General features: G+C 42.1%; 2 long non-coding RNA genes across 8 annotated transcripts; both read left to right on the forward strand.

Annotated features, from left to right (window-relative positions):
* Positions 1-22,015: 22,015 nt before the first annotated feature.
* LOC309854853 lies at positions 22,016-49,190 on the forward strand. Of its 7 annotated transcripts, XR_014306441.1 has the most exons (9): positions 22,016-22,145; positions 35,807-35,940; positions 36,223-36,291; positions 36,372-36,417; positions 41,852-41,973; positions 43,350-43,566; positions 46,887-46,957; positions 47,642-47,734; positions 48,195-49,190. It is a non-coding gene; the product is annotated as an uncharacterized lncRNA (long non-coding RNA). The 7 variants fall into 7 exon arrangements; XR_014306442.1 differs by lacking the exons at positions 22,016-22,145; positions 35,807-35,940; positions 36,223-36,291; positions 36,372-36,417 and adding an exon at positions 37,113-37,238; XR_014306443.1 differs by lacking the exons at positions 22,016-22,145; positions 35,807-35,940; positions 36,223-36,291; positions 36,372-36,417 and adding an exon at positions 37,390-37,836.
* A 14,555-nt stretch (positions 49,191-63,745) lies between these two features.
* LOC309859996 lies at positions 63,746-121,336 on the forward strand. The gene is made up of 6 exons (XR_014309076.1): positions 63,746-64,846; positions 81,438-81,519; positions 81,698-81,783; positions 117,209-117,313; positions 118,466-118,575; positions 120,822-121,336. It is a non-coding gene; the product is annotated as an uncharacterized lncRNA (long non-coding RNA).
* The last annotated feature ends 560 nt before the right edge of the window (positions 121,337-121,896 follow it).

Below are 121,896 nucleotides of genomic sequence, written 5' to 3' on the forward strand. Positions count from 1 at the left end.
ATTAGAATATCACGTAATTACTCATTTGTTTTATCTCACAATATGCGTAAATATCTCAAAATGGCAATTTCAATTACATCATTAACAATACGATTACTGTAAACAGTTTAAAACTTAGATATTTTTTTCTTAGCATTTCTTTGTGTGTTTAGCATTTATCCTGCAAGGGATGAGCCTTTAAGAAGATACTGGTTTTTTTATGTACAAGGGAGCATGTGGTATAGAAGAGTCTCACCAGAAACCAGGTCTGTGAAACACACATGGCTGCATCCGTTTCGTGTTCAGGAACTCCTCCCGATGTGCCAGCAGACCAGAGAAGCTCAGTTTGACCTTGATCCAGTGTGAAGTCCCAGCCTTTAGCAATAGCTACTCCATGTGTGAGCCAAAGAGATTGCCTATCAGTGAGGTGGTCCCTCTGTCCCAAGCTTGACACTTCACAGCAGAATCCCAGCTCAAGGAATTAAGGAATTCAGAAATTCCTTGTGTCAAAAGGTGAGGGAAGAGACATTCTCTCCTTATCTATTACTTCAGAGCCAGTCTGCTCTTGGAAATAGTCTCTCTAATGGGAAAACAAGTCTTCTCCACAGCTGATGGCTACCCTTATGCCCACTGCCTAGGCCCAACTTCTAGGACCAGGGAATCTAGAAACAACCTCTTCCCTCAAGTTGTCAGACAGCTCCAGGCTAAGGTCTGTATCACCACCATCTTCTGTCTCTCTCTGTCTTACTCATGAAATCTGAGAAGCAGAGAGCTGTTCTGAAATGAGTGAGATCCCAGAGCCCAACAACTGGGCATAACCGCTGATCATCTGAGCCTCCAGAGATGAGGAAGTCAGAATCACAAGTGAACGGAAGGACTTCGAGCATCTGAAGAAGAACTGTGGGCCTTAGTGACTTCACATGGCAGTTCCACGGACCCTGCTCATGGACCATCTCAACAGCATGTTCATCCCTGCCTCACCCAGGGTTCATTCACTCTTTCTTCACTGCATAACTCTGACAGGCCCTGAAAGGCCATGTGGAGTTTTATGCTGCATGTCTCAAGGCTCAGGCATCCAACATCTCTGCAAGGACCGAGGAAAACATTGGGAGCTGTTTTGAGTCATGACATCTGTCAGCTAGAGCACATATGGAAAGCAGGGTCTGAGAAGAAGCATATACAGATTTTGGTGCAAAAAGAAAGGAAATAGAGGATTGGAATTTGGCTCATTCTGGTCGCTGTAGCTGGGCCAGGCTCTCCGGTGAGTGTGTGCCAGGTATCGGCAGATGCCTTCTGACAACTCCTGTTTTCTGGTCTGGTCCCCTGTGACTATGCCATCCAGGCTCTTCATCAGGGATGTTCTCTGTAAGACCACTTAAATGATGAAACCACATCCCTAACTCTGAAATAGAGCTAAAGGAAAGATTTGGACTTGCTGTCTTTCTCCCTTTTCCTTTTCAGTATCTCATCTTGTCCTGTCTCAGCTCAAGAACCCATATGGCTTTCCTGCTGCCTAGGGGGTAGAGCCCAGACTCCACAGTTAGGCACTGAGACTTTCCAACCCTGACTGCCTACAGCTTCCCTGTGTGATCCTTCCAGACCAGTCAGATGGCCGATTTGCCACCCAGACGTGCTCTGTTCACATTCTCCTGCCACCACACCCTAACCTTGGCAGTGATCCTTCACAGTACAGTTTCAGGCCTATCTTTTCCTGATCACCCAGTCTACAGTGTTTATTCTTCCTCTGAACCACAACATGGAGAGTGTATTCCATGCTTCTAGAATTCCCTAAGAACTCATAGCCTATTGACTTGTCTCACTAACATTTGTGTACACGCCTGTGTGTGTGTGTACATGTCTGTGTGTGTCTTGACTTGTAACTGACTTATAAGTTCTCTAAAGTCAGGGAGATTGTCTATCTTCTGAAAATTCTGCAGTCACCAAGACTATATGCATTGAGTATCAGGTTGCTAAATGGAGCTTTTCTTATTATCTGGAAATTGAAAATTAGTACTTAAAAAGGGACAAAGTTCTGTACCCCAAGTTCTATAGTGAGCCTGAAACATTTGGAAGGCAAATGCCTCCTGGGTTTTTTTTTTTTTTAAAGATTTTATTTATTTATTTGACAGACAGAGATCACAAGCAGACAGAGAGGCAGTCAGAGAGAGGAGGAAGCATGCTCCCTGCTGAGCAGAGAGCCCGATGCGGGACTCGATCCCAGGACCCTGGGATCATGACCTGAGTGGAAGGCAGAGGCTTTAACCCACTGAGCCACCCAGGCGCCCCCCTCCTGGGGTTTTTAATAGCTCTGCTACCACATCTACCACCTAGTCACCTCCTTCCATTTTGTATAAACGTATGTAAATCTGACAACTGGGGGTGGGGGTGTGATGAGGGGAAGGACTCAAGAAAAATTGTTAAGAGTAGTCACTTGTCAATCTTTCTTCCCTTAGTGGGAATGGAGAAGGACATAATCATGACCAAAGTCGTACCAAGTAAGGGGGAGGTTTTGTTCCAGAGGAATCCCTCCTTTGTTGAGGATATTTCTAAGAGGGAGATAGGTGTCACACTTTCTGTCTGGAAATCTACTTAGTGCAGTTGATGAACTACCCTTTGTGTCTTATTTGAGCATTAGGACAAAAAGATGAGTAAAAGCAAAAGTGGAAAGGTTAACATCAATACCGAAGCAATGAGCACAATCAAGTGTATGTGCACTTAGCTCAGATCAATGAAACAGGGATGAAAGTGGGGGGTGTGACTCAGGGCCTCACCCCTCACCTATTCAGAAATTCCTAGTTTTATCTTCTTTTTTAAAGAAAGGATTTTGTGGCTAAAAATGATTAAAAACCATTGACCTAATTTCTGTCTCAACTCTATATCCATACCTGCCTGTCCATGAAGCTGTCATCACTCAAGAAGACTCTCAATGAAAAACAATCAGCTGCTATAAGTCAGGCTCTGTGCCAGACTCTGGGATACAGAGAATGAGGCATGATTAGCAAGTTGGTTCATGTAGAGTTTCTCTTCTCTCTGCTTGATTTCCTCAAGTTGCAGAGGCTGTCCCAAGACAGAAGATTATAAAAATGTTTGGTGCTGTTCAGTGATTCCATCTCTTTCCTTGATTTGTAAAATGAAGGCTGCCAGTGTGGTATGGGGAGGAAAAAGTATTTCAGATTATTTGGATTCCCCTGGCTTGTTTTCTTAGCTATGCATTGGTAAGTGTTTTTAGAGGAGGAGATAGATTGACAATTTAACACATTATGTAATGATATCTGAAGGGGGCAGATAATTAATACTCATATTTACCACCAGGTACAAATTCTTTTTTTATAATTTTTTTTATTATGTTAGTCACCCTACAGTACACCATTAGTTTTTGATGTAGTGTTCCATGAATCATTGTTTGCATATAACACCCAATGCTCCAGGCAATACGTGCCTTCCCTTAATACCCATCAACGGGCTAACCCATCCCCCCCTTCCTCCCCTGTGAAACCCTCAGTTTGATTCCCAGAGTTCATAAAATCTCTCATGGCTCGCCTCAGGTGCAAATTCTTGGAGGCTCTGATTTGCCTTTGATGTTACCCTAAATTTTTGTGTACTCTCCAAACCTTGACAAAGCCTACAATGAAACTCCTCTGATTGATAATGATGGACTTTCTCTTAGGTGCTTGGAATTTATGGCAGGTGAAATTGTAGGACATGAGAGAGTCTATCAATTTGATTTCTTCTGGAAAAGTAGTCCTGCTTGGTTGAGCAACAGCCAGCCTTGAAGGGACTGGACATAGATCGAGTGAAGGATAGGATCCCCCAGCCACATATTTTGAACTGTAAAGCAAATGTACTGAAAAGAAAATAGAGAGCCTGCACTGGGAACCAGACATATTGACTTAGCAGTGTGGTATTAAAAAAAGAAAAAAGAAAAAAGAAAGAATTTTTTTTTTTTAAAGTTCCCATTTTCTCCTTTGTCTCAGGAGGTTACTCTGCCCAGGGATAGGCAGAAGGAAATTCAGACCATAGGAAAATGAATGATGAACTGGCCATCATCAGCTTGAATTCTTTCTTTTCTGTTCTCTGTTCTTTTACAGAAATTCAGAAAATGTCCATAATCTACTTTGCTGGGCTTTTCTTCTAGCCCTCTTTGTACTGAAGCCCACACCATGGTTACACTGACTTCCTGAAGTGTTCCCCAAACTGTATCAGTCTCTGCCTGGAACATCCTTCCCTCCTTCTCACCTGGCTAATAAGTCCTCATCCTTTAGGTCCCTGCTCAGACGTCACCCCGTCTGCAGAGGTTTCCTCTCTGGATTGGTTGTTCTTCCAGTCTGTTTAGTAGTCCAACACCACCTCAAGACCATAGGCTCCTCAAGGACAGGCATGGTCAAGTTTGATGCTCTACACCCCAATGCCAAGTCCTACACCTGGATCATAGGAAGTGTTTATTTAGTTCAATTTGTTGAATGAAGGATGAATTATGAGAGAATGAGCATATGTCAGTTGTGAAGGCTTGTCTGAAAACAAACCATGATGACTATGACTTAACCCTCTGCCTGTTGTCTTTTATACAATTCATTAAGCAAATCAATCAGGTAGGATCTTCCAGGCTGTGGTTTGATGTTGTCCGGGAAAGAGATGTTCTAGTTAGACCTTCTCTCCCTTGGATTGGTTGGATTCTACCTGCCTCGAACCAGCACCCATAATAATCTTCCTAGTGAAATCATCTGGCCATGTCTTGCCCCGGATTACCATTCCCCAACCACTGCCAACTGATTTGTGTCTCAGTGTCTTAGTGAAGCATCCAAATCTCTTTGTAGTTGTAACTCAAGTGGTCTTCCCACCCCCACTTTGTGCCTCAGCTCTCCTTTCTCCCAGAAATGCTTCTTTGACTCTAGTCACAGGTATTAAGTTCTTTTCTGTGCTAGAAATCTCTGCTCTTCTCGGCCCAGACAATTCCAACTCTTCCTTTATGAACCAGTGGAAACATCACTCTCTCTGAGAAGTCCTTGTCTATTTCTTCAGACAGCTCTTCAGTTACTTTTCTGTGCAGCCATAACAGTTTGTCATGTTGACCCTAGTCTAGCTGGGAAGGTAGCAGTTTTAGAAGAGAAACCCTGCACAGTGTAATTAGTGATGCTTTCACATACTTGTGCTTTAGCCATTGTAGTACTGTTCCTTCCTTACAGCTCATTCATCATAGGTCTGCTGTCAATGCTTGTTGAAGCAGAATGGCAGACCAGCACCACAGTCTAGAGAGTGTTATTCCTTAGGGTCTATTGTTTCTCTAGGAGAAATGAGGAACATGGCTGAAGTCAATAAAGAGGCAAGTCTCCTTGTCATAGCTCTGGTTTCTACTTAGAAGGCATCTCCTTCAAGAGGTCTTGGTGAATATCCTTCTAGAGTCATCCCATTGCTCTGACATGTTTCTTCGTGACACACTGTACCATCTGAACTCATCTTCTGTGTGTGATTGTTTATATGGGCATGCATCCTATTTCTCCCCAGAATATGGCTCTATGAAGGCAAGGATTTACTCTTCCTCATTAACCACAGTGTCCCCAGGCATGGAGGCACTGCATGCTGTGTGATCCCATCTTTCCCAATTGGTAAATATCTCTTGGACAACAAAACAGATAGTCAAGGAGGAACATACTTCAGTTATTATTAGAGCCAATTAGAAAAGCAGCCTCCTCTCTTAGGGAAACTTGTGGAATTATGGAGCTCTACACAGGACCTGAAAGTGACTGTAGGTACCTACCTGGGCTAACTTTCTACCTAAACAGATGCATCTCAGGGTAAAATCTGTGATGCTTAGTCTAGCATCCAACCATTTGACTGATAAGTACATCTGCCATCTGAAAGAGAAGACCACCCCCATAACTTGTAGGCTTCCATAACCTGCAAATATTCCCAATTTTGTGATATTTTTCTTTTCCAAACAAACCCCCAAACACATTAACCTTAAACTCCTTAAAATGAAAAATAGGAGTAGGATTGAGAGCAAGGGAAGGAGGAAGGGAAAGAAGGATAGCTATTTAAAACAAATGTGACTGCATCTTTTTATGACTATGTAAGTGATGTTGCAGGACGGTCCTGTTGGGGGCATTTACCAAGAATAAGTGTATTAGCTTAGAGAGAGAGAGAAAACTATATTTTTCTTACCCACCAAAGCCCAGCTCAAACGGGACCTCCTTCACAGCCATTTCTGATTGTCTTCTTTGTTTTGCCTTTTTTCTAATCTGAATTCCCTAGGAAATTGGTACCACTATCTTGGTCCTTTAATTAAAGACTTTCATTAACGCTATTTTTTTTTTTTTTCTTTTTCTGTCTCTGCAGTGGGTTCTGGGTCACTATGGATAGCTGTGCCTTAGGGTTAACATATTTCCACAGCAATAGAACGAGGCCAAGCTTTTCCTTTCACAGGGATGGTTGACTGATCTCAGAGCACACAGATGGCCCTGGCCAGAATACGGTATATATGTGGTCTCACTTAATTCTTGAAACAATTGTCTAGGTTATAGATATTATTTTAGAGAGGAAACATTGAGGGTCAATAAGGTTGAACCATTTGCCCAAAGCCACATGTTTTATAACAGCTGGAACTAGGATTCTAGCAGGGTTCATTCTTTGTGTTTTCTCCTACACCTGACTTGGAGAACATGCTTCTGGCAGAAGAATCCTCAAAGCCAGGCTTAGTGGCTGTTGATGGTGGAAATGGAGTCTTGTCTCTGCAATAATTTCCTTTCTCAGTCCCATACCTGTGTTGGTGCTTCAGGCTGGCTTCCAAGTACTAGCAACAGATGGCATTCTAGCTCAGGGTCCATTCAGGGGCACAAGTAGGGGGACTGTGGGTCCCTGTGATTGTGCCAGAATTCACCGGCTAGGAACAGGACAAAGGCTGTTGTGCTCTGCTGTGTTCTATCTTGGGACTCAGAGGAGCAGGGGGAAGGGACAGGAAGGGAAGGCTAATGAGGAGTTTGAAGCTCCTGCCAGCGGTAGACCAGATATATTCAGTCCCTTTTGTTCATCGGATATAGCAGATTACCACCCCAGGGGGGAGAAAAAAACATATGTTCTCCTAATTTTAGGAAAAGCCCTTTATTTTTAGATATCCCCATTCAAAAGTTCTTTCTTGGTCAGAAAGATCAGGTTTTAAGGTGTTTATCTTTTTCAATGAAGAACTATAAGGAAGAAAAGAAAAGTCACTTGTATAGGAAGTCACTTGTACAACAAATGTTACTAATAGTTATCTCTGTTAGATTATTTTTTAAACAGAGCAGGGATCATGCTTTATTTGTATACACCTTTTAATCCTGATTTATTCATTTAACATATCATAACTTTCTTCTCCTGTCCTTAAATATTCTTCATGTGCATAAATTTCAGTGACAGCATCATAATTACTTTATGGATATATTGTAATTTGCTGCCTTTTTTTTTTTAACGTTGGACATTTAAATTCTTTCCAGTGTTGTTTCACTGAGTGCCTAGTAGTTGTGGTGGTGTTATTGTTTCTATGGTGGTCACTGGGAGGTCACCAACTTACTTATGATCCTAAGGCCATCTTGAATAGCCTTCCTAAATTTCTGTGTATTTGTCATAAATTGATACCTGAGTATCAGTTGTGAGTGCTGTGTGCTGTGAGTGCTTGGAAAACTCCCCCAGGAGGTGATTATGGCTGAACAATGGTCCACAAGGACTTTAAACATAGTCTTTGCACATTTATGCTTTCCAGGAAAGAGTTACCCTCCCCCAACGAAGTTTTCTGAATTAATGCAGTTCTCCAGGGAAGCCTATGGGGAAATCAGGTTTCTTATTTAATGATGTGCCATCAGCTCACTTAATGCTGATTTCCACATCACCCCACAGAGGTTTGGACACAATATTCTTTTGCTATTGTGTGTTTTCCTGTGGATGATTCCTATGGAATAACGATGGTAACACCTCCAGGAGAGTTGACATCCAAGCCCAAAGTGGGGACTGTCATTATTTAAAACATCATGATTATGCAAATCTAATCAAACTTTTCTTTCTGGCAAAATTGTTACCATCCTTTTTAGTTCATTCAGTGCCTCATTCTTACCACCACTCGAATAGAATAGGCTGGTGTATTCACTGCAGTCACACTGAGACAGGGTGTAGAGGCAAGTAGATTTTTAAGGAGACAGCTATGAGATGGGACAGGTTTGGTTGAGGTACCCATGAGCCTGACTCCTCGGTCTTGCAGGTGGCATGCCTCAGTCCCCTCATATTTCTGGTCATGGAGAAGCACCACGTTCTTTGGATCTTCTCTATACCTTACAATTCCAAGTGGAAATTATGGAGCATTCTGAGTTCTTGGAGCCAAGAATTGACCTGGGGATGCTTTGGCCTCTCCTTCATCCCCAAATTCATCATAAGCAGCAGTGACACACTTTGTAAGAAAGTAACATTACCACCAACATGGACTAATAACTACTATTTTCTTTGCTTGAGGTAATGCATCTTTAGAAAATTCTGCCCTTCCTATTGATCTGTGTCATATGGTATAAATAAAATGATTGTGCTAGGGGGGCAAATACAGCTTGCAGATAATCATTCGCCAGCCAGCATGCTGCCACCAAGCCCCTCCTGTGTGCAAATTCTGGATTTGCTTAAAGAAGTGGCTTTTAATTGACTTTTGGATTATGGATCCCTTTGAGACTCTGATAAAAGCTGTAGGTCCCCTGCACAGACACCCACATCTGTCACATGATTTTTTGGAGTCTGCTTTAACCCTAAACAGGTTAAAGTAAAATAAAATAGAATAAAATAGCAAAATCCTTCTGAACAGGCCCAAACATTCTCTAGAAAAGAAAACCAAGGTCCAGAGAATAAGTAGTCCTTTTGGGTCCATTTTGCAAGTATGTAATAGAGCTGGACTAGAATGGAAGTTAGTCAATATCACTTCCTCTGCATTTTAGTGACTTTTTCTTCTTTTTTTTAGTGACACATTACCAGGGGTTATATTCAACATATTGATCAACCACTATAGCTTGTGAACACAGCTGATTTGATGAATCAGTTGGTTCTCGCTGTCACCTGGGGTCTTTGTTCAAAGGAACATGTTCTCTGTGATGGATAGAGTCTTGGGAACTATCGAAAGACTTAACAAGGGGAATTTCTAATGATGGCAGCAGACTGATGGGGCAGGTGGGGTCATGACCCTACCCAAGGCAGCGGCTTTGTTTCCTGCCCATGGAAGGAGCAGGCATCCAAGATTGAATGTAAGTGAGGCCACCTGGTGTTGACAGCTTGACCATTAAGAACTTGAGCACAGAGACAATTCCCTGAGTAATGTATAGTTTGAGGTCTGCTGGGATACAGAGCAATTGATTCTGGTTTCCGGGGCAAGGGCTTCAAAGTAGACAACTGAGTGTTGGGTGTGGTTAAACCCTAACATCCAGAAGGCACTGTGCAGTCTTACCAACTGTACATCAGCGATGTGGACAGTGCTGTCTGGGACCAGTTGTGCGGTTTGCATAATCTCTTTCTTGGAAGGGGCTTCCCTCCACCCTAAGCGAGACTTCTCAGTCTCCTCTTCTTTGGGTCAGTGAACGTTAACCCCGTAATGGGACCCAGAACTCACCGAATGCAACCCCCGCCCCAACTCCAACCCCACTATCCACCCTCCTGCCTCCACTTTATAGTTACAGAAGCAGACTCTCAGGGAGGAAAGACATGAAAGATTCACATTTAGTGCGGAAACTCATTGTCAACCGCCCCACACTCACTGTCGTTCACAATATTACTCATGTATTGGGCCTTTAAAACAAGATTGCATCTTTGTTAATTTTTTTTCTTTAGTAACTTCCTAAAATGGATTCTCTTCTATCACTCCATGTATTTTCTGGCAAAGCAGATTATCAAAAGTCTCAAGTCAGAGCAGGTTCCATGGGGCAGCAGTCTGACAGGGAAGTCAAAGTTGATGTAGGAAAGATGTTAGGGTTCAGAGCTGATGGCCAAGAAGGAATTCTTGAGATATCTCTGGTGCAGAAAGGTGGGAATTAAAGCACAGGGATGGGTCCCTTGGGCAAAAAGAGCTGCAGTGGGTCAAGGAATGGCCCGTTATGTACTTTTAGGTTGGGAGGGGGTTAGGGATAGTGTAAGCCTCCCAGGTATTTTGGAAACAAGGTTTCCAGGATCTTGAGAGGGCTAGCTCTTGTTTAGGAAAAGGTCATTTATTACTATTTAGTAAAACCTCAGTCACGAGACCCTTCAGATGTATTTCTGTGGGTCATACATTTGGGGAATGTTTGGCAACTAGTATCTTGGGTGGGACGTGTAGAGATAAAGGAAGTTTCCAAAAGAATTTTTAAAAAATATTTTTATTTAATTATATGACAGACAGAGATCACAAGTAGACAGAGAGACAGCCAGAGAGAGAGGAGGATCTGCTGAGCAGAGATCCTGATGCGGGTCTCCATCCCAGGACCCTGGGATCATGACCTGAGCAAAAGGCAGCAGCTTAACCCACTCAGCCACTGAGGTGTCCCAGCCAAAGGAATTTTTTTTTTTTTAAAAGATTTTATTTATTTGCCAGAGCAAGAGGGAGAGCAAGAGCAAGAGAGAGTGAGAAAGAGAGACAGAGAGGGTACAAGCAGGGGAGAGAAAAACAGGCTCCTTCTTGAGCAAGGAGCCCAATGTGGGACTTGATCCCAGAACCAAAGGCATTATTGTATGTTAAAGTAGACTCCTTCACAGGATCCTTGGAGTCAGACTGAGATTGCCTTTTGCCCTTCACAAAGTATTACCATCAAGGCAGCTGAGTTCCTAGAGGCATATCACTCTGCCTATTTCAAGGACTCGTCAATAGGCTGGAGATAGTAAGGAAATTGAGTAACTTTTCTTCCGCCTTTGCTTCCCACATCAAATACTGCTTCCTGCAAACCAGTCTAAAGGGATTTTTCCAGAATCTGTTACATACAAAATTGTTTGGGGTTGGAAGTGAGCAAAGCCCCTGTGCCAGGGGTGTCTCAGCTCAGCGATGGTGCAGAGGATCATTCCACAGCCAGAGCCATAATTTTTCCTGTGATACATGCTGCTCTGTGGGATTCCAAAGCATTTTATTGTAGCTTTTCATTGCCCTAACCTTTCCAAAGTGGGAAAGGAAACATTTCCTGCCCCTACTGTTTCTCAATGGAAGTATTAGCTTTCAAGGTTTTTATTCTATCTTACCCTCCAAAGAAATCTATTATTGAAACTTTGGAAATGGTGATAAATGAGCTCATCCTCCAATCTGTTTACTGTGATTCCCTTAATTGCTAAATTACCCCGTGCTGTTTGTCTTTCTATGATATTTTTGAGCTCCAGTTGGGCTCTGGAATAGGTAAGGTTCTTTGGGTTGTGTCAACAGGATTATCACAAATCCTCTTTCTAATAGCTCTGCATGCATTGGCATACATCAAAGTACTAGTTTCAGCTGCCAGATTCTCCATATTAATGAATATCTGCATATAAAGATGAGGGTTTTATTTGCATATGGATTAAAACAGGATGTGGGCTTTCCTACAGTTCCTGTTCCCTAGAGTAGAGGTCTAAATGGGCTACTTTTTCCTTGCACTTTCATTCTTTCATTTTTACTTATGTTTCAAAACATAGTTTCTTTTTAAAATTACATTTCTTCTGATTATGAAAATAGTATGTGCTTGATGTGAAAATTGGAAAATGCAAAATAAGAATGAAAATTTCTTCCACAATCTGACCTTCCAATTGTATTTTTTAAAATTTTTTAATTTTTTAAATTTTTATTTTTTTTAAGATTGATTGATTAATTGATTTGACAGACAGAGATCACAAGAAGGCAGAGAGGCAGGCAGAGAGAGAGGAAGGGAAGCAGGCTCCCTACTGAGCAGAGACCCTGATGCGGGACTCAATCCCAGGACCCTGATATCATGACCTGAGCTGAAGGCAGAGGCTTTAACCCACTGAGCCACCCAGGCACCCCCTTCCAATTGTATTTTGATGTCCTTACATTATTCTAATCTTTCTCCCCCCGAAGCTGTCAGCCTATGGTATATACAACTTATCCTTTCCTATATTTTTTTTAATTTTTGTTTTTTAGAGAAAGATCTAATTCTTGTTTCCTTTTCTTATAGCTAGGGATTGTTTCTGTCATCACAATTATTTTATTTATTTATTTATTTATCATGTTATTTTAGTTACCATACAGTACATCATTAGTTTTTGATGTAGAGATCCATGATTCACTGTTGGGGTGTAACACCCAGTGCTCCAGACAATAGGTGCCCTTCTTAATACCCATCACTGGGCTCACCCATCCCCCCACCCGCCTCCTCTAAAACCCTCAGTTTGTTTCCCAGAATCCACAGTCTCTCATAGTTCTTCTTCCCCTCAGATTTCCCCCCTTCAATTTTCCCTTTCTTCTCCTAATACCCTCCATGCTATTCCCTATATTCTTCAAATAAGTGAAACCATATAATAATTGACTTTCTCTGTTTAACTTATTTCACTCAGCGTAATCTCCTCTGGTTCCATCCATGTTAATGCAAAAGTTGAGTATTCATCCTTTCTGATGACTGAGTAATTAATATTCCATTGTATATATGAACCGCATCTTCTTCATCCATTCATCTGTTGAAGGGCATCTCAGTTCTTTCCACTGTTTGGCTATTGTGGCCATTGTTGTTATGAACATTGGGGTGCATATTGCCCTTCTTTTCACTACATCTGTATCTTTGGGTCAATATCCAGTAGTGCAATTGCTGGGTCATAGGGTAGCTCTATTTTAAACTTTTTGAGGATCCTCCACACTGTTTTCCAAAGTGGCTGTACCAGCTTGCATTCCCATGAACAATATAAGAGGGTTCCCCTTTCTCCACAACCTCTCCAATGTTTGTTGTTTCCTGCCTTGTTAATTTTTGCTATTCTAACTGGTGTAAGGTGGTATCTCAATGTGGTTTTGATTTGAATTTTCCTAATGGCTAATGAGACATATTGTTAGTGATACATTAATAGTAGGAGACCTCAACACTCCACTCTCAGCAATAGACAGATCATCTAAGCATAAAATCAATAAAGAAACAAAAGCTTTGAATGACACACTGGACCAGATGGACCTCATAGACATATACAGTATATTCCATCCTAAAACAACAAAATAATCATTCTCCAATGCACATGGAACTTTCTCCAGAATGACCACATACTGGGTCACAAATCAGGTTTTAACCAGTACCAAAAGACTGAGATTATTTCTGGAATAGTCTCAGACCACAGTGTTATCCTTTCCTTTAAATGTAATATGATATTTACATTTTAAACATCTTTCAGGTATTTTAAGATGGTGGCGATATACTTTTTTAAAGGCTGCATAATATTCCATCATGTGGGTGTGCCCTAGTTATCTAGGGGCTAGTTAAAATGCTTCCTTTTATTATTTTTATTGTTTTTGCTGCTATGGATAATACTGCTTTGAAGATTTCGTGCAGTAAGTGTTGGGAAATTGCCTTCAACTACTTTTCAGAAGCGGTAGGATTAGTTCATAGGGTTCTTTTTTAAATTCTTGTATAAATGACTGGTTTTCTTTCTAAAACAGTATCACTAGCATATTATGAGAAAGTTTATTATATCCCAACTTCACCGGTTCTGATATTTATCTATATCTATTCATATACATATGTATATTTGTATATATCTATATATGTTACATATATGTATGTATCTCCCCATATCTTATAGACAAGAGTAGTTTCTCACTGTTATGTAAACTTAAACATCTTTGATTACAATGGAGATCAAATTTTTTCCCTACGGTTGTTAACTTGTATTTCTTCTTCTATGAACTTTATCCTCCCATCGTTTCATGCGTTGTAGTTAGGACCAAAGCTGAGCACCAGGAGAATGCCCTTGTGTGACACTTGTCTATACAGAACAGAATTAGAAAGACACAAGTACCTTTCTTCATATCAAGTGGACTCTGCCAGTCTTCCTTGGAGTTGCATGAGCTTGGGGCATTTCCTTGTATTTAAGTTGATATGAATTTTTCTGCCTAGAACTGTGGGGAGTGAGTTTTAAATGAACCCCTACAGAAAAGCCAACTGTTGGTTACGGGGTCTCATTTGGAATGACTGAAATCATGTTCTGTCATTAGCCTGGGGGTCATTCTAAGAGGTAGGTGGGCAGTCACTGGAGATGAGGACTGTGCAGTGGAGGTGGTCCTGAGCAGTTTCCACTCAACAGATGCCTGTAATGAGATGTCTGTGCCTGAGGGTTCAGTTTAATTGGTATCTTCCTCCTCCTTCTCTGCTCCCGACATCATAAGGCAAATCAAATTGGGACATTTAAATGGTGCCTTCTCTGAAGTCTCCTGCTTAGTGTTATCTCCAAGAAATGGAAGCTCCATCTTGAAGGGCTTAGGTAACTAGAAATATTTGACACTTGGCATTTCCCAGGTTCATAGAATGGAATCAAAGAGGGACGAGGGTGAAAAGTGATGATTGTCCCACGGTCATTGCCACCTTAGTGGAACAACACTCTGCCCAACTGGGTGTGTATATTTTTGGTTGAATGAATTCAGTCATTTTGTAGAGAACCAAAAAAGGGAAATGATTCAATATTAAAATCTAGAAAGTTAATGTGATCATTTCATCATTTCATTGCTTTCTGACTTACCCTGAGTTAAAAACAAATGTGTCTTGCTTTTTTTTTTTTTTCTGAAGATTTATTTATTTGAGAGAGAGAGAGTGAGTGAGTGTGTACACATGTGGGCCCATGAGTGGAGGGAGGGGCAGAGGGAAATGGAAAGAGAGAGAATCCAGAGCAGACTCTGTGCTGACCATGGAGATGGACCTGGGGATTGATCCCTAGGACCTGAGATCATGACTTGAAATAAAATCAAGAGTTGGACGCTCAACTGACTGTGCCACCCAGGTGCCCTGTGAATGTGCCTTTCTTATTATATTTATGCTGCAAAAAGCGACCCAGACATTTGCTGTCTGTGTGGTCAAACCAAGGTCTGAGAGGAGAATTAACTGGTCTGGTTCAGAAGAGAAGTTGAACTACTGGTTTTTATTTTTCTTTGCAATGCATTTTCCTGTACTCCCAGACTCTATGACCACCCCCCCCTCCCCCCCGGCAGAAGGAGACATCCTTTGAATGGGTTTTTCATCTTGGGATCTCATTTCCTTATCATTTGTCATCTAGTCCCCTTATGAGCTAGGACATTGTGTATCTGAGGTGGATGGCCAGGTTGGGGGTAAAATCTGTGACTTGGGAGCATTTCCCTCTTTGTGAGCCCAATAAGCCCGTGCAGCTCCCAGATGGTTTTTTTGTTTTTTTTTTAGTTTCACATGCTCGTCATTCTGCTAGCTCAGGTACAGTCACTGTCTCTTTTGGACCCCAGCCCATGGCTGTGTATTTTGGGGCTCTATAGAGTTTCCATCGGATTCTAGTTTAGATTGGTACCCCACACTAAAAGAAGTTGAGATGGAATTTACCAGTAAGAAGTTCTAGGAAGAGGAGCCCCATAAAGAGCTCAGATGATGGGGGCAGGTCAAAACAAAAAACAAACAAACAAAACAACATCTGTGTTCTTCCAGCTAGAACCGCCATGTGTGTGGGTTGGTTTCTTATGGGATAGAGTGTAGATTAGTAGACTAAAGCAAACAGCACAGCTGAAAACAAAATACTAAAAACTATAAAAGCCCTACATTATCCTTGTAAGCAGGGAATGACTTTGCAAACAAACATACACTCATTGAACAAGTGCTCTTTTGAGTGTCTTTATCTGCCCACTGGCAGTTATGCCAGACTAAGAACAGAGAGGCAAGATGGTGGCATGTGTTCTGTTTGGGCTTGGCCTGGGAACCACGGAATTAAGGTAAGAGCTTCAAGAATAGGATAGGCAGAGGAGACACCTGGGTAGTTTGATGGTACAGATGGAGCAGAATTCTAGGTAGAAGGTACATATATTAGTTTCCTATGGTGTGACAAATTGCTGGCACAAATTGCCACAAACTTAGTGTTTTTTAATTCTCTTTCAGCTTGGGAAGTCAGAAGTTCTAAAATGGGTCAAGAGGGCTGAATTCCTTCTGGATGCTTTAGGGAAGAATCAGTTTCCTTGCCTTTCTCAGCTTTCAGAAGCTGTTTGCATTCCTTGGCACATGGCCCATCTTCCATCTTCAAAGCCAGCAGCATCATACCTTCTAATCTCTCTCCGTGTCCCTCTGCTTCCCTTACATAGCTATCTGTTTTATAAGGACCCTTGTGACTACATTGAGTTCAACCGGACAATCCAGGATCAAGTTCCATCTCAGGATCCTTGATCACATTGACAATGTCCCTTTTGCCATATCAGGGACATATTCCCATGTTCTGTGGCTTAGTGTATAGTCATCTTTAGGGGGCCATCATTCAAGCTACTGGAACGTAATAAGGAAATGGGATATTTGGGACATGAAAGATGATCTTTTAGTTATTTGTCTTTGGGGTAGGAGCAGGGAGAAGCAGATAGTGACTCCTCTCATGGTCCCTCTTGGTGTCTTCCCCCAGCCCCAAAACAGAACACACATGCTTGTTTCCAATAAGATTGCAGAGAAGAGATTTGTATGGGAAGGGGTGAAAGACAGGAATGACCACTGATTTACAGTTCTTCTTTTTGGAAATGTCTCCAGTCAGTGAAAGTGCCGTTTTTGGCAGGTCCACCATAAGCTCCAAATTATTGTAGAGGAAGGTATCAGGCTGACTGAAGAAATACGGGCATTTCCTTCACAGGATTACCTTTGGTCTTGCTCTGCAAGGCTTGGAATACAGTCATTCAGGTTTCCTGCCATCAGGTCTGTGAGGTTCCTCCTGTCACACACATACACAAACACACACCCATGTGTACACACTCACACTTATACACATACACGTGTTGTTGCTTTTTTTTTGATATATATTTTTAATTAATAGGCTATCTTTTTTAAGATTTTATTTGTTTATTTGGATAGAGTGACATAGCAAGAGACAGCACACAAGCAGGGGCAGTGGGAGAGGGAGAAGCAGGTTTCCTGCTGAGTAGGGAACATGATGCGGGGCTTGATCCCAGGACCCTGGGATCATGACCTGAGCTGAAGGCAGACGCCTAATGACTGAGCCACCCAGGCGCCCCTTAATAGACTATTTTTAAAGTGCTTCTGAGTTTACAAAAAAATGAATGGAAAGTACAGAGAGTTCCAGCATACTCCCTGCTGCCCCTTCCCTCAACTTCCCCTCTGTTGACATATGCATTGGTATAGTACATTTGTTAAAATTAATAAGTCAATATTGATATTATTAACTAATCCTAATTTACATTAGGACTCACTCTTCCTGTTAGACAGTCTGTGGAGTTTTCCCAAGTGTATAATGGCATGTATCCACCATTAGAATATCATTCAGAATAGTTTTATTGCTGTAAGCATCCCCCATACTTATGCCTATCATTTAAAAAATTTCCTTTTCTGTGAATTTAAGTAGAATCTTGGATGCTTTTGCACTAATCAATGTGTGGCTTTCCACAAACCCTACGGCCCAGTGTTCTTAGATGCGCTATAACTTGTCATGATCTCAGATGGGATTAGCTTATAGTAGAAGCTTTGCTCTGGAGCCAGTGGTATGCCAGAGTCAACCTATCAGGACCCATGAGACTCCATTGTATGCATCTCTAACTGAACTCAGTGAGATCCACTAGATAACTTGAAGTCAACTGTGGTGGAAGTATTTACACCATGGAAATCAGCAAATGTTGCATATCCGGTCCCTCCCTTCCACACCCTCTATTCTTCACCCTCAAGTGAACCAGTTACTAAACACTGATCAGTACACCACTTCCTGTATTTCTCCCTTTGCCCCCTTTTCATGTCTGTGGGATGGCAAAGCGAAAGCATTTATCTAGGATCTAGAGATAGAAGCCATAGGTTGGGCATGGCTTTAGTGGCTTATGTCCTTGATAACTTCACAGGGCGAGTTAAATAAGCCCAGACTGCTCAACTGTGGACTTACACAAGAGAGAGATAAACTTGTATCTCTTATGAGCTACTGTATTGTGGGATCTTTTTGATATAGCAGCTTATCTTATATTCAATCAATACAACCAGTTTACTTCTTGCCTCTCTATTCTTGCTCAACAGTTTCTCACCTACTCCCACCCCAGATTTAAAATGAGAATATGCATCTTAGAAGCATCCATTCTGACCCTCTATAATCCATTTTGCAAATAAAAGCCAGAGTGAATTTTTATCAGATCATGCCATTTCTCTCACTTAAAATCCTTCCAGTGACTTCTCATTGGACTTAGACTAGAACCCAGAGAATGTTGGACTTAGACTAGAACTCTATACCATGACCTAGTCCCTTTCTATTCCACCAGTCTCCTCTTATGTCTTTCTCCCTCTCATTTACCGGGTTCCAATCATGCTGGTCTGCCTTCTGTCCTTGGAACATGCCAAGATTGCCCACCTATGGCCCCTGTGCACACCATTGCCCCTGCTAGGAGTGATGGCTGACTCTCAGTCATTTACTTCTCAGTTCTTGGATGTCTTCCCCTCAAACTGCTTTTTATTTTCATACCTCATTTTATTTCTTTATAGTACCATATAAAATTTGTCACACCTGAAAGGGTCTCATTTGTTGATTGGCTTGCTTGTTTAGAATCTGCCTCTCTCCATTTAGAATGTAAGATCCATGAAGGTAGGCAGCCATCTGTTTTGTTCACTTTTAGGTCCCATGAATGTGCTGATGTGCAACCACAGTGGATGCTCTATAAATATTTATCAAGTGAACACATCATGCATTTATCCAACAGAGCAACAGCAGCCTTGTGCCTGTCCTCAGAGAGCTTACCGTCCATCTGCTGATGCCCTTGTAGCCAGGCTGCCAGCCAAGTTAGAGCCATTGCACATGGCGCACTCTGGGACACAGTCTGCAGGGACAAGCTCCTCTTTAGAAATCGAGAATTAATTACAATAACAAAGCAACTCAATGCATTTATGCAAATTAATTGAGTTTAACTTAATTTCCAACTAGACTGTAGTCCTTCTTTTCCCCCTTTGGGGATTTTCCACTTCATAAGGTAAAACAGAAAACATTGTTCAGATTTTCATCAAGAAGTGTGTTAGCAACCGGAGCTCATTCTGTGGTTACTGATGGCAGGGTAGGGAGGGAAAGGAGGACAGTGACGTTTCTGAGCCGATATCTAGTCTAACTCTGTTGTGTTTTTGATCTTTCCTGGTGTTGCTGAAGAGGTCTTCTTGTTTTCATCAGCTAGAGGGGAGCTAGCTGATCAGTCAGAATATGGGACTGTGGGCAGCTGTTTCACAGAAAACTTCTGTTCCATCTCTTCCATTTCAAACTGCCATTGAGACTTAGAGGCCTGAACCTTGGAAAGAGTGAAACGTCTTTAGAAATATTTGCACTGTCTCTATTACTGCTGGTCTCTGGCACTCTGGTCTCAGATGCACAGGGAAACCTCCCCTTGTCCTGAACCCATGATGCCTTTTCCATTAGACTGCAGATCCCCACACAGTGTGCAGAGAAGTGGTTTCTTGAGGCATTGACTCCTCTCAAGAAAGGAAAAATTGCCCGAGCTCTCTCTCAAGCTGTCAGTGCTGGAGAACAGTGCTGGAGGGATGGATTTGCCAAAAGGCTGTCAGAGCCTAGGCTGGGGGCAGTGTCAGCAGGGAGCCCAAGTTGCCTTTGGGGACATGATCTTTTCTCCTGCATATCGCTTCCTGTTTCCTTTGTTCTGAACCAATGACGCAGATCTCAAGTCAGGTGTCAGGGAACAGGTAAGTTACTCACCAGCTGGTTCTTCCAGTAATTGGTAGGAATGAGCAAGACCTCTCTTTTAAGGACCTTCCTAACCTATTGTGGAAATGGGGGTGGGTGTATGAAGTTTGCTTCAAGGCTAGTCTTACTTACTTACTTAGGGAGTTGCCATGAGCCAAACTAGCATTTACGTTTTTCTCCTTTATTACCATAAAATAGTTCCTCAATATAGACCTGTTTCTCTCACTGACAAACCTGTCACAATGGCTCTCATGAAAAGGAAACAGGGACTTGGAGAGCCCACTGATTTGACACTTTGAAGGAAGTGCTCTAACTTTAGATATTCATGTTTCTGATTTATGCTATTGTTGGCAATGAGAAATGGTAATTGAAAATAATAATGCAACAGAGCTTCATAGGTATGTCTCTACTTGCATCAGAAATCTCACTTGCTCCCAACTATTCCAAGCCGAGGATGGCAAGTCCTTATAGTACAAGGATTTCAGGTCCTCTGCCACAGTAGACATTGCCGAATGGTTCCAGCATTCTGTCTTATTGAGCTGAAATGCAACAGGAGAATCCTTTTGGATACTGTGTTCTCAGCAGCCACTATAACTGATCAGCAATGTTATGCAAAATAACACTCATTGGCCAGCCCTGTTCTATGGTAATGAGATCCACGGTATGCCCGTGAGTGCAGGTGCCACTTGGAATGGCCTCAAGAGAAATACTTTCATGTTTTTAATTCCATTCCAGACTCATCTTTTGGCAAAAACAGTTTCCTGCCCAAAATAAATCAGCTTTCCTGTTTTCCACTGTTATCAATATTTCTGTTTGCTTTTACTTGCGTGTGGATCAAAGAGAAATCTTTTTGGGACCACCTCTTCCTATTGCCTTTAAAAGTCAAGCCTTGATTAAAAAATGAGTCCTCCTAGGGGTGCCTAGGTAGCTCAGTTGGTTGAGTGTCCGACTCTTGGTTTTGGCTCAGGTCATGATCCCAGGCTTCTTGGATGGGTCCCCGAACTGGGCTCTGTGTTCACTGGGGAGTCTGCTTGGGAGTCTCTCCCTCCCTTTCTTTCCCTCTGCCCCTCCCCCCACTTGTGTGTTCTCTCTCTTTAAAAATAAATAAATAAATCTTAAAAAAAGTAAAAAGAAAGAAAGGAGTTCTCCAAAAGACAAGTACATTGGAGGTTGGGTCTGGTCCTAACTTCGTAACGAATCTGTGGTACACAGATCTGTCCTTGAGCTATTTTCTATAATGTTCTCACTGCAGTGTCCCATGACTGACCTTCTTATTTCAGAGGATTGTGTGAGTTTTGCAGCAAATTACAAGGAAGGTCTGGTTCCTAAAATCAGCTGAAGGCCAATTAAGGTTTCTTGGGGCCCTTTCCTTCAGCTACAATGTTATCATAAATGACTCTCCAGTGCAGGAGAGGGTTGACATTTTGTAAGCTAATACTATATTTTGGGAGTGATTAAAATCTTCATCTCGATCACCTGCCTGACCAACTGCCAGTAGCCACAAAACAAAAGGATTACGGTCAATTCATATCCATTAGGAAAATGACTTGAAACACTATTGGTTTAGCCTCAGTGGGGCTTAATCTGATTTCAGGAAGAAAGAAGAGATGTACAATTAAAGGAGAGAGGAAAGCCAGAAAAGAAAATCAAATGAGAATTTTCTCCAAAGCCGAAGGCCTTTTTGGTTTGTTCATTTCCATAAGGATTTATTAAGGACCTGCCTAGTTCTTCCTACTATGGTAGACCCTGAAAGGGAAGAAAGAGAAAACACTAGCAATGCCTGTCCTTGGAATCTGCAGTGTGGCAGGCAAGAAATACTGCATACTGAGAAGGTAGCTAGAGGATTAGTGGATTCAAGTTAGTAGGAATTAAAAAAAATTTTTTTTAAGATTTTATTTATTTATTTGCCAGAGATATCGAGAGCAAGTAGGTAGAGCAACAGGCAGAGGTAGAGGGAGAAGCAGGCTCCCTGCTGAGCAGAGAGTCCAACGTGGGACTCGATCCCAGGACTCTGGGATCATGACCTGAGCTGAAGGCAGACTTTTAACTGACTGAGCCACCCAGGTGCCCCCAGAATTTTAAAATTATTTTTTAGGTGCTTGACACTGTTGGAGAAAGAAAAGAAGAAAAGTGAAAAGTGATAGTTGAATGACACTTAATATGAGCTTTACATTAAGTTTTACACGTATTAACTCAGCCTTCATAAAAACCCTACATACCATTGCTATTCCCATTCTACAGATAAGGAAGCTGAGGCCCAGAGAAGTAAAGAAGCTCACCTGAGGTCCCATCGTCCACAAGAGGAGGAGTTGGGATTTGCACAGAGGTCTTCTGGTGCTGGAATCTGAGGTTTTGACCATTATTCTATGTTGCTTCCCGAGGTAATGGGGTATTCCTGACCTTGAGGCTTTTCATTCTCCCTGGGAAGATGAGGTCTGAGTGTGGGAATAATTAAGCTAGAGGCAGAGGGTGAAACAATAGAGGTAGGGAATAGAGTGGTGACTTCAGAAGAACGGGTGTCCTAAGTGAACTCTGGACATGGATGTGTGTATGTGGGGTGAGGCTCTGCACAGAGAGGTAGAGAGGGTTCTGACCCAGGAAAAGAGTAGGAGCAGAGGGGACTGAATGAATGGCTCCAATTGGCAGTTAAGTGTGTGCAGCCACCCAAGAAGAGAAATCATTAAATCAAAAGCTATCTTCTCATTGGGACAGGGGTTTATGGCACTGCAGATGGAACAAGGATGTGGGCTCTGACAAAGTAGGTTTAAAGTTTGATTGTGTCATATGCTCCTCATGTGACCTTGAGAAGGTCATCTAACCTCTATCAGCCAGTTTCCCCAAATGCAAAATAGGAAGAGTGGCTATAGAAGCATTGGGAGAATCTTGTACCTTGTGAAAGAGTTCATTTATTTATTTCTTCAAAAATAATCGTTGAGTATCAATTACATGCCCTGTGCTATGCTAGATGTTGGGACACCAAACAAGACAAACATGAGAGCTGCCTTCTTAGAGCTTGTATTCTAACCAGGGTGGCAACCTAATAAATAAGAAGACAAGTAATATTAGAGTATGAGAGAGATTTGGAAGAGAACACAGGGTTGGGGCCAAGTGGAATTAATGGCCTTTACTCTGCCAAGAACAGTGTTTGTCAGGTAGGAAGCCATCAAAGCATGGGAGCTTTCAGTCAACGTATCAGGTAGAGCCATCTTGAAATTCAACATATGAGAGGAAGCTAAGGCGTCAGATACTCTTCACAACCCAGCAGGCATTTCTCCTTTCCCCTCATTTATAGACCTCCATTTAATCCAAGATTCATCTTCCAGCATGGAGAAGTGTCCCAGCCAGGCATGGCAATCCTGCTCACTTTGCCAGGGATTATTGTGGCTGAGATGTGATGGGACTTTTGGGTAGGTTCCTTGCTCTAAAAACAATCAACCAAACAAAAGCACATAGAGGACACAAGCTGTAGTCTCTCCTCTGGACACTTGCATGTAAAGGTTGAAAATGCAGTAGTCTTCCTGGGGCCATGAAGGACATGGACCTGGAGGGCAAGCCAGCATGTTGGGTGGGGCAGAGAAGAAAGGGCAAGAAATACATGTTCATGATCCTTGTTGGGACACAGAATTGGTCATGTTGGAGCCACCCCACCACACATTTCCTAGTGAGATAATGAATGTGGTACTTATTTTTCAAGCTGTTTGGGGTTGAATTTTCTGTTATGGGGAACCATCACTGACCCAAGAAAATGATGGCTTATCACTTTTCACAGCATAGCAACCACGAGAGATCATAGGGCCAGGGTTCTTGTTGATAATAGGTGAGGAAGAGAGATTCTGTGACTGATGTGTGACTTTGGAAGATCCAACCCCAGATTTTCCAGCACAATCCTCAGAGTCAAGAAGGGAGGTCCTGTTTGTTTCCATGGATTGCCAGTCTTTCCTGAGAACTCTGCTTCTCGAATGTGGGGATGCGTGCCCCCAGGAACCCCCACGGGTGAGGTGCAGGGGGTATAAGAAACTCAAGGTGGATGTGCTGCATCTCCAAGGAACTACCATTTTTTACCAAAATGTGAGAAGAAACTCTGGGATGCAACTTCATGAGGATGAGGGCTGCCATGTGTGTATGTTCACTGCTTTCCCCAGGTGCCCAGAACGGTTCCCAGCATAGAACAAAGCCTCAACAGATATTTGTGGAATTATTAAATAAGTGAATTGAGACAAACATGGATATATTTTAGAATTACACAAACACAGCATGAATTTTAAAATCCAAACCGGTAAACAATCCTGGGAGCACACCTTTATGTTTTCTACCACTAGTGACGTTTGCTGGAAATGTTTAAGCCCCTGCCTCTTAGGAATATCCGACTTGACTTTAATTTGAGCCTTAGCGTATTTCACGAAGACCTCTCCTTAGTGCTCTTTCTGGTGCGTGCTTCTGTGCAGACACCCCTAGTCCTCCAGGCCAGCCGAAGCTCCAAATGAGAGAGAACACCCTAGCATTTGCTTCCAGACTCCTTGACCCTGAGCCGTATCAACCTCCTCAGTCTGAGACAACCAGAAGAAAATGGGATCTTGAATGGCACAGTTCGGCAGCCTTTGTTTGTGTGATTTTTCTCACCTGATCTGGCCTCTTTTTGCTTAGAGCAACCTCTCTATCCCGCAAAGCTTGCCTGAAAACCCATTCAGCTTTTCCCACTTCTGTAGGCCCCAGTGAGTGGACTTTCATGTCTCATAATCTGCACAGGATAGTCTCTTATTTATCAAATGGCAGCACAGGACAAAGCCAGGCAGAGCCCACATCCTGTTTCTTCAACAGGGCATATGCTCTATGAGACAGACGCGAAGTCTTCTGCTGTATTTCCTGTGGTAATGTCTCTGGGTCAAGTCCTGGTGATGTTCCTAAAGCTTTTTGAGCCTCAGTGTCTCCGGTTGTAAAATGCACATCATACTAGTAGCGCTTTCATAAGGGTAGCATAAATCTTAAAGAGATAAAAAGTTTAAAGAGTCTCTACAATCCCAAGTACCAGTTCAAATTCAGAGATTCCTCTACTGTCATTAGCACATGGTCGGTGCCCCCTTCTTGTTAGAGGGTTTATTGAATACCACACTCTTTGATAGAGGAGAACAGACGAACTCTTCTTGCCTTACCTAGATGGCAGCCCTCTTGCTGTATTCGAAACCTGGAATTTTCTCAGATCCTGTTCTGAAACTGCCATGGAGGAGAGATGTGGTTTCAAGGGACAGAAATGCAGGGGAAGCTGGGCCAGCCTCCACTCTCCAAAGGTCGTCATCAGCCCCAAGACTGACAAGGCCACAGGACAAGAAGGAGACAAAGTGTCGAGTTGCCAGAGGCTATTGAGGGTGGCAAGGTCTGCACCATCAGCAGTGTCCTCTGGAAGGTGGGGTTACCAGAGCCCAGAGTCCTCAGAGAGTCACACAGTGAAGAAGTCTGAGAATCAGCAGCCCATGGGGCGCCTGGGTGGCTCAGTCGTTAAGTATCTGCCTTTGGCTCAGGTCCTAATCTTAGGGTCCTGGGATCGAGCACCGCATTGGGCTCCCCGTTCAGTGGGGAGTCTGCTTCTCCCTCTCCCACTCCCCCTACTTGTGTTCTCTCTTGCGTGGTCTCTCTCTCAATCTGTTGAATAAAAAAATTTTTTTAAAAATCGTAAAAAAAAAGAAAAAAAAGAATCAGCAGCCCTTTGGGGGAAAGTGACTGATCCACAGAAGCCAATCCCTCCGCTTTGGTCATTGTTATCAGCCTCACTGTAAGACGGTCACAGGAAGGATCAGCCAGGAGGCTCGTGCTCACTCTGATTCCCCTGTCTCTGCTGAGATGGAAACCAAACTCCTGAAATACCAACAGCCAAAAACTCCTGACCCTGTTCACCTCTCTAGCCGGAGTCCTGGGCCAGTGGTGACACCCAGGCTTTGCCTGCTGCAGAAGCTGAGCCTCCCTAGAGGACCAGGGTGGTTAATGGACTGTAGGTCATGTTGGGTGATTCTTTAAAGGCCATTGGTGCCACATCCTCCTTGTCCAGATGGAGTAACTGAAACCACAGGGGGAAAGGGTCTTGAACAGATCACATGGCCCGCTGGCATTAACTGTGGTCTTGAGTCTCCATCGTATGCGCTTTCCAACCCTAAATGTTATTAGGAGTCCACTTCTGCTCTGAAGACAGAGAACGGCCTCTGACAATAAATGCTAATATTAAAAAACCAACCCAAGAAAAACAGAATGCCTCAGCAAGTCTTTGGCCTGGGTCCAGAGACCTCCTGGACTGGGACGGGTTGGCTGGCTTAACTCTTCTTACCCTCCCATCCTGAGCTCTTTGAGCACTTTTTTCTTTTTAATCAACTATGAGGTATGTAAGTCTACACATTTGATCCTCTCCTGTGATGTGGTTTCCATAAGAACATGGGCCAGCAGGAGGTTCACATGGCGTGTTTCATCAATATTACGAATAATGGTGAGAGTATGAAAGGTTGCAGGCGTGCTGACTGCATCAGCTGCCGTTCTAGGTCCCTTGCACGTATGAACTCATTTAATCTTCACGACTCCTATCAAATCAGTTTATAAATGAGAAATCTGGGGCAGAGGAAGGCTAACTAGCCAAGATCACCTAGTTTGAAAATGATCGATGTGGGATTTGAGGATAGCAAGTCTGGATCCCAAGTCATGATGTGTTGCTGTCCTGATTACAATGAGTGGCACTTTAGAACAAGGCTGTACTGTAATTTAAAAAAAAAGAAAAAGAAAAGAAAAGAAAAAAAGAAAATTATTGATTACAGATTCTGTCTCCCTGTCCTCAGGGGCTAGAGTTGAAATGGGCTCAGAAAGGCAGTATCTTCCCCCCTCCATCTCCCCTGCTTCTCCCACAGAGCTGTGGTCATTAAAACCCTGTCTTCCCTGCCCCCACCCCTTTCCCCCCCAGGTAATTGTCTGCTTCAGCACTCTCAGAGGCTCTCCTGCAAAGGCAGACGAGGTCACGACTAGCCTGAGTTTTTTATATTCCCTGGGGGCAAAATTTATAGATTCTTCATCTTGCAGTGAAAAACAGCCATGTGATCTCTCTCAGCTCCATATGAATCTTGTGAACTGGTCTTTGGAAGCCACTTGCATGATAGGAAAGGGGGCTCACTCCTCTTCCCCAGGGGAGGGGTCAGAAGCCAGGACTAATTCATCATGGCCCCCACCCCTGCTCACACACACACACACACACACACACCCCAACCCTCTACTCTGCCAGTGGAACATTTGTGTTGCCTCTGAATTATGTGCCTTTGATTAATTTCTAAGGAAAATGATCAGCTTTGCGAGAGCCTATGTTGTGTTTTCTCTAAATCAGGGCAAATAACATTACTTCTGCAAATGTTGCCATTAGAATAGATTTATATTTACCTAGAGAGGCTGCTCCTGAGAGAGATGCAGGGAGAAGTTTATGCTACAGACAGAATAATCTGCCTTGCCGAAATGTGATTTGCTGCAGAGGGCTGTTGGGGGTTTGGATAAATGAGAAAGATAAACACTATGGCTGCTGGTGGTTTTCAGTAACACGATTACCCCTGGGGAATAGATCTCTCTCCCTCTTTCTGTGTCTCTCATCTTCTCTGCTTGTGAATGGACCCCAAACAAAAATTTTCCAAAACGGAAGCTTGAGCTGGTAAGGCCGTGACAAATGCCCAGGCCCACAGCCACACGGCTGCGCATGCCCACGGTCACGCCCACATGGCTGCGCATACCCACGGCCACACGTGCACACACACACACACACACACACACACACACACACACACACACACACGCGCGCGCACCCAGTGGCTGTTGGACTTCAGCTTGGGCAGCCTGCTGGGCAGAGAGACCCTTTTTCTCACCAAGGTCCTCTTTCCTCCACCACCAGGTGGAGCATATTGGGCCCTGGGGAAACTACCAATATACTGGCAGGAAGCAATTTGTCCCACAAGATGAAGCTGTGAAATTCAGACAAAGCAAAAGCCAATTTAGCTATAAAGCCCTGGAGTGCACAGAGTTTCACTTCCATGGTTTCAGGCGATGGAATGAAAGCGTTCCGTGGGTGTAGTTGGCTTTGCATTGGCCCTGCGTGTTTTGCAACTCAGAGTCAGAACTGGGCTGTGGCACCGTGAGTTCTAGATTCAAGCTCGGTCCCCTGTCTCACCTCTGTGGCGCTCTCAGGCATGGGCGAGGTGGTTCTGGGTCTCTGAGGTGGAATCAGATAGTCTCTGTCTCAAGGAGCATCAGAGCATGACCCTGGAGAAACTGAATAGAAGCTCAGAAAGTAAGAGGTACCAAGTGAGAGGCCCAGGGAAGCTGATGAGATGGAAAGACCCACCTCTGCCTGGGGCAGGAGGGGAGAGTGCTCATCTAACCTTTGAGTTGCTCATAGACAGGTTGGGAGACTTGGACAGAAGGTGAGGGAGACAGAGAGGGCACTTGGAGCAGAGAGTGCAGCATAAAGGAGTGTGAGGAAGGCTAACAAGCAGGTTGCTCCCGGATATGGGATACGTAAGGATGTAGACGGGAGGTAAGTGAGCGGGCCATGAAATATCTGTTCTGTGCTGCCTTTCCTCCCTGTCTTCAGCCACTTCTCTTCAGTCAGTGGAGTTACCCCCAGACTGATCGGAAGCCCCTTTCCAGGTAACAATCACTCTTGCCAAGTACGGAACATAAGGGCTCTGTGCTCAGAACAGGGCACCAAAGTGGAGGGTTCTGGAAGGATGCCTGGGGAAGGAATCATGTCTTCCTTCTCCCTCCCTGCTGCCTTTGCCGAAACTCTTCTTTCTTTCCATCTCCATCTGTTCAGATTGTACTCATCCTCCAAGATGCAACTCAAATGCAAATTTCATGGCAAATTCCTCCTTAATGTTCCCAGCCAGAAGCAACAATTCCTTCTCTGGAACCTTGAAATCTTCTGGGATGTTGATGGGATTCTCCTGTAAACAGTGGAAACCCCCAAATGATTAGCTGTGCCCCAGCTCCCAGTTTGTTATGATCTCTGTGTGTCGATTCCTGTAAAAAGTTCTTATTATGGATCTTAAGTCAAGTGCCAAACTGGGACTCAGTAAAGCATAAAATGTGTAAAACAGAAGACTCAGGGGTCAAACACTGGAGCTCTGACCTTTGAGTCAGCTCATTGAAAATGTGGTCAGCCGAGTGAGAGCATGAAAGCACTGTCCCAGCTCTTCTGATCAGGGTTCTGGGAAGGGACCCATCCACCCTCGGTCTCCAGGCCCTCCAGGAAGGCACCAAGAACAGGAGGTACTACCACTTGGGAAATGGGAAGTGAGAAGTCCTCAAGTCTCCTTGTTGATGAACCAGAAGGCCCAGCATCTGTAGCCCCATCTGGATTTTTCCAACTTGCTCAAAACCTAAATAATTATCTTCCCTTTCCCCAAACCTGGCTTCCTCTCTCTCCTCAACTCTGAAAGCTGACACCAACACCGTCCACACAATTGTGCAGTTCAAAACTAGCAGACACCCTTGGCCCCTTCTTCCCCTCACCCACCAGTCCCAGTTGGCTTTATGATTTCAAGTACATCATTCAAAACCATCTCCTTCTTTCCACCTTTCCCATCAGCACCCCAACCAAACCATAGTCATCACCCCCTCCCTCGATAAGTGCAGTGGATCCTAACTACCCTGTGCTCTCTGGCCCCACCCATGTCCACACATCAGCCAGTTGGATGTCACATCTATGGCTTGTCCTTACACTCACTGCTGCAAGCTGTCCAAGGGTTCCCTGCTGCTCAGAGAGGCCAATTCTGCAACCCAGTAGGTCGTGGCAAGGGACTGGAAACCAGTCACCTCTTTAGGCTCATCTTCCATGACTCTTTTTGTCTCTCTGAACTGCAATGTCCTGGTCTCTCTTCCTGGCATCTGTAGACTGCATTTTTCTCTGCCTGGAATGTGCTCCTAATTTTCCTTTTAGCTTAGTCCTTGATTTTCAGCCTGCCTTCCTTCATCCAACAAACTAGACCACAGTCTTGCCTTATGGGATCCAAAGGGCCCTGTGCCTCTTGCTCAGGCCTGTTGTCATGGTTTATAATCAGATGATAAACAATGGCAAAAATAAATCTTTTCAATCATAAGGTGATCTTTAAGGCACTTGCCAGCCTCATCATGCTGTCATTCTAACCTCAGGGTGTGGCAATGAGAACTCTTTCTGGCCTCTTCCTACTTCCCCAGTTCAACTGTAGCCAATCTGGCTCCCCCCACACACCCACTGCTGGGGGTGGGGGGCTCTTCTCTTTTCTGGCCCTCCAGCTTCCCATATTCACCTCCCCCATACAGAACTTCTGAGGCATAATTAAAATCCCAACCTTTCTTTGGTATGTTCTGCTTTTAAATGCAATCAGGTTTCTACATTAGTTAGGATGGGCTAAGTTGTGCTGCAACAACAACTGTTGTAACTTTGTTACAACAGTAACAAAGCCACCTCAAAGTGCAGTGGTTCACACATAATAGAGTGATTTCACCTCCATAATACATATCCAGTGCAGCTCAGCAGGAGGTTTTACTCCTCAAAGAAACTTAGGAACACAGGCTGACAAAGGCTTTATAACCTGAACTGTTTCTGGGGGAAAAAAGAGGATGTGGGAAGTTCATGTGTTCTTCTTGTTTCAGTCCAGAAGTGATACATGTCCCCTCTGATCACAACCTCTTATTCAAAATGAATCTCATGGCTCTGCCTAAACGCAAAGGGCCAAGGAGTTGTGGGCAGCATCTGCGTATTCCACGAGCAGCAAATGCTTTCACCAAGGCAAGCACAACATTAGTATGTACTCAAGTCCCAATAAAGGGCTGCTCCTAGTACACTGCAGAACTAATTGATTTTCTTTCTATTCTGAACACAAACAATATTTTATGCTTGGAGATCTTATTAATTGATTAAAGGCCAGACTTTGGCCTTGCCTCGATATTAGCTCTGAATTATGTTTGTCGTGTTTTCCTTGCCAGAAGACAAATGCCTTTGAAGCAGGGACCCTTTCCAATATTAACAAATAACTTCCTCAAGCAGCAGGGATAAAGGAAAGAGCTCTGGTGTGAGTGGAGCTGTACCTCTGGCAATTTACATGATGTTAGGCTAATTATTTAACCTCTGAAGACAGAATAGCCTTGACTTTCAGAGCAAGAGTACAGGACTTCCTTTTTTTTTCTTTCTTTCTTTCTTTCTTTCTTTCTTTCTTTCTTTCTTTCTTTCTTTTTTTTTAAGATTTTATTTATTTATTTGACAGATAGAGATCACAAGTAGGCAGAGAAAAGAGAGAGAGAGAGGAAGAAGCAGGCTCCCTACTGAGCAGAGAGCCCGATGCAGGGCTTGATCCCAGGACCCTGGGATCATGACCTGAGCTGAAGGCAGAGGCTTTAACCCACTGAGCCACCCAGGTGCCTCAAGGGTATAGGACTTCCTATGTTTAAATACCAACTGCATCACCTACTCTGTCTGCAACTTTGGGAAACAATATAGTCTCTCAAAACCTCAGCTTTCTCATTTGTAGAAAAAAGATAATAAAGTATCTAACTTGTAGGGTTGTTGTAAAGATAATGGGTGTGGACCTCTTTGCCTGGTGCCTAGCACAGGTTGAACACCCAATAAATGTTAGCATAGGGGCTGTTCTCTGAACCTTGGTATCCTCAACTATGAAACAGGCATAATGAATCCTACCATGCTTATCCCACAGCATTGTTTGGGTTCCATATCAAAATAAGCAGAAGAGAGCAGGACATTGTGAATTGCAAAATGCCACATACTGTTAGTTGTTTCTACTATTATTAGGGAACTCAGGCATAAATGAAATAAATCTCTAATGCAGGCATGGATACAGAATAGGTGACTAGCAGGTATTTGTTGAAATAAATTAAATATAATCATTAAGAACAGGAGGCTTTCGTAATTGCTTAGCACCCCGATACCGCCCACTCCCGGCCCCGCCCATACATTCCTGTTTGTATTTCAAGTGGAAAGTGCTCAGCACACTTTTTGGCACACACAGGGATGTCCCTCCTGGTGGCGTAGGACATTCTCCAGGCCTAGGAAACTACCACTCTTTTGTCCCCCAGTGGTCATGCTTCTTGTCCCCCGTCCCATGATAGTCAAACCAGTGGTCTTGCTACTTGCTTGGTCCCATCGGGGTCACTGGAGAGAAACTACAGAGAGTGTCTTTGAAGGAGGAAATGACCCGTAATGTCATTTTTCACTTAAAGACAGGGCAGAGCAAATCATATTTTTCTCTGAAGTCTTTATTTTCCTGTCAATAAAAATCTTGTTAGCTGCCTGGCTGGGCAGGGTTTAACATTGGCCTGCTTATCTGGTCAATCCTGTCTCCGTTCCTTTATTAATCCTGCTTTGGTGTCGGACCGTTGACATGCAGATACAAGCACAGTCGGACAATCCAGTGCCATTACTTTGGTTTGGAGTCTTGTCCTCTCATTTACTTGACATCTAGCACTGATCCTACAAGGAACTGCGAGGGACTTAGAAACGATTTCGAGGTGTCTGGGGATATTCATAATGGGGAAGGATGTGGGTAGGAGTGCGTTCTCTGGAGTCAGATCTCCTAAATAAGAAGTATGTCAACATCAACTTAAGACATTTGTCTGCCTACTGCTGCTCCAGGTTCCCCGTTCCTCTTTTTGTTAAAATAATGAATGTAGAGTATTTGGCACAGTTCCTGGAAAGAAGTAGGCATAAGGTTCTAGCCTTGATATCAGTTATTCAATTCACCAAGGATTAAAAACATCTGTTCTTTGCCAGGGCTGTTTTGAATGCTTGGAGTGCATTGGAGAACAAAGCAAAAACCCTGGTCCTCAGGGAGCTTACACAGTGAGGATGAAGAAGATGATGTTATTGAAGATGAAGATGAAGATGGCTTAGAGCTGGGAGCTTAGAATCTATTGGGGGAAATAAAATGACTTCCCATGTGGCTATGGCCTTACCGTGGAAGGCTTGCAACCCAATAAATTTCCCCAGCTACACAGTGAGACCATTGAGAGTCCAACGAAGGCTCTACTCATTTCTGTACCTCTACTTTCTGGTTTTCTGAGAGTATTAGTGAGTCCCTTGTTTTAACTGTTCAACCTCATGATAAGGTGTGGCCTATCATAGGTGAGAAGGATGGCTCATGGAGGCTCCATTAAAGCAGAGAAAATATGCGGGGCATTGTAGGACAGAGTTCATTTACTCATTCATCCATTCATTCAGAAATATCTTCTGAGCACCTGCGAGGTAGCAGGAGCAGTGCCACTGAGGGGCACACCAGAGCCAGTGACACACATGAATGACTGTTTCCCTAAGGTCAGCGTGCAGCACATGATGTCTCCATTTCTAGCCTGCATCCCCTTCCTCTACACTGGGACCCCTCCCTTAGGGAGGTGGGAGAGCCTGCTCCTGCTGGAAGCATGTTGGTGAGAGAACAACCCACTGGAACACAGACCAAGGAAAACTGTTCTGTCCTCTGCCATCTGACCGGAACAGCATTAACAATGTCAGTGTCTCTAGAGAAGAAAATCAATTATGTGAATAACTGACCTGTAATTCAGTGATAAAGATCCCACCCCAGGTCAATTCCATCTATAATCAATGTTTTTAGAGTTTGTCGCCAGTGACAAGGCAGTGTTGATATTACAGCAATTCCAGGATCAATTGGTCACCCTGACATACCGTGTCTGTATCACGACCAACTCCTTATGTCATCTTGTCAGGCTCCTGCTGTGAAATACAGGATGAGGTCTCTGGGATGGAGATGACCTCCTGAGTGATGAGCATATGAGAAAGAAGAAGGAAGAGGAGGAAGAGAGGAAGAAGAGATGGTGGAACTGTATTTTTATAGTGCTGTTTGTTCTGTAGGCAGCTCTGCATGGTCCTCCAGACAACCCAGTAGAATGGACAGGAAAGGCATGTATCTCTTAGGTGAGGCAAGAGAGATTCCCAAGGTCTCAAAACTGGCAAGTTGTCAGAGGCATCTCCAGACTCCAAGCTTAGTGCTTTCCTACCAAACTAACTAGCTCTTGCTTGTAACATGAATTTGACCAGGGAAACTTCCGAATGATTAGATGCTTTCTCTAGAACACTAGTAAGATATTATTAAAGATATCATACACATGCACACAACAAGCATTTCTGTCAAATATGTCAGTGAGCTACTAGCATGAGGAAAGTTAAGTGGGTTTATTTACTGTAGGACTTCTCAGTGCCTTTATAGGCTCACAGAACAAGTGACTCCCTGAGATGATTCAAGATAGGGAGAAAGGATACAGTGCCTTCCCCAACAGTGGAATTCCTTTTTCATGGATTATTTTGTAAGGACTAGTTTCCTAAGAAATGTTTGCAGAAGCTCTGCTTCAATTTGTAATTTTCTTTTTCGTTCTCTCTAAAAACCTCAGAGAGGCACTTCTATAGTGGGACCCTATGGTAGCCCAATGATCCTATTTGTATATAGCCTAGGTAACCATCACATCCAGAACTCTGTTTTTACATGGGTCTGTCCTAAGACCTAATTTCCCCTTAGAGGAGGACTGACCTGGAGGTGAGGAGTCCAGGTACTACTACCCAGTGGTGTGACCTTAAGGAAGTCAAGTTCCCCTTTTAATCCTCAGATTCCTCTTCTCTAAAGGGTGCAAGAGAATCACCAGGACACTCTGTTAAGATGCAGAATCTTGAAGCCATTTCTAGAGATTGTAGTTCAGTGGCTTTGGGGCAAGGCCCTCAAAACTGTGTTTATAATTGCTGTGCCTGGTAATTTTGGTGAAAAAGTCTGTCTACACTAGGACCTTGGGGAGATTTATTGAGATCAGATAGGATCTCAGAGAAGCCTCTGAACATATGAGAGATGAGATGAGCCTTACATTTCAGGTGTTTGTGTCCATCTGTTGTCTCACTCACCGAGAAGATGGACACCCCCCAACCCACCTCTTCTTAACTGGACTTTTTTCTTTTTTGATTCTCTCTAGTTGGTAATTTTTCACTAACAACATTCTTAGGGGAGAGAAGAAGAATCCTTTTGTTTATCTAGAATTCACTACTATATAAAGCATTAAAAACCACCCATAAATTATGTCACACTTCCAAGTGTATGTGCTGAAAATAACACCCATGGAGGTAAAAACCACTCACAGTCTTCTTAAAAGCTGTTTTAAAATGATGGTTTCTACCCAAGGACCCAGCTGTAGTGAAAAGAAGGGGCCCTGCCCCTCAATGTTTATAGCAGCAATGTCTACAATAGCTAAACTGTGGAAGGAGCCAAGAGGTCCTTCAACAGATGAATGGATAGAGAAGATGTGGTTCATATATACAATGGACTATTACTTAACCATCAGAAAGGATGAATACCCACCATTTGCATCAACATGGCTGGAACTGGAGGGAATTATGTTAAGTGAAATAAGTCAACCAGAGAAAGACAACTATCATATGATTTCACTCATATGTGGGATATAAGAAATAGTGTAGAGGATCTTCGGGGAAGGGAGGGAAAACTGAATGGGAAGAAATCAGACTTTGTTGCTGGAGGGGAGATGGGTGGGGAGATGGGTAACTGGGTGATGGGCATTAAGGAGGGCACATGATGTGTTGAGCACTGGCTGTTATATGCAACTGATGAATCATTGAACATCACATCAGAAACTAATGATGTACTATATGTTGGCTAATTGAATTTAAATTCAAAAAAAAAAAAAAAGAAAAGAAAAGAAAAAGAAAAAAGAAAATAAATGATGGGTTCCAGAAGAGAAGTTGGCCGTTTAAGAAAGTATTTTTTTTCTACCAAACTGAGAGTTACATAATTCCAAGGTCTCTTTGGAGGCAAGTTGCCAAAAGTTTTGGTTGCTGAAAGAACAATAATTTTCCAATTTCACTTCAAACCAGACATGGTTAAGGACTTTAAAATTAGGGAGATTTTTAAGTGAACATAAATTACTTTGGTAATCAAACATAAGTTATTGAAAAAAAAAAAAACAAAATAAAACTCCAGAAAAATGAAGCAAGGTTGGGAATATAAATAAGACTATTGAAATCCTTTCCCCACAGGGCAAACTGGCAGAGGAAGTCTGCTGAGGAAAAGTTCTTGGTGGAAGTTCCCACTCCTGAAAACAAAATGTTTCTCCTTCACCGTCTTCACAGCTGGCCGAGGGAGAGGCATAGAAAGAGCCCAGGGGATACAGGTATACTTCTAGTTTCTTGTGTTTATTGTCCAGATACTTGTGTTCAAATTGCTCACATGCTCTTTACCTTGCCTTTTCCAGTAAAATTGAAACATAATTGTTACCCACATTGCTACAAATCCTTATAACAGAATATACAATGGCTGCTTTGTTTCTATGGTACAAAAATACATTGTAACTCATTTAACCATTTGCCCTCTTATAATTTGTTGTTTTCTTCTCTCTCTCTCTCTCTTCTTCTTCTTCATTTTTTTTTTTTTTTTTTTTTTTTTTTGCTTGTAGGAAAAAAATACTGTGATGAACTCTCCTCCGTATTTGGAATTATTCTCTTTGGAGAGACTCTAACATAGAGTGAGCTCTAGTACCACAGCAGTGTTGTGAACCTCTATTTTTCTTTCTTTGATTATTTTCTTCATTTCTCAAAATGTTAGGAAGAGATTTGAAGACAAGGTGGTCCGAATTCACAGCCTGGGAGAGGTATGAATTCAAAATAAATATTTATGTCCAGGAAAAAAAAATATCTAAGCAAGCCTATATGTAAAATCGGGATGCTACTGACTACTAATTCATAATATTTGTGGTTTAATAAGAAAACTGTAGGTTGAGTTCTGTTTAATTCTTTCAGTCATTTTCTGCATAATAGCATCTTTTTTACTCACTTATTATAAAGTATCTGAAGTAAGTCACCTGTTTAACAATAGTCAATTTTATATAATACTGTTAAGTTTCATCATATTGAACTTGCACATTAGAAGTGAAAATATACAGAAACCTGTAATTTCTCTGTTACCATTACTGCCCATTAGGAAGTTGTTCAGTTATTATTTGGCCATTGTTCAGGCTGAAGAACCAAAACACAGCCCAGAGGAGGGACTTGTCTAAGTTCATGAGGCCAAGCAGAGACACCACCAGTCCCGGGGGCTGTGTTTTGTGATTCCCAGACCTGCAGTTAATGGGAACACTTTATCACACTAAAGTAAATCAGTCTTCATTCTTCCATGTATCCCTGCACGTGGTAAGGGACTCAGTGATTGTACCTAAGAGGGGGTTGAGATCTAGATGCTAGAAATAAAGCAGTGAAAAAAAATTGATTCCATTCTCAAAAGCCACAAAATTAGTAACGGGAGACTCATAAATGCCAAAGGATTACTCAGTTTGATTATGCATAGCTGTTACAGCAGCTAAGTGCTGAGGGTATACAGAAGGCTTGTGACTAACAAGCGGGGAAGTGCTTTCCCAGGGTAGGGACACCTGAGATCATCCTTGACAGAAATATAGATGTAGAAGGCAAAGAAGAGGTGAGTGCGTTGGGCAAGGACATTCAAGGGGGAAGGCAAGAGAAGGTCATAAACAGAGAAGTGTTAAAGGGTGTGGGCTGTTCTGGGAATGGTGATGTAAACTCAGTGCCATCGGGTCCTGGGACTTGGAGGGTGGTGACTGGATGCTAGAGGGCTTGTGGGTCATTCTGAGAAGCCTGACTTGGAGCATGGGCTGAAGAGACTACATAAATTCGTACAATTTATGTAGTGTGTGTGTGTGTGCGTGCGTGTGCATGTGTGAGAGAGAGAGATGGTGAGGGGCGGTTTGCAGACAACCTCAACTGTAGACAAGGGCAGGTCATATACTGGAGAGGTCGATACTTAAGGCCGGGAGATCATTTTACGAAGCGGTTGCAAGGCAGCAGGTGCAAGACAAGATCTAGTCGGAGCCGGTGATGGCCCCGTGGCAGGAGGCAGCCGGATGTGAGGGCCACCGGCACAACTGAGTGTGTGTTAAATGCGGGGAGTAAGAGGGAATTGGCAACCGAGGATACTTTTAAGATTTTTATTTAGGGAAAGTGAGTGGAAAGCGAGAGCTGGAGAATACAAGGAGGAGAAGCAGTTTGAGGGACGGAAGGTAAGAGCGTGAGTCACCTTCGTGGTGTTGGAAGGGAATCCAAGCAGGGGGCAGGAACAGGAGGTGTGAGCCGGGGAGTTAGGGCAGGAGGCGGATTTGGAATTCGGCTCAAATGCAGTTTGTGTGGTTGAGGATGTGGAGTGGGGTGGGGGTGGGGGGTCACCCAGAGAGGACAAGAGGAAGAAAAGAAGAAAAGAGAAAGAAGCACATCTGGGAAATGCTGATCTTTATTAAAAAGAACTGAGCAAAGGAGACCAGAAAGAGAAAAGGGGCAAGAGAAAGCAGCAACTTGGCAACAAAGAGAGGAGGATTTGTTGTTTCTCTGCCTAAAAAAACTTCGTGTTGGAAAGAGGGGGGCTAGTTAAGTGTCACCCAGTTAAGACTCCGTCGTTCAGCCAGTGCTCAGCCGGGCAGGACGGGGACCAGGTGGTAAGCCCTGCACGCTTGGGGAAGCCAGGTGTGTGCCGGGCCCAGCCCGACATCCAAACCTGAGGTAGACCGTGTGGCCCTCAGGGAAGTGTCTCAGGAAGCTGCTTCGGAGCTTGGCCTTCCTCGTTTTCCAAAGCCGGTTGGTAGAGAGAGAAGAAAGAAGAAGAATCACCAGGGCGTTCTCACTGTCTCTCTGGGGCTCCATTTTCTTGATCTTATTTATTTCACCAACCCCACAAGGCAGGTAGGGGAGAGAATGGTATCTGATGGGGGACATCTTCCTCTGGCCTCATGTTTCCAGGCTTCCGTCACAGACCTTCCATCCTCTCTTTTACAACATTACCCCTGGAGGAAGCTGCTTCCTTTTTCCAACTGGTGGGCTCCCAAGGGCCTGCACAGCTCCCAGCCCACTGCTCCTTCCCAGGTGACTTAAGGCCATAGGGTCCCTGATCCTCAGGTGACCTGATCTCCCATCTGATGCCCATCATCCTCTCCTTTGTCTCCAAGAGTCACTTTGGAGAGGGTAAATGGTTATGACTGTGGTGCTTTTGGCCGAATTTGGTTCAGTTTTGTTAAGGGTGAAATACTAGAAATGTTAGGAATTACTGGCTGTGAGTCCAGGCTGCGTTCCCAAATCCTGATGTGCCGGTTATTAAACTCATGTTGACCCCTCAATTCGACTCATGTCTATTTTTATTTTATTCAGTTTCTTACTTGGAGGAGAAGAAAACCTTATTTATTGACCTGTTCAAACCCCAACATAGGCCCACTTTTTACATAGGAGGAAATTGAACTCATTCTGTTTGTAAATGACAGAGCAGGGGTTCAACCAGAGTGGACACCCAGCATTCAAGCCAGGCTCCTTGTTCTATTTCTGTCCTTCCACGCTGCCTCTTCAGGTTGAAATTATACTGACAGAAAGAAAAAAAGTATGCTGGTCATATTACGTGACTCCAGTTACAATGAGTTACGAATTACTTAAGCCAGCTTTTGATGTCCTGCTTGCTCCCAGGCCATGAGTTCAGGAAACACTTCCTGGTATATTCCCACGAGGAATGTTCTAAGATGGTCTCCTCATCATCCCTGCTGGGAAAGAACTGAATGCTAACACAGCAAACCCTCTTCCTTTTCCCAAAGATTCCACTTCTTTTGATCATGCCAATTTTCCTAATGGGGAAAAGGAAAAGGGTCCAGTTTCTGTACAGGACTGTTCAGGCTCTTTCCCAGGGCAGGCTGATCCTTGGGAGAGTTAGGGGAGTTTCCCTGCAGGTTCTACCATGCTCCGCGCTGTAGAGAATTCTTGACGGTTTCCTCTCAGGTCAACCACTACCCCAGCACCCGCTTTGTACCCCTTATCTCAGCAAGGGCATGCCTGTGAGAAGGCTTTGCATTTATTCCCCAAGTAAGACTGTATTATTTCATTTGCTCTCACCAGATCTCTGCCACTCTGTTTTCCCAGATAAGGAAACTGAGGCACGGAGAGGCAATGCAGCAGTGTCCCAGGCTAACTGGACATAGACAGGAACTAAGCTGGTGCTAAACACAGGTTTATGTCTCCTGACTTATGGCCCACTTTATAAGTTGTAAGAGTGGGTGTATTTAAAAACTGCACCCCAACATATAAAACAGAAAGGAGGTGGAAGTGACTTGGAAAGAGTAGAAACTGGGAACACCTCAGATTCGGCTTCCCTTTTACTTCCTGGGGGTCTCTGGAAGCCCACCCCTGCAGCAAGCACTGACTCAGATTAGATTCTGGTGATATATTTTCTCATTTTAGAGTGTGGATGTTTGGGCCAAGATAAAGGCCTCAAGACTAAGAATTGTGGTGTACTGAAAATGTCTTTGGACTATCTCAGTAGTTCCAGGTTCAAAATTCTGTCTCCTAGCCTTACTTGAGTTGAAGCAACATAGTGTGAGAAGTAGGAGATTTGGAATTGAAAGAACTGAGTGCAAATCACGGCTCTGCTGTTTATTTGATGGGTGCCTTTGACATACCCCTTAATCTCGGAGTCTGTTTTCTCACTGATGAAAGGCACTTATTCCTCTCCACTTCATGGAGCCACAGGAAAGGCTGGAGATGACATATGTGGAAGTTTTGTAAAATGGTAATTATTCACATGGAGGTGTTATTTGTTACTGTCATGGCCACATCTGTCCTTTGAAGTGGCTGAGTTGAAGATATTTACAGATACCACCTCTCCTTCATCTATGTCCTTAAACGACTGTGTACCTCTGCATGCTAGGTACTGATCTAGTTGGTCTTTAGTTTGCATGATTCAAAGACAATTTAGAAAATAATGAAAAGCAATCAAAAGCAAATGGAGAAGGATGACAGGTATAAAGATTGTCACTGATCAAAGGCAAGAATCTGTTGGGTTTCCATTACTATTGTCTTTTCAGATATTCAGAAGTCAGAACAACTTCCACCCTCTTTGAAGGGCAATGAAGCTCACAGTGGAAGTGAGATGATGAATCTGTGATTACCCCAAACTCCCCAAGTATAATGAATATCTAACTTCACCCATGACTTGTTGTCTATGACAGATAGGTGCTTTCAGATCTGTGAGATGGGTTGAGTTGGGGACCATAATGACCCACAGCTGGTGGCTTGTTGATGAGAGAATGCTGAAGCCCTTGAAGCTGTTGCAGGGGACTGGTCAATGTTCACCAAACCTCCTGGGCACAGGTGCTGCTATCCTACTTAGACTGGGGTGAGAGCTCTAGGGGTGGGAATAGGGTGAGGCATAAGGTGAAGTACTTAGTGATACCAGAGGAAGTCCTATTCATTCTGATACATTTTTGCACGTTGATAGATCTTTAAGAAATAAACACAGGCTAACAACCTCCAGCCAATATGATGTTATATTTGCATATCTTCATAAGATAATTTGAATATACCTAGGCCAAAGTCTAGTGATAACCCTGCACACTCTGTATACTACCTTGAGAAATAGATCAATGTCACATAAAATGTATTTTTAGTTTTTAAAAATAGTATTTAAAAGAACCCAAATTTAAAATATAAAAATAATAACTTTTTAAAAAATAAAAGTAAAATAAATCATGAGTGAAATCCCCCTATTTCTCCCATGCAACTGGAGTTCAGGAGAAAGAGGCAGACCTGGAATTCTCTACAGGATGATCAATGCACCTTTTTCATCTTATTTTTAATGACTATATTTTTCTTTGCTTACTTCCAATGTGGAAATGCTGGAAACACAGAATGTTTGATGTGAAGATAAGGGGTAAAGATTTAGTTTGGTTTGAAATCTAAATTGTGGATTCCTTGGCATTTATTTGTTCAAGTGAAGATGTATGGCCAAACACATTGTTTTTCAAACTAAGCCTTTATAGGAACAGAAACTTAAAATATAAATTATCTGGTGGAGAATATGTGGTTTAACAACTTTTCAAATTAATGGAATATATCTGTTTCTTGATTATTAGGAATTTCCTCTTTAGGATGAATTTTTTAAAAAAGAAAAAGTAGAAGAAAGGAAAGAGAAATCGCAAATCATCTATAGAGGTGGGCAGACAGGTAAACGCTGGACCCTCCAAACCTATTTTACTTTCTTATTATTCAAAGGATGACATGAGGACCAGCCCCATATCCCACCCCCAGTCACTCAGAAGTCCACTGGAAACGCTGAGACTTAGACTCCGCCCCGGAACTTCGGAACCGGACGCTGCTGTTAACAAGATGCCCAGGTCATTTCGGTGCACGTTACAGTTTCTGTGGCTTTGGTACCGTGAGTTCTCAGGGCTGAATCTGGGGACAATCCTAAATTAGACCCCTAGGGCCACAGGGAGAGAGACTGCTGATGTTCTGAGTGACAGTTGAGTTCCCAGACACAAGGGAGACATATTTCTGGGAGTGAGCAAGTGTCCTTTGTATAAGTGGCTGCCTCCCGCCCAGGGCTGTGGGTGAATCAGAGCATGTGATTTAGTGGATGAAGGACATATATTTAGAAAGAAAATGATTGCCAAAAGAAAGGCGGGTAGGAAGAAATAATATTACTCATATCTGTTTTTCATTATAAAATAATATTGCTGTTTTGCATGCTTTCTAGATTCCTTAGGGTATTTTCTTGCCACTTGAAGCTTTTTTTTTTTCTTCTTTTTTCTTTTTACATATTTAGAAGCTATTTAATAGAAACGTTACTGCATGGGAACAAAAATATTTTTCTCACAGAATGTTCCCATTCAATAAGTTGCCACATACTTGTGTTCCATATGGTGCTTCATAAACTAACAGTGTCTGTAGGTAATGCAGTTGGCATAGCAGCAGAGGGGAGAGTTATGTTTCAAGCAGCTATATCAATCCATGTCCAAGGATTATTTTTTGTTTTGTTTTAGACAAAAGATAACTGATGCTTAATTAAAACAAAACATAACAAAATATGTACTGTTAAAGAGTAGTTCAAGCTAAATTTCTATTAAAAAAAAGCAGAAAAAGTAAATTCATTTATTTATTTCATTCATTCATCAAGCATTTACTGATATTTTACTGGAGATACAGAGATGAATGAAAACATTGTCCATGGCATGAAGAAATGTCCCCTCTAGTGGAAGAGGTAGGAAGAAGACCCCACAGGGTGACAAGAGATTTCAGAGACTAGGTGTGGGTTCCCTGGGACCATATGTAGGGGTTCTTAGTGAACCTGATAGGTGGGGTAGGATCTGAGGGAGGTCTTCCCAGAAAATGTGACCCCTAAGTAGAAACCTTTAAAAAGAAAGCCAGAAAGCTACTCCTTCATCGCCAGGTCTCTGCTCTGTATCAGAGAAGTCCTCATTGACCATCTGTATTAAGAGCGGTTAACAGTCATCCCAAACCCCAGCCTTTCCTATCCTTTTACTTGGCTTCATTTGCTCCACTGCATTTATTACCATCTGTGGTAGCCAGCCTCCAAGACAATCCCCGAAATCTCTGCATCTGTGATATTCTTGTCGTTGTGTACTTTATCAGGGTCGGGGCAATAGAATATCACAGAATCAGTGGGAGATCACTTCCAAGATTAGAGTATTAAAGATACCATGGCTTCCATCTTACTCACTCTCTCTTTCTCTTAGATCACTCACTCCAGGAAAGCTACCTCCCAAGTTGTAAGCAGCTCTGTGGAGAGTTCCACATGGTGACAAACATGGTGAGAAGGTATGGAAGCAGATCTCCCCAAGTCAGGCAAATCTTCAGATGAGACCATGACCCTCCTGACAACTTGACTGCAGCCTCAAGACAGACCATAAGCCAGAACTGTGCAACTACTCTGCTCCCAGATTTCTGACTCTTAGAAACTTGCAGAGGTAATAAATCTTTGTTGTTTAAAGGTCCTAAATTTGAAGTAATTTGCTACACAGTAATACATAACGAATAGGCCATCTGGTACATTAGAGGTTTACTTATTTATTTCCTTGTTGTCTCTCTTCCTAAGCAGGATGTGACCTCCATGAGGATAATACCTTTGCTTTGTTCACTGCGATACCTCTAGTGCTTAGAACACTATCTAGATCATAGTAGGTGCTGAATATATATTTGTTGAATAAATGACTGAAGACTGCTGACATTCAATCTAATGATTTGATTGAGTACTTATAGGATTTTCATGTATGTGGGGGGTCCTTAGAATGAGAAGGACTAGCTTTATTTCTTTTATGATCTAACCCTTTTATGATCTAATCTGTAAGTGATAAACCCCAACATTAATAGAAAGAACCCCATCAGTCTTGCCAGAGAGCAAAAGCAGAAGCATGAAGGCTGTCATTTTCATTTGACCACACCTCACAGGGTAAGAGAATTTTCCTGTTTAGGTTCTCATCAAAGCCCGCGGCAGCACAGTACCATTGGGACTGGCCATCAGCACCAAGATCTGCTGCTTCCAGGGATGTCTGGTCCCTGAAATCATAAGCCTGAAAAAACTCCATAGATGTCAAAGTCCAACCCTCTCCTCTTATTGCCTTATCTTGGGTCCTGCAGGGCCAATGGGCCCGGAGTTTTTCAAAGCTGGGAGAACCCATGGACTAAGGCTAAGCCATAACTGTGAGAACCCAAAGGTCAAGAGTCCAAAGGTGCACATGGAGACCAAAGGAGCAGGCTGATCGGAAGACTGGGATAAAAACAAAAGCAAACCGGGATTGCCTGGGCAGAGTCCTAAGTCATAACTTCCCATAGTCGGTCGTTCTCAACACTACTTGCCCCATAGAATCACCCAAGGGACCAAACGGTGTTGGTTTTTCCTTCTCATTTCTTACCTCAAACCCACCCTTCTGTGCAAGGGCTGGGATTCTGCCAATGACATTTCTCCTTTGCCAGATCCGCCAGGATGGAGGCACTACAGGAGACAGAGGATGGACTACAGAGAAGGGAGTTTGCTCCCTCCTGTTCGCTCTGGTAGGAACAGAGTCACCTGGCCATAGCAGTTGGTTCCAGTAACAACAGTTAGTTTAGTTTCCAGTTTTTGGCAATCCTAGAACCATTTGTACCTGAGATGCAAGCTCCAGCCGGCGCCTCCTCCTCCAAATTCTGCCCCCATCCACCTCCACGGGATCCCCCCCCCCCCCCCGAGCTCAGACACCAGAAACAACTGGCAGCATACCCTCCCCCACCAGAAGTTGGGGTCTCTGCTCTGCCAGCCCCACCCCCCACTCTGTTTTAATACCAGTGACTTCATTCCTTTGTTTGTCCCACCCTTACAGACCGAAGCTGCTTCCTGCATTCCTCAATGACTAGTTAACTTGTTAAAAATTACTTTAATTAAATTCTTTGTTTCTGGTTTTTCATCCTGACAAGACCCTGTCTGTAGGCACATAAAAAATATGCAGATGTCTGGATTCTCCCATAACCAAATGTTAATTACTTGGTCTGCTGTGATCAGAAACAGGGCTTTCTAAATGGCCATTGGTGATTTTAATGTACAGTCAGGGTAGAGAATCGGTATATAAGAGTGTCCTTGTTGATCTCTGTGGCAGGGTCCAACTGACTTAAAGAGAGAGGATGAGATATAACTCGAGGACCCTCAGCTGTCCCCGTTCTATTTTTTAAATTTTTTTAAAAAAGATTTTATTTATTTATTTGACAGAGAGAGATCACAAGTAGGCAGAGAGGCAGGCAGAGAGAGGGGGAAGCCGGCTCCCTGCTGAGCAGAGAGCCCGATGCTGGGCCCTATTCCAGGACCCTGAGATCATGACTTGGGCCGAAGGCGGAGGCTTAACCCACTGAGCCACCCAGGTGCCCGCTATCCCCAATTTAGATAATTCCTTCAGCTGCATGTACTTGGCATTTAGCTGAAACCACTTTCTTTTGAATGTGAACAAGCTCACTCATCCACTGAAATGTAAGGGTTCTTTTGGCCATTCACACTTCTAACACTTCTGCAGATGGTACCAACCATTTGGGCTGGTTTTACCCTTCCACTTCCATATTTAGAACGTCCCAGGACTTTTAAAATCCCTCTGGATATCCCATTTTGCATGGGAACAACTGAGGCAGGAAATTACCAAATGGATGTCTCCCTATCACCAAAAGCAAAATAAGGGACAGCTCTTGGATATTTGCAAAGATCTTTGGGGGAAAAAAAGCTTGCTACTGCATTCAAAGAACATCCGTCTTAACACAGGTTCCTTGTGTGCAAATTCAACTTCACAGCTCCTGGTTTTCATTAAATATTTCATGTGTGTGCAGGGAATATTGTCAACATTACTAATGGGGTTTCTGTTTAATTTCTTGATATAATTTATCATCAAACCCCAGGAAAGGAGTTCTGACCAACTGGACGAGACCTCACAGAGAAAGATAGGTTGTTTCTGTAAAGGGAATGATTTCAATTTCCAACAAGAAAGAGCCCGAGAATGTAGGAACCTGGTGACTTGGCAGGAAACATTATGGAATGTAGTTAAATGGATGTTCCAGCACAAAGGCTCACTGTTTCAGGTTTCTGCATAATGTAACTCCTTAAATCAGTCAGGGAGAGGTACATCCTGAAAATTGCCTCTTTCCCTTTGAATGGACTCTTCTCTGCTTGGCTCTCTTGCACCAGACTATGGAATTATGCTGACCTAAGGTGGCATACATCTCAACAGAGAGGATACGTAGATCCCACTTACCCCCCCCCCCCCAAAATAAACCACACAACTGTTCAGAATAAAAGGCAATGAAAGGGAGTAAGCAGACTCACAGGAAATTGGTAAAATGACAAAAGATGCGTGCGTACATACAGACTCTAAATCATGCCACCTGACAATTTATTTGCCTGCTCCTGTTCTCCTCTCTCAGAGCAAAGCCTAGATCCAGCATTTCTTCTCCCTGTTATTTCTCTAAGGAAATGAGATGTGAGGCCTGATAAACTATAAAAGAAGTGTGTTTAAGGAAACTGCGTATGGCCTTCTACGTGTTTCTAGTTTCTGCTATAGAGAGAAACATGGGGAAAATTCTAAGAAGTAAAGAGAAAGAATCCTGAAGTGGATTTGGGACAGAAGAATGTTTTTTTCCATCTTTAAAATGCCTTCTTTGCCTTGTTTATAATTCATGAGAAGTAGCCATAAAGGGGAGGGGTTTGCAGATTTCTAGAGATAGGAAGAGTGAATGGACAAATTGTTGGCTTGAACTACTTCTTTGGTGTCTTCAATAGGAAGTTAATCAGGAAAGTTTTCACTATGTTCTACTATTTGGAAACAATCAGTGACTCTCCAGCACCCACAGGTAAACTTGGATTTGGATCCCACCACAGTTTTGTACCAATTTCCTTTGTTTGTTTGATTGTTTTTATCATCTGGAACTGTGCAGTGAAAATGCTTCATTTTGGCTAAGGATTTGGGTCTTGCCCTAGTTCAGAGCACTCTGTTTCGTATCTCAGCCCTCCATGTATTAGCACCTGTGCAATCTTGGATACATTCCCCTGCCTTCGGACTTTTCATTCCAGCAAACTGAGGGTGATTATAGGCTGGATCTCATAAGGTCATTGTAAGGAATGTATATAGGGTGACCAGAAGTCCCTGTTTGTTCAGGACTGAGAGACACGCTAGTGCGCAGGATTTTTAGTGCCAAAGCAGGAAAATCCCACACAAACTGAGATGAGTTGATCACGCTATATGAGATACAGGAAATAAAACTTTTAGCAATGTGCTTGGTGCATAATAAATATGATAATAATCATTTTATAATTCACTCTTCTTTCCTAAACATGCCTTGCATTTCCTGCCCACCACCCCCGCCCCCACCCATTGCCCGTATGCCCCTGACCAGACTGGATACCCGTGATGGTGGGCTCCATCTTGCTCAGACTTGGGAGACTTCCGCAGCTCTTGGAAGAGTGCCTGTCACATGGTCAGGGGGGACCTCTACATGTTTGTTGGAATATTAACTAATGTCCATTTTGCACTTTAGGGAAAAATTCATGTCTGTAACTATCAGATATGCAGAGAAAAACCCTTTCCCTGAAGATATTTGCAGTCAAGGAAACAAATTCATGACATAGTGGTAAGATCTGATGCTAAAGTGTCAAATATTATACTTATAGTTGCTGTATATTCACTTTCACAATTCCTACTGAATTGTTTCAATATTTCCTCGACGTCACGTCTAAAGGGCCTTATCATTTAGAGAAATCAGACTTCCCTTTTAGTTCCTTGTAAAATTGCTCAAGGATTTTTGTTGGCATCACCAGAAGAAATTCTGACACTGAAGGGTCATGCTTTTGCATTCAGTGGAATGTTTTAGAATGTTCTTTTTGGAAGAGATTGTATTTCACTATTTCCTTTGTGTAAATATAACACTTAATTACCAACACAAAGAAACCATTCTCTGAGAACTAAATTGCTTATTAACAAAAGATTTGAAATGGACTTGAGTTTCAAAAGGGAACAGAAAAAATTGAAGACATGTATCTTTAAACAATAATTACACAGTTGAAAATAATATACTGAACATAATTTTGCAGATTCAATTTACTTGTTATTGGAGGAAAGACAGAAGATTAATTCTATAAATCTGAAAGTGTCTGGATTTTTTTTTTTTCTTTTCAAAATTTGACTTAAAATGTGAGACTTCAGCTGTGGAAGTTGTGTTGCCTTTCCCACAGTACAATGGGCCATTGTTCGAAGAGATAAGTCCACTTTCAGAGTGACAGTCTCAGAAAAGCTTATGAGCAAACAATCCTTCTGTTTTGCTTATGTTTTTCCATCTATTACAATTGGAACCACATGGAATGCTGATTATTCAATTTTCAGAATCATGCTTATTATATTTTCCATCTCATTCCAGAATTCATTGAATCTGAGACCCAACCGTAATACACAGAAGCAATTGCTCTTGTTTTCTCCCATTAATGCAAGCATTTGTTATTCCCCCGTTCCAGTTCCTAAAATAACATTTTCATTAATAGGATCTTTAAATCTGAATCCAGAATGACTGACGGACTCTGAAAGCAATATAGAGAGATGGCCGTTCACTCTGACAGGACTAAGAGAAGAAAAGTTCACAATAAAGAGAAGCTTCTGACCTACCAGCGCAAAACAACTGGGTCAAATGGGCTACAAGGATTGTCTAATACCAAGCCCTTTCGCAAAGAAGATATGGAGCCACAGCCTCCCTAGGTCTTAAAATCTTGATTAAAGGGCCTGCGGGATTCATCATGCACAGAAGGTCTTAGTAATGAGGGTCTGCTGTAATCTGGAAAGATCCCCACACCATCCTCATCTTCGCACCCAGGCTCTCTTTCAGAATAAAGAGGTCAAAGAGCGACAACTCAAGTGAGACAAAACAAACAACAAAAATTTCACATATTAAAGAAGAAGAACAAATTTGTCTTATATACTCTGGATTTGATGGACATTTAGCATAACTGACATGTTTTTCATGTAATATAAGGCAAAATTAATTTTTTGACTGATGGCATAAAAGTGTTATGAAATAAAGGTTAAGAATATGGACTTGACCGTTGAGCAAATCTGGTTTTGAAACAGGTCCTGTCCCTAATTAGCTTGGTGATCTTGGCCATGTCCCATCAATACACTGGCCCACTAGCCTTGAAGTCCTCATGTCTGTTGTGGGGATAGAGGTCCTAGCAAGGGAGCTTCTTGGTGCTAAGAGCCCCCATGACCCAAGACTCTGTGATGCTTGTGTCACTGGGATTGCACAGTGTCCACACTAGCTCAGGTCTAGAAGTTACTTGTCAGCCACAGCCATTGAAGGTGGTGGTGAAGACAGGTGTTAAAATTCCCGTTTCGTGGATAAGGAGATTAGGAGATAATCTCCTAATCTATATCTATCTATATCTCTATAGCTAGATATCGATATTAATATCTATCTATAAAGATATAGATAGATATAGATTAGGAGATTATCTCCTAATCTCCTTATCCACGAAACGGGAATTTTAACACCTGTCATATACATATATATATGTATATTCATATATATATATATATATATATATATATATATATATATATAATAACTTAACTTGTAGTGAATATTTACCATCTGCTATGTACTATCCCGCAATTTTATATGTATTCTTTCTTCAAATTCTCCCATTTTTTACATATAAGAAAACTAAGATTTAGAGGTGAGGTAAGTTGTCCAAAGTTCCAGAATAGGTAGGAAACAGTGTTGCCTCTTCCTGTGTTAGTGGTAATAAGAAGCTTTCAGTAAACCTGAACTTCCACTTTCTACATATCTAGTTGAGCAGTTCTGTTCTACTCCAGAATAAGGAGCACTGAGGAGGACAAAGCCCAAGGCATGCCAGGAAGGACATTTTTAATCCAGAGCTGGGCTGAAAGGCAAATTGCAACAGGTCTTCGGAGCTCTGATGTTCTAATCCTTGACTTAGATCCAGGTGCCAGCAATGACACGCAGGACAGCAGGGCCACTCTGTTTTCAAGGCTCTGCCCCTGGGAGACACTGTGAGGCCCCAGGGCTTGAGTTAAAATTTCTTGATAGTAAAGAATGGCCGCCCCCAAGAGAAATCCCTGCCCATTCTGCCAGGGGCCAGGAGCTGTGAGGATAGCACCTTGTCAAACAAAAGGAAAAGTTTCCTAGGGACTGAACGGCCTGCTGGTTCTTAGGACTCAGCCGTGGGTCAAGGGCAGAGCCAAGAAAATGTAACAGACAGGTAACCTTGCCTTGAACAAGGAAGAGAAATGAGCACTCGATACACACATAGGGAAAGCAAGGGAACACTGTCCATCTTCCTCCTGCCCAGCCAGGGTAGTTGAGCTCAGCAGGGCAGTTAGTGTGTGTGCTGCCTTGGAGGGCTTTAGGGGCTGAACTTGAGTCTTGTCTGGCCCTGCCAGTGGGCTGAAGGAACTTTATTGTTCCTTGTCTGACCTTCCCACCAGAGGGAGGCCTCTATGACTCTCGTACTAGGTCTGTACTGTACCAGAGGCTGCCCTGTCTAGTCCTAGCCCTGCTACCCTCTGTGGGGTCCTGACCAAGTCTCCAATCCTTCTTAGCTGGAGCTCTCCCACTAGTAATACAAGGAGTATATCATTGGTGATATCTGAGAGCTTCTCATCCTAAAGAGGATGACTTTTTTTTTTTTGGCAAGTCTCACTCTGAGTAGTTTCAACTTCATCCTTATAAGTATTTAGAGAATTTAAATGATTCTACAAGCTGGATATTACCTTAGTAATGAACTCCAGGATGAACAAAGGAGTAGACTTTAGATTCAAAGATTTAAACTGATAACACGTTTCTGCCATTGCTTTTGGGGGGGAAAAAAAAAACAACACAAAACAAACCCATTATTTTAAAAAGGACTTTTGGCTTTAAGAAACAATTTCAGATGAAAGTAATTAATTATCTTTAATCCAACCAATGCTATATAACTATTATTTTCATTTTTGCCTCCTCTTCCAGTTGTGCTCATCTATCCAGTTATGCTGATATAGTTGCAATCACAATGCTCATATCATTCAGTAATTTTTCTCTCATTTGATACTTTAGCTTAAACATTTTCCATGTATCCAAGTCTTTCTAATTATCATTTCAATGAACGCATTATCTTTCATCAGAGTCCACACACCATAATTTACTTAGCAATTTCCAGAATGTTACACATTACACTTTATACATACAGCTTGTTTCCAATTTCTTCTTGCTAGTATTGATAATGTTGTTAATTAACACTGTATGTGTATAGCTTTTTTTTTTTTTTTCCCCTGATGAGTTATTGACTAGTAAAGGCGGACAAAAGTCTTCGTGTATTTTGAAACTAGCTGCTGGAATCTGTAAAGTCGTATTACATCATCCAAGAATAGTTGAATTATAAGCTGCAGATCCTTTCCTGTTGCCAGCGAAAGAGGAAGGCCTAAGACATGGCTTTTACAGCTGTCCCTTTTGAAGGGACCAGGAAAACTGTTCAGTGGCTCATGGGTAAGCCCATCTATGTTATCATCCCTCTCTTTCCTTTTCTTCTTTTAAAAATTATGTTACAGGGGCACCTGGGTGGCTCTGTGGATTAAAGCCTCTGCCCTTGGCTCAGGTCATGATCTCAGGGTTCTGGGATCGAGCCCCGCATCGAGCTCTCTGCTCAGCAGGGAGCCTGCTTCCTCCTCTCTCTCTACCTGCCTCTCTGCATACTTGTGATCTGTCTGTCAAATAAATAAATAAAATCTTTTAAAAAAGTTATGTTACAGGAGCATGAGACCAAAATAGCTCAGTTTTATGTAGATCATTAGGTTCTCCTAATGCCCAGTGCAGGAAGCAAGGCAGTGGGACCTTCCTCCACTCCCCATCAGTCCTTACAAACAAGGGTTTCCTACAACTTATCACAGTGCTGCTTGGCTAACTACCCGTTCAATTAAGAACTCAATTCCAAAGCAAAGAGAGAGCCATTTCTGTTTAAATGCAGTACATCAGACATAGCAAATATGACACTTTGAATCAGAAAGGGCTGTGAACAATTTCAGCCATGCTTAGCAGCACCATCTTTAACACTGTGGCAAACATTGTCAGTTTCAGGCACAGGGTAGACATTCTGGTGCTGAAGTCCCCGAAGTCTCTATGGTCTCAACCTAGAAGTCACAAAGAGTCAAGTGATGTCATTTTATGAAAGACCAGAGTTATTACTAAATGCAAAAAATTAAAATTAAATGACATCAAAGCCACACATGCACTAATGTTCTAGAAGGAAAGACCGGAACTCTGAAGCTATTTACCAAAGGCAGCATCAAGCTTGGGCAACTGAGCAAGTATGGCCTGAATTCATCTCACGAAGCGAAATTTAGGTCATTTTTATTCATTGTGTTCTGTAGTCACAGACCTCAGAAAAACACGCTAATAAAACATCACGCTCAGCTTAATGGTCTCCCCTCATTCGGCACCATCATGATAAATGAAATGCCATTAGCATAAGGCAAGTCCATTTCTTGTAGTCTGTGGAGCCCAGGACGGTGACAGAATTGGAATGCAGAGAATGGATTGTTCACAGTTCAAAGGAAAAATATAACGTGTCTCCTAACCCCATGCTGAAGCCGGGATCGAAGTCTAAGCTCTGAGAAGGGTCAAGATCCCCATACCGCAAACACAAAGTGCTCAGACCTAGGGGTGAGGGTGGGAATGACGCTTGGAGAGATTTGTTGAGGTTGCATTTGAGAAAGACCAGAAGAGCGGGAAGTTGAATGCTTCCAAGGCCTCTCCCTGGTCCTGAAAGTTCCCTCTTGCTCAGTCATAAAAACACCTCTGTGTTAATTTCTTGCCATGGGCCAGGTATGTTGCCAATGCCTGGGAATACAGATAGAAATAACACCGACAAGATCCTGTTCTTGTGGAATGTACATTCTAGGCGGAAAGACATTATGATAAGTAATATTAAAAAATGACACTTCCATAGTATTTTTCGCTGCCTGGAATTATTTAACAGAGTAACAGTTGGGAGGGTGATTAGATTGAGTGAATTAAAAAACAGGACATTCAGTTTAATCTGCATTTCAGAAAGACAATAAATATATTTTTTAGGAAATGTCAAATATCCCAAATATTGCATGGGATATATTTGTACTAGAAATGATTCATTACTTGTCTGTAACTCAGATTTAACTGAGCTTCCAAATTTTATCTGACAACCCAAGGAACAGGTAGTGAGTGAGTACAACATCAAATAGAGTCAGTAAGGAAGGCTTCTCCTCCAAGACCTTTTCAAGTTGGGAGCAGCCTGCCTTTTAAATGTCCCAAGTGATAGTAGCAACACACATGCAGACCTTGCCCGTGGCAGGCACTGTTCTAGGTAGTTTACATATATATACTTATTGAATCTTCCCAACACTGTTGGACAGTTAAGAAAACTCAGGCTCAGGCAGAGTAAGTGACTCACGCAGTAAGTCATGGTGAAGTAATCAGCCAGTGCGGCCGCAGGTTTTGTGACTGTATCCACTACTGCCTGTCACATAGCACCCCAAGCATTTCATTTTACCCAAATCAAGGAGGTTCTGCAGGACAAACTGGTTCCTCATTCCAGCTGGGGAAGGAGGACACCATCTTTCTTCCCTCTCTCAGTACGCGCACAGCCTGCTCCCACTGCTGACATCTAAGGGCTTATCTCACAGCTCACTAGTACCTTTACTTGCAATCACTTTTATAGACATTTTTATTGACATACGATCTAAGTCCCACAAAGTAAATTTTACTCTGTTTCCCAATTTTACAGATGAAGAAACTGAGGCTTGCAGAAGTGAAGTCATCCATGCAATGGTGATCTCGTGTGATCCGTAACAAACCACAGAACCAAGACCTGGCCCTAAAGCTGTAAGAACATCGTCCTGGCATCTAGCCACATCTAGCAGGTGCTCAATAAATATGTGTTGAATTGAACTGAGTACAGTGTGCTGGTAGTGTTAGCGCCCGACAATTAGCATTTTTGATTGTAATGTAAGTGCCTGACATCAAGCTTTTGATTGCCGAAGCAGGCATTTCAAAAGCATCCATCTTGAATAAACACTTTCCCAGCTACTCAGGGAGATAAAGAGCCAGGCTGCCCCACCCATGAAGTTCCCCTTTTAGAAGGCCCTGGGTGGGGGCGCCTGGGTGGCTCAGTGGGTTAAGCCGCTGCCTTCAGCTCAGGTCATGATCTCAGGATCCTGGGATCGAGTCCTGCATCGGGCTCTCTGCTCAGCAGGGAGCCTGCTTCCCTCTCTCTCTCTGCCTGCCTCTCCGACTACTTGTGATCCTGGGATCGAGTCCTGCATCGGGCTCTCTGCTCAGCAGGGAGCCTGCTTCCCTCTCTCTCTCTGCCTGCCTCTCCGACTACTTGTGATTTCTCTCTGTTAAATCAATACATAAAATCTTTAAAAAAAAAAAAAAAAAGGATATTTAGAAGAAAAAAAAAAAAGGCCCTGGGTGCCCCACAGAATGAATTGAGAGAGAGCTTGCTTTTCCCTTCCAGTGCTTTAATTCCTGCCCTTCTGTTTTAAAGTCACTACTAAGGAGTGATCCCATGCAACAGTAGGCACATTCCCTGGACCCCAATTAAGGCAGAACTCTTGGTCAGAGCTCTCTGTCTCTCTTTAGTCCTGTTGTATGGCCCCAGGTGTGATGTGTACTCTCTAGCACTTGTGAGTAATAAACCTATCTTTTCAAAGTTCCCTGATGGTTATTGCTGAGGTATATGTCTTGCAATCAGAGTAAGAACCATAGTAAGAACCATCCAGCCACAACACTGGTTCTGGTTGGGAAAATGTAGGGTTCGTCTTGGGCTCAAGTGTGTGCCCACAGGCATGACATCACTGTCAGTAGTAGGCTGAGACCCGCACAAAACAGTGCTTCCACAGTCCTTTACGGGGTATCCCCTTTGCAGAGAAGCTTAATATCTCCCCTGAATATGTATTCGGTCCCCTCGAAGACCAGTTGTTCAGATGGCTTCACAAACTCATGGCATATGGGCCAGAGCTATGAACGCTCAGAGCACGCATGCAAGTTCAGTTATGTCAGGGCAGGAGTGGTACTGTTATGTTTCATATCAGTATGAATACTGTAGTCCTCTGCCCTTTCTTAACCAAATGACTTTAGAGCCATGAAATATGGTGCTGAGCAAATAAACCAAATGTGAGGCTGGATGTCTGTCCATCATAATCCTAATCCTGTGGGAATGAGATTTGTCATGCCGGTGGCCCTTTCCTATTTGCCTCCAGAGAAGTCAGCCTTGGTCTTGTGGAATGGATTGGCTTGGTGGTCACTGAGGAAGATGTATTTGATTTGGTGCACCTTGAGGGAAGTGCTCTTCAGAAGCAGAGCCTCTTTCAAGGCTTCCATATCGGAGTGAGGCAGGGGCAGATTTCGTTCCCTCAGGGACCATAGAGTGTGATTTCAAGAGCTGGATTTTGGATGAGTGAAGATTTTGAGGGGAGTTGGTAGAAAGGGAAGGGTAGAACATGGGACATGGGGACTTTTAGTACTAAGGAGTGGAGGGAGTGAGCTCAGGGATGAAAGGGTACAGATGGAAAGATGGAGATGGATTCTCTACCTGCCTTGCCTCCATCATTATATCCTGTGAGTTGAACTGCAGAATGGGATCCATTAGTATAAGAACCGCAATAATAATTACTTTCCCTTGCATAGGTCCGGTTCCACGGATCATCTGAATGGTCTCCATGAAAGGTCTGAGGTAAACAGGGCTGGGGAGCTGACCCCCCAACCATATGAGAGGAGGATTCTGAGACAAGAAGTTGTGAGACTTGCCCAAGGCCCTACAGCAAGGAAACCAAACAATGCTCAAAGGGTAAGTGTTCTGACTCACAGTCTAGGGCTATTCATTTCTACTTTAAAAGCTGAGTATGCTTATGTAGACACCTGTCAAATATCTCCCCTCACACACTCAGTTTTGTTCCACAGAGCTACCAGACACTCCCCCAGGCATGCCCTGTCCCCCTTTATGAGATCTCTGTGCAAATGGCACCCCGCTCCCACCCCAACTTTTTGCCCCTTGATTGCTCATGTGCTACCTTGAATTTTGGAGATGTCATGGTGCCTCTATTCCAGAAACCTTGGCCAACCATTCCCCGGGTGGCAATCTTGGTTGATTCTTTCTCAAGGAGAGAAACTTCCTACCCATGTTCTGATCTGGGGTGTGGTAGACACCTTTTTCTACAGGCATAAAGGACAGAAATGTCAGATGCTTGATGAGTGGTAGGTAGGCATCCCTTGATAAAAGGTAGAGGCTGTGGGCGGGATCTTCTTTGAATGAATGTTTTCTGTTGATTCAGAAGAGTCATGGGGGCTGAAAATACAGACATCTAGGTGTTAGCCATACGCCATCAAAAAAAAAAAAAAAGGCAGAGTCTTATGTTTAGGCATTTATCATAAATCTGAAATGTTGTTAGCTGCTGGGGGCGGAGGCAGGGAAAGAGAAATGAAACAGAAGACAGTGAGTGTGGAAAAGCACCAAGTTTAGAGCAGCGAAGATTCAGGCTTGAATGGAGCCAAGCTCTGTGGCATACTGGCTGTGTCACACCAATTACTTGACCTCTCTCAGGTGGATTTATCCTCATTTTATAGATAACTGAGAGGAATATTCATTCACTCAGCAAATATATTGAGTATCTACTATGTGCCATGGATCCCATGAGATGGGATACAAAAAGAAATAACCTTCTATAGGGAGCTTACATTCTAGGGAGGAGAGAGACAGTCTAAAGAAATACACAGATTATCAGACATTGACGGGATACAAAATTTAAAAGGCTGGTGTGGTAGAGAATGGCTGGGAAGGCTTCTCTGAGGAGCCAACACTCAGGGTGCTTCCATCCATGTGGAGAACTGCGCAGGAGTTCTCAAGCAAGTCAGCAGCGAAGACAAACATCCTGGGGCCGCAGCAGTCCTGAGGGGTAGCCGTGGAAGAGCAGAGTGCTGGGGCACGAGGGTAGAGCAAGGGGTTTGGACTTGGTTCTACGTGAGATGGGAGCCGTTGGAGGGTCTTGACCGGGGCTGTAACCTGACTTGAACTGTGTTTTTTAAAAAAATCTCCCTGGCCACTCTACAGAGACAGATCATAAGGAACAGAAACAGGGCACCTGAGTTAGAGGTAATTTGGACAGATACGGTTGTGAAGGAGAAAAGAAGTGGATGGATCGGGCATCCCATTTTGGAGGTCATGCGGGTGGATTAGATGTGATGGCTGTGGGCAGAGAAACCAAGGCTGGGATCTGAGTTGGGAATTCCTGGTGCCATGTATTGAGGAGGACAGAAAATGCAGTGGGTGAAGCGGTCCAGAGAGTGTCTCGGGTAATAGGTGCCTCAGTAAATATTCAGGGGAACGCACTGGCTAAGCAGATAAGTACTGGGCCCAGGGAAAGACCCCACACACTCGAGGAAAGTCTGCCCAGGGGTCACAAGAACAAATGCTGAAGTGCCTCCTTGGGCTGACTGAATGAATTACTGTAGCCAGACTTGATTCCCTTATGTACTGGATGTTGGGCGAAATTCTTTCTTTCAATCAATTAATTAGCCAATTAATTAATTAAGATAATTTCAATGCCCAACGTGGGGCTCGAATTCACGACCCAGAGATCAAGAGTCACCTGCTCTTCTCACCGAGTCAGCCAGGCATCCTGACTGGGAGAAATTCTGTGGAGAATTAGGAAATGCCCTGATCAGTGAGAAGCAGAGGAGGCGAGGAGGCTTCTGGAGCTAAGGGTCGAGCAGGAAATCGCCATGCACATGAATTATGTCGGGGGGAGGTATTCCCTCTACAAAGCAGACAGTCCCTGCACAATCATGGCCAACTCTAGTCCAGTGGCTCTAGGAAAACTCATGAGTTTTAAATGAGAAGGGGGTAGTCATATGACCCTGTCCCGCAGTTCCAGGTCCTCCTCTAATCCAAGCCTGCTTTGAAGTGCAGCAGAATTGCCAGTGGGAACAGATTGGAAACTAGAGGCTAGACTCATCTGGAGAGAATGACTCTCCAGTCCCAGCTCTGCTTTGTGTTGCACAAACTACTAGATGTTGACATCTTCACCACAGCCCTGTGAGATGAACATGATTACCCCCATTTTATGGATAAACAAACAGCTTCAGAGAGGTCACCTCATTTACCCAAGGTCACACAGCTTGAGTGCCCAGTTTCTCCGCTCCTGGAGCTTCTAGCAGATTATCCTGTCTTATTCTTCACTGAATCCCCACTGTCCTGCACACAGCAGGAGCTTCGTAAACATTTGTCGAATGGATTAAAAGTGGCTCCAAAGCTTGTGTTTAATCACGAAGCCACACTATTCCCCTTCAAGTGTTGACTAAGAAGCTGCTTTCACCTTAAGTTTCTTTATGCGGTGAGGGGACAAAATCTGCTCCCTGGAAGGCCACCTCCCAGGGCTTGGAAATGTCTGGGAAGACAAACTGCCCTGGGGGGTCACTCTCAGTGGCCAGGGGATCTCATCAGTGAGTGACCAGGGTGGTGGGTGGGTGGGGGTAGGGGGGGGTCAGTGAGGAGGTCTTATGAGAAAGTTAGGTAGGGCTCACTAGCTCCCAGAGCTCACCAGGGGATTGGCACCTGCAGCCTTGGTGTTTATATTTGGATTACATTTGATGGCACGCTGAATTGGTGACTAATTACGGCATGCCCAAATAAGGTACTTTAATTATAGCTTTTTTAATTCCAAGGAGAGCTCTGCTTGCAAGACAGAGGGATGAGTGGGATACAGATCTGCTTGCTCTGATCCTTCAGCATGGCTTGGAAAACGGATTACCAGGAAAGCCAGTGGCTTATTCCATGAGCTCCAGACCAGGCACCGCTCTGTGAGTGCTGGCGGAGCTTCCCAAGGAAAGGGCCACTCGCAATCTTTGCAGCCTGGTGACTATAGCTGGTGGCCTGGCCAGCTTTGGGGATGCCAGTTGATGTCCCGAGAGGCTGTCCCTAGCTTGAGTTCACCTCCCTACTCCTTTTTGGAAGCAGCTTTCCAGCTGCGGTGAGCATTGCTGGCGGATTGGCTCAGGCAGCTTGAAAAGGCAGACTCGCCGATTTTGCTGTTTTCTGTCGGAAATCATTTACTGATCTCTGCCACCTCTTGAGCTGCACAAATCCAATTCAGAGCTTTTTGAATGGGTTTCTGATGGGGCCTTCTGAGTTTTACAGATCCTTTTAGACAGGTTGTCTATGTAATGGGACTCCTGTCCCCTGCTGCTAGGCCACAGATGTTCTCAGGAAAACTGGGTCAGTTTGAGGAGTAAAGTTTAAATGTTGGTAAATATCTTATTTAAATCACTTTTAACTCTTTCTACAAGATAGATTTGGGAAGGCCATGAATTTTAGCCACCTTCTTTCCCATCACCCCCCCCCCCCCAATCCTGCAATCATGGCCTTAAGACCAGCAATGTTACTTTTAGATTTCCATTGAGGACAATGGCTCTTTCCATAGTCCTGGTTCCTTCTTGTCCTCTGTCTCTTTAAATGCAACTTTCCTCCAAAGCAGAATTGTTTTGGAGTTTCCTTGGGACTTTTCTACCTGTCACTATAACTGTAATACGATGATGAGAAAACCGTACTGACAATGTCCGACAGTTTCATTCAGGTGATCTCACTCACTCCTTACAGCCAACTCTGAAAGGTAGACAAGGCAGCTATTGACGCTTTTACAGTCTAGCTGAGCTCAGAGAGGTGAACTCATGGCCAAGTTATCCAGTCCAAACAAGGGTCTGCATTATCTGATGCCATCCTCAGATTCTTTCCTCTGATGCTTATCAACAGGTCTTGTTTCAACAATAGCACATTGGTTCTTATTGGCGCTGGTGTACACCTCAAGCCAGTGTGCTCCTCCAGCTGATGCGTGCTCCTTCGTTTTCGAGTGTGCATACTGGGTTAGAACTTAGAATGATTTAAGTGAACACATATCTATCCAACACCTGTGTGTGCTTGGCTCTATGGTGGGATTGAGCACATAAGAGATCATTGAGAGAGCTCCCCCCTAACTCCCCCCCCCCCAGGGGTTTGGACTCTAGATAGACCCAATTCAGACCATAAGGGATGTTGAGCACGGTATATAAACACTCAAAATCTCAAGCTGAAAGGAGATAATAGAACCAGGCCAGCCCCTGGAGAGTGCTGAATGAATGGGAGCCATGCTCCTTTGTACATCATCATCTCTTTAAGCCTTACAAGAACCTTTAGGAGGAGGGTCCTATTCTTATCCCCATTTTATAGATTGGTCAGCTGAGGTGATTGGCCAATGGTTACACACCTGTATTTTGCTTGTTGGTCTGTCCGGCTCCCAACATAGCCGGTTCCCTTCACTGCCGTCATGAGCTCCCTTCCCAGATTAAGACACAGAACTCCGGCAGCTGCTTGTGGTCAGCCTATGGTAACAGGGCATGAGCTTTGATTAGGGACAGGGATCTCTGTGAATTAGACTCAGCCCAGCCACACACCAGTTGAGAATAAAGAGAGAAGAAAGGCAACCATATCTGCTGTAGCCCCGTACTCCTATTTACCAAGTGCCTGCAGAAGCTTGGTCATCATTCAAGCACAGATTCACTGGAGAGAAGGCCTGAACTGAGTTCCTTTTGTCCGTATGTGCTCTTCTCCACAGAGAGACTCCAAAATCCCAACTATCTTTTGAGGGAATGGTTAGAAAATTTAACATTAAACGGCCAGACCTCTCATGAAGAAAGACTGAGAGCCACTGCTCAGGATGACATTTGTTTTAGTTGGTTTTTTTTTCAGTCGTGCCATCTAACCAGAGAGCATGGACCTTTTGAGGGGATCACAGGTGCCTTTGAGAATCTGATGAACTCCTTGGTGGTTCTCTTCACACACAAAGCCTGTTCGCACGCGTGCGCACACCTACAACTTGGCATACAATTGCAGTCCAGAAATCTGGGGTTGAATTTGACTCATCAGCTCCTTGCCTGGGTTTCAGCATCCTTCTCTGACAGTCAGGGAAGGAGCGAGGATAAAATGAGATGATCCCACAGAGAGCTTGACGCCCTTACCTGCTCAATGTGTACTAGCCCAGCACAGCACAAAGGCCACCACCATGCAGAAGGAGACTCCCATCCCCAAAGAAGCTACCACTCCCCAAGGAAGTGCAATTTAACTGCACATTTTATAGGCTTTTTCATTAGGCTCAATAACATGTATTTTGTGGTGCCTCGAGTGAGTGTGGGGAGGACTGTTGGGGCGACATGTAAATGTTAATGGCCCCTGAGACCAGCTTCCTTCTGGCTCTTTACTGGTGGGAAGTTATGAGCCACCAGGCTCCCCACCTACCCCTCCCCCTCATACCTGAAGCTGTTGCTCGAAGATACCAGTCCTTCTGGGTTCTGCTCCTTTTCCACTGAGGCAGGGAGATCACCTATCCGCCTTACACGCTACACCTTGATTTAGAGCTGAGTAGGGCTCTCTGCATGGGAAAGGTTGGGAAAAAACCTCTACTCCATGGACAGAGGGCTTTAATGCCTTGCTATTCAAACTGTGGCCTTTAGCCAGTAGAATTGACCATGGGGCTTATGAGAAATGCAAACTCTCAGGTCTCACTCCAGACTTAGAATCTGTGCTCTAACGGGCTCTCCGGGGGGTGATTCCTGCGTGCATGAGAACTTGGGAAGCAGCAAGGAGCATTGCTCTTATAGTGGAACTGCTCCCTCCCCCACCACCATGCTCACATGGGTGCTTGGAGAACTTCACATGCCTCATGGAGAAGATGTGACTCTAAGAATAATGCAATAGGAATACTGAGGACCAACAGGTTTTCCCCATTAATGTGTCAAAATCTACAAAGCGCTAGGGTAGAGGCAGGGCTGACTCTCTAAGTGCTTTCAATGCACTCCATACTCTTTCTAAAATCCATCCAGCCTCTGCTTTCCTGGATAACATCTGTTTTAGGAAGAAACCTGTTGTGAGGGTGAGTCCTGGCTCTGCTCCACCCCCATTCCATAACCTTATGGAAGCTTCTTATCCCTCAAGCCTGCGATTCTCATCTATAAAATGGGAATGATAATTATGTCCTAGGAGCTCTAGCTACGGTGAAATGAGATCATGCTTGTATGACCCTTCGCTCCACACCCGACCTCTGGTGAATCCTCCATACATGGCTGTTCCATGGTTTTGTTTCTCTTAGTGCTGCTGTTAGTGTAAATTCCCACTCGACCCAGCTCTGCAGGGGCAAAAGCTGATGCTGTCTTCTGACTGCCCAGTATGTGGTAGGCATCTTAAAAAGTGTGGATGAATGCTTGATCTGCACAATACCCAGCTAGGAGAAGCAGGTAGTATTTTCCCCATGATTTCACTTAATAATCTCAAGAACCCCGGGACATAGATTTTATTTCTCCACATTTGTAGTTGATGGCTTGGAGGCTCTGGATCAGTAGGAAATTCATTTGCAGTCATACGGTGACTAGTTACTGATCTAAGTCTACTTCTCCCCCTGCCTGATGCAACGCTCTCTGTGTTTCATTGCACTGTTTCCTTTCAGGCTCATTTTATTGTACATCTGTAAGGCTTGGAGACACTTGAACATGTGTCAAAGTTGGGAAAGAGGAGATTCTTATTGTTTTGTTTATTGACCACCAAGTAGCAGCTAACATGAGGGAAAGTAATTTTTTACCATCTACCCTAAGTCCAGCTTGCTGCTCTGCAAACCCATCTGTCGAGAATATTGTTTCCCAAATTCAAGTTTTGGACTCAATACTTGTACCATTATGGGCATGTCTGAATACCATCCATGCTATTTGATTTTCATTTTCCATACTGGCTCACTTTTTTTTTTTTTTAACTTCAACAAGTGTTTTCAAATGAAACTATATCACTGTCATAAGTGGAAATCTAGCATCCCCTTCCAATAATAGAAAATAGCAATAAAAATAAATACAGTGCAAGCAAAATGATATCCTTTCATTCTCAATGGATGTTGTTGACTGCAGAAGCCTTTTTCTTCCTTCAAAGTGAGATTAACAAGCTCTGGTTAGTTCTAGGATGGCCTTGACATCCAAGCTTTCTTTCTGACATAATCAGAAAGTTTGGGAAACAAAGAGAAGAAAACAATGAAAAGGAAATGCGTACCACAGTGGGATTCAGTGCTATTTAATGCTCTTAAGGAATCACTAGGATCACTTCCAAAGCCTCCAGGAGTTTCATTCCCTGGGGAACAACATTCTAGCACATGCTACGCCACCAGATCCTGTTGTTGCACAACAGCATCTCTTGTCAGCCGATGGCCTCGAAAGGCACCAAGACATGTATGTCTTGATTCTCTGACCAGTCTGTCTGGTGCACAGGCAATGGAACGTGGACTGGAACGGAAGGGCTGGGGTTCGTATTCCAGCCTGGACACTTAATAACCATGGACCTCAGAGAAGTTACTGTATCTCTTTTTGCCCGAGCTTTCTCATCTGTAAAAAGAGGATACTGACTATCTCAAAAAGCTGTTGTGAGGATTAAATGCATGGTGGTGCACTTAAAACAGGGCTTGGCACATGAGAAGGGCCGTGGAAAGTGTGGCAGAGAGGAAAATAAACTTGTTGTTTCAGCCACTGAAATTTTGCTTCATACTCCAGCAAAGCCTGCCCCTATCCGGCTAAAACAAACTCCTAGATGTTGACACATACTTGAATTTTTGCATCTAGCAAGAATTTGCAGATCTTGGATTCCAAGCTAGAGCCTGGGTTGGGTATAGTAAGGGTGGGCACATCCTATTTGTAACTGCTCTCCCTTTTTACCTCCTTCTCACTTCCTCTCTCCTGATCAGTATCTAGTAAAGAAGGGGAGGAAACTTGCACTCAGGACTCTTCTCCAGCTGGCATAGTCTTGCAGAAACTTGAGCAACTATTTCCACTCTGGATCTGTTTCTTGCTAAATCTCTGATTCTTGCAGAATGTTGGGGGAAGAAGGAACCCCATAAAACCACTGTCTGGTCTCTGTTGCTGGCTGAATCCCCTTTACCTCGTCTCCTTATCTACTTTGCTTGAATCATTCTAGGGCCAGGAATCTTACCAGCCTCACCATGAATGGACACAGAGCTGGGCTATGAGAAGTGACAGTCCCTATGCTACTAGACTTAGGGTTTGACTTACTTGAAAGGTGAATGATTTTGAAGATCCTTACTTTGTAGGATGGCCTTAGAGTTGACCATCCTAACCAGGACACGTGTAAGAATGAAAGTTGATGCTAGTAACAATCATATTGGAACAATAGGTTTAAAACCAAACTATCTTGGGCAAACTGGGAGGTACTGCTGCTTGGCTTCTATGATCCTGTGACCACCAACAAATGGTAAAATTAAATTCCATGGGCAGGACTGCATCCCAGTTTTGGTCACTAACTTTGACTTTTGGTCTATTCCTTCCCCTAAATCTGGATGATTTCCCATTCTTTAAACCAACTCTCTTGTAGGCATGTTGGTCCCAAAGCCATTTCAGAGGGGAAGGAGTTACATAGGACTATAATTTCAAGGAAATTTCCCCCATAGGTGCTTCATTCCTAACTACTATCTTGATCAAATGCATATTTAATGCCTTTTGATGGAGACACAGATGCAAACTGCTCAGCCCTTCCTGGAACTTCAGAGAGCTGCCAGGTCCCAGTACAGTTCTGTGACAGCCAGTGGAATGCCTGAAGCTACGCTCACTCGGTGCCCTCACAAGACCCGGACTCTCAGGAAACTTACTCACAAGGTAATAGAAGGAGAGGCAGGGCTTATTAAGTTTCCTTCTGCAGGCTGTTTGATTGCAATTCTGCCCTGGGTACAGGCTCATTTACATAGCTGATTTGTAGCTTTCATTTGAATATTACAGTGACTTCACATAAACCAATACCCTAGTCCCTCTTTGGATTTTTATTTTGACAATCCACTCAATACCACATGAAACCCAAAGAGACCAGGAGCCGCTAATATGAGAAGATTTACATTCCCCCTTTCCACTGGGAGAGAGGAATATAAAAAGTGAAGAACGGAAAATGAACAAACTGCTAAGTTTCAGAAATGCTTGATTTCTACTCAGGAGTAGACTGACAATTGATTACACACAGCACATGCACATTCAGATTCAGGAATCTTTGATCATTGTGGTTTATTTTTATATTATTGCATCTTTAAAGGGAACTTTCCCTTAAAGTTGCCCCTTCTCTTTCTTTTCTTTGTTCTTCCCAAAATACAGTTAAGATTTACTGAATGAGTACTATATGCCAAGCACTGAGCTACTTAATCAGATTACAGTATTACAAAAGCAATTTTGTCTTATAATCAGGAAGATTATACTCTTGACAGACATTACAGATTTCAAGAAAGATATTATACATTGTGTTAATTAACTATGTATTCTAAGCATCTGCTTTCTAACTCCTTCAGGGTTAGCAGCCCCTGTATATAGTGAGTGAGTGGTGTGTGTGTGTGTATCATATAGGAACCACAGGGAGCTTTCGATCTTACATAGTCTGTTCTATGTTGGGCACTTAAGTTCTTTTTTAATATCAGATATACTGCTGTGGCTCAGTGTAGAGTTCTTTTTTGGAGTCCTAGAGCAAAGACTTATGGATGGCCATAAGAGGCTGTGCCCTCCCAGTATAGAGCAGGGACCAACGGAGCAGGGAGCCTAATGTGAGACTCTATCCCAGGACCCTGGGATCATGACCTGAGCCGAAGACAGACGCTTGACCGACTGCGCCACTCAGGCATCCCTGGTGTGGATTTTTTACTAAAGGTTTTAGATCATAAAAAATAAATATGATATGGGTATTTAGATGATTAATAGCAGATCAATATTCTCACCAAGAATGGTGGAGAAGGTTGGGTAAAATTTGGAAATATACTTGAAAGTACTGGGGAGGGTCACCTGGGTGGATCAGTGTGTTAAGCCTCTGACTTTGGTTCAGGTCATGATCTCAGGGTCCTGGGATCGAGCCGTGCATCGGGCTCCCTGCTGAGCAGGGAGCCTGCTTCCCTCCCCCACCTCTGTCTATTTGTGATCTCTCTCTCTGTCAAAGAAAGAAAGAAAGAAAGAAAGAAAGAAAGAAAGAAAGAAAGAAAGCAAGCAAGCAAGCACGCACTGGGGAGATCCCAAGTTTACCAGAACTTGAGGGGCCCAGATGCAGTAAGGCGAGTCTGACATAGAGAAACAGAGCAGAGTGGTTGAAAGGCTAAGTGGCACTTCTAGCAACCCCACACTACAAATGAGATAAAATAATAATAATAATAATAATAAACTTCAGTACTCCAAAGGATAAAGGATCCTGGAAATTACTCAAGGCCCTCACGTAGGACCCTTCAAGAACTACAGAATAAAAGTAAGTAGCATTGAATTAAAGCTAGGCAAACCTTATGATGTCTAAAACTGAGCCTCAAAAAAGAGAATCTCTTCATTTGAGTGAGGTATTACACCCCTACACTAGCTACCTACTGACAGTTAAAACCCAAAGCACTACAGCACTAAATGCTGGGGACTATGTGCTTCCTCCATAACTCAAAGAGGTCTACCAGATGCTGTGCTTCTTTGGCGGTAGGGGATGCAAGATGCAGCCATTTGTCTTTTGCTTTGGGGGATATCCTCTTATACCCCTGATCAACAGGTCCCTAGAAACCTTTCTGAAATGCGAGATCCCTGAAATTCAAAAGTTTTCTCTCCTATCCTCCTTAGCGATGTATCTTACCAAGGTGCCACTTCTTGTTTGTACTGCTCAGGCAGTGGCTTCAAGGGTAATGGATCGATGGGACATCCTATAGGATATCCACAAGGTCTAGACCTCTAGATCTTAGAGGACTATAACTGGGCTATATTATTATAGAGGGGAAAAGAATTAATGCAGGCCTAGGGCAAAACTGTAAGGGAGTGTCATTGTCTACACTTCCTTGCAGTAGATAAGAACCTCCATTAAGCTGCCAAATAGATCTCTTGCTCTTTCACTCTTAAACTGGGTCTTACACTCAGCCTTTAGCTGTGGTTGACCAACTTTAGTTTCTCTTTATCTCTCTGTGGAGCATCAGTACAACTGACCAGCATCTGGCCAACTCTGCTATCATTTTATGCTTGGTTTCTCCATGTCTTCAAAGTACCTGAGTGATCATATTGGTAAGGAATGTTTCCCTCCATTCACATGACTTCTCAGGTTGTTTCAGTGAATTTTTTCAGCTGTATGGCAACCACCTTGTGGCTAAAACTCTTCTTGTCTCATGTCCCACTCATTACCAGTGAATGTACCCATCCTCAAGTTTTCTCAGACCACTTCTAGTACCCTGGGCCCATGCAGGTCTTCTGAGAAGCAGATACTAAGATGGGATCAGATGTGCAGGAGATTTGAGGGAGGAAAGAACTATGAAGAATCAAGAGGGAAGGGGCAGCAGAGGACCGGAAAGACCTCTGTGGCTGACATCTAAGAAAGGAGAGGGAAGAAGGGGAGGACTTAGACAAAAGAGTACAGACCATGCAGTTCTGAGAAATTTTTAGCCAGACCAATGAGGATTCCCTAAGGAAGGTTGCCTCTTAGAAGAGTCCCTGCCTAAGGTTACTCAGCCAGTCACTTTGGAGTTGAAATTCAAGCCCATGGTCTCCGAAGTCCATGCTGTTTCCATCCTCCCATAGCTGCTATAACTTCTCAGCTGCTGGTTAGAATTGGGAGTCCCTTGACATTTGGGGCTTCTCTCTTTGGTTTCCACGAGGACTGAATTCAGGTGTATCTTTATCTCCTCTCAAGTTTGCTACTGTTTATGAAATCTTGGATCTGGAGGGTTGCCAGGCTCTTGGCCATGTTTTTTGTTTGTTTGTTTTGGCTTTTTTTTTTCTTCCAGTTCTCTTGGCCTCCTGTGGATAGGATCCTCTAGAAAACTTGGACAAAGACAGTTGCCAACAGGAAAGGATGGCTTAACTCAATTTGAGTGGGGAAGGACCTCACTGACCCTGAAGCAAGGAAATAATATGGAACTTGAGTTTTATTTTCTCTATCCAGGGACACATGAACTTTCCTATATGCATCTCCACTCATTCTTTACTCAGTGAAGTTAGGCTCTGGCCACATTCTGAGTGAGGGTAGATGACATATAGATTCTAAACCTCTAAGTATCCCTGTAAGGTGGGGGCAGTGTCTTGAAAATCACAGAATGCTTAGAGATGCAGAAATTGAGGAGGAAATCAGATAGGTTAGTAACTTGCCAAATTCACTCGGCTCCTAAATGGTGGTTCTCAAACCTAGGGCAAATGGACAAATCAATCAAGTGAGACCCTGGCCTCGAGTGTCCTAAGCCAACCTCCTTCCACTTTGTGGAAGGTGGTCTCATAGAGAAGGAAGGGCATAAGCTTTGGAGTTAGGCAGGTTTGGGTTATAAATGACTGTCAGTTTCCAAATGTGTATCCTCAGGCAAGTTAAGTTCTCAGCCCTGAATGCCCTCATCTGTAAAGCAGAGTTAATTATACCTAATTTATAAGATCAATAAGATATTTAAATTTGTACATACAAAAGCAGCTGGTATCGGCAAGCACATGGTTGGGGCTTCACAAATATTCATTCCCACCTTTGGAAGATATTATTATGATGGACAGAATCACTTCCTCAGTCTCCCAGGGCAGCAAGCAACTGATCGACAGAGGCCTTCCCTGACCTCACTGAGAAACTGAGGCCTCACTGTGCATCAGTTTCGAGGTTGCCATTTGGAAGGCAGTTGTACCAATAGTAATTAATTTCCTCAGTCCTGGCTTTCCTGTTAATTATTCTGAAAACATACTCACATTCTGTCAACAAGGCTGCATTCAAAATTGTAGCCATTTTTCATCCTTAATAAAGTCTCTCTCCTGTCTCTTCCCTTCTGTTTCACAATGGAAAACATCTTAATCCTAGGAATTTAAAGAATATGGGAAAATAGAAAGTATAGAACTCCTTTCTTCACTCCCCTAAAAGACAAGCTGACCTCTCCCTTGCCCACAGGATGCAGGGACTTCCCATTCTCTGCTTTGCTCAATCTTCACACCCAGGCTCCATGTCAGGGACTGTGAGGTTGTGATTCCCACTTCAGACAAGAGGAACCCAATGCTAAGGAAGGCGGCTGAGGTCACATGGCAGATGTTGTCGAGCTGATATTTGAGCCCAGTCTAGTATGAATATCCATGCATGTGTTAGATATGTGCTGTTTCAGCCTAAAATTAGACACACACACACACACACACACACACACACACACACGCATGCATACATCATACCACACCACTCTTGTGCACGGACACACGCACGGTTTACTGCCTATTTCTGGTTCGTTACAGAGAGAAGAAAGTACTTCTCTGGCAGCTTCTGTTCTCCATACTTAAAACCATTATTTCCCACTGATCCCAGTAAATGTTAAGGAAAGAGTAGAAGCGAATTAAGCTTCTTCCTTTGTTGAAAAGGAAGATGTTGCGTTAAATACCATCTAAAGGGTTCTCCTCAGTGGGCTAGCTCAGAAAGAGTGATGATGTTATCTCACGATAATTAGAAGAATCAAAAGCTCTTTGTGTGTGGGGCTCTATCCTTTACTTTCTCGGGGTCCACGTAGCACTGAGCCCTTATGAGCTAATGGAATAAAAGACGGTAAATCCTGGTGCTGAAGTAAGACCTTTGGAGGAGATTAGGTCATTCTGGGGCATCTCTCAGCAGTGCTGTTGACTTGCCATGTGACTTGGAAAAGTCCCTTGTCTCCCCCGAGTCGCCATTTTCTCATCTCTAAAATCAGACTTTGAGCAAGAAAGAGAACCCTCTGGGTCTCTTAGTCTCTGTGTTTACGGTATTCCGCCATGTTTGGGGCCTAGGATGTCTCCCTTGTTGGGGACAGGCTGCTGCCCCAGTAAGCTCTCTCACCAGGCTTCTCTGCTAGAGGGCAAAAATACCTTTCCACCTATTTGGAGGATAGTGCAGATTTTAAAATTTACAAATATCTTTCCTCATTTATTCTAATTGCAAACAAGTCAGACCTTCTGTACAAAGAAGAGGAAGTTTAAAACATTTCAAAACATCTTCCTCAAAGATAACAGTGTATAGTAATTTTCTTAAATATTTCAGAATCCCACCTCTGCTGTCACATAGCCCTTCCTTTAAAGAGCCCTGGTGGGCAAGGTTGAGTCGATACTATTCCAGTCAGAGCAAGGTCTGTCTTCGGGTTCAGCTGTAGAAGAAAAAGGTGTTGAGAGGCAACCTTTTGTTTTCCCTGTGGTTTTAGTTCTGAAGTTGAAGGAGGGTACTACTGGTGCCTTGAGGCCATTGTTGTAGCTGAGAATCATTTCTCTGGCCAGTGAAATTATTAGGAAAGTATGCAAATGTCTCTTAAACACTTCTGTTTAAATTGCCTTTGGATCAGACATGGAGCCAAACTCTAAAAAAGAATGCAGTGTATCACAACGCCTCCTCTTTCTGAGGGGGAGAATAAGTAATGATTCCCAGTATACATTGTGAAGGTTGTTCTCTAAATGGTAATGAGGCATCACTGGGTAAATGTTGGCTGGAAATATTAGAAAACAAAATATTTCCATGCAGTCCTACCCAAGGGCATGGATGACTTCAGGGAAGCGAGGCTTATCTGAAGGCAGGGGTGCCGAATGCACCCAGTCAGGATAAAGTCTTGGGGAGGCGATTCAAGATTTGGTTAGATCTGGTGAGCCTCCAACAAGGCAGAGGCTGACAATATCATCATGCAACCTCCCTGAACAAGCCAACAGAGAAAGATGCTTCTAGGGAAGCTCTTGCTTTATTGTTCTTGTCCCAGTCGTTTGCTGATCCACCGTGAAGAAGAGTAACGATAGTCCTGTCCATATGGAGCCAAATACAGGAGACTCCGTGTGTGAAGGGCAGACTCATGCCCCGGCAGCCCTCAGCCCTTGCTCCTTGGCCCAGTGCCCTTGTGCAGGACGCAACCTATACAACTAGGCATGGAAGGCCTGGACCCTCACAGTCCCTCGGAGGTGCCATGTTTTCTCGTGAATGAGGAATTTGTACCAGGCTGGAGCACTCCCTACACCTTCCCAGGCCCTTTGCTGCGTTACTGCACCTTCCCCTCTTAAGTGTCTGCTTACACGTCACTTCCTTGAACTGCAGCTTGGATTAGATGCCTGTTTCAGTGTTCTGCCCTTTACTGCCTGAAACTGAATTGTCGTTGCCTTGTTCTTTGGATCTTCTCCATGAGTTGGGAGCTCCAAGAGGCCGCTGATAGTGTGTTCCTCTTTCTTCGGTGTTCTCCATGGGGCTGGGCACAGAGCAGATGCCTGTCCATAGAGTGGACACCTGCCCAATGGTTGTGGCAAAGTGGAAGAGAAAGGTGCGGGGAAGGGAAGGAGGAAAAGAAGAAAAAAGGAGACAGAGAGAAAGAGAAAGGAATAGAAAGTGGGAGGGGAAGAGAGACTCAAGGAAAAGGAACTCCAAAGGAAGAACGCCAAGGGAAAGGAGAGAAGGGAGAGAGAAACTAGGCACGTGGGGGAGAAAAGGAAAAAAAAAAAAAAGAACTCAGATGCCCTGGGGATGGAGTGGGACTTCCTCGGGGGCCCTGCCTGTCTCTCTGACCCTCTGTCTCTTCCTCATTTCTCACCACCATCAGCACACCCTACCTCATTAAAGTCTGCCTCTCTAACAGATTTGTCTGGACCCCAAACTCTTCACCTATGAAATGTCTTGCTTTCTTGCCAGGGTCTTGCTTCTCTCCTCTCCCAGAACTGTGTTCTGAGATTTCCAACAACAATGTCAAGGCCCATATCTGGGGAAAGGGCTCAAGCCAACTAAGACCCTGGTTATGGAGGGTCTCCTCAATCAAGTTTCGTAAGATCCTTTGCATCCATGGGAAGCTGGGAGGCTGCGGCAGTCTGTACGGACCACAGAGTAAATGGTGTCCCAAGCTTATTAAAAGTACTTCTTCGGGAAAATACCTTGTTTCTGCCAGAGTTGGGGCTCACAGTCTCGTTTTGGGGCTTCCTGTTTAGTGATATGTTCCAGAGAAGCATTTGGGGTCTGAGATTTCCTACCAGCCTGCTGAAAGAGAAATGCTTTTGGTTGCCGGGGGGTGGAGAATTGCATGTAGGTTTGCACTGAAGTTTGTGATTTTTTTTTTTTTTTTTAAGTTTGTGATTTTTAACGTGGCACAGCATGAGCAGCCCAAGTTCCCCATCCTGAAGACTCTGAGTCAGTGGCTTGGAGAAGGCCCTGGGGCTCTGCCCATTTAGCAGACATTCTGGTGCGGGCCTCAGGGCCCTTAGGCAGGGGCCTGGCCAGGGAGGCTGTGGGCTGGCAGCTGGCAGTGGCGTGGAAAACTCTGGAAGACTTGGGTCCCACGCAAGCAGAGAAGAGGTTGGTGGAATCCGCATGCATGTAGTTTCAGGGAGGGGACGCTGACCATTTCTCAGTTGGTAGCCAGCTCTTGGTGGGTTTGGAATTCCTTGTTTGGGCCTTAGTTTCCTCTTCTCCAGCAGGATTCCTTCTTGCTGTGGGGGCACCGTCCCTGGGAGTTGGGCCAGAGTGCTTTCTCGTTACTTTCTCGGATCGCTCCCCCGGGGCTGCTGGCGGCTGCCTCCAGGGTGGACGCAGATGCTGGGGAGGGAAGTAACAACTCCGCACCCAGCTGGCTTCTTCCAGGGAAGCTACAATCTCGGCAGTTAGTCAGCCACTTTGTTGGAGGAGGGGGTTGGATGGTTAAGATGCCCAAGATCTCCCTGGCAGGTCATCATGGCGCCCTGACAAGGACAGACTAAGCAGGGCGGGGGGGCTGGCAAGGAACGCTGGGAGGAAGGAAGACGGGGAAGTGAAGCGGGAGCAGGAGTCCCCACGTCCCCATCTTCTCTCAGCTTCTAACCAGCTTTTGCTGTCAGGGCTTGCATTCGCTCTAGTGAAACAGAGTACCCATCCCTGGCAAACTCTCAAGAATTAATTTTTTTTTCCTACACTTGTCTCCTCTAAAGCCATGCTTTTTCTTATTGTTTCTTTTCCCCTATTGCCCATTCTCCTCCCCTCCAGCTTTGTTTCCCATTTCCTAGAGACTGAGATTGAACCAAAAAAGAGCTCTCTTTTTTTAAAAAATCTTTTTTAGAAGTTGTATTTTTCCACAGCGTATTCTTCACTTAATTATTTATTGCGTCGCCTCTTTACAAAAACCGAGTGACGTGATCATCCTGTAAGGACTTGACTTCAGGAAAGCGAGTAGAACATTCCTCTGAAATACCGCCTCTGTGGTGTGGGACACTCTTCCAACACTTCTTCTACCAAGTCTGCCCCTGCTGCCCCAGCCCGTTCTTTCCCTCTGTCCTTGTTCTTCCCTCTCTGCTTCTGGTGGCGGCAAAGCTCTCGGGCTTCATTTAGATCTTAGCTCAAGCATTTCCTCAGAAAGTCTTTCTTTCCTTGCCTGCAGGTCTTACAGCTCTCTCATTGTTCTAGAATCGCCCATCCTTCCTTAACCACGGATTTTTCCACAGCGTATTCTTCACGCACCTTAACCACGCACCTTAACCACGGATTCTCAAACTCAGCTGCAATTTAGAATCACCTGGGGAACTGCTCAATCCTGTGAATTCCCTAGTCCCAATCCTGGGTTTAACTAGTCTGTGGTGGAGGATCTGACATTTTTTTTAAGGAACCCCTCTAGGGAATTCTTTTTTTTTTTTTTTTTTAAAGATTTTATTTATTTATTTGTCAGACAGAGGGAGAGCGAGCGAGCACAGGCAGACAGAGTGGCAGGCAGAGGCAGAGGGAGAAGCAGGCTCCCCCCCGAGCAGAGAGCCCTATGTGGGACTCGATCCCAGGACGCTGGGATCATGTCCCGAGCCGAAGGCAGCCGCTTAACCAACTGAGCCACCCAGACGTCCCTCCTCTAGGGAATTCTTTTTTTTTTTTTTTTAAAGATTTTATTTATTTATTTGACAGAGAGAAATCACAAGTAGGCAGAGAGGCAGGCAGAGAGAGAGAGAGAGAGGAGGAAGCAGGCTCCCTGCTGAGCAGAGAGCCCGATGCGGGACTCGATCCCAGGACCCTGAGATCATGACCTGAGCCGAAGGCAGCGGCTTAACCACTGAGCCACCCAGGCGCCCTCCTCTAGGGAATTCTTAATGTAGAACTGGATTTGAAAACTTCTGCCTAAACATTGTTATATATTTGCTGTTTGTCTCAGCTACTGACAGATACAGTAAATTGGGAGAAAAAAAAAAGAGGGGAGACAACAAATTTTTTCCCAAGCTATATACATTCAAGTTGCATGTATCTTTGAAGCATTTCCCATCAAGAGATGGGGTACCCCTTACATTAGAATGGCCTTGTGACTGGCTTCGACCTATTGAGTATTATAGACATAACTTTGTACAGCTTCTGAGGCGAGCCTGACTGGAGGCAGAGAGGCTCTGTGGAGCAGACCGAAGCTGTCCCTGAAACCAGACAGCTGATAGCTATATCACCCCCTGCCGCGGCGGGTCAGGCCATCTCCAAACACACTGCCCCAGTCGAGGCACCAGATGACTGCAGTGACGTGAGTGACCCCAGATGAGACAGACAGAACAGCCCAGCCGAGCCCAGCCCAAACTGCTAACCTACAGAATTTAAAGCAAATGGTTATTTCTCTAAGCCAATAAATTTTGGTACGACTTCCTATGGAGCAATAGATAATACAGAATGTAAGCTTCAGGAGGAAGGAGGGCATGATGTGTTTTTGTTGTTTGGTTGTTTTTGTTACTCTGTCCTCATTACCGGTATACATCATTACCCAGATGCCTATCAAGGCACATAGTAGGTGCTCAGTAGATATTTTCTAAATGGATCAATGATATCTGATAGGCCTTTACAAAGAGCTGTTTTGCAACTCTGCTAAAAGTCTGGTTGGCAGCACGGAGACTTCCCGAAGTACTGAGAGTCGGATAATGAGACAGAATATAACTTGTCTCTTCCCCCACGATATTGCTTAAACCGCCACGGTGAAGCTCTCCTTTCTCAGTGGGTTGTTTTGTAAAAGGATTATTTAGCATAAATCTTTGCTGATTCAGGAAATCTGTTTTTGTTTTTGTTTTTTCCTAAATCCTCAGCTTAAACACTCCTTAGTTCAGAAATAATATAGACACTGATTGCTTTCTCCGGTCCTCCCCTGAGAAGAGCATCAGGGTAACCCGGGGGTGGGGACGCCATGCCGAGCAGGTGATCAGGGTGGTGGGGGAGTTGGGGACAGTGGAGAATGAGACATTTGTGAAAAACTGGTAATCTGGCTGGTGATGCTGATTCAGTTCCAGTCCCTGCTGTAAGCAAACTGGGTGTTTGGGTAATAAGTTATATTCAGAAGCCAAAAAAATCTGTCATTAGAAGTCCCAGTGGGAAGAGGAACTAAGAAAGGGTGTCATCTTATTTGAAGTCACAGACAACACTTACTGAGTACCACGTAGGCACTGAGCAAGGATTATGTCATTGAATTCCAGCAATGTTGTACGAGAGATACAGTCATGAAAAAATAGTTTGTGTCTGAGAGAACAGGCACAAGAAGATGATATAATTTGCCTAAATCACATAGTTAGATGAGTTCAAATCCCAGCTCTGTCCCCGGATCCCACCAGACTCTTGACCTTGACCGCATGTTGCCTCCTTGTGACTGGGAAAGTAACAAAGGGTTCCAGGCCAGACATGAATTGTATTGTGGGCGGTCTCTGGATAACTGGATGACTTCGAACAAATCATTCAACTGCTTTGAAGCTGAGTGTTCTCATCTATAAAATGGGTGTAAGAATCTCTCCCAGCTGGGCTTGGGAGGAATAAGTGAGAATGTGTGATTTGGTGGCTGGGACACAAGAGGTCCTCCACGGAAGCACGCTCCCGTCAGCCTCCTATGACGCAGCCTCCTCTCAAGGGAACGTCTTTCTTATTCTCATCTGTGGTGTTTAGGGGGAACCCCTTGCCCTTACGCTGCTTTGGGATTTTTTTAAAAAGAGATTTTATGTACTAGAGAGACAGAGAGTGAGCGAGCGCACAAGCAGGAGGAGCTGCAGGCAGAGGGAGAAGGAGAAGCAGACCCCTGCGGAGCAGGAAGCCTCACACGGGCCTGGATCCCAGGAACCTGAGATCAGGACCTGAGCTGAAGGCAGATGCTTAACCCACCCAGGTGGCCACCCAGGTGGCCCTGCTTTGAGATTTTTGATCCAAGATGTCATGTACATCTTACAGTAGGCAGTGTGCTTCTTGAGGCAGGAAACTAAGTTTGACCTTTTGTTCCCTTTTGCCCTTATATTCTCTTGAACATGGGTTTAGCGCTGACACCTAGTGAGTGCTTGGTAATGACTACTGGTGCCTCTTTTGGTTAAAAAGAAACTTAAATAAGACTTTTGAATGTAGAGAAGTGTATAGACAGACTGAGTCTGGTACCTCTGGATGGCACTTTATGGCTATGCTGAGCTCTGCACCAGCCCTCAACTTAAGTGTTTGGGGATTGTGATCAACATTAAGGACTGCTGTCGCCAAGCTGAGTTCTTGTCATACATGTTAGTCAGTCTTTACAGTTAACTTGACGAATTTCACCATTTCTCTGCAACCAACAGCTTCATCAGTAGGGATGCGGCATACTTTGAACAGTGAGCAACAGTTACTACAGCAGACGCTTTATAGGAACTTTTTAAATGAATACGGCAAACCTAACATGCAGGCAGTATTATTACAGTCGAGGGAGCTAAACTACAGAGAAAGTAAGTAACTGGCCCAAAGTCACACAGCTGGGAAGGAGTAGAGCTTGATTTGAAATATGTTTCTCTTACAGTATTTTTTTTTTTATGGGCTCTGCTGGTATTGGGCTCTTGTAGCTCTCCCTTTTCCATTCTTTTATAACTTCCCAACCCCCTTGAGCCTGAGTGGATATCACCTTCAGTCCTGGAGGTGAAAGTGGGAGCTTGTAGAGCTCGGAGATGTCCATTCTTCTTAGGATGACTTTGCCTGTCTTTGCTGACAGCCACTGGATCAGCTCCTAACTGACATCTACATATTTACACATTTCTTTGCTTATTTTCTTTCTTCTGAGAATGTAAGCTCCAGAAAAAGTTTGTTTTGTTCACTGCTGTATCCCATTGTGTAGAACAGTTCCTGCCATATAGTAGGTGCCCTGTAATTATTTCTTAAAGGAATCCGTTGTTTGTTGATTTCATGGTTTAATTGCCAGAGGAGCCATCTTGTTTCTGAGCTGTCTGGAGCCACTTCGTTCCTCCCCGCTGTCTCCCTGCAAATGCACATCACCACTATGCTTTATCCTCGTGAGATTGTGCTTAACTGGTGAGATCACATACGTGAAATCATGAAGCACGATGGACCGTTGTGATCCATCCATCACAAAGGCTGGGTCCTTAAATGCCTCAGTCTCTGCAGAGCTGTAATCTGAGAACCCAGAACATAGAATATTATAATAGGAAGCTCAGCTTTTACCTGTGTCCCTTGAAGAGCATTGAATTTGGCCCAATTCATAATCTACAGCAGTGTTTCTGAAAAGCAGTTCTTCTCTTCCTAATTCTTTCCTACCTGCTGTTACTCTGGCGTCCCTGGAATATTCCTTGATTCCCAGCCCATTTGGCTTTTCTCCATCTTCCGTCCTCACCACCCCCAGGCCTCTGGTTTGTGGCCTGAGCCTCCTTGCCTACGTCTTCTGATCTTCCCTCCAGCTTCTCGAGCACAGTCATCACTTAGGAGCTGTGTGATCTTGGGCAGGTAGTATAGACCATGCCACAGTTTTTCTGTATCCGAAGTGGAAATTTAACCCTGTAAGAATTAATGAGTTCATACTCACCAAGTACTTAGAACAGTGCCTAGTACACAGTAAGCACTCAACTTTAGCTGCTGTTGTTATTAATAGTAGTAATGGTATTATCCAACTCCTGGTTGTGCAGAGCTAAGTATCTGAGAATCAACAGAATAAGATGGAAACTCGAGACACAGCAAAAGGAAGGTATAAATCTTAGTCAGCAAGGTCAAATTTCTCTTTTTGTTTCATATATGTATGGGAAAGTGGTATACAGGGAGAGGTGGGGACATGTGGAAACTTCATTACAAAACCCTGTACCTGTCAAAGTATTGTAAGCATTTAGATACTAGAAAAATGTCCTCCGTCCTCCCCCCCCCCTTGCAGGAGTATCTCTATTTGTAATTTTATCTGTTCTTTAAAATTGTTCCTCTTTTTTTTGGACCATCCATCTTCAAGTATTTTAAGTCTTCATCTCACTCTCTTGAGACTCTCTGTTTTTACTGTCTGACCTTCTCTTTTGATTTTCTGCTTTCATTTTTATAGCTTTCCTGCTGATCACAGTGTTGAGTCTCCCAGCAATTGCTGAAGGTCTCTTCTTGGCAATTTTCTTGCCATGTGATACCAAGAACATCCTGTAAGCCTTCTGTGGCACTGGAGAGAGGTAGGATGAGGCCAAGTCAGTCCGTTTTCTTGTCACCTGTGTTCCATGTCCTAGCAATGACAGGGCACAGGTCAAGCCACATGGAGATAATTACCAGAATCGAGGCAGCTGCCAATGCCTTGAGCTAGCTGACCACATCTGTGAAGCCACCAGAGAAATGGTGTGGTTGCTGTGTGCATAGGGAGGCAGGGCTAGGAGACCCAATTTAGTCTGAGCCCAGGATGGAGACTAGATAAATCCTAGTACAAGAAGGACTATAATTGAGTCTGTCTGGGCTCTGTTTCCAATATATAAATTGGAAGCAATTTAATGGAATTTAGCATTTCAGGTTTTGAAGATGTGGGCTAGGATTTTTGTATGATGAACTTGAATATCCTAATTATGGGATTTCTTTTTCCAAATCACATTTGTCCCATAACTCGAAATCAGTCCACATTAGAAAGAGTCATGATGTTAGAAAACCCAAAGTTATAAACAAGATAAAATCAGAAAGGGTTTGATTTGCTTTTTCATTTTATTCTAAATTTTATTCTAACTTTTCAAAGCCACGAACTCTCCTGGGTGCCTTGCAGATCTGTTTCAGAGCATTAAGTCCCTGTTCCAGTCTTACAGGAATTAGGATGGTGTGAGGGAAGGAATAAGGAAACTGAAATCTGAGGCAGTAGGAGCCAGTGCCAATAGAAGCTTAAGGTAAAATGAAGGGAAAATGTGCCTCAATTTTAAGCTAATGTGAGAGGGAAACCCAGTGAGCTCTGGGGGGATTTTAACACACATCCTTGTTAATCTGGCAAAGAGAGGCACAGCCTTAAGGCTTGTGCTGCTAATCTGATGAATTTGTAGAGAAGCTCACATCTTCTTGAGGTCTGGGACCTGGTGGAGACGATGATGGTAGAGAACTTGGTGAAGTGACCCAAGGATACCCAACTAGGTCTGTTTCCAGAGTCCTAAGCATGATGGGTGATGCCACCCTGCCCTTTCTTGACACATTCCCAGGTATTTCCTGACCCTTTAAATGCATTGCTATGCCCAAGAGGCAGTAGAGTAAGGTTCTTAAGATCTTAGGTTCTGTTGCCAATGTGGATTTGAGTCTTACATACCTGGATTATAGTTTGTATTGCCTTGATCAAGTCATTAAAAACCTCTGTTCAGGGGGGCTCAGTGGGTTAAGCCTCTTCCTTTGGCTCAGGTCATGATCTCAGGGTCCTGGGATCAAGCCCCTGCATGGGGCTCTCTGCTCAGCGGGGAGCCTGCTTTTCCCTCTCTCCTGCCTGCCTCTCTGCCTACTTGTGATGTCTCTGTCAAAAAAATAAATAAAATCTTTAAAAAAAAAAAGATATCTGTTCAGTAAAATGGAGATATTAAATGCCTCAAACTGCCCTTGTGGAAATTCCATGGTTCATATAAAGCACTTATATGAACCATGCAACCTGGGACTGGGAAAGTGGTGTCATCATTTAATGATAATAATGTTGATTATCAATATGATTTTTCCCTGGAAAACACAAGAGGATTTCTTTTTGATGAGCAGAAGTTTCAGTGGCGAGGTCTAAATTGGCACTCGGTTTGCAATCCTGTTGACCTCAAGTGGTGTGCTTGCATCAAATGGAAATCTGAGCTGCAAAACCCCAGCTCCTCAGCCTGCACCTGCCTTTGGCAGGAGGGGGAAATCTCTGTTGAGATAACGGGCACCTTCGCCGCCGCCGCTGAACGAGAAGCAAGTGACTCACTACTGGTCATCTGCCGCTCACTCACTTCTGCTGCAGAGGAACTGCAGACAAATAGTCTGCTCCAAGCTCAGGGCAGTGGGGCCTGGTTGGAAAGTGAGCTCAGTGGGGTCAGAGCGAAACCTGGTGAGCCCAGCTCAGCAGGAGCCCGGTCTCCAGGCCCGCCCTGCCCCTCCCACCGAAGAGTGCCTGCATATTCCCTCCTCTGCTTGTCTATGTGCTAGAGTCAGACCGACAGGGCCTCAGTGAAAGCCATGAGTTCATCTGTGAAATGGAGGTAATAATGGTATTTATCTTAATGGCTTATAGTGAAAATCAAATAAGATCTTGGCACAGTAAAAAAAATTTCAGTTAATAGTAGTAATGATTGTGTTGGTCCTTTTGCCTAGTGTCCCCTTCCCCCCTCTTCTCAGTGTCCGTCTGCGTCCTCCCCAGATGGCACTGGTCACAGCGAACACCCCTCCCTGCATTTCACTCCGTCTGCTCGGGTCTGTCATCAGCATTTGTGGACCTTATTGCAGAAGCTGTCTTGTCTATGGGTTTTATTAAATCAAACATTAATTACCAAAATGTATATTATGAAAATATTCATTAAGAATGAATTTATTAATTTACTCAAAAGTATGTGTTGAATATTGGCTGTTTATGCAGCCTTCTAGATGTTGACGATCTGGCAATAAACAGGTGAATCCTTGCCTTTGTGGAGCTTACATTCTAGGGAATGAGACACCTATGAAAATAGGTATACAGTTTAAAGAATAGGACAGGCATTTGATACCTACTTCTCAAGTGAAGACACAGAACATTTTCCCCTAGAAGGACCCTGTATGTCCCTTCTCAGACACATCCTTATCCCTCCTGCCTGAGCCCAAAGGACCCCATCATCCTGGCTAGCAGATTGTATTGTCTTGCCTTATAGTTTTGCCCCCTACATAATGGACACTCAATACTATTTTATTTGCTTTTTTTACATTTCAACGTCATATAAATGTATTACCTACATTTTTCTGTGCCTTACTTCTTCCACTCTATATTATGTTTTGGGGTTTATCTTCATTGGTACCTAGAGTTATAGCTCACTCAGATGTCACTGCTGTATAGTATTACTTTCCCACACTTTATGTGTACATTCTCTGATTGATATATATATATATTTGGGTTATTTCACTTGAAATAATTATTATCTTGCTTCATCGACCATTCTTTAGCCCACTGAGCCACCCAGGCACCCCTTCGTTGACTGTTCTTGAAACTGGCTCCTGGTTCCCATTGCAAGAGTTCCTGCAAAAGGTAAATTTCTGGATCATTTGATAAATGGATAAATTTCTAGAGGATGGGGCCTCTTCTCTTGGGTGCTTACCATTCCCTCTCACAGAGGGGATGGTCAAAGCTGGTTTAAGGGACAAATTGGAAGGAAACTGCTTAATGTTGAACTTCATGAGTTTCTGGTTGAATTTGGCCTTTATAGGAAAAAGTGAAACACAAGGTAAAGCATCCAGAGATTTCATCTTCTGAATCAGAAGGAAACTTTCAGAGGAAGGGGATGTGAAAGAGGTAGGTCTTCAAAACAGGTGGGAGAAACACAATTCAGTGTGGTATTAAAAAAGAGCTTCAGACTGCAAACTTCTTAAAGGCCAGAACCATATGTTGACATTCGTGAGAGCAATAATTATGAGGGGGGTGACGTTCGTCTCAAGGGTGAGTTAGGAACTGAAGGGAACGTGCACACCATGCCTAGTCCCATGTCGCTCATCATAAGTGCCGGGTCCAGTCTTGTTTCGTCCTTGGCTTGCCGGCTCTGCCACCGACTGGCTCTGTGACCTTGAATGAATCCCTTCATCTCTCTGTGTCTCAGTTTCTTTATCTGTGAAATCCCACCCATGCAAGCAATTCAGGTAGCCAGGTACCAAAGTTGAGAGAGGAAATGAAGTTCCTAGGTATCTCAACATCACTATCATTGGTAGGAAGGTGTGGGATTCAGCAAAGCAACCAGAATTTCCTGTTGACATGTCAGCATGGGTTCTCAGGCCAAATCAGGAGCAGGGTTTATACTCCAGCAACGGATTCCTTACTGTTGGGCTATTCAAAAAGCTCTTCAGAGTTCTCCGGTCCAGAACAGCAAGGCTAAGCATCCCTTTCCGTCCCTCTCTGCCCAGATGGAGAGCTTCAGAGTCCCTCCTGCCCTGGGACTAGCCTGGGGATTCTGGCACAAGCAGTGGTAACAGACTGCAGGCTTCAGGCAGCTCGGAGGCAAGCTAAGCCATCCGTGCACCCAGGCAATAAGGAGGGGATTACAAGGATTGATGGAGTGTGCAGAGAAGGCCTCTGGCAGAACAAAGTGGAATCTAGAGGACTCGCCAGGCCATGCAGAGCATTTCACATTCGTGATCCAGGTCAAACAGAAGGGCTGCCAAGGTCTGCTGTTGTCATGGTCGTGCTAACACAAAGGAGAGAGACCTGGCTGAATGGCTGCCTGTGCCCACTAGAGTCTCCCATCTTGAGGTCCGGGGTTGATCAACTCTGGAGTCACCACTGCCCTTGCAGAGGGGCCAGCAAATAATTTCCTCCCAGGAATGGGATTTCCTCAGGGGAATCGTGTCCCTGGTGTGTTACAGTAGGTGACACCACTGACCAGGCTGTAAAAAAAATGCGGCATGTTGGGTCAAAGGGACTTCTCCCTCCCTCAGAGGGACTATACTCAGAGGATGGGTCAGAAAAGTCCTTCTTGGAGGTTCACAGATGGGATATCTTGGCTTCACAGATGCTCTTCAGCCACTTGCCCTGTTTGGAGTAAGCAACAGAACAGGTTGGCTTGCAAAGGGCAGCTGAGACCTGGTGGAGAGGCTCTCCAGATGGTGGCAGGGCAGCCAGCAGCAATACCAGCAGGAAGCTCTGGTGGCTCAAGCAGCTTGAATGTGCCAGATCACATAGCCCCGAGAACACCAACCTTCTGTTGCCTCTGCTCTCTGGAAAGTTTAGATGGCTTTGCCCTTTAGGGTGGGGGAACTTCTTCTCCAGAGCCCATACTATAGAATGGGGCAATACTTCTTTCATCAGATGGGCCAATAAAATTTATAGAAGGCTAACAGGAAAAATCATTTTCAGTGAGAGAGGAAGCACTCCTGTTCAGCTTTAAGATCTCTCTGGCCTTTGGGTTTGCTCTGTAAGGTGTCTCCTTTACTTCCAGGGCTCAGCTCAATGGGACTTGATTTCCTCAGTCCAGAATCATCCTTCCTTGACCTCTCCCACACTATAGCCATCAGAGAGGACCTGAAGACTCAAACTCTCACACCTTGTCCCTCCAAGAATTGGCTCCCATGTTGCCCTGAGGCTACTTCTAGAGGGGCAGTTAATGTGCATTTGGCATCCTGAGTCATGTGTGTCTGACTCTGGGATCAAGGGAAGATGGGGTAGGTAGACCGTGATCTTGAGGGCTACAGAAGGTGGAGAGAATTCAGGTTCTGCTGCTTCTTAACCATGTGTCTTGGGCAAGTCACTCAATGATAAAATTAGAAAAAAGACTCATGAGCTGCAAAGTTGTCATGGGGAATTCAGTAAGATTTTCTAGAAAGAAGGGATGAGAGAGAAGAGACAGAGAACAAGCTAAGCAGAGTACCTAAGTGCCTAGTTGGTAGTTAAATGTTTGATAAGAGGGAACCATTACTATTTTGATAGGAAATGCTGATAATGCACACATGCAAAACTTTCAGAGGTTTTAAGTCATTTCTAGAGGATTCTGAGGATCCTGATCACAGGTTGTCAGATCCCATGGGTATTTCCCTTTGATTAGGAAAATGAGGAAAAGCCCCAAGAGAAGTGACTTTCCCACAGTCACTTAGTTACTTAGGAGCAAAGCCAGATCTCGGAGCTGGAATTCCTGACTCCAGTGCTCTTTCCCTGGACATTTGACTTACAAGGAGCCAAACAGGCCTCACAGTATCACCTACCATCTGCTAAATGACAGTGGTTGGCAAGAGATTCTCCTTACACTGCAGGGAACAGAAAATTGCTCAATTCATTTCCTTGTAGACGGTGAAAATCTCATTCAGGAGAAAAATGGGAGTATGTGGGTAATCAATCTGATGCCACCCTGGTGTACCTAACAACCCTCACAGAGGACAGGCTCAGTGTACTAGGCTTGTGGTAACTTTGGGCTCCATATGTGCTGGACATCTTCTGTTTGTCCCTCCAGATCTTCTCTCCACTACCTTCACCCTGTTCACTGCCTCTGGAGGCTGACATGTGTGGACCACACCAACAAGCATCCTTGCTCTTTGGTCTATGGGTCAATGCAGCCAATCAGAAGCGCCAGTAGGAAATCAGAGAGAAAGGGAATTGAGGATAGTAAATTACTTCCACTCTCATCTTGACCCATGACTCATTTTGGGTTTACTCCATTTAGCTATGTCATGCAACACAAGATCACTGTTCTTCACATGGTGACCAATTCTAGATTACTCTTCCCTTCTGGATTCACATAAGTCTTCCTTCCCCTGGTCTCTTTGGGCTTAGGGGCGGTTACTCTCTTCCCTTATTAACCTTAGGATGTTGTACCATCCTTTGTGGTTTTCCCATGCCCTGTCCACATCTTTGTGAATAATCTCTTTGTACATGAACTATACTTGAACTATCCTGCATATGCCAGCCATTTTATTTTGGGACTCTAACTGATATACTAGTCTCAAATTGTTCCAAATCAAGATCCAGCCACAGTTCCCCTAGTCTTGGCTTGGGAGAAAATTCCATATCAAATAACACTTAACTTTCAGACTGTGCCTCTATTCTTGCTATATCCCCTTTAGGTAACCCCTTTTAGGAGCCCAGCTAGAATTTTGCCAATTGTAGCAATGGGGGTCTGATTCATCTTCCATGCCATGGGAGATATGCACTGTGTCAGAAGTGACAGGTAAAGGTGAATAGAGGGGGTACTTGGTCATCCAGCCAACTGCCATTTTTTATCTTGTGAACTTCATGGGACTTCTTTTGGTTTTCTGACATGAGTTCAGTTTCACAAAACAACCTGGAAAGCCATTAAATATGGTGACTTTATAATATAAGCCTAAGCCTAAACCCTATCTCAATAATTAAGATAATTATTAATTAACTGAGTTCTTGAGATATGGAAATATAAACTCTCATTAAAGTTGGTAGAAAGAGTTGATGTTGAGTGAAGAACTAACCTGGAATCCACAATCCAGGATCTTTTTGTTCTTACTCTACATTTTCCTGTTTTGGTCTTCCACAAAAAACGAGACGGTAAGCTGAGGACAAGAAGTATGTTTTTAACCTAATGATTTTTTTTTTTTTTTGCCAGTGTTTATTTGGCACTTACTATGTGTTAGACGCAGTCTTGGTCCTAGAGACACAATGGTTCCTAAGAAAGATATGATCACTGTAGTCAACGAACATATAGTCCAACCCAGAGCAAACCATGGCTGTAGGCTGTTTTGTTAATAAAGTTTTATTGGAACACAGACATACTGATTTGTTTATGTAGGGTCTATGGCTGCTTTCCAGCTACAAGGTAGAGTTGAGTAGTTGCAATTTGCCAAGCCTATACTATTTACTGCCTAGCCTTTTACAGTAAGTTTTCTGAATCCTGACAGAGCCATATACCTTCCTAGTATGAGGCACCACCATAGACACAATGTTTTTTTCTCAACAAATACCTTGAGGTCAGATCAAGAGACTCTTTACAGCTAAAAAGCATTGCCATTGTCTTGATAGTAGAAAATAATCTTCAGTGGATTATTTTTAATCTTTGCATCTTAAAGAATTTGCTGAAATTTCTAGAGCTGTTGACATATGAACAATTTTTTTTTTTGCCTTTTGTGTGTGTGTGTGTGGATCAGTGTGAATTCAATACACCTGTGCAACTGTGCAAGAAGTTTCAAAGGGGAAACTATTCTGATGCACGGGGGGTAGGGGGAACGGATTGAATAGAACCTTGATTGCTCCCATTCCAGAATGTGTCATCTGGTTTTCTGCTGCTCTTAGCCTTCTTCTAAATGTACTTATGCTGTGAATTTCTTTCCAACTTTTTGTTCATAAATACTTGAAGAAAAGAAATGAACTCAGAAGTTCCTTTTAACCACTTCCCTTTCACTGGTATTTCACAGCACCAATCTGTGGTTGTGGGATTCTCTGGAATTGGTGAAGAGAATAAAAAGCCATGTAATGGTCCTGGAGTGCCCATCCTCTATGAGGCATCTCTGAATAACATTCAGAATAACATTCAAATGGGTGCGAACTGCTCTCTCTGAGCCCTTGTAGGTGCAGGATGTTTATCTTGTTCTGGGAACTCATCGGGAGTATTATTGAAATTTGAAAAGAAAAGAAATGCAACTGATTCTCCAAATGAATAGACGGGTTTTGTTTTAATTAAAATTAGAATGCCATGGAAGAAGCTGGGACACTCTCCGAAGATAAGGAAAGGGAAGGACACTGTTGTAGTTTATTCTAGGAAAGAGAGAGAGAGAGAGAGAGAGAGAGAGAGAGAGAGAGAGAGAAAAGATAGATCCAGGCACACTGTTGGAAAAGCTGACAATTCCTACTGTGATTTTCTCAGTGCCTAAAACTAGCTAATTAATACATAGTCCTCCAGACCATGAATGCAAAATATTATACGTGGAAGTTATCCCAATCCAAGGTAGACTTATGACCTCTGATCATCTCAGTTTATTATCTAGCTTGATCAGTTCAATCCAAAAGGGATTTACAAAGGCCCTCCTGTGTTGTAGGAATTGTGAGCACCCCAAGAAAATACAGCAATGATGCAGGTAACAATGCCTTCCTCAGAGTTTACAATCTAGGTAAGAAGGATAAGAAATATGGCTACACATAAACAGAACACAGCACTATAATTTATATGCCACACATAATTTAACGGGTGTAAAAACCAGTGAAAGGCAGAGTTAATGAGAAATGGAAATAATGAGTTTTTGGTTTTTGTTTGTTTGTACTGAAGCTAGGCTTTGGATAATAAAAAGAGTGGAAGATATTCTAGCAGATACAACAGTGTGAGCAGAAGTAAAAACTTCATTGAACACTTATATTGAACACTTAACATGTGGTTGCATTATAGAAAACCAGCTCTTGTTAAGAGGTAAAAGAGGTCACCAAGGATTTTAAATGCAGTGTGAAAATAGAAAGTCATTAATCCTGAGAAGAAGACTGGCATCCTTGAAGCTTCTCTCTAAGCTTGAGATGGTAGCTGTGTCTCAGGAAGATTGGAGAGATGAGAAATTGAAGATGGGGAGGCCACTTAGATGAGGACTGAAATACTCCAGGTGAGGACAAATGTGATTATAGTAATGAATACCCTATAGAGATGCCTTAGGCAGATGTGGCACCTGCCAGGATATGATTGAGAAGGAGATACGGGTACGTGTCTGATTATGTGAAACTGATTTAAAAACGGCTTCAATATGGGGAGACGAGTGACAAGGTGTGCTCCAGTCCAGACTGCAACTAATGAAAATAAATTAGTTCAAAACCAAACACACTTTAAACCTTCTGTGCTGACCTATGTCTATTAGGCCTTTTAGGACCTAATTCAAGAATGCTTCTCCTCCAAGAATTTCCTAGCTACAGAAATTGGTCTTGCTTACAGTTCTTCTTTTTTTCCCCACTTTGGGATTTATTTACTTGTTTTTAAAGAAAGAAAGAGAGCAAGTGAGGCGAGGGGCAGAGGGAGAGAATCCCACAAGCAAAGGGTCTGCTGAGCATGGAGCCAGACATGGGGCTCAATCCTACAACCCACCAAATCACCATGTGAGCCGAAACCAAGAGCTGGACACTCAGCTGACTAAGCCACCCAGATGCCTCTTGACCCTTGCTTAGAGTTCTTATGCAATTACAATACAAGCAATTGTGGGGAAATTTTAGAAAAAAGTGTCTTTTATGCCTTTGTTACCCAGTAAATATTCTAGTATAGTGCCAGGCATACAGTAAGCGATACTATATGGGTATAGAATGATTTGCTTGATAGACAGCTTCTGCAAATACAGGTCACATACACATCAAAGTAGCTGCTTAAAATGGGGAGATGTGGAAAGGAGAGGTTCTCCAGGGTCAGGGAGATAACCACCAGGCCCATGTGGATAGAGCACAGGAGAAGTTGAAAAATTTAAGTCATTATTGTGGTGGTAGAGGGATTCTTAGGGGATTGGGAATGGTGCTTGGAGGGGCTCATTCATAGAGCTGAAGTGGTTACAGAATTGCAACCTAGAAGGGAATGACACAAAGTCCATCCTGGTGATTTTAATCAAAGGGGAATAATTTTTACTTACCTCTTGGCTAATGTGAAAACAATTTGAAACCTAATTAGGGCACTCTTCACAAAATGCTTTTGGAAACTCCTTAAATGGATGTGACTGAAGGTTAGGAAAATTAATTATTTTCTAATACTTTCTGTAAGACTAAAGCCTGCACACACGTGTGTGCGCAAATGCACACACGTTAGCTTTTTCTTGTGCAATACAAACTATATGAAAACTTATGTACCTCAAACACACATATCACTTAATGTTGAAATAAGAAGCATTCTTACTAAAATCAGGAACAAGAGAAGTATGATCAATACTATTCAACATTTTAATGAAGATACTAGACAATGCAATAAGACGTGGAAAATAAGTAAGCCACTAGACAGAAAGAGATAACAGCTGATAGTACTTGAGATTTATCAAAAAATCTAAGTAGTTTGTCAGGTATTCTTTGAATTTTTTAATAGAACTCAAAAAAATTCCGCAAATTTGAGGGATTCCCTCTCCCTATCATCTATTTCTGTATACCAGTGATAGTTATAAAATATCATTTCCTGATATGAACATGAGGAAAAGTATTAAGCTTACTGAGAGACAGAAAAGAAGACTTGATAAAATAGAAATGTTCCATGTTTGTGTTTTAGGAAGACTCAATAAATTGTTCATAAATTAATCTAAAAATTTAATTGCATTCCCAGTCAAATTTCTCTGGAATCTGACAGATTAATTCTAAAATCCTTGTGGAATGGAAAATGTACAAGAGTACATCAATTTTTCAAGAAAAAGAAAACTGATGGAGATATGGCTTGTTAGACATATACTATAAAACTGCAGTAATGAACAGGATATGGTATTGGAATGGAAGTAGATAAAAAGGGATCAGTGGAACTCAATAGAACCCAGACATAAATATAGTCTAGATTTGGCTTTTCATGTAACCAAGGAAAGAACTTAGGACAACTGGCTAGATATCTAAGAAAATAGAAAATTAGATTCAGAGTAATCCATGGGTGGCAGTGATCCGTGGGTGACTCACCAGCCCTCTGGTCTGCTGGGCTCATGTGCCTGAGTGTAAGCCAAGTGGACTCAGGGCTCTTGGGCCAGAATCTGGATTCCTGACTCCCAGTTGGGGACTCCACCTGGCATTCAGGAGGGGGTAGGACAGCTCTGTATTCCTCAGCCCTGCCTCTAGTTTCCTCCTTCCTTATGCTACTGCTGAGTAGCCTGAGGCTGGTGGGGGCGGGCCCCAATCTTGGACTGGCAGAGGAGCTGCTGCTGAACCCTTGGCAGCACCCTGACTGCTGATCCATGGCCATTTGGCCCTACCTGGCCTGCTCCTGAGCCTGCTACAGAAAGATGAACTGGGCCCAGTGTAGTTCCTGTATACCTCCGCCCTGCTCACCCTAGCTGTTGGGCCAATAGCTGTGCTCTGTGGGTCCAGGGCAGCTGGTGGCTGGCCATGCTACTGCATCTAGGTTACCAACCTAGACAGCCCCAGGGGATACTGTCATTGTGGTTGCTGCCTAGATACTACTGCTCAGCTCTGAGCCATCCTTCCTACAGCTCTTCTGTGGCCTCCTTGCTGGCCTGGCCTATGAACCTGGGTCCTTCCAGTGGCTGGAGCTTTCTGAGTGGCTTTCTGGAGTTTTTTGAGCTGGATGGGGCTTTTGGAGCAGCTATGGGCAATGTAGGAGGGTGTCTTTTGGAGGACCCTGGCGAGGGGCTGGCCACTCAGACAACTTCCTACTGAAGGGAGCCTAGCTGAGCTATCACTCATCTTACCATCCTGGACCTCCTTACATGGCCTCCCCTAGCCTTTGGTTCTGCAGCAAAGGCTCAGCCTGGCAGTCCCCAGGCCTGGGGCTTGTGCAGTGGACCTGAGAGGGCTCCTCAGAGGTTAGTCTGGCCTGGGCACAAACTATCTAACAAAACACATTCAGCTATAATAACATTTATGTTGTAAATATTTTCTTTCAGCCTAGCAGGTAAGTATTTTAAATATATAAAGACTTTTTATTAACAAATAAGAAAAAGACAAAAATAAAAGCAGGTAATTCACAGAAAAAGAAATTCAAATAGCTAATATGAAGAGACATAAAACTTCAGTTATAATCAGAGAAATACAAATGAAACATCAATGAAATACCAGTTTTGCTCCCATAAATTTGAAAGACAAGGAAGAAGATGATAATGAGGACATATATACTGGTGTGGGTGTTGACATTGATTGATACAGCCTCTTCTGGAGAAAAATTTCACAATGTTTATCAAGATTTAATATTTATATCCTCTTATTTGACAATCCATTGTAATAGCAGTTTCTGAGAAAAATATTCTCCTGTGTCTACAATATGACATACACATCACAATGTTGTTTATTACAGTGACAAGCTGAACATGACTGTCCATCAGGTGGGGGTACAGTTAAATGAAGTACTCCATCTGTTCTGTGGAATATTATACAGCAATGAAAAAGAATGAGGTAGATTTTTATGTACTGTCATAGATCTCTAAGACATACTGTCACCTCAAATAAAAGCAACTTATAAGATAATACACAATGCAATTCCCTTTATGTAAAAACAAGCAAAACACAAATGTAATTCTAAATATGAACATAAATACATGTAAATGTACAGAATAGGATCTAGATGTATATACACCAAACTGTATAAAATTATATCTAGAGAAGGCTGTGAGTTTGGTGTAGCAAAGGGGATCTTTTGATAGAATTATTTATCTGATGATTTTTTACAAGAATGTATGAATTGGGCACACCTGAGTGGCTCAGGCAGTTAAGCCTCTGCCTTCAGCTCAGGTCATGATCTCAGGGTGCTGGGATCCAGCCCTGTGTCAGGCTTCCTGCTCAGTGGGGAGCCTGCTTCTCCCTCTCCTTTTGCCCCTCGCCCCACTTTAGCTCTCTCTCTCCCTCAAAGAAATAAATAAAATCATAAAAAGGAAGAATGTATGAATTAATCATGTGATTAACAATAATAAATAAGAACTAAAACAAACAGGGGAACCTGGGTGGCTCAGTGGGTTAAGCCTCTGCCCTCGGCTCAGGTCATGATCCAGGGGTCCTGGGATCGAGCCCCGCATCAGGCTCTCTGCGCAGCGGGGAGCCTGCTTCCCCCTCTCTCTCTGCCTGCCTCTCTGCCTCCTTGTGATCTCTGTCAAATATATAAATTAAATGAATAAAAAATCTTTAAAATATATATATATTTAAAGAACTAAAATAAACATATATATAAAGAACTAAAACAAAAATCCAAGCATACAAGAAAGATTACACCTTATGTGCACAAAAAGCTTGATCTAGATATTTTTCTTACATTGTATAATTGCACATTCCTCCTTCCCAGCAAACTTCTTATTTCCCTTTTAGGATTTATCCTTGGAAATGTCAATGCCAGAGACCAGTCCATTAGCTAATTAGGCACATTTCTGAGTTAACAATTACCTTAAGGGATAAAAGATGTTGCTTCTCACGCCCAGACCTTGGCAAATATGGAGATCATTAACTCAAGCCTGATTCATTAAATTTTGTGAAGATATAGGAGAGCCCTTCTTATTGTTTTTAAATAAAGTGCTAAAAATTTAAACTCTTCAGTGATGTGAATTTATTGGCTCATATCAGCTTTTCATCAAAGGTTTAAATTATCCCGAGTTCTCTATATAATATTGCTCATATCACTGACTAGAATCTAGCCTTTAACCATAAACAATGGAAAATAATTGGACTTTTAATTATATAACCAAATAAGCCAGAAGGAACACTCTTAAAAAAAAATATTTTTTTTGCTCAACATTACATTTTTCCTGGAAAACAGAAAAAATGTGAAAAAATCAACCATGGTGAAACTTAGATGAAGGAAAAGGTATTTTTTTTTTTTTTATGGATATGGATGTCTTCTAAAACATCTTGGTGGGTCACCTCGAAATTCTCACTCCTTATTTCAACAACTATGTCTTAAGCCTTTATGTGTCAGGCAGTATTGTGCTAAGCCCTGGGCACACAGCCGTATCCAAGACCCTCACGCCATCATGAGCTTATAATCTAGAGAGGCTGAAAGACAAGGAAAACACGACAATATCGTGATATGGGCTGTGATGTACTGGACATACAGCATCCTAGAAGGCCTTGGGAAGGGCAGCAGATCTGTATTCAATGGCATCAAGAAAGGCTTCTTTGAGGAAGACAGGTTTAAGACATGCAACTAGGTGCTTGAAAGATGAGGAAAACTTTGTAAACCAAAGGAGGAGGGGTAGAGGAATCATGGCAGGTGTGCCCTGTGCCAGGTACTCTGCTGGGCACCTGGGCTCCCCACCTTTGCAAAGGTTTGTCTTCCTGTCTCCTCTTCCCTGGCTAGAATTCTGCATGTCATCTCCCTCGCATCTCTGGCCACCACCCCTGACTCCTGCACCAGCTCCAAGCAGGCTCTGTCACCCATCCAGCACAGCAACAGACCCAGGACTCTCTTCTCAGTCTCCCCATTCTACTCTTAGACACTCGCTCCCCCTCCCTCACCTAACACTGACCAAATGGTGGCAAAATAACGACATCACTCCAGGTTTAGGTAATTCCTTTTCCAGCTACAGATTCTTGTGTACCAAACCTGCCCTTGTAAAAGCAAGGGTGTTTATCTTCCGAGGCTGTTCTGAGATGCTAAATCATCATAATAGCCCCACTTAACTGTCCTTGCTTTCAGTAATGCCACCGTCAGGAAAACCCTCCCCCAGCAGCCCTTTTTCTCTTGTGGTCTAATAGACTCTTTCTAATTTGCAACTGAATTTGTCTTAATCTGCACTTCTTAAGGGCTACACTTCACTAGGGAAAGTTTCTGAGTTTATTCTAATAACCTCTTATAGTGAATGGTATCTATTATACTAAGGAGTTTTCCAGAATCTTTACTTATGTGATAAGCAGAACTCCCAACCACCCTTCCCATACTCAACCCCTGTCAATTAAAATAAATACATATGCATAAGCAGAACTCCCAACCACCCTTCCCATACTCAACCCTTGCCAAATTAAAATAAATACATATGCTGGAATTTGGGTATCTGCCTCATGATTATTCAGCAACATGACTCAGCAGTTTGGAACACTGTTGGGGGAGGGGAGAAAATTTGTCCTTGTCAGAGGGAGAGAAGGAAGGGAGGAGCTGAGGAAACTTCCATCTCTCCCTCCTCCCAACACTAGGAGTCCTTCTGCCAATTATTCTGTCAATTTTCTTCCTATGTGTTCACTAATGGTTAAGCTCTTCCACACCCGTGGCTGTGCTATGCACCTAATTGTCCCCAAATATCATCAAACATAAAGCCTTATAAATAGGGCACTAGCGAACGGGTTTTGTTCACAAAGGTAAGAAAAGTAGAGAGAAAAATCTTAAGTAAAAGAGATAAAAGTATATGTGGGAGGAAAAGGCAAATGCTGATGCTGAAAACGGAGGTCTTCCAAAATGTACCAGAATATTTTCTTTTTTTCTTTCTTTCTTTCTTTTTTTTTTTTTTTTTAAAGATTTTTATTTAGTTAGTTGACAGGCAGAGATCAGAAGTAGGCAGAGAGGCAGGCAGAGAGGAGGAAGCAGGCTCCTTGCTGAGCAGAGAGCCCGATGCGGGGCTTGATCCCAGGACCCTGGGATCATAACCTGAGCCGAAAGCAGAGGCTTTAACCCACTGAGCCACCCAGGCACCCTACCAGAATATTTTCTTTTAAAATAAATAGCTAATACCCAGAAGTGGCGTGGCTGGATCATATGGTAGTTCTATTTTTAATTTTTTAAGGGGTCCTTTCCACAGTGGCTGTACCAATTTACCAGTTGTGTACAATGGGGTAGGAAAAGTCCTTTTTCTCCACAAACTCACCCAAATCCTTTGGTATGTCTGATAATAACCAAAATCCTTTCATTTTTCTGATAATAATAGTGAGCTTCAAGATACAGTACCCCTAAATATCTTTACCTTGGCATGTTGAAGATTTCAACCTGAATTTGAGAAATGGTATGTGTAGGAAGAGCTCTTGGACCTTTCCCTGAAGCAGGTCATAAAGGCCTTTTGTGAGAGGTACCCTTCTAATCCTAGAGAAAAGCAGCATCCTTATCTCTGACAAGGATTAAATAAAGGACAGAGGGGAATCTGAATGAACAGGACTTGCTAAATTCTCTTCAGTTTACTATACTTAGCCTGCTTTTGTCATATTTCCACAACTTTTCATCAAACCTAGTTTAGAAACTCAGGTTTAACCATTTCTTTGGGTCTTCATTTCCTTAGGAAGCTTCCCGGTTCATGTAAGAATGCATATTAAATAATTTGTTTGCTCTTTTCTTGTTAATCTGTCCTTTGTTACAGGGCTCCCAGTTGAGAATTGAAAAGAGTAAAATAAAAGATTATTTAAAGAAATGTTTTTTTTGTTCTCTGCAATAGCCATCCTTGCAAATATGAGGTGATGTCTCATTTTGGTTTTGACTTGTATTTCCCTAATAATAAGTGATGTTAGGCATCTTTTCACATTCTCTGGATAAATGTCCATTTTAGTCCTTTGTCCACTTTTATATTGAGTTGGGATTTTGGTTTGTTTTTTGGTCTGTTTGTTTTTTTGTTTTTTGTTGATTGTTTCCTTTGCTGGTCCAAAGGCTTTTAGTTTGATATTGTCCTACTTGTCCATTTTTGCTTTTGTCACCTACAGTTTTGTTGTCATATCTATGAAATAATTTTCAAGACCAATTGCATGAAGCTTGCCCCACTTTCTTCCAGGAATTTTATAGTTTGGGATCTTATGTTTCATTCTTTAATCTATTTTGAGTTGATTTTTGTGTATGGTATAAGATGGAGGTCTAATTTCACCCGTTTGAATTTGATTATCTTCTTCTGGGTATAAATCCAAAAGAATAAAAATCAGGATTTTGAAGAGATATCTGTACTCCAAATTCCATTGCAGCATTATTCACAATAGCCAAGATACGGCAACCATCCAAATGTCCATTGGCCATGAACAAAGAAAACGTGATATATAGTTATAATAAAGTATTATTTAGCCTTAAAAAGGAAGGAAATCCTATCATTTGTGACCATATGGATAGATCTAGAAGAGATTATGCTAAGTTAAATTTGTCACAGAAAGACAAATGCTGCAAGATTCCACGTTTAAGAGGTATATAATACAGTCAAGCTCACAGAAGCAGAAAATAGAATGGTGGTACCTGGGAATGGAGGGAGTGGGCAATGAAGGACTGTTATTCAAAGAGAATAAAGTGATACAAGATGAGTAAGTTCTGCAGATCTGTTGTACAACATTGTGCCTCTTAGTTAGCAATATGTCTTCGTGTACTTAGAAATTGAGATAGATCTCATGGTAAGTGTTCTTACCATACACACACAAAAGACAAAGGTACAGAAGAAAACTTTTAGAGGTGATGGATATGTTTACTTCCTTGATTGTGGTGATGGTATCATGAGTATATGCATATGACTAAACTCATCAAATTGTATACATTAGATATATGCAATTTTGTATATCGATGATCTCAGTGGAACTATAAAAATTAGTTAATATTTTTCACCTATAATTTAACAGGAGGAAAAAATAAGGAAGCATTAACCTAAACTTTGATGTAGGCAAAAGCACTGTAAGAAAAGACTCTCAGCTAAGAACATAAATGGGTATTATATTCTCTTGTAAGAAAATAATGTGTTTGGGGGATTGACAATTAAATCACATTAAATGGTTATGTTCTTTGGTCTAGGAATTCCATTTCTATAATTTAGCATAAGAAAATATTTGGCTAGTATTAGCGTTTGGCTAGTATTAATATAAATAATACTGAGAAAGTATTACTAGTCCTAAAATATTTATCTCAGTATTATTTATAATTGGCAATATTAGAAACAATCTAACTGTTCATCTTGCTGGGAATGTTTGAATAAACCAGAGAACGTCTAATTGATTATGCATTGTGTAGCAGAGTAGGGTAAACAGACCCCTTGTGGGTGAATCCCATAACTGCCCCTTCTAGTTTACAACCTATAGGTTGCTCTCCTGCTTATGTTTATCTGGAGAATAGCTATAAAAACTTGTTTACTAGGGCCATTGAAATATCTAGGACTGGCACCATGCTTGGAATATGGCGGACATTTCATAAATGAGAACTACTATTATAGAGTCATTAAATATTCATAAAGTCTGCATAAAAGCAAGGAGAAATATTAATGCTATCTTAAAAGTGAAATAATGTAGCATTTCACATTAAAAATAGCAATTGTAAATAGAAAGACTAAGATTAAAGAATATACAAAAATATTAAGTGAAAATAATTTTAATAGAATGATAGTGAACTATGTGTTTATCTTCTGCATTTTCTAAAATTTCTTTAATAAGTATGCACAGTTTTTAAAATAAAGAAAAACTGCTTAGTTTGTTGAAAATAATCCATTCCTATGGTGACCTTTCTAGGAACTCCATTAAATTAGTGCTACTGGTAGAAGTAAAACATTAACTGTAGGGATCAATTATGAGTGGTAGAAAAAACAGCACTTAGAGCTGAGAGATTTGGGTCTCCTCCTGCTCTGTGACCTTGGAAAAGTCCCTCAACTTCTCTGACCTATATTTTTTCCTGGAAATGGGAATAACCATATTTATCTGATCATCTCATAAACTAATAAGAATATCATACAGGATTACATAAAGACTTTGAAAAATGTAAAGTGTTTTGAAAAATGTACATGACTTTGTGTTTCAGGCTTTCACCTCTTCAAAGATTGAATTCTGCTTTTTGCCTCTTTTTTTGCTGATGAAGCCAAGTGAACAGAAAACCAGGTGTCTTTATGTACCATGCCCACTTTCAACCTTATACTTTTCTTTATCTTTTACAAAGAAACTCAATACATGGGTCTTATGGAGCATTTGTTTTCTATTTTTAATTCTTTATAAGTGAATTTCAACCAGAAACATCTGTCATATTAGGAGTAGTGACTAAGCTTGATGTGACTTTCTCAATTTTGATTTTTAGGGTGATCAGCTTTTGCTTTTTGGATCATTTGCCTTTGACTGGTCTTACAAACCCAAATAAAGGGCAGGAAAGAAGATTCTCCAATATGCCAGTGGCCAAAGGAAACATTTCCCACTGACCCACAAATGTCCAGGTAGAAAATTGCATTTGTGTCCTGGGTAAAGTTGTAAATAACACTGTCAATGATTGGACAATCGTTTCTAGATGTTAGTCTATACTTCCATGCCACGAGCTACCAAATAAATACTCCTGACATGCTGGTTATCTCTAGAAGCCAGACACATAGCTTTGTTCATCAAGAAAACATTTGTCCTTGTTTTTAAAAAGAAATTCTAATTGCCATCTCAAAGGCACCATATTTTTGGGATTTTGAGTATTATGTTTTCATTTCCTTTGCCTGGTACACCTGCCTCTCCTTAATCTTTGTACTTAAATGATTCCTCACTCTTTGTCCAGGCAAATCCTCTGATGTCAGTTTCTCCTAACTGATGTCATACCCGAGTATCTTCCTTCTTTGAATCCTCAAATGAGACAGATAGTCTGATCTTTTCTAAATTTTATTTAATTAGCAAGTAGAGCTTCTATTTTTTAAAAAGATTTTATTTATCTTTTTGACAGAGAGAGAGAGAGAGAGCACAAGCAGGCAGAGAGGCAGGCAGAGAGAGTGAGAGAAGCAGACTCCCTACTGAGCAGAAAGCCTTAGGTGGTGCTGGATCCCAGGGTCCTAGGATCCTGGTCTGAGCCAAAGGCAGGCACTTAACTGACTGAGCCAACCAGGCACTCCACAAGAATAATTTTTTAAAAGAGGAGGTAGTCGCCATATTAAAAAAAAGTAGTTCCTTTTTGTGTGCGTGAGAATACTTATATGTCTATATTATACATATGTCTGTATAAGTGACATTTATATTTCTTTAAATTATCATTTAGGAAAAAAGTAATCACTTCATATTTGAGTCCTTACGAAGTCTCTGTTAAGATCTGTCCTTCTTCCAATTATTTTATTTTGAATAATAAGAATTGCTTGGGGACCATAGTAGATCTCAACCTTGGCCACACATTTGGACTGCCTAGAGAACTTTTAAAAATTTCAGCATACAGGCTGCATCCCAGACCATTAAATCAGAATCTCTGGAAGTGGATGCAAGCATCTGTGTTTTTTAAATGCTCTCCAGGTGACTCTAATGTATAGCTACATCTGAGAGTCACTGATAACCAGAAATAACCTTAGCAGTTAGTTGTGTTTGATATTTACAAAGTTTGTCTGTAGAAGCAGGGATTCAACACAGACCAGATGAGTATTCCTCAAGGGAACGTCTTCACAATTACAAATGGAAGGTATCATTATAAAAAGATTATCTTCAATGTCATTAAAAAAGATACATCATGGGGTGCCTGGGTGGCTCAGTGGGTTAAGCCTCTGCCTCTGGCTCAGGTCATGATCCCAGGTCCTGGGATCGAGCCCCGCATCTGGCTCTCTGCTCAGCCAGGAGCTTGTGTCCTCCTCTCTTTCTGCCTGCCTCTCTGCCTACTTGTGATCTCTGTCTGTCAAATAAATAAATAAAATATTAAGAAAAGAAAAAGATACATCATCCTAAGGTGTGAGAAATGTCAAATATGCCTCTATGGGACAAATGAAAAGCACTTTTTTCCATTATGGGTTCTAGTGGCACAGGACAAAATTTCCAGTGACAGAATTATGCACAGAATCAAATAGCGCTGAAGTTGAAACAACTTAGTCAGCAGTGAATACCGTATTCAAGAAAACTTTACCAGATGATTCAAAAAGGGGCTCTAGGGATGATTAAGAGATTGACGTCAAAATTGCATGTGAAAAGTTTGAATCAAATTGTTCCACGAAATTTGAGTGTAGAAAAAGTATTATTTCGGGATCACTATATTAGGTAACATGAATTTAAATATCTACTGTAAGTAAGTTAAAAATTTAAATATCTATTATTCCAACTCCATCTCCAACCACACATAGGTTAAAATTCACCAAAAGAAAATTTCCAGTGGGAAAATGGACCGAGTGCTTTTTATTTGGGGTCTGCTTATTTTGTTGCATTTATGCTATTTTTTTCGCTTGTTAACATGAATCTCAGATGACAGAGACTACTTTCTCTTACGATTTGTTTTTAAATATACGTACATAAAGACATAGGTTTGGTGGGAACAGAGGCATACTCAATGTGGGTAGCTGTTTTTGCAGAGAAAAATACAGAGTGACCATAAGACATTGCTAGGACTCCTCCCGAGGCCAGGCGAGAAAGGGACCCTGAGACTTAAGCCTCATGAGCTTCATGGGAAATTATGTCTGCATCCACCCTCCTGCCTACCAGCAGGGGCTGGCTTCCCCAGGCCTTGCTCGGCTGTTTTTTAAGTTGCATTGCTTTCATTAGTCAAATCATTCCAAGATGACTTAGAGCATCCTTTGCTGGCCAGTTAGCACAATGCTGGCAGAGCACTAAATGTCAAAGATGGATGCAATTTCTCTAATGAAATTTGAGTTAGAACAAATGAAGACACTGCATCTGAAGGAAGGATGTGGCAAGTCATATTTGGGCTTTGGAGCTCCTGGTATGGAGTAGAGGAGCCATGAAACATCTGGCAGTATAAAAAGAATGGGGTCCATCTCTGTCTGGAGATGCCTATCCCTTGTAGAGTCAAAGAACTCATTAAAAACTGAGGACTCATTGTTTAAACCACTGAATTCTGTGTGTACGCTTTTCAGCCAAGGGCGTCATCTCATTCATCTTGGTGTCCCTAGCATATGTCTCATGCCATCTGGCTGACACTAGGATGTTTATTGAATCTGCGGCAGAGACCTCTATGTAGTCATCGAAGATGGTATCAGTATGAATAATCAGATTCTGCATGTTAACATGACACGTGAAATTAATTATTGGGCATTCATTTCCTTATTCTCTCTTCAATCTAAAATCCCACTGAAGATGAGGTAGGAGGGAAGATAGTCCCTGAGAATGGGGTGCCCAGATAGGATTCCAATCAGACCCTAGCCCAGGAATACATTTGCTGGGGCAGAAGAATCTGCCAAAACTTCGGAGAAGTTCTTTCATTTCACTCTGACCATTGGGGCCTTTTGGCCTTTGGGTAGAACTTTAAATTTCTAACTCAATAAACTGGAAGTATAAAAAAAGAAAACCTACCATCTTTCATACACATAAGAAGTTCCCCTAAAGTAAGTACTTGAAGCCACTTAAAGGTGACTAAGATTCACACCGAAGATGAAAACGGCAGAGGTGATAAGCTAGTGAGGACCCATGCAGCCCCAGAGAAAGGAAAAGGGACAGATAAGAAGCAGCAGCACCAGAAGGAAGAAAGATCAAAACATGCTACATGGGGAGCAGCAGGAAACACTAATGATATACAGATCCAAGGAGTCCTCTTGACATTTTGCAGCAGTCCTCAAACCAATACACAACATCCTGTTAGGAAGAATCCTTTCAAAAGCTTCAACATGAAAAGAAGGCAAATATTCTCCATGCTGGGCAAAGAGAGAGGCTTTGGGGAGATCTGGGGTATATAACTTAAATCCCAAGATTAATTCTGGTGCATGCACAGAGAACATAGCTGCTCAAAGGGAAGGGACAGAGGGGTGGGCTCCATTTCAGTCCCAGGTGATAGGAAGGCTTAGGATGATTTCTATTTACATTACTTTCTAGCAAGGATGGTTTTGTGGGTAGGACTTCGTGGTCTCCCTTTTGAAGTGAAAATAAAGTAGAACACTAGAGATTCCATATATATACAACTCAACAGGCAAGGAACTCGATGAATTCTATAATCTTGCTTTCATAAAACTATAATGACAGTGACAGCTGCCTCAAAACCCTCAGTGACATTTTCTGGAACACAGGCTGCACTCTGAGTCAAAATTTCATTTGACACATTTTAGGCCTGGTGGTTTTAAATGAGGGAGAAAAAAAAACATGTTGTTAAATATTACTGCAAAATTTCACTTTGCTTAATGGCCAATAAAATAACACAGTGTGTTCAGGTGGCTCACACTTCCGGTTTGACCATCTGGCCTGGTGAATATACCCAGCATCTTTCATCTTTTGCTGGCTTTCTCTCTACTGTCTACTGATGAGTAGCTGGCTGTCAGCATAATTAGCTCCTGCCTGAAATCTGCTTAAAGGAAATGTCCTGATACATATCCAGTAATACTCTGGGAGTAAAACAAAAACAAAAACACACCATAACAGAAGAGACTTCAGGCAGTCAAGAGTGTTGGCCTTGTAACTTGAAAAACCGCTTCAAGAATATTGGTATTTCTTATTCAAACAAAATGCTCGAAAGAAATAGCCACTCATTTCTTCTCCTACAACATTCTGGATTTAATATTCGGGAAGGAGCACTGACATCTTAATAAGAGGGCCCTGAATTATCAAAAAGGGGAAGTGTTATTAAAAATCTAAGAGAAGCTACAAAAATAGTAAATCTGGCTGGCTTAGACCAATGGAATAAAATTTCCAGAGAACACTGACAATTGAAAAAAAAAAAATGAGTCACTATATGGAACACTTATAGACAGCCTCGCCTCCCAGGATGGGGTACACATATAGAAACAGAGTCATTTTGCGGTTTAAAGCCAAAAATATTTCTCAGTTTCTCTTTTTTTCCTCTCATAAGAACATTTTGATCATCTCATGGTTTTTTAGAGTTTATGTGAAAACAATTTGAAGAAGTAGATCGCAAATGCATAACAATTTTTATTTGGAACGCCTTCTCTAGACACAGTTTTCCTTAAAACACACACACACACAGAAAACTGAAAGACATATACAAGGCAACTCTTTTCAAGCATAGGACAATAGGCATAAAAGATGGCAATTCTTGAGATAAAGGAAACTTACAAGATGAGCCCCAAATCACCCAGCTGTCTGCCTGGGTACAATTTTCTGACCTCAACAAAATGAGCAGCTGTTTTATTGAGGGGGAAAACTAAAAACAAAAACAAAAAAACCCAAAAACCAAAACAAAGTGTGCGTGCACGCGCACACACACACACACACACACACACACAACTTAGAATTCAGGGCAGCTAGAAGATCTTTAACTCTGAAAGAAAAAAAAAAAGATCTTTATATTCTGTAGGGTAAAACATCAGAGAGAGGAAAGCTGCATACTGCAGGGTAGTGGTGAAAAAATTTGCATGGAGGTTCCTTGTGAGTCCTTAGTTGAGGGCTAGCCTGCACATGTGAAGGGTGAAATTCTGTGGACTGGAAATCCCATGACTGTTAATGGCATTCGGAAGGAAACAGATTCTAGATATCAAAGGTGTCGGAAAACATTGGAAGTCCGGCCCAGTCAGACTGGATAAACTTCATTAACACTCCAACTCCAGGTAAGACACAAGGAAGACTTTATCATAAAATTAAGAGTCAGACTTTAAATAAGTCTCTTCCTAAATCTACCCCAACAGAATCTAAAAGAAAAGACTGAAACAAAATTAGCAGCACATTAAAAATTTTGGAATAATATTGCACACCTTATCAGATATATAATTAGAGTCTCACAAGTATGAGAACAAGAAAACAGCATAAAAACCTTGAAAATTAGTAGCCAAATACTTTGTTATTTGATGAAAAACATTGACTTATAAATCCAAGATCATCAGTGAACTCACAAAAGAAAGAATTGAAAGAAAGCCACGGTTAGACACATTAGACTTAAACAGAAGATAAAAAAATAAAACATCTTAAAAGCAGAGAAAACCTAATACATACAGGGAAACTCCAAGTATGATAGCAGTCTTCATCAGAAACAATGAAAGTAGGAAAATAATGGAATGGCATTTTTTTAAGTGCTGGAAAAGAAAATCTGATGTCTTATATTCTATATTCAGAGAAAATATCCTTCATCATTAACAAGGGTGAAACACAGACATATGACAAACATAGCACAAAGAATGTGGGAGTGGGTAAATGTATTATTATTATTTTGAGGTGTGTGATGGGAATTGGGAAGAAGAAAATGTGTGAAATGTGACCAGATACGATATCAATTTGTAAATAAACATTGATACATTAAGGTTGTATATTTTTAACCCTAAAGTGATCAATAAAAAGAGTAAGTTACAGCCAAAAACCCAATAAAGGTTGCTCACTACTATAGTTGATTATAAGAAAAAAAAAAAGCAGGAAAAGAACAAAAGAAAAACAAACACACTGGGCAAATAGAAAACAAATAGCAAGATAGCAGAATTTACTAGAACTGTATCAATAATTACATTATATGTGAAAGTAAAGATTTGAATTAAAATGCACATACTGGCAAGTTAGATTAAAAAGCAGGTCCCAATTATATGCCATATACTAAAAACATTGTAAGTATAAAGCCACAGATATGTTGAAAGATAAAAAATGGAAAAAGGTATATCTGGCTAAAAGTAAGCATAAAAAAGAATGTGTGGCTGTTACTTTTTGAGCAAGTAGTTATCAAGATTGTCTTACAAAAGAATGCATAAAGATGGACATTTCATAATGATTAAAGTTACAATGCACCAAGAAGACCTAATAATTTGACAACATTAACGTACCTTAGGTACATAAGGTACATAAATGTACCCAATAACAGCCACAAAATTAGAAGTCAAAAATAAATAAATAAATAAATAAATAAATAAATAACAAATCTGTCAACACAGCTGGAAATTTTAACATACTCTTTTAGGAATATTGCTATACTTGACATAACAGGTAAGTTAAAAAACAAAAACAAAAACAAAAAGCAAACATGGGGCCCCTGGGTGGCTCAGTGGGTTAAAGTCTGCCTTCAGCTCAGGTCATGATCTCAGGGTCCTGGGATTGAGGCCCGTATGTGGGGGGAGGGCGGGGGAAATCTATGCTCAGCAGGGAGCCTGCTTCTCTTCTTCTCTCTCTGCGTGCCTCTCTGCCTACTTGTGATCTTTGTCTGTCAAATAAATGAACAAAATCTTTAAAACAAAACAAAGTGTTAAGAGTATTTAAAAAATCTAAAAAATACTGTCAGCAAACTTGACCCAATTGAGAAATTTGCAGAATATAATATGCAACAATCATAAGAAATACATTCTTTATAAATGCACATGGAATATTAATAAAAACCATATTCTTGGCCATACAATAAGTCTCAGTGGTTTTTAAAAGAAATATTACAAATATTTTTAAAAGACAGAAATGTTATCAAATATATTCTCTAACCACAATGTAGTTAAATTAGTAATTTGTAACAATATCTAGAAAAGTTTCTAAATATTTACAAATTAACCTACTTCTAAATAACCAATATGTTCAAGAAGAAATCCTAAAAGAAATTAGAAAATATTTTTAGTTGAACAGTAATGAAAATACAATATATTGAAAGGTCAAAATCAACTTGATTCAGGGCATCTATGAAAAACTTGCAGCTAATACCATCTAAAAATGGTGATATAGTGAATATTTTTCATTAAGCTTAACAAGGCGAGTATGTTCATTCTTACCACTTCTATTCAACCTTGTATTGGAGGTATTAACCAGTTCAGTGGGCAAGAAGAAAGCATACAGATTAGAAAAGAAGAAATATAATTGTCTTTATTCACATACAATGTAAATGTCCGTGCAGGAAATCCTAAATAGTCTTTAGAAATAGCCATGTGAATGAATGAACAAATTTAATGAAGTCACAGGACATAGGTCATAATAGAAAAATCTACTCATTTCTACATATTAATAATAAAAAATTAAACATTAAAAAACTTAAATTATATTTAAAATACCATAAAAATATCCAAACATGCCAAGAAACCTATGTTCAAAATTACAGAACACTGTTTAGTGAAATTAAAGAATTTTTAAATAAATGGGGAGATAGATCGTGTTCATAGGTTAGATGATACGATATTCCTATCATAAATTAATCTATAGATTCAACAAAATTACAATAGGAATTTTACCAGGCTTTTAAAAAATTAGAAGCTGATTCTAAAATTTATATGTCAATGCAAAAGACCTAAAACAGCTAAAATTGTTTGGAGAAAGAAAAATGAGTTGGAGTACTTACATTATATGATTTTAAGAGTTACTACAAATCTACAGTAATCAAGGCAGTGTGATGTTAGGTAAAGATACACATTTAGATCAGTGGAACATAATAGATATTCCAGAAATAGACCCACACATATGGTCATATGGTGATTTTCAACAAAGGCATTAACGTAATTCTATACGGAAAGAAAATTTTTTATTTCTATGGGAAAAACACAAACCTCAGCGACTCCCTCATACCACGTAAAAAGATCAATTCAGAATGGAACATAGACTTAAAAGCTAAACAAATAAATGAAGTTCAAAAGTATCATAAAAAGACTCTTTTTTTAAAGATTTTTTTTTTAAATTTATTTGAGAGAGAGCATGAGAGTGAGAGAGATTGAGAGAATGAGTTGGGAGAGGGACGGAGGGAGAAGAGACTCCCTCCAGAGCACGGAGACCGACATGGAACTTGATCCCAGGACCATGGGAACATGACCTGAGCCGAAGGTAGCTGCCTAACAGACTGAGCCAACCAGGTGTCCCAAAGAGACTCTTAAACAAAACCCCACAAAACCTTTTTGTTTAAATTCAATTAGCCAACATTATTAGTTTCAGATGTAGTGTTCAATAAAAACGGACTCTTAGAGAACAAACAGGGTTGTCGGAGTCGAGGTGGGGGGGGGATGGGCTAAATGAGTGACGGAGATTAAGGAGGGCACTTCCTGTGATGAGCACTGAGTGATGTATGTAGGTGATGAATCTCTATATTCTACACTTGAAACTAATATCACACTGTATGTTAACTAACGAGAATTTAAATAAAAACTTGGAAGAAATAAAAGTATCATGATAAGCCAATGTGGCATGCTACACGACAGTCCATACGATTTCATTTGTATAAAGTGAATAATTGGCCCAAAACAGGCAAAACACTCCAAAATAGAATTCAGAATGGGTGTTTCCTATGGGGGCAGGCATTGTCTGGAAAGTCATTTCAACACACTGCCAAGGACTAAAAAATTTTGAGATGGTGGGGGGGCAAGTCTGGGTGGCGAGGCTGGGTGGCTCTGTCCTTAAGGTCTACCTTGGGCTCAGGTCATGATCTCAGGGTCCTAAGATAGAGCCCTTGCCTGGAGGGGGTGGGATGGGGGGGGGGTCCCTGCTCAGCAGGAAGCCTTTTTCTCCCTCTTTTACTCCCTCTGCTTGTGTTCCCTTTCTTGTTGTGTCTCTGTCAAATAAAGAAAATCTTAAAAAACAAAAAAAGTTTGAGATGGAAATGAGAAGTGTTTTATATCCTGTTTTTGCTAATGGTTGTTTTCCTTTCTATATTTTTCAAAGCTCATTGATTTGTGAATTTCAAATGTGGGCTTTTTATTGTTTGTAAATTACATCTCAATAAAGCTGATTTTAAAAAGCTGATTTAGAATGTTTCCTGTGGAGGAATACAAGTGAACCTTACTTTTACAAATTTCTTTGACACTTCGAAATCCATTTCATGTTGACACCAGAATTCACTGAGACCATTGAGCTTAATTTTGTGTTCAGTGTAGTTTTCCAACACACTGCCAATGATTATAACACAAGATATAGATAGATAGATGATAGATAGGTAGATAGATAGATATAGATGATAGGTAGATGACTGATAGATGATGGGTAGATAATTACAGAGAGATAGATAGAGATTTGTTGTTAGAAAAAAAATGGAACATTGTAAAGAAACCAGCGGCATTAGGTTTGTTTGCCAGAAGTTATTGATCATTGTTTACATGGGCCTAGGGTTGTGAAATAAAAAAAATAATACTTAAATTTTTTTTTAAAACTTTATTTATTTTAGAAAGTTGGGGGAAGGGGCAGAGGAAGAGAGAGAGAAGCAAACTCCTTGCTGAGCACAGAACCTGACGTGGAGCTGGATTTCAGGACTCTGAGATCATGATCTGAGCAAAAACCAAGAATCAGTTGCTTAACTGACTGTGCCACCCGGGTACCCCCCAAATAATACTTTGTATTAGATGTGTTCCATGGCTCCTCTTTGGTGGAAAGAGAAGAGAGAATCATGTTTGGGAAATTCCAACAAAAATGTAATCGTACTATATAGTTACCCTGTGATGATAATATAGTCATAGCAATATGAAAGATGGCCATTCTAAGCCAGTTTGGTATCACAAGAAACTGTGGAAGCAAATGCATTCTAGTTGGTGAGGTAATATATGACAACGGAAGCCAGGTTGAGAGCTGCTTGAGGGAACCGTTGTCAATACTATTTGCTTTCTTCATTGACTTTAACTTTACCACTCACATGCTGCTTACAAATGATTAAAATTACTCTGGACGTGGGATAATGGTGGCTGGAATTGTATTGTGGTTAGTGGCTGGGCTGTTTGCACTTGAATGTCAATTCAATTCCCACCAAGACTTAGGGAGAAGTGGATTTAGTGACAGATCCATCATCTTGGGAACAGACAATGGCAAATGACAGTAACAAATATCCGATAAAAAGTTCAGCAGTTTAAAAGGTTTGCATTAGCAGAGAAAATAGGAGGAAAGGGGTGGGCAGCTCTTTATTGAACTGTGTCCAGGTCTCTAAGTATAGGGCAGTTACAATCATAGGGCAGTGATGGCGAATGAGTCTCAAAAACCAAGTATTTGGGTGGCCTTCAGCAAGGGGGAAGATCAAATGTTTATCTTGCAGATTGTTTGCCTCATCTAAAATTCAAGCCTGAAAAGCAGGCCTGGATTGTTTTGGGAGAATGTTTTGCAGCTGAGATTTTTCAGGCAATCAGAATTACAGTTCATTTGACCATTTGGACTAGAGCTCAGTGTGGATGAAGATGAATAAAAGCAGAAACTCTCAAATTCCTGTAATATATAATTTTCAAAGGCACATGTTTGTCCCTCAGTGAGATATAAATATTTTTAGAACTATTTCTTGGTTAATTTGGGGTGAGGGGGTGGTAAAGTTCAGGTGTGTAGGCATTAGGAATTGGGTGAAGATATGATCTAGGCTTTGCCCTGGAGTTAGTTTCTCTGCATTGTTTCTTGGACTAGATCCCTATGTATATTGTTATATGTTTTGAGAGAAAGAATATCATGATGAATAAATATGAGAAATGCAACATATGTTTTTCCATTTTGGGATGTCATAAAAGAAGTCAGCATAGAAGGCTCTCTTTCAGAAGTCCTGCAGTAAGGAAATCTGTTTCCTTAACACTTGCCATCATTCTCGAAGGCCCCAATATCTGTGATAATTTATCATCCAACTCTTAGGCTGTTTATTTCCTTAATCTTCTCATCTCTAGTGACCTTTTTCCTATCCTGCCTCATTTACTAATGTTCAAACCCTTGAACTCCCTATTCAAGCATGCCATTCTCTGTCCACTACCTCCTAGCCATCAGCTCACCTGCTTCACGACACCACCTCCAAAAATTGTAAATGAGGCTGGGTCATTAGTGCGTTAGTGTAAACTTTGCAACTGTGATGTCAGGCTTCTAAAGCAACATTTAATAGCTGTGGCGGTGCTCACAAGTCCCTTAAACTTTCTGTCCTTCAGTTTATTTGTCTTTAAGTGGTAAACAATAACAATACATCTCAGGGTTGTTATAATGATTCAATAACTCACTATATATAAAATACTTCAAATAGTGCCCAAAACATGGCATTTGCTCGATTAATGTGAAGGCTGTCTGATCCTTGGAGTTCAATGTGTCATGCTTCATTACCTCTGTTCTGCATGTCCTTACTTCCCTACTGTAAATTTTACTGTCCATCTTTATAACTGGTCCCTTCCAAACATGTAGACTTCCTCGTTTGATTATTCTCAATATATGTGTACATATGTTGCAAAGCTCCAACCTAGTTAGAACCAACTATCAAGTTTATGCCTTCACCTAAACAATTTCTGGAGGATATTGCCAGGGGAAACCACTGAGATTGCTGATGTTTCTTAATTGCAGTTAATAACTCCACACCTCTAATGAATTCTTAATACCACTTGGCAATCTAACTACACTTTTCCCTTCCCAAATTATCTGTTTCATACAGTCTCCTTTCTTCTGCTACCTTCAGTGTCACCATGGGCTATTTCTTTGCTGAGCAGTTCATTTCATGGGTCACTGAGAAAGTAGAATTGATCTAAGGGAATGGTATCTTCCTTTCTAGTACCAAGTCCACTGACCTACTTGCCAACTTTTCTTCTCCTCTCAAAATTCAGAGGCCAGATTTTTCACTTGGAATTGGTAGAGTCTTCTGGTCTCCTTAGGTACTTAGAACCACGACTCTTCCCTGTCTTTCCTGTATCATCTCTTTCTCCCTCTCTCTTGGATCCTTGTCATCACAGTGTTTCTTCTTTAAAGAACAATTTAAAAGCTTTCCTCAAAGATCCAGATGGGTTTATTGGTGAATTCTACCAAATATTAAAGGAAAAAAATTATACTTAGGCTTTATAATTTCTTTCAGAAGACAGAAGCTGAGGAACTATTTTCTAACTAATTCGAGGAGGTCAGCATTACCCTAATGTCACAACTGGAAAAAGACATTATAAGAAAGAAAACTATAGACCAATATCTCTCATGATCATAGATGCAAAAATCCTCAAAAAATATTAGCAAATCAAATCTAACAATGTATAAAAGGGATAATACATAATCTCTCATGTATGCAAGACTGGTACAACATTTGAAAAATCCATTAATATAATTCATCACATCAAAAAGCTTAAAAAGAAGACCCAATGATCGTATCAAAAGAGTAAGAAAAAGCATCTGACAAAATCTAACACCCGTGCATGACAAAAACTCTCAGCAAACTGGAAGTAGAGGGGAACTTCTTCTACTTGATAAAGAATATATAAAAAACCTACAGCTAACATCATATGTAATGGTGAGAAAGTTGAAGCTTTCCCACTAACATTTGGCATAAAGTATGTTTGTCTCCATTCACCACTTCTTTTTAATATTATACAGGAAGCCCTTGTTAATATGATTAGACAAGAAATGGCATACAGATTTGATAGGAAGAAATAAAAGTGTCTTTTTTCTTTTCTTTTTTTGAAGATGACATGATAGTCTATATAGAAAATCTGAAAGAACAGAAAAGAACACTCCTAGGACAAATCCATAATAACAGTAAGGCTATAAGCTCAATATACAAAAAGAATACCTATAGAGCAGCAATGAATAGGTGGAATTTGAAATTAAAAACACAATACCATTGGGGTGCCTGGGTGGCTTAGTAAATTAAAGCCTCTACTTTCGCTCTAGTCATGATCCCAAGGTCCTGGGATTGAGCTCCGCATTGGGCTCTCTGCTCAGCAAAGAGCCTGCTTCCCCTCCCCCCACCTGCCTCTCTGACTACTTGTGATCTCTGTCTGTCAAATAAACAAATAAAATCTTTAACAAAAATTAAAAAATTTAAAATAAAAAAATAAAAACAATACCATTTACATTAGCACACAAATAAATGAAATACTCTGGTATAAAGATTGTACAATGATGTACAGGGTCTAAATATGAGGAAAAGTACAAAGCTCTAAAGTAAACAAAACCAAAGAACTAAATAAATGGAGAGATATTCCATGTTCATGGACAGTAAGACTCAATCATGTTAAGATGTCAGTTCTTCCCAACAGATTGTTTAGTAGATTCAGTGCAATCCTAATTAAAGTCCCAGCAAACTATTTTGTGGATATCGGTAGACTCATTCTGAAGTATATATGGAGTGGTAAAATACTGAGAATAGTCAACACAATATTGAAGATAAACAAAGTTGGAGGATTAACACTACTGGACTGTAAGACTTACCAACTGTAAAGCTATAGTAATCAAGATAGTATGGTATTAGTGAAAGAAGAGATAGATCAGTGGAACAAAATAGAGAGCCAAAAAATAAGCCCACATTTGGTCAACTGATTTTTGACAAAGGACCAAAGGAATACAATGAAGCAGATTTTTTTTTTTTTTTTAACAAATGGTGCTGGAACAACTGGACACCTACATGGAAATTAATAAACCCGGCACCTTACCTAAAAATTAACTCAGTATAGATCATAGACCTAAATGTAAAAGTCAAAACTATAAAACTCATAGAAAATTAAATAGGAGAAAGCTTAGATGATCTTAGGTATAACAATGGCATTTTTGATACAATACCAAAGGCATGATCCGTGAGAGAAATCATGAATAAGCTGAATTTCATTAAAATTTAAAACTTGTATTCAGTCAAAGACAATAGCAATTAGCAGAATTAGCAGACAATACATGGACTGGGAGAAAATACTTATGAAAGGACATACCTGATGTAGGACTTTTATCTAAAGTATATAAAGATGCCTTAAAACTCAACAATCAGAAAACAAACAACTTGATTAAAATATGGGCAAAAGAGCTTCCCAGACACCTCATCAGAGAAGGTATACAAATGGCAAACAAACATATCAAAAGATGTCTACATTATGTGTCATCAGGGAAATGAAAATTAAAATGACAGTGAGATATCCCTACATAGCTATCAGCAGGACCAAAATCCAAACACTGGCAATACCAGAAGTCGATGAAGCAGTGTGGAATCTCATTTGTGGTGGAAATGCAACATGGTACGACACTTTGAAAGACAGTGATTTCTTACAAAACTACCCAGACTTTTATAGAATGATCCAGCAATTGCACTCCTTTGTATTTACCAAAGAAGTTGGAAATTCATGACCACATAAAAACTTGCACATGGATGCTTATAGTAGCTTTAGTGATCATGGACAAAAAGTAAAAACAATCAAGATTTATTTCCTTCTGCGGGTGAAGAGATAAGCTGGTATATCCACACAACAAAATACTTTTCCATGCTAAAAAGAAATGAGCTATCAAACCATACAAAGACATGGAGGAATCTTTAAAATATATTATTAATCGATAAAAAAAATCTGAAAATGCTATATTACAGTATCATTCCAACTGTAAGACATTCCAGAAAGGCAAAAGTATAGGGAAAGTAAAATGATCAGTGGTTGCCACAGGTTGGGTGGAGGGTAGAGGGATGAATAAGCAGAATACGTATTTTTAGGGCAGTAAAAATATTCTGATATCCTAGTAATGGATACATGTCATTATACACTTGTCCAAACTCAAAGAATGTACAGTACCAAAAGTGACCCCTAAGGTAAACTTTGAACTTTGGGTAATTACATTGTATCAATGTATGCTCATCAGTTGTAACAAATGTTATAATTCTGGTGGCGGGAAGTGATAATGGGGGAGGCTATGCATTTGTCAGGGCATGAAGTACATGGGAAATCTCTTCACTTTCAATTTTCTAATGAACCTAAAACTGTTCTTTAAAAAGAGTCTTAAAGAAAAAATCCAAATTTCCCTTGACCTACATTCTTCTCTAGCTACTGTCCTATTTCTCTGTTCTCCCTCACAGTACAACTATTTTGTGACATTTATTATGACAAATTTCAAGGATACTTAAAAGTAGAACTTTATAATGAGCCCCCATGTACTCCCCATACAAATGTAAAAATTATTAGCTTCGGTCATATTTCCTTCATCTCTCTTTTCATTTTTTGTTTCAACATTTTAGAGCAAATATCAAACCTTATGACATTCCAATTCTATGTATTTCAGTGCATTCCTTAAAAATAAGTGCATTTTATTACATAACCATGATAATGTCATCACACGTAACACAATTCACAAATATTCCTTAACATCATCTGATACCTAATTTAGATTGACATTTCCTCAATTATACCCAAACTGTCTTTTCTTGTTGGTTTAGTTGAGTAACAATCCAAATAAGGTCTCTATGTTGGAACTGATTTTATCTTTTACATGATTTTGCCTTAAATGGAATTCAGTCTGGAATACACACACACACACACACACACACACACACACACACACACATTTTTTTTTCCTATGTCATGGACTTGTTAAAGATTAGGTTAAGCTATCTTGGAAAATACCCTCTAGAGTGTAATTCCTGAGAGAACTCCATTCCCCCTCATCTGCCCTTCTCCCTCAAACACCCTCAGCTGGGTTTCCTGCTTTTACATCCCATGAAGACAACTCCATGATGTCCATATTAACACAACCAATAGGCTTGTTTCCTTCTTCACTTCACTCTCAGGGTCACTCGGCAGTTAACCACTCTTCGCTTCTTAAAACCCTCTCTTCTCTTGGTTTCTGAGATCCATACTCTCCTACAGTTCTTCCCATTTCAGGAATAGCTCTTTCTGTCTTTCTCTCTGCCTTCTTATACTATGCGCTCTAAATACCGGAGTGCCCCTGGGGTTCATCCCAGGCTCCCTTCTCTGTTCTGTCTTCCTTCTGTACTTAGCTAATCTCTTTTTTAGACCCATCACTGTAAATATACAGGGGAAAGATACAGAGTAACTGGAAGACAGTAATATCCTTGGGGTGGCAGAAACCTGGCTTCTATGACCAAGAGGGGTATATAATTTTCTATGAGTTTCTATAATTTTCTATGAGTTTTATAGTGTATGTTCCAGAAGAGGTAGGGTCTTGACCTTGGAAGTTTTGAATGTTGAGAGGAGGAGTTGGGCTTTTATTTCATCTGCAGTTGAGATTCATTGAAGGTGACAATGTTGGCAACTTTGGTTACTCTAAGGGGGTTATGTGGGGGTTCCTAAAGGGGGACAGTTTTAATAGGTTTGTGTCATCTTTGGGAGCACTTCCAGGAATACTGAGAAGTGTATGTACTGCTGATCCTGTTCACATTCCCTTTGCCCTCGTTTTCTTCACCCAAGGCTCTTCCTTGATACTTTCTACAGAATTCGTGGGTATGCTTTTTATAGATAGGTCAGTCTCTGAAGACAGACATTTTGAATGTTCTGTGTTGGGTCTAACATAATGTGTTTTCTCTAAAACTATTGCATGTCTTAGCACTTATCTTCTGAGTTTTCTCCCTTAAACAGAAGTGCTAAGAAGAGGGGGGAATTTTCTCTCTTGTTTATTTTAGAGATTTTTCTTCTAGAAGAGAGAAATGTGTATTTAATGTGTATGCCACATTTCAGTGAACAAAGAAAAATAAGAAATGAAGGGAATGCAAATCTCCTCCTGCTCCCCCAGCACACACAAGACACACACACACACACACATACACACACACACACACAGACAGACACACATTGGATCTACCACCTGGATCCCCCAAATTGTTTTAGTTCAGTGAGAGTTGCTTATATTAAGAGAGGAAGAGAGACGCATACATAAATAATACATAAATGCTCTGAAATCATTTTGAGAAACACTGTATGCCACTTATAATATTTTGTAGTTGGAGGCTCTTCACTTTCATAGGAAACCCTGCCTCGGTCTCAAAGATGAGACTTTCATTAAAGAACCTTTATTAAAGATGACTGGGAAGTCAATTTCCAGGACAGAGCCTGCAGAGGGGAACCCCTTTGTCCCTAATTGTGTAGATGTGAACTCTACTGTGTTTACTTTTGTTATGGGCTATGAGCATGTTTCTTTAAGAAGAAGTAGGGAGGGGAAGAATACCCAAAGGCTCCAATAAGTGACTAAACCAGGAAAACTGTAAAATCAGAGTATTAAGTCACAGTGACACTGCTGGGGCCTGGAAGCAGCTGTCTATAAATTCATACCTGGAACTGAACTGAGATGGGTTAAAAGCAATGATGTGATTTCATCTGTGGAGGGAGTATGTAGTGTTCAAGACTCCTGTACTAAAAAGTCTCTGCAGAACTCAAAATCATCCCAAGGGCAGGCATGGGGCCTTGTAGGTTTCTCAAAGTTATTCAGTGGACCTTGGCTGGTTCCTTTGTTTCAGAGAATGAAAGTATGTCAAGGGAAAAGAACAGAAATTTCCCAATGATGCCAGGAGCGTGAGAAAAGCCTTGGGGTTAAAAGTATAGCATTTGAAGATACCTATTTCTGGGTATATCCAGAAATATACCCAATATTTCTACATGCTTACCAAGTGTTAGTTGATTATTTTATTGTTCTTCTCACCCCTACAAATGTAAGTTCCACAAGGAGGGGGATGCGAGGTGTTTTATACACTGCTATATCAAAATTCTGAGCTTTTATACAAAGCCCAGAACATGTTAACACTGAATATATTTATGCTGAATGAATAAATGAATGTATGAATAGGGTCGCTCTTTGTGTTAAATGAGCCCACTTTAAGTGTCTAGTAAAGTGCCTGCCACATACTAATGTCCAATAAATGGTGGCCTAACCTTTTGCCCTACTTATCTCTTCTCCTTTTTGGAAAGGGACACAGATTCCTGGCTAAATACTTTGGGGGAAGATCTCTATTTGCACTGCTTAACAGTGGCTGAATTCTCTGATCAAAAATGAAGACAGGGACCCAACATTTTCTTAGAATTTCTTTTTCCAAAAAATATTTATTTATTTATTTTAGAGAGAGAGTGAGGGGCGGGACAGAGGGAGAGAAACAGACTCCTGCTGAGACAGGAACCTATGGTGGGGCTCCTTCTTAGCACCCTGGGATCACGACGTGAGCCGAAACCATGAGTTGGACGCCTAACTGATGGAGCCACCGAGGCACCCCAGGGACCCAACATTTTCTAAGTATCACCTAGGGAAACACATTTTCCCATCTCTTTTGAATCTCACATCTTTTTCTTATCCACACACTCTGCTCAGCCTTGCCTTTCACTTCTGCTCTGACGCTGGATCCTGCCAAGAATCACTTGCTTTTTCTCTTCTCTTCCAAGTCCTAACTCCGGAAGGGCCCATCTCAATCGTTGCCTCCCCGGTGAGGTCCTCCCTGCCATATCCCTCTCCCGAAGCTTCTCTCTTAGTTTGTTTTGTTGACACATGTTCAGTACAAAGCATACATTCCTGGGGCCTTTCAGGGAAAATCAGCACAAACTATGAGAATTGAGGTCTGACCTACTTGGAATGGAGAACCTTCTATTGACCAACACTTGCTGAATTCCTACACAATGTGCTGCTCAGTGCAAGGTGCTAGAATAGAGAGAGACAATACGTTAGGAACAACTCTGGGAAGACCAAGTACAGAACTTAGCTGCTCTGGGTTTGGCTTAAAAAAAGAGAGAACTCCAAATCCTAGAGGCTTAGCCTTTAATTAACTGAATCTGTGCATTCTGTTCTCTACTGCAAAAGCTTTAGTGCTGCACTAGTCCAGACAGGTTGTGAAATTTCTTCACATACATGCCAAGGAGCTTCTGCCACCTGGTGTGCTAAGAAGACATTGCAGTGTGATGGGAAATAGGGATTTCTTAACTTCACCTTGTGAACACCATGAATTTTCTAATACAGTAATAGTAGTCAATTTTTCTTTTTAAAGCTGTGTAAAGTTTTCAATAGAAATATTACATAGAACCCCAATACATAAAATAGACTAAAAATGAGTTGCTCCTGATAGTGTATGTTCCAGGAGAGGTTGGAGGTCTCAGAACCCTGCCTTTTGACCTTCTTTTTCCTCCAAAACATTGTTGATGCCTTTTTATACAACCCAGAGCTCATGATCCATAATGGAGAATCCAAGACAAAAAAAAAAAAAAAAAGTGTGGGGGGGTCAGGTGTAGTTTCTTTTAAATTTGTTTTTGTTTCTTTGTTTTTTAGATGAACTTTACAATCCCTTTAGGGAAGAAGGACTCACATTGACTGAATTCTTTGTTTATGCCCAGTCTTTTACATGTCTTACTTTATGATGTATTCACAGCCTTACCCTGTGAAGGAGGCTCTGATACACCCATTTCATTGATGAAGTAACCGAGCCAGAGACTCAGGATTTTACCCATGGCTACCCAAGCTGTAATGAGTTGAGGTAAGATTCAAACCCCGGACTTCCTGACTTTAACATCAAAACTTGTCTGCCCCCATCAGTTCCCACTTCAAAATTGTGTGCCTCTGGCAATGGGCAGTGGCAAAGCTATTAACAAGAATGAGGAGGATAGAGAATGTCTTTAGGATCACAACCATTCCTAGTGGTCTCTTTTGTTCCCTAAAGGCCCTCTTATGACCCTTTTGTGCCAAATCTGAAGACCAATTTTTTTGGTAAAGAACCGGGGTCATACATGCAGGGTATGAGTGGGACACTGGCGGGGGAGAAAGACGGAAAGAGAGGTTCTAGAACTGTCCAGGTCACTAGATCTGTGCCAAAAGACATTACACTTCCCACCTCAGAACTCTGGGACATAAGATTGACTCCAGTGAGAGTCTCATGTCTTTGGGAAAAAAGTGGATCTTTTGCCTTTACCAGAGTCTAAAGGCTTATATGTGTACCACAGATGAGAAGTCTGGAAAATAGCCCTCCTATGGGAGCTGGTCATCTGAGGAAGGTGAACAGAGGATGCAAAGCCCAGCTCTGTACGGTTTCTGCTCTCCAGACTCGGATCTGCCAAGTGCGGAATCTGTTCTCTGATAGGTGCCCTGAGGAATGGCACCAATCGGGGTCTCCAGTAATGCAATCACATTTAATCAGCATTTAATGAGGCTATAAGCAGCCTCAGCTTACCTCTGTTGCAGAGAGGCAACTACACATAAACCTCAATTACTCAGACATTTAAAAATCAATTTCAAATAAAACGTCCAGGTGATGGAACTGAAGGGATTAGAAGGACCGGGATGTGTGCACAGGCCTGGCAGGTCTTGTCAGTGCAATTGAGGCAGACAGCTCCCATAATGTAATAAAGGTGGCCAATCTTGTGCCCCTAGGGGTTAAGGGGAATAGGTCTTATCTCTTCACTTCCCCCAAAGCAGAGAAAGACTCCGACAACAGAAAGAGAACACAACAGTGATGTCTGGACACTCAAGCTATGTTGGAAATGTTAGCTTTGTCTCATTTTATAGTTGTGAAGAGGAAATATAGCCTCAGGCTACCACTCAAAGCCCTCATCCCAACCTGGCCTCCATCTGTACCACCAAAATCAGATATATTGCTATTTCTATAGATTTTGACTTTTTTTTTTTTTGCTAGCCATACGTACTTACCAACCCCAACAACAGGCTGGTAATTTAACTCAAGACATTTTTACTGAACATGTACTAGGTGGCAGGCACCATGCTGAGCAACATGGGGATCCAAAGGTAAGGAAATTATAATCTCTGCTTCAGTTTACAGGGTAGAAGAAACGAGGCCAATTCCATATTAGATCAGGGTTTACAGTCCTGTGAAACCAAATCACTTGCATCTCTAAGGCATGGCTGGCTTTCTCACCTCTGAGCCTTAGCCAATGTGGAGAAGAGGTGCCCTTCCTTTGATTCTATGAGCACAAGGTACTTCCTCTAATAACTTCCTTTATAAATTTTGTTTGCTCATGCTAATAGGAGTCAAACGTCTATTACTTTCACCTGAAGAAACAGGTTATATACAGGATAATGCTGATGAGGGAGTAGGAGGCTGGCTGAGAATGGAGCAGGGGCTGGCGCCTTGCACCCCCTCTCCACCCACTCCCCTTGGTAATATGTGTGACATTTCACAGGCACCCCTGACTGCCCTACAAGAAGAGCAAATGGTTATCTTGCAGAGATCACAGTCCTGCAAGGCAGGAGTCTCTCTTGGTTTACAAATGTCCTTGAGATTTACAACAAAGAAGTTACCTTATCAATAGCCCAATTTCCAAAGACACATAACTCAGTTCCTCAAGCCCTAACGTCACCCTCCCCTCCATAAAAAAACTGAAGGAGACGGAGGTAGAAGGAAAAGTAAATAAAGTTAAATTTCTTTTAAAACCTAAATCTCACTAACAAGGACGTTTGATAGCAGGAATGTAACATTCCACCAGGAGACTCCCAATTGTCTTTATGTTAGTGCCTCATTAGAGGGAAAGTGGCCTTGGCTTGATAGTAACCAGGCCTTCAATATCCTGACAGTCTTCTTTATCCCAATAGCCCTTCTGAACACCCCTTTGTCCTCACCTACCCAACTCCTGTGTATATAACCAGCCACTCCTCACAGGCCCTTGGCAGCTGCATCTCTGCCTGCCCACGGGTCCTGTCCCCATGCTCTAATAAACCACCTTTTTGCACCAGAGACGTCTTAAGAATTCTTTCTTTAGCCGTTGGCTCCGAACCTCACCCCACCGAACCCCACCTAGGTTCAGGAACTTCATCAATGCCATTAATAATAATAATAAGAAGAATTTAATGAATAAATATTAAGCAGTAAGTATTGTGTTAAATACTTGACTTGCACTATCTTTTTTACCACCAAAAAATACCCAGTGAGATGGGTCTTGCTATTACCTTAGTTTCCCCATTTTTGTAGGTTAACATACCTTACAGGGTTGTTGTGTGCATTAAATGAGGTACTGGTTCTCCAGTATTACCATCCCTGTCTTGAGACTTAGCACCCTCTCCATTCACGTTGTATTTGAAGGTGTCCCTTGGAGTTGCTGAATTAGAACTTCCCACACATTAAAAACATGACTCATGCAAAATAGAATGAACATGGATAAAACATCTCTTCAACTTAATATTAGTGAGGGGATCCTTGAGATGGCAAATCTGGCTCAAAAGGATAAATTTTTTTTTAAAGATTTTATTTATTTATTTGACAGACAGAGATCACAAGTAGGCAAAGAGGCAGGCAGAGAGACAGAGAGAGGAGGAAGCAGGCTCCCTACCGAGTACAGAGCCCGATGCGGGACTGGATCCCGGGACCCTGAGATCATGACCTGAGCCAACGGCAGAGGCTTTAACTCACTGAGCCACCCAGGCACCCCTCAAAGGAGAATTTAAGAAAAGGAATTTATATAGTCAGTAGGTCAAGGGGAATACAGAAATGAATTTGTTGGAATGTTCTAAACTGGTTAATATCTTACAGAGCAATAAAGCTATAGCCTTCTGGTTATGCTTTCTAACTTGTAGAAATCAACCAGTAGATACGTAATTTTTAAATATCTGGGGTCTAATCAAATAGTAAATGGCAAATTCAAACATAAGTACATTACCCCAGGCCAGGGGGCCAGCAAACTTTCCAAAGTGTGTTGGGATGTGTTTTGGGATGTGTGCACACATCCCAAAGGACCAGACACTAATTATTTTTGGCTTTCCAGGTCATATGGTTTCTTATGAAGCTCCTCAATTCTGAGATTGAAGGATAGAAACAACTTTAGATTATACATAAGCAAGTGGATGTGGTTGTTCCAATAAAACTTTATTTACAAAAACATGTGGCTGTGGGTGATAGTTTGTCCATTCCTATCTTAGATTAAATAATATTTAGGTGAGCCAGTTAATGCATAAGGATAACATTAACATTGACAGGGTATGAAATTATCTTACTGCTGTATCTCTATCTTTAAGTCCTTTTTTTTTTTTTTTTTTTACAGCACTAAAATGTGAATGGGGCCTCCTGGATTTGCCGATGCAATGTTCCTGCCGCCACCGCCGGCCCCCAATTCCCTCACCCTTGCCATGTATGTGGTTAACAGTGGAAACTTCATGTTTATTCAGAGACACCATTCTCTCCCTGCCTGCCTTCATTATTATTGACTAGATCACAGCTAACACTTGACCCAAACTCCAATTTGAAATGGCTCAAATTTGCTGGTTGCTTTCTTCAGTGGAAGAGACAGAAACTCGGGCTGATGAAGGAAGTCGTTTTCTACCATTTGACCTGGAAAGCAGTGGAACTGAGGTCAGAAGGAATCCACTCACTGCCTTTCTGTGCCTCAGTTTTACTAACCACACCACGGGACGGAGTGCCCCAAGCAGGAGCTGGGCGTGTAAAGGACACAGCTTGATACACAGCATGTACCTTGTGAAAATTACTTCTCTTATTTTGAAGATTCCTCTTTCACAAGTGACTCCAGTGCCAAATAGCTTTCCCCCGACACAGGAATTATGCCGATACCACAGCTCTGTCTCCTCTTTGCTTGAGCTCCATGACCTCTCTTTTCTACACTGATGTTTTATTTCACTGGTAGCATCTAACCTTTGAATTTTACTCAACGGCTTCTAGTAATCTCATGCTTTATAGTTAAAGAGCCAAGCTGACTTCTTTATTTTCTTCTGTGAGTGAGGAAGAGTTGGGGGCAGACAGGATCTAGTGCTGGTTGAGCTGTAGTGTGGCTGAGTGCTGTATTTTTTATTTTTTGAAGATTTTATTTATTTATTTGACAGAGAGAGACAGCAAGAGAGGGAACACAAGCGGGGGGGGGGGTGGGAGAGGGAGGCTTCCTGCTGAGCAAGGAGCCTGATGCGGAACTCAATCCCAGGACCCTGGGATCATGACCTGAGCCAAAGGCAGCCACTTAACGACTGAGCCACCCAGGTGCCCTGGCTGAGTGCTTTAAATAGATCATTTTTCATGCTCACAACCGTCCATTTCTAGGGGACACTGTTATCCGTATTTATAGATGAGGCTCACAGAACTTTAAATCACCATACCAAGACTTGTCATCC

This window comes from Mustela nivalis (genome assembly GCF_964662115.1).
Source record: "Mustela nivalis genome assembly, chromosome: 2".
Lineage (NCBI taxonomy): Eukaryota > Metazoa > Chordata > Mammalia > Carnivora > Mustelidae > Mustela > Mustela nivalis.